The 108,446-nt window shown below is 45.2% G+C and overlaps 12 protein-coding genes across 15 annotated transcripts; 3 read left to right on the top strand and 9 right to left on the bottom strand.

Moving 5' to 3' along the window:
• Positions 1-26,887: 26,887 nt before the first annotated feature.
• On the top strand, positions 26,888-29,438 carry LOC100843007 (aluminum-activated malate transporter 1). Its single transcript, XM_003579669.4, has 5 exons — positions 26,888-27,402; positions 27,517-27,789; positions 28,363-28,475; positions 28,598-28,747; positions 28,828-29,438. Exons 1-5 carry the CDS (start codon positions 26,970-26,972, stop codon positions 29,185-29,187), a joined length of 1,329 nt encoding a protein of 442 aa, XP_003579717.1. The 5' UTR covers positions 26,888-26,969; the 3' UTR covers positions 29,188-29,438.
• Positions 29,439-31,997: 2,559 nt separating this feature from the next.
• Positions 31,998-36,213, bottom strand: LOC100831810 (digalactosyldiacylglycerol synthase 1, chloroplastic). 2 transcript variants are annotated; one of them, XM_003581172.4, is made up of 7 exons: positions 35,375-36,213; positions 34,802-34,834; positions 34,184-34,271; positions 33,614-34,095; positions 33,258-33,524; positions 32,838-33,187; positions 31,998-32,735 (listed from the first exon to the last, which is right to left on the bottom strand). In XM_003581172.4, exons 1-7 carry the CDS (start codon positions 35,996-35,998, stop codon positions 32,204-32,206), a joined length of 2,376 nt encoding a protein of 791 aa, XP_003581220.1. In that variant the 5' UTR covers positions 35,999-36,213; the 3' UTR covers positions 31,998-32,203. The 2 variants fall into 2 exon arrangements, with proteins under 2 accessions (XP_003581220.1, XP_014751436.1); XM_014895950.2 differs by having other exon boundaries at positions 35,425-35,535.
• Positions 36,214-40,112: 3,899 nt separating this feature from the next.
• LOC100842703 (NDR1/HIN1-like protein 12) lies at positions 40,113-41,573 on the top strand. The gene is made up of 2 exons (XM_003579668.4): positions 40,113-40,488; positions 40,811-41,573. The coding sequence occupies exons 1-2, from the start codon at positions 40,282-40,284 to the stop codon at positions 41,267-41,269; spliced, it is 666 nt and encodes a 221-aa protein (XP_003579716.1). The 5' UTR covers positions 40,113-40,281; the 3' UTR covers positions 41,270-41,573.
• Positions 41,574-45,171: 3,598 nt separating this feature from the next.
• Positions 45,172-49,221, bottom strand: LOC100831510 (protein SMAX1-LIKE 3). The gene is made up of 3 exons (XM_010241587.3): positions 47,527-49,221; positions 46,698-46,902; positions 45,172-46,549 (listed from the first exon to the last, which is right to left on the bottom strand). The coding sequence occupies exons 1-3, from the start codon at positions 48,768-48,770 to the stop codon at positions 45,488-45,490; spliced, it is 2,511 nt and encodes an 836-aa protein (XP_010239889.1). The 5' UTR covers positions 48,771-49,221; the 3' UTR covers positions 45,172-45,487.
• Positions 49,222-52,925: 3,704 nt separating this feature from the next.
• LOC100842398 (2-Cys peroxiredoxin BAS1, chloroplastic) lies at positions 52,926-55,987 on the bottom strand. The gene is made up of 7 exons (XM_003579667.4): positions 55,737-55,987; positions 55,573-55,647; positions 55,289-55,370; positions 55,125-55,204; positions 53,756-53,881; positions 53,507-53,620; positions 52,926-53,267 (listed from the first exon to the last, which is right to left on the bottom strand). The coding sequence occupies exons 1-7, from the start codon at positions 55,923-55,925 to the stop codon at positions 53,151-53,153; spliced, it is 783 nt and encodes a 260-aa protein (XP_003579715.1). The 5' UTR covers positions 55,926-55,987; the 3' UTR covers positions 52,926-53,150.
• A 4,784-nt stretch (positions 55,988-60,771) lies between these two features.
• On the top strand, positions 60,772-66,034 carry LOC100830591 (transcription factor E2FA). Of its 2 annotated transcripts, none has more exons than XM_003581169.4 (14): positions 60,772-61,183; positions 62,550-62,739; positions 62,853-62,909; positions 63,059-63,144; positions 63,227-63,315; positions 63,403-63,454; positions 63,581-63,633; positions 63,736-63,786; positions 63,882-63,930; positions 64,224-64,289; positions 64,390-64,466; positions 64,551-64,767; positions 65,122-65,191; positions 65,295-66,034. In XM_003581169.4, exons 1-14 carry the CDS (start codon positions 60,977-60,979, stop codon positions 65,408-65,410), a joined length of 1,380 nt encoding a protein of 459 aa, XP_003581217.1. In that variant the 5' UTR covers positions 60,772-60,976; the 3' UTR covers positions 65,411-66,034. The 2 variants fall into 2 exon arrangements, with proteins under 2 accessions (XP_003581217.1, XP_010239888.1); XM_010241586.3 differs by having other exon boundaries at positions 65,298-65,429.
• LOC100830285 lies at positions 65,966-67,099 on the bottom strand. The gene is made up of 3 exons (XM_003581168.4): positions 66,734-67,099; positions 66,438-66,629; positions 65,966-66,333 (listed from the first exon to the last, which is right to left on the bottom strand). The coding sequence occupies exons 1-3, from the start codon at positions 66,971-66,973 to the stop codon at positions 66,175-66,177; spliced, it is 591 nt and encodes a 196-aa protein (XP_003581216.1). The 5' UTR covers positions 66,974-67,099; the 3' UTR covers positions 65,966-66,174.
• A 1,940-nt stretch (positions 67,100-69,039) lies between these two features.
• LOC100842090 (non-specific lipid transfer protein GPI-anchored 1) lies at positions 69,040-69,855 on the bottom strand. The gene is made up of 2 exons (XM_003579666.4): positions 69,445-69,855; positions 69,040-69,319 (listed from the first exon to the last, which is right to left on the bottom strand). The coding sequence occupies exons 1-2, from the start codon at positions 69,770-69,772 to the stop codon at positions 69,291-69,293; spliced, it is 357 nt and encodes a 118-aa protein (XP_003579714.1). The 5' UTR covers positions 69,773-69,855; the 3' UTR covers positions 69,040-69,290.
• Positions 69,856-72,666: 2,811 nt separating this feature from the next.
• Positions 72,667-73,435, bottom strand: LOC100841792 (non-specific lipid-transfer protein). Its single transcript, XM_003579665.4, has 2 exons — positions 72,990-73,435; positions 72,667-72,898 (listed from the first exon to the last, which is right to left on the bottom strand). The coding sequence occupies exons 1-2, from the start codon at positions 73,333-73,335 to the stop codon at positions 72,882-72,884; spliced, it is 363 nt and encodes a 120-aa protein (XP_003579713.1). The 5' UTR covers positions 73,336-73,435; the 3' UTR covers positions 72,667-72,881.
• A 12,315-nt stretch (positions 73,436-85,750) lies between these two features.
• On the bottom strand, positions 85,751-88,507 carry LOC100829982 (putative F-box/FBD/LRR-repeat protein At3g49030). Its single transcript, XM_010228827.3, has 3 exons — positions 86,975-88,507; positions 86,604-86,782; positions 85,751-85,965 (listed from the first exon to the last, which is right to left on the bottom strand). The coding sequence occupies exon 1, from the start codon at positions 88,234-88,236 to the stop codon at positions 87,130-87,132; it is 1,107 nt and encodes a 368-aa protein (XP_010227129.2). The 5' UTR covers positions 88,237-88,507; the 3' UTR covers positions 85,751-85,965; positions 86,604-86,782; positions 86,975-87,129.
• An 8,087-nt stretch (positions 88,508-96,594) lies between these two features.
• On the bottom strand, positions 96,595-97,560 carry LOC100829673 (copper transporter 6). The gene has a single exon (XM_024456026.1). It carries the CDS (start codon positions 97,239-97,241, stop codon positions 96,738-96,740), a length of 504 nt encoding a protein of 167 aa, XP_024311794.1. The 5' UTR covers positions 97,242-97,560; the 3' UTR covers positions 96,595-96,737.
• A 4,513-nt stretch (positions 97,561-102,073) lies between these two features.
• LOC100841487 (putative HVA22-like protein g) lies at positions 102,074-104,143 on the bottom strand. 2 transcript variants are annotated; one of them, XM_010241583.3, is made up of 6 exons: positions 103,755-104,143; positions 103,522-103,648; positions 103,076-103,132; positions 102,870-102,933; positions 102,565-102,771; positions 102,074-102,472 (listed from the first exon to the last, which is right to left on the bottom strand). In XM_010241583.3, the coding sequence occupies exons 2-6, from the start codon at positions 103,632-103,634 to the stop codon at positions 102,350-102,352; spliced, it is 564 nt and encodes a 187-aa protein (XP_010239885.1). In that variant the 5' UTR covers positions 103,635-103,648; positions 103,755-104,143; the 3' UTR covers positions 102,074-102,349. The 2 variants fall into 2 exon arrangements, with proteins under 2 accessions (XP_010239885.1, XP_003579712.1); XM_003579664.4 differs by having other exon boundaries at positions 103,550-103,648.
• Between the last annotated feature and the right edge of the window lie 4,303 nt (positions 104,144-108,446).

Here is a 108,446-nt window from a genome sequence, read left to right as displayed (position 1 = left end):
CGAGCTCACCTTCGAGAACGGGGCCGGCGGCCGGCGGGGAAAACGACGAAAACAAGGGCTCTACAGTGGTGTTTAGGAGAAACTATGAATAAGAAAACGCGGTAGGAGGTGTATAGGCTCAAAGTGACGCGGTTCGGACCTGTGTTTTCTTGGCTTAGGAGGGAGATCGCGAAACGTATGCCAATGGCCGGCATTCGCGGCTTCAGTTTTAATCTGGTGATTAAGGACAGGAAACGGCGATTTAAACCGGAAGAATCGGTTCGTGTGGTGATGAGGATCAATTCGGAGGTTTCGGTTTGGAGAGGAATGGTTGGAAGCGAGAGAATCGAAGGGGAAGTCAAGGAGGCGGAACTGCAGGCGCGTACCAGCATACGTGCTCGAGCGCAGGGAGGAAGACGAGCCGGACGCTCCTGATTATTTTTTTTGAGAATCAGCCGGGCGCTCGTGCGGGGCTGCTTTTTGTTTCTTTGAGAGTTCGTGCTGGGCTGCTTGGCTGCTTAGGCGGTCGACCAGGAGATGGGCCAGGGAGAGAGTGTGCCCATGAGAAAGGAAAGAGGGAAGGTGGGCTGCGGCCCAGAGAGCCACGAAAGAGGAGAAGAGAGGCAGGCAGGCTAGTGCCGACAGGAGAAGCTGGGCTTCAGCCCAAGCTGAAACCCCATCAAATCCAAAATAAAATGCAAACGAGTTCCTGAAATTCCAACAAAATTTCAGATTGCATGTTTGATATGCTGAATCCAAATAAAATACTAAGAAACCAAAATAACAAGTAAGACTCAAATTTAAATTATAGTTGTGTTAACTCAATTTAAAACCAAACATTTTAAATAAATCCAACAAAAATAATTCGGTCCTCATTTTTTATGAGAAAGTTTTTTTCAAATCTCTAAAAACTAATGTGTTACATATGTGTTAAGTTCTAAATTTTCAAATTATAAAATTATATGCAAATGGACTAAATTATAAATACTTTGAAAATCTGTGTGAATCTCTCAACCATGTTCTATAATTTTGCCTAGTCATATTAATCCACTATTTTGTTAAAAATTTCAGTCATGTGTAGAAAATTCAATCAAGTCCTGAAAATATTTAAATCCTTCAGGAATTTCAAACCAATATCAACGAAAAGCTTTTCAAAACATTAAATTTAATTAAGATACTTATTTCTATTTAACATTTAAAAATGGGAAATTTGGAAAGTTACAAAGAGAGCCTTTGGATTTGGAATCAATAGATTCACTAATTTCCCTCCTATCAAACGGATGGCTTGAGCCTAGTAATAAGGAGTGCTAGTAATCCTCTTGCCGTGGTTTTGGTGATACCGTACATTCTTTTTTTTTTCCGAAAAGGATGGCGCTTCGCTGGCCTCTACATCAATTGATACTAATAGGGTAAAGGTAGCCCGATCTTTCGATGAGGAGATACCTATCGATTTGGGTGGAGGTCGACGTTGGTGAACCGATTACAAACGTGCGAGACGTTACGCCTTAGCGGTCGCTACACCAACTTCCGAGGTTATTGACCACGCCGGAGCTAGATCAACCTGATCCCGAAGGATCAATCCCTGCAAGCAACCGAAGAACAAGCAAGAATAAAAGATGCAATCAAGATATTGCGAATAAAGATGAAGCTTTATATGTGGGATTCTGCAAGTGCGTAGTACAGGAGGTCGATTTGACTCTCGCGCCTGTGGCAAAGATTAGCAATGGCTAAGTCTTAAACTAAACAAAATCCGACTCTAAACGATGACCTCGCAAGGGTTTATATAGAGGGGTATGCGGCCAGCCTTGGGACGTGGGCCGAACCCTCTATAGGTCGGTTTACATGGGCCTGGCCCAACTTGAGGTGACGCAGCACCATATCTTCACGTGGACGTAAATAGGAATTGGAAACTCTATATGTCGCCCACGTCTTCATCTCTCCTTATGGTAACTTCAAAGTTCCGAAATCTCCCGTTGCGGCATCATCCTCAATCCTCTCACGCTTGCTACCATCTTCTCCATGCGTGATCATGCTCCAGTGCTTGTCCCTCTCATCCATGCTAGGTCCATCATTCCTAAGTGTAACAAACATATGATTTAGGCAGCATCATATGCTCATGTATGGAAGAAATCGTTCCAAAAAACGAAAGTAACTGATAGTTAAGTTGGCGTGCACGAGCTCTTGTGAGAGGTAGTTGTATTGTATCTGTAGGTGCAGCGGTTGTATCAACATGGGGGATGTCCTCATCATCCTCCCCTTCTTGAATTGAAGTCGTCTGCGACGCAATGTCTTCTTCCTCACCGAAATATGGCCTCAAATTTGCAATGTTAAATGACGGACTTACCGTACCAAAATCTGCAGGAAGCTCAAGTTTGTAGGCATTGTCATTAATTCTCTTTAACACCTTAAAAGGACTAGCACCCCGTGGCATCAATTTTGATTTGCGCAAATCAGGAAAACGATCTTTGCATAAATGCAACCAAACAAGATCGACAACATCAAACACAACATGCTTTCGGCCCTTATCTCCAACAGTTTTAAATTTAGCATTCATCTGTTCCATATTTTCCTTAGTAGTAGCATGAAATTTCAAGATTAATTCAGCACGTTGTGTAGCATCCAAATTATTTTGAACCGAAGATGGTAAAGGCAATAAATCAATAGGTGCACGAGGAACAAAACCATACACAATCTCAAAAGGGCACCTCTTAGTGGTAGAATGCAGCGAACGATTATAAGCAAATTCAACGTGAGGTAAGCATTCTTCCCATAATTTTAAGTTCTTTTTTAAAAAGGCCCACAACATAGTAGACAAAGTTCTATTGACTACTTCAGTTTGTCCATCAGTTTGGGATGACATATAGTACTAAACAACAATTTAGTCCCCAACTTAGCCCATAAACATCTCCAAAAGTGGTTAAGAAACTTTGTGTCACGAAATGAAACAATAGTATTTGGTACACCATGTAAACGAACAATTTCACGAAAGAACATATCAGCAACATGTGCAGCATCATCACTCTTGTGACAAGGAATAAAATGTGCCATCTTTGAAAATCTATCCACAACAACAAAAATACTATCCCTCCCCTTCTGTGTACGAGCCAATCCTAAAACAAAGTCCATCGAAATATCCTTCCAGGGAACACTAGGAACAAGAAGAGGCATGTATAAACCATGTGGATTAAGGCATGGCTTAGCTTTTTGACATGTCGTGCAGCGAGCAATGAATCTCTCCACATCCCTACGCATCCGCGGCCAAAAGAAGTGGACAACAAGTATATCCTCCGTCTTCTTGACACCAAAGTTTCCCATTAAACCTCCACCATGCGCCTTCTGCAACAACAAAAGACGAACGGAACTATCCGGAATACATAGTTTGTTAGCACGGAACACAAATCCATCATTGAGGACGAATTTGTTCCAGGTTTTCCCTTCTTTACACTGCTGCAAAACCTCTTTAAAGTTAGCATCATGCGCATATTGTTGTTTAATGGTTTCCAATCCAAAAATTCTGAAATCAAGTTGAGTTAGCATGGTATAACGACGTGACAAAGCATCCGCAATAACATTATCTTTACCCTTTTTGTGTTTTATAACATAAGGAAAAGATTCGATAAACTCAACCCACTTGGCATGACGCTTATTCAACTTAGCTTGACTACGAATGTGTTCAAAGATTCATGATCAGAATGGATAACAAATTCTTTTGGCCATAAATAATGCTGCCAAGTTTCTAATGTCCGAACCAGCGCATACAATTCTTTATCATAAGTAGAATAATTCAGACTTGGCCCACTCAATTTTTCACTAAAATATGCAACAGGTTTACCCTCTTGTAACCACACGCCTCCCAATCCAATACCACTAGCATCACATTCAAGTTCAAATGTCTTATTGAAATTAGGAAGTTGTAATAAAGGAGCATGAGTTAACCTGTTTTTTAACAACATGAACGCGGCTTGTTGTGCATCGCCCCAAACAAAAGGAACGTCTTTCTTTGTTCATTCAGCGGTGCAGCAATGGAACCAAAATCTTTGACAAAGCGCGTATACGCGAGCCCAAGAAAACTCCGCACTTGGGTGACCGTCTTTGGTGGCGGCCACGTCGAGATAGCCTCAATCTTGGCGGGATCAACTTCAATACCCTGCGCAGTAACAACAAAACCAAGAAAAGCAACCCGATCGGTGCAAAAGGTGCACTTTTCAAGGTTACCAAACAGACGTGCATCGCGTAACAGATTGAAAACAACATGCAAATGATTCAAATGTTCATCCAAAGATGTGCTATATATGAGAATATCATGGAAATATACCACCACAAAACGTCCAATAAAAGCACGTAAAACTTCGTTTATTAATCTCATGAATGTGCTGGGAGCATTAGTTAAACCAAAATGCATTACTAACCACTCATATAAACCGAACTTAGTTTCAAAAGCTGTTTTCCACTCATCTCCTAGCTTGATACGAATCTGGTGGTAACCACTACGCAAATTGACTTTAGAGAACATGGTAGAGCCACTCAATTCATCAAGCATATCATCTAAGCGTGGTATAGGATGCCGGTAACGAATGGTGATGTTATTGATAGCTCTACAATCAGTACACATGCACGACGAACCATCCTTTTTGGGTGACAAAATAATGGGGACATCACAAGGACTAAGGGACTCACGAATATGACCTTTTGTCTAGTAGTGTTTGAATTTGTCGTTGAATCTCTTTTGTTTCCTTCGGGTTGGTACGATATGGCGCACGGTTGGGCAGCGATGCTCCTGGAATTAAGTCTCGATTCCACGAATAGGTGGCAGTTCCGGAGGTACATCTTGTGGAAAAACATCCACATACTCCTGCAAAATGTTAGCAACAACAGGTGGCAAAGAAGGAGGCATGTCCTCAAAAGAAAACATAACTTCTTTGCAAACAATAGCATAACATGTAATAGTGCTAACATCAAGTTCAGAAATATCAAATTTGCTAGCAAGCAAACAAGTACTCTTCAAACGAATTTCATTAACATGTTTAGGTTCAGATTTGGAAGTACTTGTAGAAGGCATAAGTTCCTTAGCAACAATCTGATTTTCACTTAGCTTTTTCTCATTATGGACTTTACTAGCTCTAGCAAGATCATCTTTTAAAATACTTTCAGGAGACATAGGAAGTAACACAATTAGCTTATCATTATGAACAAGAGAGTACTGATTTGTGGTACCATAGTGTACCGAATTTGTGTCAAATTGCCATGGTCTACCATGTAAAAGAGCACATGCTTGCATAGGAACAACATCACACTCAACATAATCTGCATATGCAGCAATAGCAAAAAGGCACACGAACGGTACGTGTTACCTTAACTTTACCGCTGTTGTTAAACCATTGAATATGATACGGTTGAGGATGGGGTCGTGTCGTGAGAGAAAGCTTCTCTACCATCTCCATGCTTGCTAGATTGTTGCAGCTCCCCCCATCAATAATAATGCGAACACATCGGTCTTTGACCCCACCTTTGGTATGGAGCAGATTATGGCGCTGATTTGGTTCGGCCTTGGTCACTTGTGCACTCAAAACTCACTGGGCAATTAAGCTCAGGTACTTCTCCGCTTCTTTTGCAGCCATAAAGTGGGACTCGTGCTCCTGGGTTGCTGCAGCACATTGCTCCTCATGTGCAATAAGAGCTAAAGTGTCCTCATCAAAATGACTGGCGGAGTCATAACCACCGTCCTCAAGAGCAATCATGACACGAGCGGAGGGGCATTCATGTGCAATGTGACCAAGCCCGCTGCATTTGTGGCATTGAATCTGGCTGGATTTGCCCGTAGAAGTCATGGAGGACGAAGAACTTGGGGCTGGTCCAGCGGGAGTACGCTTCGGTGCAAATGGAGTTGATGTAGGCGCTGCTGAGCGTGTGGGTGTGGCCGTAGAAGTGGACGGTGCAGCAGCCCGTGATGACGAAGGCGATGGTTTCCAAGACGAAGAACACCTTGCAGAAAAATTAGTTCGTGTTGCCTCTCGCCGATCCTGCACTTCACATTCAGCATTGCACGCAAGATGGAACAAACGGGTTATAGTATGGTAGGACTTATATCGGAGAATAGTTTGAATTTCCTTATTTAACCCACCAAAGAAACGTGCGAGCAAAGCTTCATTATCTTCCACTATACCACAACGCATCATTCCAGTTTGTAATTCTTGATAGTACTCCTCTACATAATTTTTACCTTGATCTAAACGTGTTAACTTGTTGAGCAAAATTTGTTGGTAAGATGGTGGCACAAAACGAGTTCGCATGGCCCGTTTCAAAGCATGCCAAGTAGTGATTGGATTAGCAGCATTAAGACGACAATATTCAATCCACCATATGGAAGCAAAACTAGTGAACTCACAAATAGCAGCACTAACACGTTTATCCTCGGGATAATTTAAACATGTAAAACGTTGTTGTACTTCTAATTCCCAAGAAATGTTTGCATCAGGATTATATCGACCATCAAACATGGGTATATTCAATTTCAGTTTTGCAGCATGGTCATCATCACGTACCGGCGGGTGTGCGTTGCGAACGTAGGGGCGTGGACGTCCACGCGGTTGGTGTAGAACCTCCTCCTCGTTCTCGCGTTCGCCCTCGGAGTCGTCCGCCCCGTAATACTCATCATGCTGCTCATCATGGGACGCAACGGCCGTAGTCGAGGATTGGCCTTGGTGAAGGGGAACACGCTGTGCCCGCCTAGCGAATGCTTGCTGATGTGGATCCCGAGTTGCGGTTGGCTGCGGTAAACGCGCCATCAGCTCCCGGAATTTGGCGTCGAGCTGGGTGGTGAAAGATGGCTCGAGGCCCTCGACCCGTTCCATCGTATCATTAAAACGTTTGTCAACGTCCTGCATGTGGTCGCCCATGAGCTTGGTGAATTTAGCTTGCAGTTCGGCGCTAGTGGGTTCCTTGGCATCGTCCACACCTATCATGATTAGTACTCAAAAGCACAACGAGCTATATGGGTGTATATGCTACAGGCAAGTGGTGGCACACGCGTAATCCGTCAAGCAAACTAAAATTCTTACCCGTTCTTACCCTGCAGTAGGTGGTGATTAGCAACCGTTGTGGTTAAATCTCAGGAAGATTGAGTAGAGCGATTGCCAGGCGGTGTCAGCGCACGGTGTAGGAATATGTGGAGCTCTGGGTGGCTGTAATATCTGTAGCAACAATTCAAAACAGCAATGCCACAAGTTGAAAAAAAGCTCAACGACGGTACCGTGCTAGTCCTAGGCTAAACCGGCTAGAGACGCGAGCCTAGAACACCTACGAGTCACATCGCAGCACCAAAAACAATAGGTAGCAGCGCTCGGAAAGTGATAGGTAGAACAAAAACAAGAGGACGGAAGGTGTCTCAAAGTGAATGACAAACGCAACAACCTGGATAGCGTCGAAGAACAAAGTGTCCAGATGTGCAAAACTGCAAAACAACTGCTCTGAAAAGCGCACAAATGCGAGAAAATTTCCGCTACAATGGCGGATAGCTAAACACAGTCCCGGAAGTATAAAAACAGTATAGGTACGAAAAAATTTCGGAGAGGGTTCCAGACTTTTTTTTTTTGCTCTCCCCTCCTCTTTTCTTGCGGCCAAAGCTTTCCGGACGTGAATCAACTTACAGATCGGATCGGAATCTCTGTGTATGGGAAGCAAACTCTAAAAAGGAAAACAAAATAAACCTAATTTGATACGGATAGATGTGTAGTGGCGGAATCGGTGGTGGTGGTGGAAAAAAAAACTGCGAGCGAGGCGAGGCGGTGCAAGGAGGCGTGACGGCTATGAACAGAACTCGAAACTCTAAAGGTCTAGCCGCTAAAACCAGCACTCGACACGACGATGCAGACTAAAATTCAACAATGCACGTACTGAAAAGAAAAGATGCAAAAGCTCGAAATTGTTTGTAGGACAAGATCTAACCCTAATTTTTTTTTGGCTTTTTCATGGATTGTAGGAATAAAAACAGATGCAAACTACTCTAGGAAAACAGTAAAATCTCACCGATAAACCTGAAATCTGATACCACTTGATAGGGTAAAGGTGGCTGGATCTTTCGATGAGGAGATACCTATCGATATGGGTGGAGGTCGACGTTGGCGAACTGACTACAAACGTGCGAGACGTTGCGCCTTAGCGATCGCTACACCAACTTCCGAGGTTATTGACCACGCCGGAGCTAGATCAACTTGATCCCGAAGGATCAATCCCTGCAAGCAACCGAAGAACAAGCAAGAATAAAAGATGCAATCAAGATATTGCGAATAAAGATGAAGCTTTATATGTGGGATTCTGCAAGTGCGTAGTACAGGAGGTCGATTTGACTCTCATGCCTATGGCGAAGATTCGCAATGGCTAAGTCTTAAACTAAACAAAATCCGAGTCTAAACGATGACCTAGAAGGGGTTTATATAGAGGGGTATGCAGCCAGCCTTGGGAAGTGGGCCGAACCCTCTATAGGTCGGTTTACATGGGCCTGGCCCAACTTGAGGTGACGCAGCACCATATCTTCACATGGACGTAAATAGGAATTGGAAACTCTATATGTCGTCCAAGTCTTCATCTCTCCTTATGGTAGCTTCAAAGTTCTGAAATCTCCTGTTGCGGCATCATCCTCAATCCTCTCACGCTTGCTACCATCTTCTCCATGCGTGATCATGCTCCAGTGCTTGTCCCTCTCATCCATTCTAGGTCCATCATTCCTAAGTGTAACAAACACATCTGATTTAGGCAGCATCATATGCTCATGTATGGAAGAAATCGTTCCAAGAAACGAAAGTACCTAATAGTTAAGTTGGCGTGCACGAGCTCTTGTGAGAGGTCCTTGTATTGTAGCTGTAGGTGCAGCGGTTGTATCAACATGAGGGATGTCCTCATCAGTTACACAACCTTAATATTTGAGGTAAATGCACCGTTGGTCTATTAACTTGGCGGGCATGTGTAGATTAGTCATTGTACTTGGGAAATGTTAAATTCAGATGTTACAACTTGGCACGGTTGAGCATCGGTGGTCAAAAATACGATTTGGCGCTGCCGACAATCCGACGTGGACAAAATGGCTTGTGCCACGTCATTTTCGCCCTAGAAACGAGTTGAATTTTACATATGGACCCCTGAATTGATTTGGTAGGGGCTACATTGCAAAGTAAAAATAAAAGTATTCCTCTTTCTTCCTCGATTTGGGAATGGCTCGGTGTGAGGCTGGAGGCGAGCTGTCCGGCAGAGCCTGCATCTGCTTCTTCTACTCTGCTCCTGCTTCTTCACTTGGCTTGGAGCGGGAGGCGAGCTTCTCCACGGCGGTGCAGATGGCAGTGGCGAAGGTGGCAAGGAAGTGGTCGAAGTCGATGCAGGTGTTGTTCCGGTCCTCGTTGATGGCGGGGAGGTAGAAGAAGGGCGGGTCAACACTAATGGAGACGAAGTGCGGCGGCCACCGCCTTTCAGGAACACCGTGCACGTACTACGCAGGTTATGCTAAAGCGGCGAGTTCGAGGCGCAGGTTGCAGCGCTTGGCGGACTTGCCTTCCTCCATCCCACTCAACTCATCATCCATCGGGTAAGATCTTGATTGATTTTTTTTATCAATGCTTGCTTCTTCTTACTCCTTGGTCGCCATTGATTTTTGGTTCGAGCTCCACATAGCCATTTAATTCGTTCGGGTGATTGACTGATTAGTTTGGTCAGGATACACACACCCAGGAGCTGATGGCGGACCAGCCGATCTCGAACGATGTCGCGGAGCCGCAGGATCCTGGCGGCCGGCGGTGGCCTCATACAGCTTTTCGCCTCCAAATGCGTATGTGTGTGGATTTGTGGGATCAGTTAGTTACCTTAGCGCGGCAGGAATTCTTCTATTTTGCTCAAGTTCTATCGGGTTGAGATTAGGGGACTGGGGTCGATGATGAAAGCTGGAAAAAAAACGAGATACATATTTGCTTAATTGAATGGCCGGTACGACCCAATTAGTCCACGTCATCGTCTGAATCTATGAATTCGTATTTGTGACCACCGATGCTCAACTGTGCCAAGTTGTAACCCCTGAATTTAGCATTTTGCAAGTATAATGACTAATCTGCACATGTCTGCCAAGTTAATAGACTAGCGTTGCATTTACCTCTTAATATTTATTAAAGTCGCAAATAGCGTCCCGAGCTTAGTTATTACAATTCAAAAGGACAATAAGCTTTAAAAAAAACTCCTGTTAGCCTATTACTCGGGTGTCACCTAAGAAGTCGGAACTCCTCGAAAAGACAAACAAAAACAGCTTCAACGGACCTCAGATCATCGAACTTTGTAGGTCGTTTGCCTGATTTAACCTCATCCTTATTCTTCACAGCAACAACACTAGTAACAGCAACAGACACCACCTCTACCGTTGTCGCCGCATTGCCAGAAGCTTGCTGCATACTGGGCATTATCCTGTGCGGCACCACTAGCTCATCTGACGAAGTTGGCGCCACTGCCACCACCGCCGTAGCCTCCTCTAGCGAAGCCGAGGGAGCCTATGCTGCCATCGTCTCCCTCTCCTGCTTAGGGCAACTCCAGCAGGTAGACCCATATTGTGTCCGTTTTGGGTTTTTTATTGCCCGTTGTCCGTTTGGATCTGTCGGTGCACCCATCGGCAGCCACACATTTGATCCGCTTTATTGGTTATAGACATGCAGGACAGGAAAGAACAAAAGAGCAAAAGGGAGGACAAACACAATGCAAAGATGCATCCCGGACAGACCCAAACCTGAAGCAAATTTGGGTTGAAAATGGATCGCGACCGATCAAAAGCAGACGGCAAACAAAAAGCGGACTAAAAAGAGCAAATGGGTTAGGCCGCCGCCACCTCCTTCTCCCTCCTTTTCTGCCGCCTGGCGAAGTCTGCACTGCGTCGGCGTCGGCAGGGCCCATTCGGCTTCACGCAAGATGGCGTTGTGGGCTTGTGGCCTGAGTGGATCGCGAGTGGGCTGCCAAGATTCGACGTCTGTGGCTCCAGCGGGCTCCTTTAAATTTGTTACAGCTTGCTCTGCGTTATAGCCGATCTTGCCTGCCGAACCACGCTTTGCAAGATGGTTAAGAGGGTGAAGTGCATGTGTCTGGATTTGAGACAAAATGAGGACACACTGTCTATGTATGGCCGTGCACATCGGATGCATGAGAGGATTGAGTGGAGTACAGTACGGATTATATCCGTATACGATAAGTGACCACATGTTCTTGTTGGAAACTTTCTTCGCGGTGAAGCAGTCGTTGTTGCAGGACTTGACTTCCGTACAAAGTACGGTTCTCGCTGCTAGTGCGTGATCACATTATTATTATTCTGTGCGTGGAAAAGAACAATGGCGATCGAGCTCGACGGCGATGGGCGGGCGGCTCGGTTCTTGGCGAAAAGAGTGGCTAGCTACGCGGATTAATGATCTCGTGTGGCATCTAGTTCCTACAATTCGTAGTACTTTAGTTCCCTAGGGCACTTAATTTTCGTCCGAAGTGCATTGCACGGATGTACATACCACAGCTAGCCCTGACTGACCTAACAAGAGCAGCCGTCAAAACGGATAAGGGCCGTTCTTTTTTCTACAAACAGTGAACATGTACAGCCGCAATTCGAGCTTCATCCTGAGTCCTGACACAAATTAAAACGATCGATCGATGGTGTGTTCAAGACAGGCAGAAAGCTAGGGGAAAATGCAACAGAAGGTGGCGATCGAGCTGCCAGATCGAGCGTCCAACTGTCCAAGTAAGAACGATCGATCGATGCATGGCCCGGAAGAAAGAAATTACGGCCAGGTTCATTCGCAGCACACATGACAGAGAGCGCGTGCAGTCTCACAGTTAAAGGCCATCAGGCCATGGCTGCTGCGTGCATGATCCCAACTAGCCAGTCCTATATGAAGCCAGACAACGGCACGATCAGTGTCGGAAAAAGGGCCCGCTTTCCTGCCTACAAAGGCAAATCCACTAAGGCCCATTTTCCTCGGCTAGCTTCGCGGCGCCTTCCACAATTCCATCGTGCTCACATATATATTGCGCCTACAATCGAGTGTGGTAGTACGTACGAACGTCACTAGCTAGCTAGCCCGATCAATCGCACATGCGACGCAGAAACGCCGCTTTAACAGATGCCGATTAATATTACAGGCATCAGAAACTGTCTTTCGCGTGCTTCCTTTGTTTCGACGGACGAAATGGAAGAGGAAGATAAGAGTGTTGATGAATAGTCAGCAGTAGGTAATGATTCTGCTTTAGACATAGGCCACTGGTGAGATTTCTGGGGGATCCGCAGATGACACAGGTAGACAGACGCACACGCATCTGGAATGGAACCTTGGGAGAAGCAAAGCATATCGGCACATATTCTCCCATGGTGCCATGCTAGAGGTCCTCCTGGCTCCTGGTTACGTACATACAGCTGATGGATGGAACAGTTATTCACATGTTCCGGTCTTCTCCTTTTGTCCGATCCATCTTCTGTTAGCCACTCAATCATCCTGCAGGGCATCTCTCTTCTGCATGGCGCGAGATGGATATTAATTGTGTGCTTGTGATGTGAAGATCAGAAGTTGATTCTGTTAGAGTCATCTCCACCGTGTGGGCCCGCCGGGTCCAGATCTGACGCGCTTTGATCAGGGGTGCCCAACCCAATATGGTTGGCGGGCGCCTATCGCGCTGCGCTATATAAAGAGGTGGGGGGCCGGGGCATGCACTACGATGTTCGCTGCGTTGCCGTCACCCCACCGAACACACCCCTACCGATTTAGGGTTTGCGCAGAGGCGACGGGAAGCTCCGTCCACGTCGTCGCTCCCCGCCGCCGTCTCTCCCTCGCCGTCGAGTTCTTCGTCCAGCCAAGGAGAAGGTAATCCCCTCCTCTCCTTCCTCTCTGTCTCTCTCGGACCCTACCTGAATCCCAATAGAATCACAGAAAGAAACAATTCTCTACCGGTCTAGATCTACACCTAGTTGATTCTAGGAATTCAACATTGGTGTCAGAGCCATCACCTAGAAAGGTAGATCTCGTCGGATGGAATAGAGGAAAAAGAAAAGCAAAAGAAAAAGAACAAACCCTAGAACAGCGAAGAAAGCTTACCCGAAAGATAAAGCAGCCGGCGCCGCCGGGAAAGGGCGCCGCCACTGATCCCTTGACGGCGACGCGCGCACCCTCGGGTGCCCGCGCACGCCAGCAAGAGGCCAGGGACGCCGCCGCCACCATCCTATTCAACCGGTAGCCCTCGTTGCTGGCAAAGGCGGAGAGGAAAAAGAAGAGAAGCAGGAGGTGGGGGAGAAGAAAAGAGGGGCGGCGCTTGCCGTCGCTGACGGGGAGGGCTCGCCGTCGCCGGCAGGAGGTTGCCGACGCGGCCGCCCAAAATTTCCTCCCGCCACCGCCGCAAGAGACCAAGAGAAAGAAGAGAGAATTAGGGTTTGGCTAGGGTTTTCGGCTGTGGGTTTTGACCCGGGCGAAAATCGCTGCCAGCCATCCGATTCAATCGGACGGCGGAGGAGGAGCCTGGCAGCGTTGCGGGCTAGCTGGGCTGCTAGGCTGCGCGAGCGCAAAGGAGGCCGTTGGGCCAGTGCTGGGCCGCGGCGGGCCGAGCGCTTGCAGGCCGCGGGCTGTGGGCGCGCTAGCGCGAGCGCGAGCGGGCGGTGGGCCGTGTGCGTGAGCAGGCTGTGCCCCGAAAGTTTTATTTTTTTTACAGATGCATTTATTTTGCTGTATATGTTCAGTTTTGTTGTAATTGGTCTAATTTTTTATCCTATTCAAACTGAACCAATGAGATGTTTGTTTTAGGAAATAGTAAAGTGCAAAATGTTATTTAAATATGGAAAGTATAAAGTTATAAAGTATAAAGTTATATTTTTTTTGTTCATAGTTTCCGCTGCGAATAGTTTAAAAGTGTTGTTTAAATATGGAAAGAACATGATTAAAAGAGTTTTATGTTAATTGTGATCCTGTTATTTTTTTCTTGACCAAAGTCATTAATAGCATGATCATGATTAATGGTTAAAGTGTGCATTTCATTCTATTTTCTACCCAACGGCGATATAGATTAAATTGCACAAACAGTTGTATGAATTAAGTTTGACCAACGTTGGATTAATGCATGCAATTGTTGTTATCTTCTCACATCATTGTAGTTAGAGGGTACTACTTGATGGGATGCCTCAAGGACGTACCAACCCTCAGGGGTGACAACTACACTGAGTGGAAAAAGAAAGTTGATCTGGCATTTGTTTGTGTCAAGGTGGACTAGGTGGCTGACACTCCACAGCCACCAAAGCCTACAGAGCCAGACAGGGATGTGAAAGATGATGATGTTGCTTGTGAGAAAAAGAAGAGGACGTATGCTCCATTGAAGATGTCGTACACCCTCGAAAACAAAAAGTGGCTCACCGCTAACAAAAAGTGCATGGCGTTCATAAAGAACACAATTGAGCACGCTATTGTGGGCTCAATTGCAGAGTGTGCTTCCGTAGGGGAGTATTTTAAAAAGATAAAGAGCCAGTTCACTGGTTGTTCAAAGATATATGCAACCCAGCTGGTGAAGCAGCTGGTGACAGAAAAGTACACAGGAGGAGGACATGGCATAAAAGAGCATATTGTAAGACCCCGAGACTGAATTTATGTAATTTAGCCCCAAATGCTAACTCGCGCATAAATCAAGTCCCAGTGCCTCCCTACGATGAACACTTCACAACATACACGCAATGTGTTCACCGCAGGTTGGAACAACAAGGATATCATTACATCACTCTAAGACACAAGAATTAAGTCAAGCTCATACATGGAGCAAAATACCAAGTTATTACAACTCACGGACATATGCCCACAATCATCATTACACCAGCGGAAGCAAATTAGGCCCGAGTACGGACAAGTTACAATTATTGCCTAAGAGGCTGAAACTGGAAAAAGGAGAGCCCGCCACAAGTTCTCAGAACCCTGCTTTGGAATCTTCTGGCTAAAAGTCGAAGCTATCGTCGTCGAACTCCACGAAGTAACCACTCACCTGTTCCTCCGGAAACTCTGGAGAAAACAACGTTGCAAAGCAACTGAGTACAAGGTACTCGCAAGACTTACGGGAGATCTAAACTAGATATGCAAAAAAGTCTCAAAGGAAGGATAAAAAGGTGGGTTATGCAGCAGCGATATATCTGGAGAGATACACTAATGACATCGTCTAATTAGAGGATAAAAAGCGTCTACCAAATGAGGTGATTTTCTAACAACTAACACCAAACAAAAACACAACCTCTTATCACCCCCTCAACCCCTCGTGAGGAAATGATCCAAAGGCACTCACACTGAAGCAGTTTTAAGCATATCCATGATTAAAGGCTAATTACTACTCAAGCTTAAGAGATTAAGTTAATTAAATGGTATGTGTTCTCTATGATCAAGTAATGAACAACCAAGTCGTCCATGACCGCGGACACGACTTTCCGAAAGATTTATCCCTACAGGGTGTGCCAATTTACCCGTACACGTTCGTCCAACCCTTGTTGCCACTCGAGTAGGAACACACAAAGACGTGTGTCGGCAAGATTGGGCGACACGACGTTTCCAAGCCCCACAACAAATCCAGGGGACCACCCAACTGAGTCTAATCCGAAACGAGAGCCCGGCCGAAGCATCGCACGGACTCAAGAGTTGCGTGGACAGCTGGTAGTGGTTCAGTGTCCGCAGAATGACCACTCCAGACTAGTGCCGCAATCCTATATATATGCAAGGTACCAACAAATCTCCAAACACAACACCAGTGTATATGCGATATGCCAAATGGAACGCCCGAACTATGTGGCCCCTGGAAGAGCTATGAAACGAGTACTAAGCCGAGGGGGAACCCATATATTCTCCCACGAGCGGTTAGCGCGAAGTTTCTTGGGTCGGCGAAAACGAGAACTCAGTCCTTCGGTCGGCGCCAATGGAACAAAACACCAATGCGTTAGCACGGCCTCCCATCGTTGCCTTGTGCGGGTAATAATAGGTCACAGTTTAACAATTGCAATTAAATACGGAAAAGTAGCATGTGGATGTAGCAATTGTGTAACCCCAAGTACGGACACTGGACTAGCAATCTAAGCAGACTTCTAATGACCAACTGGGGCAATAACAAACATGTGACATGGTAGTAGGATAAGGAACGAGACAACAGGCATTTGAGTAGAGCTGACTAAAGCTATGCAAACCTAGAGGCATCGTGAAAAGAACTGAGAACGTAACTTAATGCAAGAATGAGAGAGAGGCATTGGGTATAATCAACATGTTCAAGGGATGGCTGCTTGCCTGGATTCTCGGTCGCTGGGCACCGAGAGAGGGGATCCGAAGAAGTGTGGGAACCCGGATCGTTGACGGAGTAGGTCGGAGTCGCTATCGTAAAGATCCAAATCACACAATACGCAAATAAGTACCAATTCATAGGTGCAATGCACAATACAACATGAGATGGCATGTGGCAACATGATGCAACAATAGGCAAGTGAAAAGATTCCATTTAACATCAAAGTTAACCATTAGGTGATTAGAACATGGTAGACAGCAGCTTTAAAATACACAAATGGCCTAACCAGGTATGCTACTGTGTTCTAAAAGTCACAGTGACCAACTTTGATGTTTACAACAATCACAGAAGAGTTACCAATTTTAAACTAGAGGTCAAACAAGTTCATACTTTTGAATTTCAAATCTGGGACAGATTTGAAATTTGAAACCTCAAAATGTAATTCTAATTGCACAATTAAATTCCTTGCATTTTTCTGATTCCAAAACATATATGGTTTGCTCAAATTGGATATACCATGCACTTTCTAGGATTTAAATAAGATTAACTCAATTTTATGCAATTAATAGATCTGCTTCTTTTTCGTATTATAAACAGAATTAGCTTCTTTTTTTTAATGGAATGAAATAAATATTCACGCTTTCTGACACAGAATCCCATAGAAGGGTTAGGTCCATAGGATATGGATAGTCTTTTACAATGCGATAAAATAAAGCGACATCGTGTCTATTTTTCTTTGCTAAAGAGGTATTTCCATGGGTTTGCCTTGGTATCGTGTTCATACTGTCGTATTGAATGATCCGGATCGATTGCTTGCGGTGCATATAATGCACACAGCTCTAGTTTCTGGTTGGGCTGGCTCGATGGCTTTATACGAATTAGCGGTTTTTGATCCCTCTGATCCTATTCTGGATCCAATGTGGAGACAAGGTATGTTCGTCATTCCCTTCATGACTCGTTTAGGAATAACAGATTCGTGGGGTGGTTGGAGTATTTCAGGAGGAACTGTAACAAATCCGGGTATTTGGAGTTATGAAGGTGTGGCAGGTACGCATATTGTGTTTTCTGGCTTGTGTTTCTTGGCAGCTATCTGGCATTGGGTATATTGGGACCTAGCAATATTCTCTGATGATCGGACAGGAAAACCCTCTTTAGATTTGCCCAAGATCTTTGGAATTCATTTATTTCTTGCAGGGGTGGCTTGCTTTGGCTTTGGGGCATTTCATGTAACGGGTTTGTATGGTCCTGGGATATGGGTGTCCGATCCTTATGGACTAACTGGAAAAGTACAAGCTGTAAATCCGGCGTGGGGTGCAGAAGGTTTTGATCCTTTTGTTCCGGGGGGAATAGCTTATCATCATATTGCTGCGGGTACATTGGGTATATTAGCGGGCCTATTCCATCTTAGTGTCCGTCCCCCTCAACGTCTATACAAAAGATTACGTATGGGCAATATTGAAACTGTACTTTCCAGTAGTATTGCTGCTGTTTTTTTTGCAGCTTTCGTAGTTGCTGGAACTATGTGGTATGGGTCAGCAACCACCCCAATCGAATTATTTGGGCCTACTCGTTATCAGTGGGATCAGGGATACTTTCAGCAAGAAATATATCGAAGAGTTAGCAATGGTTTATCCGAAAATCTTAGTTTATCAGAAGCTTGGTCTAAAATTCCCGAAAAATTAGCCTTTTATGATTATATTGGTAATAATCCAGCAAAAGGGGGATTATTCAGAGCAGGCTCAATGGACAATGGGGATGGAATAGCTGTTGGATGGTTAGGACATCCCATCTTTAGAGATAAAGAAGGACGCGAGCTTTTTGTACGTCGTATGCCTACTTTTTTTGAAACATTTCCGGTTGTTTTGGTAGATGAAGAGGGAATTGTGAGAGCGGACGTTCCTTTTAGAAGAGCAGAATCCAAATATAGTGTTGAACAAGTAGGCGTAACAGTAGAGTTCTATGGTGGCGAACTTAATGGAGTAAGTTATTCTGATCCTGCTACTGTAAAAAAATATGCGAGGCGTTCTCAATTAGGGGAAATTTTTGAATTAGATCGGGCTACTTTGAAATCGGATGGTGTTTTTCGCAGCAGTCCAAGGGGTTGGTTCACTTTTGGTCATGCTACCTTTGCTTTGCTCTTCTTTTTCGGACACATTTGGCATGGCGCTAGAACCTTGTTCCGAGATGTTTTTGCTGGTATTGATCCAGATTTGGATGCTCAAGTGGAGTTTGGAACATTCCAAAAAGTTGGAGATCCTACTACAAGGAAACAGGCAGTCTGATACACATTGTTATGGTATCTTTCATTTCACCTTTCTTTTTTGATTTGGCATGGGAAACATCTCCCATCCTTTCTTTTACTTTTTTTTCTTTGTTTATATGGTTTTCTTTCTTTATATGGGAAATTTTCCCAAATGACAAATGAATAGATGTGGAAGTTATAATTGTAAATAAACCACGATCGAATCTATGGAAGCATTGGTTTATACGTTCCTTTTAGTTTCGACTTTAAGGATAATTTTTTTCGCTATCTTCTTCCGAGAACCGCCTAAGGTTCCAACTAAAAGAGTAAAATAATTTTATGGAAGTAAGAAGTCTACCCATCTGGTAGACTTCTTACTTCCATTAGTCCCCGTGTTCTTCGAATGGATCTCTTAATTGTTGAGAGGGTTGCCCAAACGCGGTATATAAGGCATACCCAGTAAAGCTTACAAGTAAACCAGATATGGAGATGGCGACTAAAGTTGTTGTTTCCATTTTTATAGAATTTAAAGATTACAATGGATCTACAAAAAGATCGTGTATTTACAACTACAACGGAATAGTATACAAAGTCAACACCAACGATTAAATCGAATTTATGGCTACGCAAACCGTTGAAGATAGTTCTAAACCTAAACCAAGACGAACTGGTGCAGGTAGTTTATTGAAACCCTTGAATTTGGAATATGGGAAAGTAGCTCCAGGTTGGGGGACTACTCCTTTTATGGGGGTCGCAATGGCTTTATTCGCGATATTCCTATCTATCATTTTAGAAATTTATAATTCTTCTGTTTTATTGGACGGAATTTTAACCTATTAGGTTTCTACTAACTAAAAGTACGAAGTCGTAGTTTTTCCATCCAAAAAAAGCCTTTCTAGTTTAAGCTCTACATTTCTAGACATTCTGGTAGTTCGACCGCGGAATTTTTTTGTTTCGGTATCTCTGGAATATGAGTGTGTGACTTGTTAAAATTGATCCTATTGATAATACATAGAAAGGGCCTGTTATCTCTATCAATATGAACAAAACCAAAAAGAAATCCACTCAGAACTGGCGCATGGACTCGGTCCACCGGGCGCATCGGTGCACCAGGCGACTGACAGGTGGGTCCATGGGGCCCACTTGTTAGTGGCCGGTTTAAAGCACAAAAATTGGGGTTTTACCCTTGCGGCCACGGGGATTCGAACGCGGGTCGGTCTGACAGAGCGGACAGACGAGCGAGGTAACCAGGCGGGCGATGAAACGGATCTTACTAGATAAAGGGGGCAAGCCCTTTTGAACCAACCCAAAGCTGGCGGCTTGGGGCACGCGCGGTGACCACGGCGACATGCTCGCCGGCGGTGATCACACGGCACGGCGGAGGGCTACCTAGCGCAGAAAATGGAAGCAGTGCACAGAACTACCCTAAGTGGCATGAAGACCAACTCATCATGCTCAAGGAGACGACGGCGCGGCGACGAGCACGAGCTCACCGGCGGCACTGCGGAGCGCGCGCGCTTGGCTATGGCGAAAAGATGCACCAAAAAGAGCGCGGAAAGGAGAGGGAGGAAGAGGAGCTCACCCTGAGTCTCCAGGAGGAAGCTGACGGGGATTGGCGGACGGGCTCGCTGGAATTTGGTTAGAGAAGCGGCGTCGGCTGGAGATGGGGAAGAAGACCTAGGCATCGATGTAGGAAACCTCCGTCAAATTCCTTGCACGCGGATGAAGAGGAAGAAGAGGCGAAGCTCGTGACGCGCTTGGCTCGGCTCGACGTGGTCGGAGACAACGGCATGGCGTAGCGGCGCCCACGACCCGAACGAAGCGGCGGCGGCGGCGCAAGAGATGGGGGAGAGGAAACCCTTCTAGGGTTTGCCTTGCGCTGGGAGGAGCGCGGCGCTGCTTAAGTAGGCGAGGCGGAGGCGGTTGCTGTCAAGGCGGACGTGCCGCGGGGCTCACCGGTCGGAAGGGAGAAAAAGCAGAGGAAGAAGAAGGCCTGTGAGAGAACACGCACTTTTCGGAATACGCCTTTGTCGCGGGAAAGCACACTGCGGTGGCGCGCGCGTCTGTGCCGAGCTGGGCTGCGGGACGCGCCGGGAGGCTGGGCCGAGGCGACCGGGCTGCGTGCAGAGTTGCTGGGCCGGCTCGGGCCTGAGGTAAGCAGGTAAGGTTTTTCTTTTTTTTTCTTTTTCTTTTCTGTTTTCTGTTTTTGCAAATAGTTTTGGATTCAAATTTCAAATACCATTTTGAAAAGCTGAGAAGTAGGAGAATTCAAATATGGTACTAGTATTTGGAAATATTCAAATGGGGTTAAAGGTTTGAAACAAACCCATTTGAATGTCATTTGAAAATATAGGGAAAAGAATTCAAACTCAAAGAAGGATGATTCATATTTGAATCTTTTAGCAAAACAAACAACAAGAATTCAAACCACAAGTTGAGATGCAAATTCAAAACTCATGTGACACAAATAAATAGACATGCAACATTTAAATAAATTACAAACAGGTCCAACAAGGGCTCAAATGTAAGTTGTTGCTCTAGGGCTGTTACACATATCCTCAGGATGAGCAACATGGCTTCTAAGTTGAAGTCCACGGATGCTGATCTAGAGATTAAGCCTGCAATGCTTGTTCATCTGGTTATGTCTTCATTGCCAAAAGAGTTTGACACTTTTGTTGTCAACTACAATATGCAACCAGAGCGGTGGGATATTGAAAAGACTATAGCCATGTGTGTGCAAGAAGAGGACATAATTAAATCCTCATATGGTGGTTCCCTGAACTATGTGAGGGATAATAAGAAAAAGAACTTCGCTCAAGGCAATCAAACTTCTCCTTCAAAGCCACATGGTAAAGCTCCCATGCAACATCAGCAATAGAAAAAGTCTTTTCCAGTGGACAAAGATACATGCCTCGACTGCAAGAAGACCGGGCATTACAAGAAAAATTGTCCGGAATGGCTAAAGTCAATCATGGCAAAGAATGGTATAAACTCCATTTTCTTTGTAAATGAATCCTTGTATACACAGTTTTCGAAATCTACATGGTGGATTGACTCTGGTGCAACTGTTCATGTTGCAAATTCTTTACAGGGATTCCTTTCGACGCGGACTACGCAAAGAAACAAAAGATGCATTGAAGTTGCAAATGGAGTCCAAGCGGACGTAGAAGCTATTGGCGACATCTCCTTGGAGCTTCCTGATGGATTCACGATCCTGCTTAGAGATGTGTTTTATGTTCCTTCATTACACAGAAACTTGATTAGTGTATCACGTTTGGACAAAGTTGATTATGAATGTTATTTTGGACATGGCAAGTGTGCCATATGGTTTAATAATGATTGTGTGGGTGTTGCCTTCCTTCACACTGAGCTTTATTTATTATCCATACGTGAAAAAGTATATTCCGTGTGTAAAGTGAATGAACATGATGCCGCGTCGGAGAAAGCACAAAAGAAAAGAAAGAGCACTCATGAATCATCGAGATTATGGCACTGTCATTTGGGCCATATTTCGAGGTGGAGAATAGAAAGACTTATTAAAACAGAAATTCTTCCTCCATTAGAGTTCTCAGAAATAGAGCAATGCGTAGATTGCATTAAAGGAAAGTATGTAAAACAAATTAAAAAAAGGGTGCAACACGTAGCACCAGCACACTCGAAATTATTTACACTGACATTTGTGGACCATTTCCGGTGAAAAGTGTGGATGGTTTCGATTCGTTCATAACATTCACAGACGACTACTCCCGTTATGGTTACATTTATCCAATAAAAGAAAGGTCAGAAGCGTTGGATAAATTTAAAATATTCAAGGCTGAATCTGAAAATCAGCATGATAAAAAGATAAAGATAGTAAGATCTGACCGGGGGGTGGGGGGGGGGGGGGTACTACGGTCGGCACACCCCATTTGGCCAAGTCCCTGGACCTTTTGCAAGGTTCCTACGAGAGACTGGAATAGTTGCCTAGTATTCAATGCTGGACGAGCCTCAGCAAAATGGAGTAGCTGAAAGGCGTAACTGTATCCTTATGGATATGATGCGCAGTATGATGAGTTATTCCACATTACCATTGGGATTGTGCATGGAGGCATTAAAAACCGCCATTCACATTCTCAATAGAGTGCCAAGCAAGTCGGTACCCAAAACACCGTACGAGCTGTGGACAGGAAGAGTGCGCTCTCTACAACACCTGCGGGTGTGGAGGAGCCCAGCTGAGGCCAAAGTGTTTAACCCAAATATTGCAAAGTTGGATACCAAGACAGTAAGTTGCCATTTCATTGGCTACCCTGAAAGATCAAAAGGTTTTCATTTCTACTGTCCAGACAAATACACAAAGTTTGTGGAAACGAGACACGCTGTCTTCTTAGAGGACAAAATGATGAGGGGGAGCACGGTAGCTCAGAAAGTTGATCTTGAGGAGAAGAGGGTGCATGCACCTAATCCGATGACTCAGGAGCCATTCTTTTCACTACCTATTGTTGCCGCACCGACAATCCCTGAGATTATGGTGCCGACACCTGTTGCAACTCCACACATGGCAACAATGAGTGAAGGTCCGGAACCTGTCCTTCAGGAGCCGACTCAGCCCATTGTTGCACATGAAAGGGAGCTGCAGCAGCCTAAACATGCGCCACATGTAGAGACATAGAACATGCCAGAAAATGAGGCCCCTAGAAGGTCCCAAAGAGTTTAAAAGTCAGCCATTCCAAAAGATTATAAAGTTTATAATACAGAAAGAGTTCATATGGAAAATGGTCCCACTTCATATGAAGAAGCCATGAGTAGTTCTCACTCATCGAAGTGGCTGGAGACCATGAAAGATGAGATGAGATCGATGAGTTCCAACGAATTTTGGGACTTAGAGGAAATTCCTAAAGGAGCCAAAACGATAGGCTGTAAATGGGTCTACAAAACCAAATATGACTCTAGAGGGAATATAGAAAAGTACAAAGCACGACTCGTGGCAAAAAGATTTACACAAAGAGAAGGAATAGATTACAATGAGACATTTTCACCAGTCTCATGCAAAGATTCCTTCAGAATAATAATGGCACTAGTGGCGCACTTCGATTTAAAAGTGGGAAATATATCTTCCTAATTCTGTATGTGGATGATATCCTGCTTGCTAGCAGTGATGTCAATCTACTACTAGAAACAAAGAAGTTTTTGTCCTCAAATTTTGATATGAAAGATTTTGGTGAGGCATCATATGTCTTGGGCATAGAAATTCGCCGAGATAGAAAAAATGGGGTTCTAGGACTATCGCAAAAGGCATATTTAGAAAAGATTCTAAAGAAATACAATATGCATGCGAGCAATGCCACACCTGCTCCTATAGTCAAGGGCGGCAGTTTCGGGAAATTTCAATGTCCCAAAAGTCAATATGAGATCGATCAAATGAAAGCGGTTCCATATGCTTCGGCCGTTGGAAGCCTACAGTATGCACAAGTGTGCACTCGCCCTGACTTAGCTTTTATCACCGGGGTACTCGATAGATATCAAGAAAATCCAGGCATAGAGAACTGGAAAATGGTAAAGATAGCATTGCGTTATGCGCAAGGCACAAAAGACCTCATGCTAACGTATAGAAGATCTGATTCCCTAGAGATAAGAGGGTATTCAGATGCAGACTTTGCGGGAGACAGAGATGATAGAAAATCCACGTCTGGATATGTATTCACTCTCGCAGGCGGGGCTATTTCGTGGCGAAGCTCCAAACAGTCAATAGTTGCATCATCCACGATGTATGCAGAATTTATAGCATGTTATGAGGCCACGGGGCAGGCGATAATGATTAAAGAAATTTATATCCGAGTTGAAAGGAGTGGATTGTATCGACAAACCACTAAAGATGTACTGCGATAATCAGCCCGCAGTGTTTTATACTCACAACAACAAGTCGAGTAATGCTACCAAACTGATAGAGATAAAGTATTATGTTGTGAAAGATAAAATCCAGGATCACACTATAAGTCTCGAGCATATAAAGACAAAGGATATGCTTGCGGATCCGCTTACGAAAGGCCTACCACCCAGTGTGTTCAAGGAACACTTAGCTGGCTTGGGTTTAAGGGAAAGTCTATGGTTCTGGATAAAGAATGGCCCGAAAAGAACAGAATTTGTTTCAACACATCAAGGTATGTTGTAGTTGTCTGATTCTATCGGCAATCGAGCTGAGACGATGAAACATGCTCTACGTACTAATCGGTGGTGATGAGTAAAGTAAAAGGTATACAGTTAAAAGAAAAGTTGAGATCAAGGGGGAGAATGTTAGAGTTATCTCCACTGTGTGGGCCCACCGGGCCCGGATCTGACGCGCCCTAATCGGGGGCGCCCAACCCAATATGGTTGGCGGGCCCCTGTCACGCTGCGCTATATAAAGAGGTGGGGGCGGGGGCACGCACTACGAGATTCGCTGCGTTGCCGTCACCCCACCGAACACACCCCTACTGATCTAGGGTTTGCGCAGAGGTGACGGAAAGCTCCGTCCACGTCGTCGCTCCCCGCCGCCGTCTCTCCCTCGCCGTCGACATGGCTGCACCGTCGAGTTCTTCGTCCAGCCAAAGAGAAGGTAATCCCCTCCTCTCCTTCCTCTCTGTCTCTCTCGGCCCCTACCGGTCTAGATCTACACCTAGTTGATTCTAGGAATTCAACAGATTCAGCCAGGATAAGGGCTAATACTGTCGGGGAATAGATCGGAGAAAGGCGAAATAAACGGCGCCGGGGCCTTTGCTAGTGCTCTGTTGTTGTACATGCGTGCAAGCTGTTTCACGAAGGTCCTAGTGGCTGAGCAATAGGGTGTGGAAACTGTACTTCGGTTCACTTGCAGAGTTGCAGTGATTCTTGCTAGCATCTAGCTGCATGCACGAAGAATCAGTCATGAATTGAGCGAGAGAACCGCTGTAGTGCACTCAGCCGGATAATACATAGTGCTGCGTCGTCTCTGAAGTCTGAACCATTGCAATCAATCTGTGCATACACGGGTCTTCTTCCACCTGAGACGGTGACTGGTAATTAACTGGTTGAGTACATGAGATGTGCGGGAGATTCCGTGCAGAAACAAACGAAATCAAAGCAGCGGTCAGCTGCAGTTGAACCCTTGAACGGTGGAAGGAAGAAGTTTGACTAGGGATGACAAGACGATATGTAGATCCGTCCACATGCATTGAACAAGCATTCATAACATTTTGGGCTGCGAAAAAATAGAAGTGCGTGGATGCTTGGAGACTTGGGTAGAAGAGGACAAGAGCTTCTCATGCATGCATGCATGGTACGCAATGTGATAAGCTGTAGTTGAGATCCACCTAAAAAAATTCAGAAAAGCGGCCGAATTGATAAGTCAGGCCACATCTTTGATGATAGCTAGCCGGCCAGTAGAGAGTAGAGACAACAGGTGGTGTATATACAGCAAGTCATCAAATTGCTTTTGTGTTTTCAAATGAAGCAACGAGTTCCTTTAGATATCACTAACGTGAGTAGTACGAAGTAGAAGAATTTTCTAGCGATAAAATATGGAGTACAACGCTTTGGCGCGTTGCTCAGCTTTGTCGTCCGTTCATCAAAAGTCAGACGTGGCCACTTCTAACTTTCGCGTAACAGAAAAAGAGAGTGAGATCATTTTACAGAGATATCATGGCTGGGTCAGCACGTACGGTAGAGTAATTAAGGCGTACATTTGTAGGGCGGCAAAGAACAAGTTGCGTTTTACTTCATCCGACAGTAATCTCAGAGAAATAGAATGAATATGTAAGTCAAAAGAAGGCGACTAAACTAATTACCGACACAAGTGATTTGTCGAGCGCGTGGTACGGAAGTACGGAACCTTTATGAACAACACAACAAGGCATGCTGATCAATCTAGCGTCTCTCTAGAACAAACACGCCCAGTGCACACGTTGGTACAAGAACACAAAAATGTGTGTACGCACTTATATATCCAACATGTAAGTTCGTCCGAAAAAATCATTAAAAACTGAATCCAGCAGCACGTGTTAGGTAGAGAGAGTTCTCCTTGTATTCCAAATAGCATGACGCAGAGGCTAAAACGTAGGCAACCGAATACACATCGACCTCCCCATATCAGAATGATCAAGATCACACACTCTTGATTTGAGTTTCCTGTGGAGCAGAGCAAAAACGTACGTACGTACGAGAACACGAGACGAAACAAAACAAGACAAGAGAGCAAGCAATATCTGGTGTCATATTCTCCGAGAAAGTGGACGGCCTTGATGCTTTTGTTCCACTACCGATCGACCCTTGTCTGTCGCATCACCAGTGTCCCGATCCAAAAAAGCGCCGCATGCATGCAGCAGCTGGCGGTTCCCTCCGGCCGCTTATATAAGCCCGGCCCCCGCGCGTCATAGCCTGCATTCCCAAATTCGAGTCCCACACACTACTAGCTAGTACCAGTGCCTAGGTGTTTCACGGAACACAGCACGTACGGCGGCGTATAGATAGATCAAAGATGGAGGTTGATCACCAGATCAGAGTGAGCAACGACGGCGCCGATGGAGACCGTCTCTGGCAGCGGCTCCGCTCGTTGGTCCTCGGGCTCGGGTGCCGTGTCGCCGGGTTCGCGAGGAAAGTGGGGAGGATCGCTCGGGAGGACCCGAGGCGAGTGGCACACTCCTTCAAGGTGGGGCTGGCGCTCACGCTGGTGTCCGTGCTCTACTACGTCACGCCGCTCTTCAAGGGCTTCGGGGTCTCCACGCTCTGGGCCGTGCTCACCGTCGTCGTCGTCATGGAGTACACCGTCGGCGGCACGCTCAGCAAAGGCTTGAACAGGGCCTTCGCCACGCTCGTGGCTGGGTTCATCGCCGTCGGAGCTCATCAGGTGGCTAACCGCTGTGGCACGCAGGGGGAACCCATAATACTCGCCGCCTTCGTCTTCTTGCTAGGTAAGCCAGACGCACATATTAATACGGCATATATTTTGAGACGGAGAGAGTATATAAGATGCGCCTACATTACCAAACTCGAATTGAACTGGTGTACGTTCATCTCTGTGGCAGCGTCCGCGGCGACGTTCTCACGCTTCATCCCGGAGATCAAGGCCAAGTACGACTACGGGGTGACCATATTCATACTCACCTTTAGCCTGGTGGCCGTGTCGAGCTACCGCGTGGAGGAGCTCATCCAGCTCGCACACCAGCGGTTCTCCACCATCGTCGTGGGGGTCTTCACATGCCTCTGCACCACTATCTTCGTCTTCCCCGTCTGGGCAGGCGAGGACCTCCACAAGCTCTCCGCCGGTAACCTCGACAAGCTGGCCCAGTTCCTTGAAGGTACGTACGTAGTACTTGTTTAGGGCCATGTGTTTCTGCATGTACTCCAATATTTGGTTATAAAGATTCCTGCACTTTTTTGTGCCATACTGGTTCAAGTCATGATATTATAACTTTGTTAGACTATACTAATGCAACTTGAAGCGGGGTAAGACTCAAATACAAGTTAGCCTTGTGAAGTTCTGCGGGGGGAATGTGGGGCAACAAATAATAGCAGACTCTTCCTGACCAGAGTCATCAGATATACTCTGTTTTATAGTTCTTCCCAGCCTCTTTGTAGCAGCTTCATATTGATAGGCTTTTCGCTTCATATTGGTACACTGTCACATGAATCTGGGCCAAAAAATTGCAGACAAACATTTGTTGATATCATAGGAGACCAATAGACTGCCTTGGAATGGCACCGACCTACTCTGCAAACAAAATTAGGGATCCCAAAAAATTATTCGGAAAAGAGGGACATTTGAAGTGAAAATAAGTAAACTTTCATGTACTTGTAGAGTTAGTTACTCACGTAGACTTCACACGTTACTCCAGAGTTTGTGAGGTTGAAAACTGTGCACATGCATGCAGGGATGGAATCTGAATGCTTTGGAGAAAACTCTACAATTGAGAATTTGGAGAGTAAAACCTTTCTCCAAGTGTACAAGAGCGTCCTCAATTCCAAGGCCACTGAGGACTCTCTGGTAAGCATCCTTTACAAATGATACACCGTATGCTGAGTGCGAAAACTCCAGTAAACATCTGCAGAGAAGGAAAGCTTGTATACACAGCAGTTCCTTTTTGTAATGGTATTCCAAAACTGCAGTGCAATTTTGCCAAGTGGGAGCCAGGTCATGGTAAATTCGGCTTCCGACACCCATGGAGCCAATACCAGAAGATCGGAGCTCTTTGTCGCCAGTGTGCGTCTTCCATGGAGGCTCTTGCTTCCTATGTCATCACACTCCAAAAATCTCAGGTAATTGGAACTTCTCCCCTTTTCCTGGCCAAAAGACCATGGAGCCAGGTTTTGACCAACATCATTTTCCTGATCAACAGTACCCTGAAGCAAATCCAGAGCTATCCTTGAAGGTTCGAACAGCATGCAGTGAAATGAGCTCGGACTCTGCCAAGGCGCTCAGGGAGCTCTCGACAGCAATTCGAACGATGACTGTACCATCCCCAGCCAACATCACCATGTCTGCAGCCATCACAGTTGCGAAAGGCCTCAGAAGTGAATTATCACAGGATATGGCTCTGCTGCAAGTGATGCATGTAGCTGTTACTGCAACACTTCTCTCGGACTTGGTTACAACAATAAAGAAAATTGCAGAATCTGTTGATAATCTAGCGCGACTTGCCCACTTCAAAACCCCTGAAAAAATCCAAAAAGATGTTGTTATCAACATTGCGAGTTGACAAAAGACGCAAACTTCTGCCAAGCATGGTTAGTCTACAGGGGATAACCGTCGGGAGCATCAAGTGGCAAAAATTAGTATGGTGTACAATACTACGTTATGTATACAGCAAGTGATTAATTCTTCAACGCTATTGAAGTGATTATGATGCTGAGTTTTGATAACAATATTATCGTCTTCAAACAGACGTGAATTATCAACATATATATGTAAAATGAACAGTTTCCTAAATCTTCTTTTGTTCAATTTTAAGCTGGTTGGTTGAGAGGGGCCAAGTACCGTGGTGCCACAATATACTTTTGCAAGATCTTATTAGAAGCTGAGGTAAAATAATGCACTTTCCTGAAATGTCGAAGCATAATAATCACCAAGATCATGACAAAATGGATATATGGCAATACCGATCTACTCAGAGAACTTATTAACACAGCTCACTAGAGTTCTCTAATATTTTGTCCAAATACATTCTTCTAGAAATTATAGAAACTAATGGCTGAATTGGACACTGGATGATCGAGTGGAAGTGACTATAGTTCCATGTGCTTTTCATCATGAACCATCAGATATTGCATAACAGTGATATCTGCAGAAAATTAGTGATAGATGAAGACATTCATTCCTTGAATTATGCAGGTTGCGCTGTTAACCACTCATATCTAGCCTACCCAAACTTGCTTGGGACAAAATGCTTTGTTGTTGATGATGGTGGGCTGTTAACCACTGCTAAGAGCCAGGAGTTGTTATGGAAACGGTGCAGACTTGCCTTCCAATGAAAAAACTTTTGAAATGGAGACAACAGATCATAAATAGCAGTTTCCTTTATAAGTTCCTTATCTGTTATGTCGGCTCCGAATAAAGCAGAGACATCAATGACAAGACATCCCATCTTATCTTAGACTACCAGATATTTATCAGTCATTGAAGCAGAGCCTAATACATCTGGAGATGCTTTTAAATAGTGAAAGAGCATAATAAGTCTCACCATGCTAATTAGGAACATAGCACTTATTTTAGTAGTGCTTGGTGTTGGTGGCTTAATCTTACTCCCATGTTAGTTATGCTTTTAGGTCAGCTGTTTACTGCCCTTGGTTGCTATGCACAAAATGAGGTATATATTTGTATAGGAGGATCATGACTGAGACCTAAATCCTGATGTGCCTTTTTATGACAGACTATTTTCATCCATAACAATATAGCATGGAAACTTTCAGTACTACTGTACTAGCCGTAGCTATGGCAAAAGAGCACAAGGCCTTACATCTGAGTTCTTAATATATAGCCAGAGGAACTTCTCGGGACGAAGAAGCACATAAAATATAACAAAATTATTTGAGTCAGAATGTCGTGGTGGTATCACGGCAGATGCCATAGGATGGCTTAACTTGACGCCGATGGACGATGGAGGAATCGGAGGAGGGAGGACGTGAAGGGAAACACGCACAAACACACAAACACACACGGATTTACCCAGGTTCGGAGCCCTCTTGCCGAGGTAAGACTCCTACTCTTGCTTTGTTGTATTAGCCGAGATACGCAAGCTCTTACAATGACGCTCTTTGAACTGTATTCTTGAGGAAGAAGAAGAGGAAGGGGAAAACCCTAAATGCCTAAGCACCTCGATCCCTTTCCAGAGAGGGGTAGTGCTCTATTTATAAGCCGTCCATGTCACACTGACATGCGGGCCGAGTACCAACGTCACCTTCCTTGGGCCCCTTCGGGCACGCGGCTTGGTTCCCTCCGGGTGGCACCGCAGGGGACAAGACAACTTTACTTTTCCTGGCACCCTGCAACAAGTACCACTATCCTCTGCCGGCTCTCGTCAGAAATTCTCTTTCGGTGCTTCTTTTGTGCAGTCGCCTGGCACCGTTACGTAAGCGGCGACTATTGTTCCCGTGGTAATGATAACGCTGCTTTACTTTGCACCGCGTGATCAGGATAAGACCGTTGAGGGATCTCGGCGCTGGCCTAGATCAAGGGGCTCGTCCTTATCTTGCAAACTCATAAGATAAGATAATCGTGCCAACGTAGATCCGGTATGCCGACTTAGCGTTAGTTTGGCTTTACGATGCCGGCATACTTGATCATGCCGGCTTTGTCCTCGTCATCTCGGCTAGAACGTGTCGTCGTGACCCTACCCGGGGTCATCCCCCCAACACAGAGAATTTTCATTTAGGTTAGTAAAGAAACAAGAGGCACTTTGAGTGCAAATACTTAAGTTCATGGTCAATACCTCTTTAATGAATCTACAATTTTTACATGATTGCTTCAGCTGGTTAAAGTGAGCTAAAATATCATATTTACCTTTCCTTGCATACAGCTACTGCTGTAGATCTTGATCCACAAGGAGAGAATTTAGGTAGGATAACGGTCCATACTCCATAGATGACAATCCAGCGACAGGACTCGACATAGATGACAATCCAGCGACAGGACTCGACCCTGACCGGTGACCGCCTGGTGTGGAGTAGAGGCTCTGAGGCTTGGGAACTTTTTATTTCATTGCTTGATTAAAATGATACTACATGCTAGTCATTTATAAATAGGACGAGTCGACTTGTCCCAGAAGACACAATCTCTATCTCTATTTTCCTAGTTAAACCAATCTTACCTAATATTATAACTCTTTCCCTAAAAAGACAACCTCTATCTCCTAATTCTACTCCTTCCTAATTATTAATAGATGGCTGGGATATCATTACATGTCCTGTGCACGCATAACAGTTACGCACCCATGCTTGTTTGTGTTAACTTTCTGTTCTCCTACCTAGTACATTGCGTTTTGCATATTATGATTTATGCCACTGGAAGATGATTATAATCTAACATGATTTGCCATTTGGATAATAAAGGGAGATAGTCACACGCGAACTGTACAAACAAGACAAACCCTACAAAACCTAATAAGATTCTACAAATGAACATCCTCTACTATCTGGTCACTACAGAAACTGGATAACACTTAGTATGCACATACCTAGGAAGAAAAACGCTTCAACTAAAATTAACTAAGTGCAACATCACAAGCCATATACAGGGTGTTGAACTTCGGGAGGCAAGAGATTCAGATCCATGCACTGCTGCTTATCATAGTCACGTGTACCAGGAATTGCTCCTGTCGCCAATCTGAGGATCTCATTGCCAGTTAGACAGTGATGAGCAAATGCCAGCCCCCCATCCACGATGTCTGAGAATTTAGGAAGTAAAGGTATCTTCCTCAATCTGTTCCTCTCCACACCTTGTCCAGACTGACCATTTCTATTTTTCAGAGCTTTGTCAAGCTCCGAATACTCCATAAATCGCTCAGTTGCTGCCTCCCATGATAAACTGTATCTTTGCTCAGGGGTCAGAGGTTGAGGTTCACTAGCCATGGCCTCTTTCACTCGGGCAACAAATTCCTCTGGAGCTTTATAAGTCAAGCAGTTGGAGAACGACTTGAAAAAATCATTTGATGGATGATCGGGACAGATAACAAATTTGCCCATTGCAAGAGCCTCAGCGGTTGCTGTGCATAGGACATCACTGACACTGGGATTGATGAAAACCTTGTACCTGAAATTTACGAGAGAAAATATCAACTTGCCAGTACTTTCTACAAAATATAGTCATAATTGAAAGATGATTATTTAGCAGCTTGCTTGCTTCTAATCTCACCCATGCAGTGAATCATCTGCATGGTCCTTCCCCTTGAAAAAACTGATGCCCAAATCTAACTTCCTAGCAGCAGACTGGACAGCCTGTGAGTCCTCGCCATTTCCATACACATCTAGCTTGAAGCCCTGCAAGTCATTTTTGTGTTTGGATAACAAGTCTATCATTTCTTTATAACCTTTCGCCCAAACCATCTTCCCAAGAAAATATGCTCCCTTTGAAAAGACCTCCTTTCCAGACTCCCTATCAGCTGCCACTTTTTCACCAACATGGAGGAATCTTGGATTAACGCCATGAACGTTGCAAATAATGGACCTGGGTAGGTTTTGAGTCGCTGCAGAGAGACGTAAAACCTGCAGGCACCATTATTAGCTGCACCCTAGCATCAGGACTTCAAAATAAAAGCTGACCTAAACATTATACCTTGTGGCAGTATGCCCTAGTCACCCAATTGTTGATATGTTTAACAAGGAAAGCTTGAAGAGCACCATTCTTTTCTCTCTTGATATACTCTAGGTAATTGGTATGAACTACACCAATGACATGATTGAACTTGTCTGTCCAACGCTGTCCATGATGATACCAGTTGAGGTGCTCTGGTTCTTCCAAAATAGCTATATCAGCTTCTTTTGAAGAAATGAACTGTGAGGTATCACCCGCAGGAATAATGCTGCGTCGCTCTGTTGAGAACTGTGAAACATAATGAACAATGAAAATCTTAGGGGGACCAGAGTATGAACTGAAAACTTAAACCTTGGGATGATACACTGGATTTTTACCTTGCCAGGATAAAAGGATATCTTAAAATCTGCTTCAAACCCAAGTCTTTCTTGTAGCCAGTTCCTTATATAGGTTGCTTGTTCTTCTGGTGAACTAAAGGTGATGTTATTTGGGTACACTAGTTGCTGGTCTGAATTACACAGCCAAGGAACCACCAGTGTCACTTTTTGCTTTGTACTTCTTGCCAGATAAGCAGCACGGAATAACGGATTGATGGCTGTCCCGGTCATCCATGGAAGGCTTGCTGTGGTGACAATTGCAACATGGCGTCTGTTATCTGAGATCTTGTACTTTGCAGGATCGTTCCAAAAACCTTCTTCTGTGTGATAGCCAGTACTTTCTAGCACCCTAGCTATTCTTAGATCCAGCTCATCACTTATGTTCTCATTTCCAATTAAGGATCTATCTGCTGAAAGAGACGGATACATGAGCCGGCCATTCCGTTTACTGTACAATGTCTCCACTAGCTTTTCACATAGATCTGCAACACAAAATCAAGAATTAACAAATATCACCACAAAAGAACCAAAAGAGTTGGAGGAACGGAGACCAGCAATGAAATTTTATACCCCTACGTACGCCAAGTTGATCCAAAAGGGGTCCAGACTGCCGGACTAGATGTGCCAGAATTTGAGTTAGATCCAGTGGGGGGACTTCCTGATTTACATTAGAGAATCAATTTAGAAACACACCCTAAGCAATGAATAATCAGATCAAATAGCACCAGAGCTTGCGTCATCAGTGACAGTCAAATACTGTTTGAGCAAAAATAAAAAAGATTGTGTTTACAAAAAAATACCAGCTTATGCAAGATAAACGAATTCACTGTCTAAAAATTTGAAGGAACAGCTATTTTAATACAAATTTAGCTACCATGTTATCTAAAGGTAGCCATATTAAGAAATTGTTATGTGGAAAAGCTGATAGTTACACCAGTATAGTTGCAAAAAAAAAACTATGTGTTGCAATTTGCAAAATTCCACAGATCTTTATGAATGGACTTGCTTTCTTCTAATAGGCTACAAGGCAAAAAGAGTCGTGCGGAAGTTTACATGAACAAAAACATATTCGAAGCATTGCGTGTCCCAACAAAATTCCACTGTAAAAAAATATATTGCAATTACATGTCAAAAATATACTCCTATAATGCAATTAATAAATTAAGCTATGGTTTCTAATTACATTACCTTTGGTTCTCGAGACTCTTTGTTCAGTGATTTCTGCAACAAAATGAGTAATACACATGAGTATATTAATTGAAACCAAACATCAGTGCCCACATCGCATTATACACTTAAGTGTCTTTTTATCAAATGAGGAACTGCTGCACAGAATTCATGAGATTGTTGCCTGCTAACAAAGTAGTCGGCTGAATCAAAGACATTTGAATTGCTGTTCTTTAGCAGTTCCTAAATTAGCTTATATCAGAAATGTGGTCACTTTCTTTTTGAAAAAATGGGTTAGTTATGCAAAAACATTATGATATCAAATAAAATGCCAAGAAATGTGGAAAACAAATCTCTAACTGCTGCAACCTTTGGTTTTAGTTGAGCGTCATATCTGCAATTTAATGTACAAAAAATAGAAAATCCCTTATATTTTCTTGCTATGGATGGCAAAGTTTTAGCAAATGCTTGTCAGTCATGATAACTAAATTGAGAAAAGTCCTAAGAAATTCAATTTCTGAAGGATATGTTCGAAATTCTAAACAGCTAGGAGTAATCATCATTTAAATCTTCAGAGGCTACAGTCAAATTTACCAAGCTCAGTTTAAATTTCTCCACAAAGTCGCTGCGGCCATGAAACCCACCAAGCATCTGACTCGACAGGCTCCGGCGCTCAAACTCCTTCAGCCCGCTCCGTATCATCCGAACCACCTCCCACTCCTTCTCCCCCTCGCCGCCGCCGTCATCCTTCCACGGGGCGACCCTCAACCTCTCGCCGCCGTCCTCCTTCCACGGTGCGACCCTCGACCTCTCGCCGCCGTCCCCGTGGGACCCAATGGCGTTGCGGGCTGCCGTAATCCCCGAGAGGTCGACGCGGAGGCTGGCTCCGGCCTTGGGCGGCCACCCCACGAGCACCGAAGACGAGCACTGCTTCCTCAGCTCCGCAATCTTGGGCTGGATCCGCTTACACGCTGATTCCACCTCGGCGATGGGCGCCCACGCGGGCGCCCGGGGCAGAGGAGGCGCGGGCCCCGGCCCAGCGAGCGCCGACGCCGACGTGATGAGGTGGCCCAGCTCGCGGTCGGCACGCGCCCGCATCAGGCGCAGGTCGGCGCCGGCCGAATCCCGCACCTCGCGCCATCCCTTCGAGATGAAAGCGAAGGCTCCGCCGTCCCCGCCGGCGCGACCGCCGCCGATGATTGGGTTCTCCGCGCCCATGTACCCCGGCTTGGGCCTAGGATCTGCGCTTGGTTGGGGTTAGGGCGTTAGGGGGGTTCTGGAAGCGCGTAGGACAGTCGGGAGTCTTGCCTGAGGCGGACGGGAGACGGTGGGTTCGGGCAAGAAGAAGACGGCGGCGTCCCCCGGACGGGAAGGCACGGGAAAGAGAGGGAGAACGCCAGGACGGCAGATTAGGACGAGGGGTCATGGCCTTGTCAGATAGCGCTGAACTGCTGACACTTGGGTCTCGTGGGCCTGTGGAAATCTTGTTGTGTGGACGTGTGGTGGCTGGAGACTTGCAACGGCACTTGAATGTCGTGTGGGCCTGTGGGGAATATGCGTGAAGGTACGGCCTATGTTCGCTGCGGTTCGCCGGTGTCTTGCCTTCTGGGCTTGTGGCTGTGGCTGTGGCTGGTTTTCTTATAAATTTTTTGCTTTCTTTGATGGAAACCGTAGCACGTAGAAGTCTCTGGGTTCGATCGTCATTTTCTATGGCAATATGTTTTCTGGTGGTCGCTGGTTGCTTCATAACCCAATATCAAAGCTCTTCCCAAGGCGACATGGAGCCTAGTTTTGAAAACCGGACTGATGACCGAACTCTCGGTTCAGGTTATTCGGGTCAAATCGCCGGTTCACCAGTTGAACACCGGTCTATTTTTTAATACAAAATAATATATTTTTAACTAAAAAATCAAAATATGACAATATAAATAATAGTGCACACAATAATTGACTTGTCTCATTATTATCATACATAAATACTCTATCACTACAGTGCTGCATGCATTTCCAACCAAATCGATGAGCAGCAGCAACTCTGAACTTGAAGAACAGAGAAGGAAGAAATTGAGAATTTCATACTCTAAAGTTGAAGAGCAGCAACAAACCGGCATCTCTGTTGCTGGAGTCCGGCGTCAGCGGTACTGCGGGAGGCGGTCGTAGCCATGGGCGGAGAGGCGCGGGTGGCGCGGTCAGCCCTGGTGGCAGGGCGACGGCCGGCGGCGGCGGGACAAGGGAGACAGGCGGCGGGACAAGGGAGACGGGGGAGAGACAGAGCAAATCGTGGGTGGAGAGTTGACTGAGTTAGGAGCAAACCCTAGAGATTAACCAAAATACCGTATCTACCCTTGCATTATTCGTACAAAAATAAATCAAACGAGGGGTATTTTTGAAACGGGAACTGAACCGGTACGGTTCGAGCAAAACCGTCCGGTTCACTGGTATCAACCAAAACAGCCGGTTATCCAGTTTTGTCCGGTCCAGCGCGCTAAACATACCGCAAAGGGCTCTGGTTCCGGATTTTTTCCGATCGGATTAATAGATAAAACTAAATATGAAGAAGGTCTAAATAAAAAGAAACAAAATAAAAAGAGAAAAAATAAGTTACGAAATGCAGTAATTCTTCTTTATTCTTCTAATTGCCTGCAATTAAACTCGGCTCAATCTTTTTTTTCTAAAAAAAAAGATTGAGCCGAATAAAAATGGATCACGACACGATCATGAGACTTCGGTCCGGTCCTGTCCGGTTTTCAAAACTAGGATATGGAGTCTTTGTGACACCAACAAATCCCATGTAAGCGAATGCGCGAGTGATGTGAGATTTGGTTAATAATTTACATGTATATGGCTTGGGCAATTTTAGAGTACAACCGACAAATGCTCCAAGGTCCCAACTCCTTCTGCATTGGAAAGCTGTCTTGAAATCGCCCGTGGCATCTCCGAGTGGCAATAGAGACTCAACTTGAAGATTGAATATAGCTAGGAACACAAGTGGGCCTCATTTCTGGTTATTAAGGTATGATGGCAACCTCCATGGGCCAACTTAGTCTTTTTGTCAACTACAAAATTGGCTGATGAGGCTACTGGGCCTTATGAGATTCGTGTCGCTCTTGATTTTCTGCTAGACAAAGAAAAAAACTAAAAAAAATCTAAGCGAACTCCGCACTTCGCATCTTGATATTTTTTCAAATCTCTATTTAAAAAACAGTAAAAAACTAAACATGCATAAGCTGGACTAACTTTGTAGATTTACTCCATGGAGTTTTAAGTCATTACACCCACGTGATTTTGTTTCTGCATCTGCCAATGCTTGTATGCACGTACGTGGTATATAGTGTAGGGATGCTCCAACTCCAGTGCAGAATAATGGAGAAAATTGTGTTAGATCGGTCAATTATTGTCTCTACTTTCCACCACCAGACGGAACAAAGAAGATTGGACGTAGGTGGCATGTACAAAAAACGGCCGGAGGGTGCCCTCCCCCAACGCAGTGGCTGTATGTATAGGAGCAGCGCGCCTAGGGAATCTCCTTTTTCTAGGAGTAGTTGACACTCAATTCATGCATGTTCAACCTGGGAATTGGTTTTATGAATGGCCTGATCACTCTGGAGCGCTCCGGTGAGTCACTAAGCCAAACTTCAGGTTTGATCCGCATATGAATTGCAACTTGGCAATACGAATGTTACTTATCGACTAAGTTAGTGTAAAGAGTAATAAAGAGAGTACCCTCTGCATCTTCCTTTTGGTGCCTTTTTGCCCCACTTGGTGAAAGAGATAAAAAGGGGGAATTTCCAATCTTCTTTCCGGCGCATATTTACCAAGTTAAAAGAGACGCCCTTTCTCATGCCGGTGTGACTCAGAACACCGCAATAGAAAATGGATCTAGCGAGCCATCCCAAAAGCGCTTCCAACTTTTGCCTCAAATGCTTTTCTGTATATCCGAAAGGCAAAGTCCTAAAGAACGAAAATTAACGCACCATATGCAACACGGAACAACGATATCCAACATGCGTACTGCTACATGTTCTCATCTATTCCGTTTAATTAAATGCAGCTTTCGAGCTATACTGGCTAGTATGTTCCTCGATGTTGATCCAACCATTCGTTTCAAAGCGCAAGAGATAAATAAAAGAAGGAGAGATGATGATCAAAGCAAAGTCGTTCTATGGCTATATGATGCGTGTATATATGATCGGTCCTGCATGAATTGCGATAACTCTCATAGTAGGATGATAGGAGGCAAATGTTCCGTCAAAAATAGGAGGCAAATGGTTAGGTGAGGGAAAGTGTTTGCGTGGTTGTTTAGCTCGAGCACATGGTGGCATAGGGGCCAGGGCACAAGGCCGCCGTGCGGCGGGGGGATAAGGAACGAAGGGCACCGCCGCACCGCCCGGCCGAACTCACGTTCCCGGAACGTCGCAGGCCCGCGCCACGCGGGCTTTGGTTGGTTCGGCTGATTTTGGGCTTTATTTTGCCCTGTTGCGTGAGGCGACGCGGGAACCGTCGAGGCTTGCGTGCTACGCACCAACAACCCTCCCCACTTACGTACCTACGTGCGTGCGCGCGCCCCCCGGCCCCGGCACGGGCGGCCTCGTCGCCTCGATCGGAATTATTGTGTGCCGCGCTGTGTTCTAGACCTGCCGTGGGATCGATGGAGAGGAAGGGATAAGCGCTGAGATTTCTCTGGTGCCGTGCCTGATTGCCGAGCCAGATCTGGCTCGTCTCCCCCATGCGTGCGACCGACCATGCCCCCCGATCCATGCCATCAATTGGGTACACGTTATCTCTCGATATTTCGCAGCCACGGATCGGTGCGTGTATCCCGCTCTGATCAGAATTCAGGGCACAAGGTCCTTACAAAACCGTAATTAAGCGAAGAAGTAACATAATTTCATGTCTCTTGTTTTTACACGCAGCATGAAATTTTCAGCCGAGCACAGGTCAATGATTGATTGATAGAACAGCTGCAAAGGTCAACTCATATTCTCAGACGTACGTGCGCATGCGAAACACCAACCGAGATGCTAGAAAAAAGGTTTTCATGAGGGGAGGAATCGGTACCAGTTTGACCACCTGAGAAATAGATTGGAGTGAATCGCGAGCATATTCTCACACTCCTGCGCTGCACAAGGATCCCAAAGCAAGCAGCCGCGAGAGCAGATAGTAGTTAGCTTAGGTGGCAGCTGCGTCCATACACAGCCGGGTCCCAGGAAGAAGCAGAAGAATCTCGGTGAGTTGAGCTGTACCTTTCGTCGCCTCCCCTGCCCACTGCCCCATAACCACAAAAGGATCAACCTTTTAAAACATGCGCCACACCACACCACCCCTCCTAATAACCCACGTTAAGCACTTTTTATAAGGCCGGCCACTCCCACTCCCATCCCGCTTTCCATCGACCCACATGCTCACACACACTACAGTGTACCTTAGCTAACTAGCCAGCTCTGCTCTCACTCAGCCACGCATCAGCCAGCTAGTTCATCATCAGAATTCAGGCCTTCGCCATGGGCAAGGGCAAGTACCACAGCTGGGTCCTCCGGCGGTTCTGCGGCTCCATCGCCGCCTGCATCCTGACGCTCGCCGTCCTCGTCGGGTTCGTCGTGCTCGTCGTCTACCTCGCCCTGCACCCTTCCAAGCCCTCCTTCTACCTCCAGGACGTCCAGCTCCGCTCCATCGACCTCTCCGATCCGGCTCTCTCCCTTGACGTTCAGGTTAACTACATATGCACACATCTCAGAGTTTTTTGTTTCCATTTCAGCACAAACTACAGTCAAAATTGTAATATGTGCACAAGTCCTGTTTTTGTTAACGGTCAAAATTGGAGTAGCTTAGCTTTTTTACAGTGATTAGTGAAATCTGGCTAGTCCGAGGAATGTTTTCCTCAGATCAGTAACATCAGCTGGAGGGAATCTAGGCTATCTATTAGCTCAGTAAACAGAAAGTCTAGTCAGCTAAGCATCTCCAGTACTACAGTTTTGTCAGCAAGGTCTGAAGCGCTATTTGCTCTGCTTTGGTGCTCCAATTGATATGCAGGTGACGATCGCGTCGCGGAACCCGAACGACCGTGTGGGGATCTACTACAAGACGCTGCACGCGTTCACGACGTACCGGGAGGAGCCGATCACGGTCCCGGTGTCGCTGCCGGCCATCTACCAGGGGCACAAGGACGAGTCGGTGTGGTCGCCGGTCATGTCGGGCGAGAACGTGCCCGTGGCGGCCTACGTGGCGGACGCCATGAAGCAGGACATCGCCGCCGGCTACGTGCTGCTCCACGTCAAGCTCGACGGACGCGTCAAGTGGAAGGTCGGCAGCTGGGTCTCCGGCGGCTACCATGTCTTCGTCAACTGCCCGGCGCTGCTCTCCGCCACCGGTGGCAACGCCGGGGGCGCCTTCGCCATGAGCGCTTCTGCCGCGGGCGGCGGTGGCGGTGCCGGGAAAGGGACTGTGTCGCTCAAGTTCACGCAGCCCACGTACTGCACTGTCGACGTCTGACGTGGACGCCGCGCGCCGCACGGTTGTTGGCTCCGGCGTTTGGGGTGGATCGAACGGCTAGTAAGCTTATTTGGAGAAGAAGTAATCTTGTAGGGTAGCCATTTGTCATAAGTGTATAATTATTGGGTCTCTCTTACTTACCCTGTGCAGAATAATGCTACGAATTTATTTACCACATGATATAAGCTATTTTTTTTTACCGAGAATCGTCCTGTTGTTTGACACTCTGTATGTGGAGCGTGCAATAGTGTCGATACCTGTTTGAAGAATGTAAAGGCAGAGTCTAGCATCGCGTTGCCTTCGATTCTACTCGTTTCGTTTCTAAATATTTGTCGCTGTTTTAGCGCAACCAAACGGAGGGAGTTCTTTCTTCCGTGATGAACTGTCGGCACCAGTCCTACATTTTTTTCTCTGTGGACCGAGGAGAAAGGGGGCTCGGCAGGAAGAGGATTGTACCATGAGAGAAGCACGGAGGTCAACCCGCTTCAAATATGGAACATGGATTCTGGCAATGCAACGGAGTTGGGTCCTCATATCGATCCGATCCGAATGAATCAGTCTTTCTACAGAGGTCAATCTTTGCCTATTAGGCAAGAGGATAGCAAGTTCGAAATTCTGTCTCGGTAGGACATGGATTTCTATTACTATCAAATTCATAAATGAAAATGAAGTAGTTAATGGGAGGGCTACCATTATCCTTTTTCTTGTATGTGTTCCTAAGAGAAGTAATTTGTCCTCATGTTTCGAGGTCTCAAAAAAAAGGCGTGGAAACAGATAGAAACTCTTGAATGGAAATTGAAAAGAAATGTAGCCCCAGTTCCTTCGGAAATGGTAAGATCTTTGGCGCAAGAAGAAGGGGCGACCCATATCATCTTGACTTGGTTCTGCTTCCCCTCTTTTTTTAGCTAACCTGCGTCACCGTACAATGCGGATTCGTGTTTCGTCGAGGCCACATGGCCCGTATATGCAAATATGTACGAATAGGATTTTTTCATGAGATGCAGGTGCATGTGCCATTCCATTCCAAAGAGGGTTCAACGAAAGAGAAATGCACAATGATTTGAGCTAGGGATCGATCGAGAACGACAGGCCAACGCACGAACGTACGTGTGAAATGGAATTTGGCAGCGCGTCACATCACCTCCGTGCAACAAAGTAAGCAACAAAAGGCAAAAAAGGCCCATACGGAGCCAATGCCACAACCAATTTAGCAGGTCGACTGAATGAAACTAAGATCGCGCCAAACAGACAGGATCATTCGAGGCAGCTGGGCTCAGCTGAACATAATCAAGCAGCAGCAACTGCAGCAGTTTTTATTAGCCTGAAAATTCAGCTGCCAGCACCGACACACGCATGGCACGCTTCATTTCGCACAGCCGCTGAGCCGCATATAGCGACCCGGCCCTGACCGCGTCTGAAGCCGACGTGCCGCATGCAGCGGCGGGCAAGCAGTCCTTCCTTCCGCTTCACGACGCGGCGTCAGTTCGTGGGTCGGCGGCGAGAGAACGGACCGTCGTCCGTCGGCTTGCGTGATGGGAGCTCGCGTGGCAACTGGCAAGCCACGACGATCCGCGCGTCGGTGGTTGTGCGGGGAACCTTCCGACTGGAAACTGGCGTGCGTCAGCTCTGTAGACGTGGGCCGAATTGCCTTGCTAGCCATGGCTACATTTGTTACGGGCTTTGAAGGCCTGATCTTTATGCGGCCTGAGGGCTCAGGCCCAGAAGTACGTGCATAGTAGGCGTGGAGCTTCTTGGGCTAATGAAAGTTGATCCATCGCCGTTCTTGGGCTACCTTTCCCACCTTCTAAAAAACCTCTAACGAAAATACTGTAACAAATTAACAAACGGAGCAAAGGTGAAAAAGGCGTGGTGTCATCTTGCGAGAAGTAGAAGAGAAGAGAAAGCTAGTACAGGAGGCCATCTTTGGCCATGAACGGAGGAGAAGCAATAAGGAGGCTGATATGCTTGCTAAATCAGCCACCTAATTAGATTTGGGTAGACATGTGTGGTTGTTTGATCCACCGGATCATGTATTTTCCCCAGATTTTTGAATGAATAAAGTCCCCCGTTACTCTAAAAAAGAACGGAGCAAAGGTGAAAAAGCCGTAACAGACGTTCTACCTGGCAGGTGCACTGTATAAATACGATACCATACGTGTCCAGTGACCGTACGTGGTACATTTTATCAAATTTAATGACCATAAGTTGCGATTTCCAAGATGAAATTTAATTTTCGCATCAAGTTTAGTGACTATGAGCGTATTTTACTTTTGGGACTATCACTCACTCGTCTCTTTTCACTTATCCACGCAAAACTTAAATTTTCAGTAGGCGGCGGTACGTATTTCGTGCTATCGTCTCTTATCTTCTGACCATACATTTCACTCTCGTTATTTTCTTGAATCTTGACCAGTCCACACTGAATCCATGCAGAACAACTTTTAGATCAATCGAGTCTTTGCCCTTTCGCGCATTTTTACTCACGAAAGACGCGCCAAAGGAAGGAAGAAAGGAGAAAAGGAGAGGAGCGCGGTAGAGTATGTTAAAGAGAGCACACTGTCATGATATGTATGGGTTTGCTAACTACTAGCTGTCGAGACCTTTTTCTGCCATGGAATATGTAGGCTTATACGTAGTTACGTACCAATATATCATGATTCATCGGGTGAAAAGAGATCTAATATGGGTTAAAGCGACTTAGCTCTGGTATCCTTGGATCCCCAAGCCATCATTGAGCACTCTCCAACTATTACTTGAGCTGCATCTTTTAGTGCATAGCGCGATGCCACAATGGGCCAATGGGGGGGATATACTTATGCTTCAAGCCGTAGGTACGTCGTACGCAGAGAAAGATCCAATTGTACCATTTTTACTTTTGTACATAACTCTCTATTTCGTTTAATAAAGTAAAATTAAAGTGGGATTTGTTTGTCTATTTGGAACTACAGAAATGATATGGTTTTTCAAAACAAAAAAGTTTTCGATTTTCTACAAGTTGCTCTCCGGGCATCTCACTGGCTCCATACATAATCTCTACGGCTTCAGACGGCAGGACAAGGGTTTATGAAATCTCGGTGCAACCGTTTGAAGATGATCGCACAGAGATTCTTCAGCGGGTTTGGATGGCGCGCCGACTTCAGGCTTGGGCGTATATAATGTGTTGAGTTAATGTGTTTTTATTCGACCTTTTATTTTTCAGATGTAAGTTTTGAAACTGTACGTCGAATGTTGCTTCCTAATAATATGATAGTTGTGTGTATCGATTGATGCAGAGGCCGCGGGGTTTCCCTCCTTTTTGAAAAAAAAAGTCATATTTTGTGCTGCTTGCAGACATGGACGATAAGGAAATTAAACAAAGATATATTAGGTAGACCATGTATTCACGGTAAATGTATTCACCAAGCAAAAAGTGCCGAATATATCAAATTTAAATGCCTAACGAGGGGATATATTGGGTAGACCATTCAAAGCGTAGCTATTTGCTGCATGACAATTTTGAATTATTTGAATTTGCCCGGTAACTATCCCAAGTAAAGGCAGCTCGGTAGCCGAGAACTTGGTCGTTATTGTCATATACTCCCTCCGTCTCCTGAAATAAATGACTTGGATTTGTAAGGTGACTTGACAAATCCACGTCATTTATTTTGGGACGAAGGGAGGACACGAAAACTATACACTTCCATGCAATAGATTTCAATTTTTTTTCTAGAATACCAATAGATTTCAATTGATGAATCCTAAGTTTGAGCTAGATGGAAAAAGACTTTCAACTTAGGATTCATCATCTTACAACACAATCAGGTATACACTTCCTAATCAAAATCCCGCATTTCAAATCTCAGCCTATAACTTTGAGGCCCCACGATCTCCACTCATGCATGTGTAAGTGATTGCTTCACTAGTTAGGTAGAGAATACGGCTTACATATATCCATTACCCAAATCGTAGAGTATGTGAAAATACATTCATATCGCCGGCCCACCACAATAAATTTACAGGAGCTTCATTTCGTCACTAGCGAAGCGCATACCATAATACGGGGTACCATTTATCCAATCCTCAAATACCTTGATTTCCCAAAAACCAAACTAGAAAGAAAAAAGAACAATTGAAGAAACAAAAGGAAAGAGCTAATCATACATGTAGTTAATCTAGTTACTATTTTTTTTATCAGAAGCACCCCCCTGATGAACATACATGGATTCTTGATGTGCACGATCACAAGTCCTCCTGTGTTCTGAAGAACAGAGTCCGGTCCACCGCCGTGAGCAGGCACACATCACTGGGGTTGCTCTCGTGATCCGCATGCTCACTCTCTATGTCGCGGTTCAAATCAAATCCAGAAGACGAGGAGGCGCCTACTTCCTTATGTTCATTATCACTCGTGTGCTCCTCCTTGGGCTCCGCCATTATTTGCTTACTCGGCGGCGAGCAAGTTCTAGACTTGGCATCGAAGCTCTCGCAGCAAAGGATGACGATGGCATCGCCCAAGCCGACCTCGTCGCTGGCTTGGCTCCGCACCACCCCGGTATCGATGGCTTCCTTGATGGCCACCTGAGAATACTGATCTGCCTGCTCGATGTCCTCCAGGATAATAACACGGTGAGGGTTCTCGTTGATGGCCTCATAGAGCTGCTCTAGGCATGCCCCGGTCGCTGCCGCTGATGTCCGGGGTCGCTTGCTCCTGTGCTCCTCGGTGGAGCAGGAGGCAGACGGCGAGGAGGCTCCGGCCGGTTTGATGGACATGAAGTTCTTGTGTGACCCGAAGACGAGGTTAGCCAGCTCTCTCGCCACTTTCTCCTTACCATCGACGTCGCCTCCGAGGAAAAACATCCACGTTTCCTCCTTGGCGTCTGTCGACCTCGACTTGTCACGCCTCTTGGAAATCCCTGACCGGCACTGGAGAACGGTGCTTGCGATCTCCGGGGCGATCTCCTTCTGCCACGGCACCTCCTTCTCCAACGCCACGCAGAGGACCTTGAGGTTCTCGGCATTGAGCTCCTTGAACCTGGACCGGCACTCCACCTCCACCGACCCATTGGACGCGCCAGAGTCGTGTGACAAGACCTTCTCGACGTCTGCCTCGCGCTTGGGCTTCCATGGGTGCTTGCAGTCGAGGTCAGCAAGGAGCCACGAATGGCGAGGCTGGTGGCCATGCTCGTAAGAGGAAATGGAGGAGGCCGGCGACACCGGAGCTGAGAAGTGCAGCGTCATCCGCTGAGATGGTTTGCCGCAGATAGAGCCCCAGTTCCTGCCAAGATCCATGAGGTGTGTAGGCTCCTGCAGATGCAAAACACAAAGAGACATCAGTGGTGTATTTAAGAAGAACCCGTGCAAAATAGGACAAACCAATTACTAAGATAGTACTAGGCTACCAGCATAGATCAGGTGTACATATGATTGAACACTCGAGTACGGTAGTACGTACCTGGTCACGGCAATGCTGGAGCCAGGAAGGGATGCTCGACGACGACAAGAAGGATGGCGGCAATGCCGCTTTGGTGTCAGTCCTCGCGGCGGAGCAGTCGCCGCAGCATCTGGAGATCAGCTGGCCGCCGCCCGAAAGCGGCCAGCGAGGCACCCCATCCGTGTCGGAGCTTGCTTTCATGGACTGATTGACTGAGCCTAGTGCACTGCACAAAGACATAACAAACGGAATAAGATTCCACTGTCACCTCACCCATCCATCCATCCATCGACATGTCCTCAAAATCACTCTTTGCTGCTGTACCATATATATAAAGTGCATCTGAATGTGTATAGAACATGCATGCGCACAATCCCGTAAGATTTTCATGTCAATCAAAACCTAATCAGGACGTACGGTTATGGCTAAGCAACAGAAAAGATGGAATTAGTTGGGGGGAAAACCAAAGATTCGAAATAGAGGGAATGTGCAGTGAAGACGATGAGAGCTAGCGACGGCCCTAAAGCTTTTGCCCTGAAAGCACGCAAAAGGTAAGCTTTCGCTCAGTCGCTTACACTCATGGCAGAGCCTAGGCAAAGAGAAAAGGGAGGGCAAGCAAAGCATGAGTGAAAGCCACATTGCAGGCCTGGCCCAGTAGTACAAGACAACTGGGAAACTACTAGCTATAGGCTCTATCAACTTGCTCAGCAACGAATTGTCAGAGAGACGTTTCAATTCGGGCTGATTCGTCCCACCTGAAGTGACGGCGACGTACTGGCGCCTGCGCCTGCGCCCTGGGAAATTATTCTAACAACTTTGGATCGGCAACGAACGGGACAGCCGGATTTACCTGTCGTCGAAGGCGGCGGGGCAGGTAGTGAGGCTGAGCGCGAGGCTGCAGCCGGCGGGGACGGTGAGCGTCTGGAGCCCCCACAGGCTCTCCAGCGACGGCTGCCCCGTTCTGCACTTGGTGTACGTCTGGTAGGTCCCGAACCCGACGAGCCAGGTCAGCGCGTGCTGCTCGCCGCCACCGCCGCACGCCAGGGCGCGCACCTCGGTCACCACGTGCTCGACGGCGCAGTAGTAGCCCGGTCTCCTCCCGGCCCAGAACTCGGCCGCCCACTTGAGGTCCTCCACGACAAGCAGCACATGGCCGCCATGCCCTCGGCTCTTAACCAGGCACCGCAGCTCGGAGAGCCGTCGCTCTGCCTCCTCCCTCGGCATGTCCCGGAACGACGACACACGGAGGCTGACCACCTGGGCGCCTCGCAGCGGCAGCGCGTCAGACTGATCGGCCTTCTTGACCTTGTCCACGACCGCACGCACCGTGGCCTCAGCCGATTCCGTGCTCTCGGCGACGACCACGACCCTCCTCTTGCTCCGGGCGGAGCTGGCCAAGCAGTCCAGGACAACGGCGACGTCCTCGTCACGCGCCTGGCCGGGTAGCGGGAGTTTGGCTTTGGTTGTTTCTTGAGGTTTGCTCGTGGTGGTGGCCGTGCTGCTGCTAGGGTTAGGGTTTTGGCGAGGAGGGGCGCTAGTGGCCGCGGTGCTGCTGCACACGGTCTGCTCGACGTTGGCCTTGATCTGCGTGCTGGAGAACCCGGCCTCCCGCATGACGCGGCTGACGCTGGGATCGTCAAGGATGGACACCACCAGCTGCTCCAGCTCGATCTTCACCGCAAGCACCGGCTGCTGCTGGGTGTCCACGGAGCCGCGCCGCTGGTGCGCCTGCGCACGCTTGAACGCCGCCACGAGCGCGTTCGACAGCGACGGCGGGTAGTAGTGGTGGCCATGGCTGTGGCCGTGACCGCCGAGCAGCAGCGGCGAGGAGGCGACCGCCGAGGCGGAGGCCGGCAGGCGGTTGAGGGCCACGTTGAAGCAGAGCTCGAGCGCCTTGCACTGGAGTGGGTGGGAGTGCGACCGGAGGCACGCCGCGCGGAGGAGACCCGCCGGCGCCGCCAGCATCGCGCTCGCCACGTGCAGCGGCGTCACCTGCGCGTTCCCCCTCCGCCGCGCCAGGCTCACCGCCTGCTTCACCACCGACGCCGCCTCTGCCGTCAGCGCCTGCTGCACCGTGCAACCCCCGGCCCTCATGATCACGCGCCCGCCACCTATAGCTACCTAGCTTAATTAGCTCCTGCCGATCTGATCTGATCGATGCTAGCTGCAGCCTGCAGCGACGGTAGTATACGACGTACCTGCTGATCTAGCTATCTAGTAGTACCAGACATACAGCAGCAGATGTCTGAGGAAGAAAGAGAGGCCGGAATGAGATGTGCAGATATAGAGGGTGTCACTGGAGCTGCAAGTTAACTTGATGTGGTGCGCCGCTTTATATTGGTGAGTGAGTGTTCATCTTTTGATAGTACTCCAGTAGCTAGCTAGGGGAGGTACTGAGGCGAAGCCAGGAGGAATGGATTTCGGTGTGAGGATTTGTGCTTTTCTTGTTGGGGAGGGCTGCATATGTTTATTTCTCTTTCTCTTTGGGGGAGGCATTTTTTTTCGGGCCCAAAGTGGATTTTGTGGTGGGAAAGAAAAAGTGGCTAGCAGCTAGGTAGAATACATGTGCTGACAAAGCAGATACACAAAGGCACCTCAGCTTTTTTCCCCATTCTCTCTATCTCTACCATGCACAGTGTATCTCAGGAAGAGGATAGGAGATCGTATGGATGTAACACAGTATCATTGTGCCTGGAATTTTGTATGTCATAGGCTGCCTCTAAAGAATGACCTGGGAGCTAAATTCTATGCATGACTGCATCAAAGTGAGCAGACTGCCTGCCAGACATAAAATTTATAACCCGATCTAGCTTAAGGATTTGGACAAGTGACAAATGCACAATGGTCACTGGCAAGTGAGAATGCAACCATGAGCTAGTCCATGAAGAAGTTAAAGATCAACTTTGTGAAAGATAGCTCTCTGTGAAAAAAGTACTAGCCACTAGTAAACTAAAGCTCGCAACAGACAATAATACATACAAATTTCAGCATTGCATTCTCACAAAACGAAAAACGGCATTGCATGACACGCTATTTCCTCCCCCATGCAAAAGTATTTATCCTAGCAGCACAAATGCACAATTAACTTACAATAATCAATTTATATATGAGTATACTTTAAGAGAAACTACAAATACATGAATATTAATCCATGTTCGTACTTGTGACTCTAATCATCATGCTCATGAAATCTTCTTTTTAATCTTTGTGCAAATAGCGAGTAAAAATGGCAAACAGGGAGGAATCATACGTACGATAAGGCTGCTACATTTAGCAAGGGACAGCTCTTCCCTACAACTCTACCTGCAAGAATGTATGCCGATGCTATCTCTGCATGCACGAAATACATCCCCATGAGACATTACTGGAGCAAAACCAGAATAATAAAGTTTAGACATGTATAACTAATAACAAACATTAAGGAAGTATTATCAGGTAAGACTTGATTATTATTTTCAAGATAGAAATACACAGATTCTACAACCGTTATGGCGGCCAGACTAACAACAAAAATCTAGTATGATCTAACAGATGACTTGTTTTACCAGTAAACAGTCCATACATCTACTTAAGAAGAGTGCATACATTTGTAACTGCTCACTGGTCGATAGTATAATCATACAGCTGATCACATTAAGAACAGGGGATGTGTCCGATGTTGCAATGATGACGATACAACATGTGATACTTTATGTGATCGATACGATCTGATGTGGCCTGCAGTGACCTCTCATCTTTTGAGAGGGCCCATTTAAATTGGTTTTCTTTTCCTGAGAGAGATCTCTGTGCCCTAAAAGAATCGGGAACTGTGTACGACCTCTTTCTCTCCGGACTCAAAGTATAAGGAATAAAGTGACCCTCTACGCCCATATGCTGTGTTATGTGTGTATGCATGTCATGGCAAACGATTTTAGCATCCGTCACAGAAATTACTAGGAGCAGCAGTAGGCCAGCAGCACATAAAACACGACTCAAAAAAGTATAGCACATAAAACAGCCACATGGTGTTCAGCAAAGCTGGGCTTTTCAGCATTCCTGCTCCCCTGAAAGCAGACTGCATTACTAGGCACGGGATTGACGAGTTCATTCATCAGGTTCAGGCCAGTTCTCAAGTTTCAGTGTCGAGATATACCTACAAGCTAAGCTAGAATGCAGAGAATAAAATATATAGTACTGTTAATGTAACTATCTGTCATGTGCTGATATGTAAACTGTGCTAATGACATTCAAGTTCAAGCAATTAACCGCCATATTAAGTAGGATTCCTCCAAGTTGTGTTCAAAGTGGTTTGCAGAATTGCAGTATACCGTACCACTACGAGCAGATTTAACTGTCAGGGAAAAGCCAAAGCATGTAACAAAGCAAGGTTAACAGCATCATTGACCGGTCATTACTGCGTGTATTTGCATCAAAAGTCGTGCCCAGCGATGGTTCTTTATAGGGATACGAACGGAGAAAAGGGATCGGCTAATAACAGAGGATCAGAAATGGCTTCCCGTTCACGCCACTTTCCCAATAGATTTCCCATATTCACCAATCATCACACCCCTCTAAATTTCACCGACGGGGTTGAAAAATTATAATTGCATTACATCCATCAGACTGGAATTAATGTTTCTTTCCCCTTCCCAAAGTACACATGCAAGAAGCAAGAGAAGTTAATTTATTACTCCCTCCGATCCATGATAAGTATCTTGGATTTAGTACAAAGTTATACTAAATCCAAGACACTTATTATTGATCAGAGGGAGTAACTTTTTGTTGATGGCATTGATGAAGGGCAGTATAGGACCAAAATGACTAAAAGTGCATTGAAATTGTAGAAGGACAGGTATTTTGAAAACAGTAGGAGGAGCTAAAAGGACATATATTTTGAAACGAATGGGGTAATTAATAGTGATAACTTCTCCTAAACCCCCATGCCACTCCTGAAGAGAGCAAGATTTCACCTTCTTTCTAGGATTCTGGCATTGAAGCGTTAGCTAGCACTATGTATGCAGTATGCACAGCATGATCTGTTCAAACTAATCTGAGGTAGTGGTCACAGTCAAAGAAATCTTTGGTCACATATGACCCAAAAGGGAAGCAAAAGGCCAAGCCCTAATCATCACAAAGCCATTTGCCCCAAAAGGAGCGCTTCAAGGAGAAAAGTATATACGCAGTTTGAGAACTCAAGCAGGGATCGAGAAGAGCAAATGCTGCAAAAGAATTCACAAAGACGAAAGCAGAAAAGAAACCCTAATCACTGCATTCCCTTCTTTTGATCCTTTCTTTCCTTTTCTTTTTCTTTCTCTAGCTACTTAATAGAAGCAGCAGTTAGGTTGCTGTTTAGATCTTTCATGGCAAAGGGGAAGTGTGGTGTGCTGAGGAATTAAACAAATACTAAGCACTGTGTTATTGCAGGCAGCTTTTTAAAGTGGAGCTAGAGTGGATGCCGAAAAAGTGCATAAGTGGCATTATCTGCACAAAAGCTTCCGCATTTTAGTATCCCTGACGCTCCTGGTAATGGGAGCAGAAGCTGCAGCAGAGCCACTATACTGCCACTCCAAGGTGATGGAAAAAGTGACGCTTGTGGCTCTGCCAGTGCAATTACGTAAAATTATATAAGGTAGGTAGTATTGCTGTCCCTCTTCTTTTCGCCCCTAAGAGGATATATACAGAACTACTTGATATATTGAGATAAGAACATAATACAAATGTGAAGTTGGTGAAGAGAGTACCTAAAATCAAATTTAGATCGTCTTGGAGCCGCATAGGTTTGCTCATGACAACTGCTTCCAGCCCACCACTTTGTGCTTGGAGTTCCATTTTGTTCATGTACCTTCTTTTCATTCCAGGCAGAACCTGCTTGAAAAGTAAACAAAGACAGCTGCATATGAGCAAGAACCTGCTTGAAAAGTAAAAGCCAACCAGATGGATGTATTCGGCACGCAAAGGAAACGGAATATTCATCGCCATTTAGCTATACAACAGAAGCAGATAGGAGGGCGATGATACTTACAGAAAGGTACAATTGGGCTAAATGTTTGAGCCTTCACTGTGTGCCATACTAGGTTGGGCTCAGGAGATAAACAACAGAGCTCTTCTCGTTGACAGAAAGCTCTTCACAGAAAGCCATGATGCAGGTCCACAGCTAATACTTGCATTAACACTTTTAATGAGTTTTACAATTCTAAATTGCTTCACAGCACCAGGAGTCGATAGAAAACCTTGAAAAGAAGTATGTTGAATTGATCACCTAAAGTGATATTGGATTTCAAATAGTGGCTGATATATATGAAAATAAGATATTGTTTCCAATGGTTATATTTATCTTTACAAATTGGAACAGGGAAAATCAACACCCACACAAACCATTATTGCAGAAATTACAGAATCGTGCACAATAACTACAACTCAAGTCACAAGAACAACGCATAAGCCAGCAATTGCAATGGCTATGACAAAACTTGACAGTAAGTGCAAAGGACATGTCTAGATAGCAGCGAAGTACTCCTTGCTGCCCTTAGGGTCAGGCTTCATCGACTTTTCCCCAGGTTTCCAACCTGCTGGGCAAACCTCATCTGGGTTTTCTTGGACATATTGCAGGGCCTGCCATTGAAGAAAAATGTCGATCAGATTATACAAAGCTCGCATGTCCTTTTCTATTAAAACTTGCAAGTTGCATTCATTAATAGCCAGTAGGGACAATCTTTGTTGTGGTGAACACTAGCTCAATGTTAAATAACTAAAAGTAACGAGTTCTCATGTATCCTGACTGGTACTATCAGAATTGAAGGACCATGAAAATGCACATTTAAGAAAGATGTTTCTTTCTCTTGTTATTCTACCTGAAGGGTTCTCAAGGTCTCATCCACACTGCGGCCAATACCGAGGTTGTTAATAGTAGAGTGCTGAATCACACCCTCCTTGTCAATGATGAATAATCCTCTCAGAGCAATTCCCTAGTAAAATAACATTGAGGACTCTCATGAAATTTCATAACACACAAGGAAAGGCATAATGAAAGCAAAATACCGAGCAGAATGAGCAGGTCATAAGTAACCAGCAGGTGGTCAAGAAACAAAACAGCAGTATACCTGATCAGGAATCAACACACCAAAAGACTTTGAGATTGATTTCGTGACATCAGAAACCAGTGGGTATTTCAGATCACCAAGCCCGCCAGATTTCCTCTCTGTCTGCACCCATGCAAGATGGGAAAACTGCAAGCAGAGAGCATTCGAGGTGTCAAGTTACGAGACACTAATGAATAGTAGGTTGCGGTTACTTATACTTCACAGAATAATAACAGTGAACCATAACTGTAAGGCTACAAAGTGAGATGCTTAATGCAAAAGGGAACTGGGTGTCGACTTGGCGTGCACCCATGTGTGCACCCAGCCAGCCACCTGCTTTCGAGCCCCCTTCTCTGGGGTGTGTTCTGGGTTGTTTCTTCTTTGTTAAAAAAACACAGGGGCTAGTCCCTGTTGGTCGAGTTTTAGGTTTGAGAAAGAAAAAAAAGATGCTTAATGTAAAAGCAGAAGAAACAAGACAGTAGCATACTGCCTGCAAACCAGCCAGTGGTTAAAACTTAAGTAAACAGGTTTTCTGGATATGAGTTAGGGTAATAAGTTGAGTATAACACTGCATTTTCTTGGCAAGGATAGGGGAATATAAATATGTTATCCCTACATCATTCACAAAGGAGAGGTGATCATATTTAACACATGGAAACAAAAATTCTACCTCCATTTTCTCAAGTTTATACAGAGCATCACTTTACTTTTGTATTCGAATGTGGCATAATTGACGTCACATTCTTGCATTAAAAAATATAACAAAGCTCCAACATTATGCCACTGCAATAGTGCAATGTTAGCTCTTATGCTCCAAACTTCCCTGAATTTCATTTTCACATTAAAGAAAAAACTAGGCCTGGGGCGGGGGGGGGGTGGGACCCCTGGATATCGTTTGAAAGAACAAGACCTTCTGACACAAGCCTAGAAAATCACCGAACCTCATGCCCCACCCATACACAATGCCACCGCGGCACCACGTGAGATCAAAGCCGGCCTTAGACCTGTGCTTTGGTATGGGACAGACGAGGGATTTTTTTAACCCTCCGGCCTGAAATTCTCTCCCAAGGGGAATCGAACCCAGGACCAAAGGGGTGCTACTAGAGCCTCTAGCCATTACGCTAGAAGCTCGTTTGCCGTTTTCACATTAAGAAAAAACAGAATATTCATTGACACAAAGAAAAACAACATGTTACAGTTAATATCACCATTATGAGATCAAGTCAGGTCAGAGCTAGGCAAATAGTTTCAAGACAACAGCTACATGCGCAGATGGTATAGGAGGCCTGTTATCCCAATAACAATAAAGAAATGGAACAAGTAATGAGCAATACTTGTTCACAAACACATTTGTGCAATGGGTGGTACATATAATGAGTAATGAGCATACCACACTATCAACTGAAACACCAAGAATTTCGGTATTTATCTTCTCGAACTCCTCGTGTCTGTCGCTGAAAGCAGTAATTTCTGCAAAGTTTGTATGTCTGCATTTTAGAATGCCAAACCGAAAAAAAAAAGAATGGCACGTGAAGCATAAGATGGCTAACGCACCAGTTGGGCAGACGAATGTGAAGTCCAGGGGGTAGAAGAAAAGAATCACATACTTCTTCCCAATGTAATCAGATAGCTTGACCTGTATGTGACAACCACCAATAACAATATCATCACACACATCACGAACCAAATATACAGTTCAGCATTAATGAAGCGCACAGATGGATGAAGCATCCATGTCTACACTATCAATTGAGGGGACCACGGTTTCGCTCGTACAAACAATTTTGTACTAAAGGTGAATCAGCGAGCTTGCACAATGCAGTTGGTTATTGCCATACGTTGATAAACTCCTGGTCGAACACGGCTTCCGCGTCGAAGTCAGGGGCCTTGTTCCCCACCAGCGGCAGGCTATCCTGCCCACACAAAGACGCATTCGCGCATGAAAATCAAACTCACGGCAATCACCATCGCTAACTAAATACCTAATCAAAGCGCAACGAACCTCGCCTCCGGCGCGGGCGACGAAGTTGCGGGCCCTGGCCGTTCTCGAGGCGGCGAGGCGGGAGGGCCTCGCGGCGCCTCCGACGAAGGCGCGGGGAAACGACAGGAACTGCGGCGCCGCGGTTGGTTTCGGCGATGCAACAAGCGCGGCGGCCGGGGACACGGTTGAGGCGGAGAACGCGCACGCCATGGCCGTGGTTGTCAGGCGGGGAACAGCGGTGGAGGGGATTGGGGTGAGCAGATAGATAGGGTTTGCGAATTTGAAGAGGCCGTTTAAACGGGGGACGTGTCACTCCGCCAGTGGCTCGCCTGAGTGCCACGTGAACTGGGCAGGAAATCCCACAAATTTCTTTGGATTTGTTTGGATGTAGATATCATGAGGCATTGATAGGGAGAATGAATGTCAATACTTTTGTTTGTATGTTTTGATATTCGGAACCCAGACATGATATTGAGGTTGAATTCTAAATCCTGTTTGGATGGTCAAAGTGATGCATTGGAACTATACGATGATTACATTGTTCTGTACGTATGGCAAATGTGTATATGTGTAACCTTTCAACAATACAAAATTCTGCACAGCAGCCACGACATTGTAGTAATTCTGACCAGAAGCAAATAATTTTTTTAAACATGGACATGTACTAGAATCTGACATGCAAAATCCACCAAAGTGAACACAATAGCATAATATGAAGTTCCAGACTTAACCATTTTCACACAATACAAACTCTCACACAGATTAGATAGTCTCATACGAAGTAAATAGTCTCATACGAAGCACAAACTTTCAAACCCCATCAGCCAACATCAGCAAAAGCCATTCCTTCCTCTCGTCCATGGAGAGATCCATAAGCGCTCGAAATTTGCGTTCACTCTGGATTAGCCTCGAATAGGATCTCAGCTTGTCAGGACCAGACAACCTAGGTATCATATTAAGTGCAGCAAGTATCTCACTAGTAGGAGGACCCTGAGGAATTGTTAATGGCTCGGTTGTCTTCAAGGCATCATTGAATGATGTCTTCATCTCTCCAACCATGCACAACAGTGCCACGCTGCCTCTTTGGTGCTGGCTCAACAATACCTGAAGACATAGCATTTTCTTGTGGTGTTGGATCAACCTCGGTCTCACTACCAGTCCTAGCACCCTCACCATTGGCCTTGTCTTCTGAGTATACGATACAAATCTCATGCCAGTTGTAGATAACTTTGTTCTTGTATATAGCTGCTTTTTCATTAGCCTACAAACGGAAAAGAAAATAAAGTTCCATTGCTATGTTTGAAAAAAATACAGAATGAGCAAATGGCATGTGACGTACATCCACATATTTGTCTCAGACCTCATCACTATCCATAAGCAGCACCTTATTTTCCCAATCCCAACCAAATCCACTTGAGCAAGAATTTTGCTAAGAATGTCATAATGCTTGTCAAAAGTTTTGCACCTTGATACAATTTTCTCCTTCGTGACATCCACTCCACACTTCTCACGTACATCTTTTATGGCGTTATTGTACACATGTGCCTTCCATCCATTTTGGGCATGATCACCATTGTTGTGATGCTCAACAAGCACGTCCAACAATGCATGGTCCATCTCAGGAGTCCATTGCACATAATTTCTACTGAACTTCTTTCCTCCCGCTTCAGCCATGGAGCTAAAATTAAAGAAAAGCAAGTACAATAGCCACACAAATTATATTAAAACATCACAAGTACAACAGCCACACAAATTATATTACTTTGTTCGTCCTCATGATGCATCTACAAAATATCACCATCAACTAGCTAGAACACAATATCCAAAAGCCTATTCGAGCTAGCTAGTACAAAATATACAATGTTGCTACCTAACTCATGCATCCTACTCCGCCTCTAATTCCGCATGGGCCACTTGGTAATCAGCAAACATGCCATCAGCTAATTGGTTCCTGAAGTTAGTCCATTCGTTCGTGACTTGAACAGTTCTAATGTAACCAGTATCATCTACATGATTGATTGGCTGAGCTGCTATTTCAGCATCCACTTCAAGAAGCAGCAAGTCATCCATCACACGTTGCCTATCCCTTGCAAAGTTGTGCAACACACAACAAGCACTTATAATTCGGATCTGCAACAATATTTCATTCCAAGTAAGCATTTTTATTTTAGTTAGCCTTTAGTCAACACCATATGGACATATATGTTACCTGGTCCTTTATGTCAAAAAAACTCGGAGAACGTAAGATAGCCCATTTTGCCTGGTGGGCTGGATCTCCAATATTGAGCCCGAATGCCACAGATGAATATCTAGGCTAGCCAAACACCTTAAATCTTGGCATTTGGTCCTTTTGCAATGCCAATGTCTACATCCAAACAAGGTGTTTGGTCTATCCTATCAGTTTTCGGCCTGTAAAGTTGCCATATGCGGAGTGGACCCAAGCCTTAAGGCCTTTTTCTCGGCTGGTATTTTTCGAAAAGCTGCCCTCCTCAAATTTTCTGGAGAAACAACGTTTGAAATTTTGCTAGATTTTCAAATTAGTGAGCCAGGAAGCTGGGGGAAAACAGTTCCTAGAGAAGCCCGTCCAGACAAAATGGAGGGGCCTAATACATGTCCATCTCGAGCATGGCTTCTTCGGTTCTCCAGCCGCTAAGAGCCTCGAGATGAGGAGAAATAGCGTGGGGATCATGTAACCGCCACACCTGTCGTTTTGCTTCTCGACTCGGCTGACCGAGATTGCCGCCCCTAGATCTGGTCATTCTCGTAGCTGGCGGGGCTTTACAAAACCCGACGTGGAAATCCCAAGCCCAGGCCTGGCCCAAAGCCCGGAAAAATGTCCTTTGTCATATTAAAATAATCATTTTTTAGAATTAAAATGATTATTTATACCTATTTTTAGAAGAAAGATTGGTTTCTATTCATTTTGGCTTTTTCGGGCTTTTGGATGAGAAAACAAGGCTCGGCCCGGCTCGGGACATCGGGCTTCAGTCCGGGACGTCCGGGCCGGGCCACTCATGTCCAGGTCTAGTTGCACCTCCACTTCTCCAAGTCAGCCGCAGCTGTGGGGAGCTTTTGAAACGTCTAATAAAGTGATGTAAGAAAACTATACAAGAATAAAAATATTATATTTTTGTTTTGTTGGAAGAGAAGAAAATGAAAGAGAAGAGGAACTGGCTGTAAGCTAGTAGCTAGTTGCAGCACGGATATTTCTCCATTCTAAATATAAAATGTTTTAGCTTTGTTCTAAAGTCAAATTTCTTAAAATTTGACTAAAATTATATAAATTTTTACCAACATTTATGACTCCAAATTAGTTCATTAAACTGGTCATGATATATCATCATAATATACTTATTTGATATTATAAATATTAGTATATTTTCTTATAACTTGGTCAAAATTAAAAATGTTGAATTAGAACAACGCTAGGCCATCTTTTCGGAACGTAGTTACTAAATCGCATGAAGAACAATAAGCTAATTCTACTCATGGGGGGGAGATTTATTTGCACTAATTTTCATCCACCCCAATGTGACGTGCGTGTGGAACAAAGGAATTTCACAGCACAAGGATCCTGCGAGGATTTGTTTTTTCTTCCTCTATGGTGTCCTTTGAATTGTGGAGTTAGCTATCAAATTATACTCCTTCAGATTTATAATAAGTGTCTCACATTTATTACGTACTAAATTTGAGACACTTAATATGGATTGGAGTGAGTACTTGGGATTCTTTCTTTCCTTCACTTTTAGGCCCTTTTTGGATCAAAGGAATTCTGGAGGAAATAGAGGGTTCTAACCCTAAGGAATAGTGACCAAAGGAATTTCATAGGACAGAAAGTTTTCCTCCAAATCTTGTACTCATGGGAATTTTTCTTTGAAAACTTCAATGCAGTTTCTCTCTATCTCTCTCCTCTCTATCCTGTTATGAAATTCAAACTACAGGAATGTGTAGTAGAAGTTGTTTGATTCCACCACATGAAAAATGCAGGATTTGCTTAATGAATTATGTGCTAGTTGTCATAGAGACAGAGAAAAATTTCCATTAGGTCGAACCTCATGAAAACTTGAATTGCATGCAAACTAGTCCGTAGAAATTTCTCCTATGGTTTAAATCTGCAAATCAAACAAGGTATAAAGGAAAAGTTACTTAGGAATAGAACCCTGTGAAATTCTTTGAACCAAAGAGACCTTGTGTAGCACCAAAATACTTTTTCATGTAGTTCCTGTGTTTTTTTTATTCCTATAGTATTCAACATGTCATGCCATTTCAATTCTATTTTTTTCCATTCCTATGTTTTTGAACTCTTGTGATCCGAAGAAGCTCTTGCTTTTTGCTAGCGGCACCGGCGGTCAAGATTCCAGTCACTCGCCCTCTTCTTTGACATCCAGCCCCTCAGAAAAATAATATCGTTGCATACCCACTCCTCTGTCGGCTTCCCTCCACATACGACATACCTATCCGAAGTGGTAACTCGCAAACGCTACCAGTTTCGAATTTGTTTTTGCTCAATTGGACCCACTGGCAACGTTTTTGACAAAAATGACTCCCTCCCGAACGAAATGACAGAAGTGGCCAGGGGGAATGCGCGGAAGGCGCCACGTCGCGGCTTCCTCCGATGGCATTGGCGGAAAGGACTTATGTCCAATTGTTATTGGTGGAAAGGACTTAAGTCTAGATTGATTCTCCTTTCCATTCTCATTTTATACTTACCAGTTCTGAAATTTGTAAAATTTATTTGGACATCCAAATGAACTCCAATCGTTATGAAATTTTTAGGATAAATTTAGAATGGTGTTATCCACCTACATTAAAAGTTTCAATTATTTTGGAGCAAGTTTGAAACTCCAAAATTTATTTGAATTCAATACTTGTTTAATTCAAATAGGGTTCTTCTCCTAAAGTTGCATGCGTAGGCTTTCTGCTAATGCAATTGGACCTAAATCATTTCCGCCAATGCAATTGGACGCCAGGCTACTTTTGACAATTATTTTTGGAGTGAGCCAGTTTTATCAAGCCAGTTTTATGAAAAACGTTGGCCAGTCAATTGAGCAAAAAATTCACCAATTTCCCAGTGCCTCGTTTTCTTCTCTCCTCGTGCTTTTTCTCCCTTAAAACCCCTCGCCGCCGACGGCCTCGCCGGAACCCTAGTCTCGTAAACTTAACTGGGTCGATCGTCGGCGAGGCGGTCGGTACCAGGGTCTCTACGCTACGCGCGTCGTGATCGCCGTATCGGTGGTGCCGCAGCCATCCCGCCGGAGACCATGTCGGGAGGTGGCCGGCCACAGGTGGCACGGAAGGTCGTGCAGTCGGTGCAGAGGCGCGTCCCTCTCGCGCCGAGGCTCCCGCCCATCGCCGTCCCCAGCGAATACCACCGGTTCCCCGTGCCGTTGCCTTCCGCCGCCGCGGCAGCAGCATCCCGGGGCAGCGTTCGCGGCGATATCGAGGAGGGGATCGTCACCACGAAGCCTGTGCGTTGCCGCTTCCACCTTACCGAGGAGCTTCATTAATGCGGATTTGCTTGTTTATTTGGGGAGGTTTTGGTTCTGATTTAGTGAGGTCTTTGCAGTTTGAGCTGTCATTTGGCGGAACATTTTATATTCCTCCGTCCAACAAAGAAGAATGTCTCAAATTTGTCTAAATTTGAATGCATCTATACACTAAGTCATGTCTAAATACATCCAAATTTTGACAAAGTTGAGACATTTTTGTTGGACGGGACTGAGGGAGTACAAGTTTTTGTCAGCTTCCTTCCGTTTTTGTCCTGCGGTTTGGTGTCTAGGATTAACGTGTTGGTTACGGTGGAAATTCGGCAGCTTGTTACCTTTGCTGATTAATTTAGGGAAGCTTAAAAAGCACCACTGGTATGAAGCTCTCATCCCATTGGAAAGCATGGCGTCCATTTAGCTGTCTGATACCGTTTGCAACGTAGAGTAATTTGTGTAATGTACATTGCTGGCTCGCGAGGAGATTTGGGACGTGCTTGGGATTGTCGGTAAGGTTTGGGTGGCAAATGCTACAGATTATGTTCCTAATCCTTCTCAGCCAATTGTGAGTTGCTTTGTACCGTTTTGAGAATTGAGACAGTACCAGAGGCAGATGTGGTACTTCGTTAGGTCAATTCGGATGCGCATTCAGTATTCTCCCACTTCGTCGCCTACAGATAGGAGGGCAAAGTCATCATGAACTGTATCTATGTGCAGCCTAGAAGCTGTAGTTCATTTACTCATCTTCAGTGCAGTTCCGTAGAAACATCAGTTCTATTTGGTGCTAATGCTATAGGGGTCACTTTGGAGCACCGTGTTTAGCACATGTAGTAAATTCTCGCAGAAATATATATCTTTTTTTCTAAATGTATGATCATTGCTATGTTGAAGCTCCACAAATATACGTAGTTACAATAGCTTTTAGAGACATTCTATTTCTTTGATGAAGTGGAATTGCAAGTTCAGATTATTGGCAGCTATGCTATCATGCTATGATCACCGTTCATTTAACTGCGGCTATACCTGACACTGGTGCTAACTGCACAAGGTTGTTCTTGGATCTTTGGATTGTATTATGATCTTATGGATTGCTGTTCATTTTCTTCCAACTGATTGTTTGTGTGTTGATTAGAGTAGTTCATAAACAAAACATTTATGTGGTTCTTGCCTTAGGTGTCATTTTAATTTACCATACAATTACTGCAGTGGCTATGTGCATCACATGATGCAGAGGCTAGGAGGATGGTCCTCCCACTGCAAAAACAAACAAACTTACTGCATGCTTGAGATCTGTTGATGTTGCTTATGATGATAGACGGATAACTGAATAACACATTTCCTTTATTTGCAGCTAAAAAGAAAGGCTCCATGTCAAAAAAGTGATGCTGCTGAGTTAACTAGAAGGGTAATGACCAGCCCTGGGTTTACAGAAGGACTTGGCAGTCCACTTACGACTCCAGTCTCTGGAAAAGCTTCTAGGACATACAAGTCAAAGGCTAAATGCAGCAAATCTGGACCTCAGACCCCTATCTCAAATGCTGGCGAGTAGAATTTCTCGTTCTATGATATCAACATAATTAGTTTCTCAATTTTTTTTTATTGTTCCCTCACCAAGTCTCTAATGGTCGACTGCATGCACCTTTGTGTTTTGCAGGTTCACCTGGCAACCCACTCACTCCTGCTGGTTCTTGCCGCTATGACAATTCACTAGGTTCGTCTCATCTCAAAAGTACCGTAATTCTGCTTAACTTGACTATTATAATTTGGCATTATAGTACTGTTTAGAGTTGCTTACATCATCTTGTTTGATACTACAAATTATTTCTTTTACTCACGATTCTTTATGTGATGTTTGTTCAGGACTGTTGACCAAAAAGTTCATTAATTTGCTCAGGCAGGCTGAAGATGGCATCATAGATTTGAATGACGCTGCAGAGACGTTGGATGTATGGATTTTGTTTGCTCATTAAAGTTAGCATTTCTTTAGTTCCTTTTCATACAAGTCAAACATGGTTTCTAACAACTCAGGTTCGAAAAAGGCGCATCTATGACATCACAAATGTCCTTGAAGGAATTGGGCTGATAGAGAAGAAGATTAAGAACACAATCCATTGGAAGTAATCTTTTCTTCTCTTTTTCTATTAAACATGTAGTGATGTATTCATGTACTTATGGTGCAAAATGCTAAGCTCTCAACTCTGCAGAGGTTTAGATGGCTCGGGAAGTAACTCAGATAATGTAGTTTCAGTTCTACAGGTATGTATCGCTCCAGTTTCTATTGTTTTTAGTCATGTTGAAATTATGACATCCATGGGAAATGTATCTGAACGTGGAAATGGAAATACTTAAATCTAAGCAGCCTTTGTTGTAACTTTCTTGCAGACAGAAGTTGAAAACCTTAATCTCCAGGAGGAAGTATTGGATGAACATATAAGGTTGGTAGCTACTGGAGGTTGCAAAATTATTAACCATAATTTTGTCATGTTGCCACCTTGGAATAAAATTGTGGTATGATCTGGAAATAATTATACTTGCAGTGAAATGCGTGAAAAGATAAGGGAATTCATTGAAGAGGAAAGCAATCAGAGGTAGACTATACTTCTTCCATGTTTGGTTTTTCGACTTACTAGCATGTCCATGTATGATCATGTACTTATCCATTTTCTGTAATTCATATTTTTAGGTGGCTGTACCTTACCGAGGATGACATCAAGGGATTACCCTGCTTTCAGGTTTGTTTATTTTACGATGAAATGCAATATCTTCTTTTCCAAAATAAGTTCGCTCTATTTCTGGTATTCTGAGTTTGCTCAACACCTACTGTATTACTCCCTCCATCTCATAATAAGTGACTCAAATTTGTTCAAATATGGATGTAGCTATACCTAAAAAGTGTCTAGATACATGTAATAGAAAGTCACTTAATATGGGACGGAGGGAGTAATCTGTATTGGAAAAATTCATGTTATTTCTTTTTAACCAAGTAACTATGCTGCGAGCTCATATGGTCTTTGCCATTCTGCAGAATGGAACATTAATCGCAATAAAAGCACCTGATGGTACTACACTGGAAGTACCAGATCCTGACGAGGTAATCAAATAAATAATGAGGTTTCCATGTACACTTCATTGGCTGTTTATTTATTATTAATTAATTCATGAGTTATTATGTTCATCTGTTCTGTAAGCAGGCTGGTGATTATATCAAAAGGAGATATCGAATAGTAATAAGGAGTACAAGGGGTTCAATCGATCTTTACTTGGTTAGGTAATGTTTCAGTCTTCTCTTAATGCTTGTGTGGTAAAACTTGCAAGGTTAATTGTCTGATTGATATTCTTATTATATTATTAGCAAATTTGATGAGAAAATAGAGGAGCTGGTTGATGTTGCAACACCTCCAAGGCAAGCAGGTCTGGCAACACCTACTTCCATGAAGGGCTTCAGAGCAATAGAAGCTGGACAAAGCAGCGGAGCAAAGGACATGTCGCCAAATATTCAGTATATCCACAAAACTCCAGATCTAAATGCTCAAGATTTTGGAGGGGCGACGATCACTCCAGAAGTTGATGTAAGTTAGATTGCAATGATACGGGTTTTACTTTTCATACAAATAAATTCTCATGAAATGTGAGGAAGTTCATAATCACACACATCTTCTTTTTTACGGGGACATGATCACATCATTGAACTGAAAAGAACATCCAATTTAAACTTTCTTCACTTTATCAGAAATTATTCACACGTCCATCAACCTTAATGCTGCATGAGGTGCATCATACTCTTGAATAGTTAATATTTGTATTAAACAGTCAACTTTCTGATAGCGATAACATAATTTACCTCCTTTGTATTTTTTTCCCATCTACTGATATGATAGTGACTCAAATTCCCAATGTCTCATAAACCTACTACACCTCTGCAGACTGATGCCGATTACTGGATTCTTACTGATGGTGATGATGTTAGCATTACTGATATGTGGAAAACAGCATGTATCCTTTAAGAAATGCATTTCATCGTCATCATGCTTAAAATCTCGTACTAAAGATAGAGCAGGTGCAACCTGAACTTTGATGTACTTAACATGGTAAATAGCAGAAGTGCAGTGGGATCAGTTCTTAGCTAAAGAGGTGACTACTACCCCATGCGCACTCAAGCAACAGCCAGCACTTGCGGGTAAACCTACAGTTGTACGTCCCACCCATGGATAACCAAGGAGATATCTTGGAACGACCAAATTCTTTTTGGGGAAAGCAAATGTTCTTCTTGGTACTCTTTGGAGGCTGGTGTTTTCTATCAAATTCTGCATCCTTTCTTGGAAAAGGAAGGACGACATGACAGTGGTCAAGATATACAGCCGGAGATTGGCATTTTGTTGAGGTCTGGCCATATGTGTTCAGTAACGTTTTGCTTCGCCGTGCCTTCATAGTTTCAGTACGCCCTTTGAGTTAGGCATATGTATGTTAAGGCGCTGCTGTTTTGCTTCATCGAGCGACATTTTGCCAACTTAAGTTAACCCCTGGGAAGGTCTTGCTGGTATCTGGTTCTCCCTTGAAATGACGCCACGAAAGTGTAAATATTCTGCAACATGTCACATGTGTACAAAAGGTAATGCATTATGAACTTATATATGACCTATGTTGAGTAACTTGTGAAAATCTCAGGCGGAAGATTGTACTACTACTACAAGGCATGTCGCCATGCCTCCTGGTTTCCTCACTTGCTGGCAGCAGATCCTAGCTAAAACTAGATATATTTGCCATGACTGCACTATTAACCTCTGAGACATTGCATTTACTAATTATTCCGTGCCATTTTGAAAGAGCGGCAGCAAACTTACAAGTAGCCAAAACCATAGTTAGCCAGATTTACACTATTATACCATCTACACGTAGAAGATTTACACTAATTAAGTACACAAGCCAAAACCAGAGCAAGAGCACATCGATGGAAGTGCCTGTACTTCACCGGTGCATCAGTCGCCCCCCTTCCTGATCTTCCCTATCCAGTTGGCCACGACCGGCGTCAGCGCCACCGTGGGCGGGAACCTGATCGGAGATGCCGCCTTGTGCGCTGCGTAGGCCAGCGCGAACGTCCCGACCTTCCCCCCGGTCTCGTCCGTGACGATACCAACCTGTAATTACAAGATATACAAGACCGATTGTAATTCCTAAACACTGCAGCATCACGAAATCTGGACTCGAAGCTTGGGAACGGGTCTAGCTCGATGGATCTCACCTTGGTGAGCAGCTGCTGGACGTCGACGCCGGCGTTGATGAGGAGGTAGCAGGCGGTGAAGGAGATGAGGGAGAGCGTGATGGAGGTGGCCAGGTACGCGCCGCCGTACTTGGCCAGGAGTTCCTTGGCTTGGTCGGTCCTCGACTTCGTCTTCCCCCCTTCCCCTTCCTCCTCCTCCTTGGAGCTGAATATCTGAAGCGACCACGCCACGCAATCAATAATTCAGCTCACAATCAAGTGCTTCAGAAAAGTAATTACTCTTGACTTAAGGAGTTAAGGTGTCGCCGCTTGCTTACTTTCCAGAGGCCGACCTCCAGGCCGTACTTCTCGGTGATCTCCTCGGCCGTCTTGGCAGTCTCCTCCTTGGTGTCTTGGACGGCGGAGAGGGGGCGGAGCGGCTGCCGGAGAGGGAGAGGCCGAGAGGCGAGGAGCTGATGCGGCGGCTGCCTCCTGGGCTGCAGCAACCGGTGGCGGTACCTGGCCGTGCCCGTGGGCGCGGAGAGGTTGGCAAGGAGGAGAGCTGATGCCGCGGCCATGGACGGAGCGCAGATGATTGGATGGAGTGGGAAGGGCAGCAAGCAGAGCGTGGACGACCGGGGAAGAGGTGGGGACAAGGAGGCAGGCGGAAAAGATAGGAACCGGGGCCGGCTGGCCGCTGGCGGTAAGTTATTCTCGGCTGATGTTTGTGGTGGACGGATGAGGTCGATCGAGATGGGCCTCGGGCTTTCTGGGCTGATGTGCTGGATGCCCATCGAGGAAAACGTGAGGTGGATGCAGGTGACAAGTAGCCCATCGCTGTGCCATTGAGTACGTACGGACTACGTGTACCGAGTCTCGGAGTCTACTTCTCTCTCGTGTGTGTTTACACGTCGTGACTCGCAAAACAGGTTTAAACGGGGAAGCGGTCAGGTGCAGCACCGACACCGAGCAGGCGATTAGGCTTTATATTTATTTGAGAAAGGCAGTCAAGTTGTCATCAGGAGAATGAAGAGTACAGGCCCATTCATAAAATTCGACTATTAATTGACTTTTATTTTGAAATTTACTACTCCCTCCAATCCATATTAGTTGTCTAAATATTACATGTATCTAAACATTTTTTATACATAGATACATTCATATTTCGACAAGAATACAATTAATATGGATCGGAGGAAGTAACATGGAAGAAAGAGAAATAAAAGAGATAAAGAACAAACTCTTGCTAAAAGTCAACTTTTTTTATCATCGGATATCATCACATTTAATGCTGACAAATCAATTAGTCATTTTAAATACATAACCTGCCACGTGTTAACTTTTACCATGATAAAGAACTAAAAGTGACTCTAGCATTGTGGATGTCCTAAGTTGTATTCAAGTGCAAGATGACCCTAAGAGCATCTTCAATAAGTTCTCTAAAATCATCCATTCCTTAAAATAGCTGCTCTCATTCCCTAAAATAGCCCAAAATTTGTTCTAATAGGTTTCCTGTCTCATTTCCTATCCCTAAAATTTTAGAGAACTTCCTTATTTTCTCTCTCCTCTTCCATAGATGCAGGGAACGAGAAGGCCATTCCCTAAAATCTATGAAGCGCATGCGGGAACAAAACCGTCGCCCTTCATCATGATTCCGGGCCGACACGTCTGCAGCGCCTCCCGCGCCGCCGCCCAGGCTCGCCGCCGGCCATGTCCAGACGCCGGCAAAGCCTCCCCGCGCCTCCGCCGCCCCCTCCCGAGCCCATCCCTCATTGAATCGGGTCTCGGCGAGGACCCTATCGCACCCACATCTGCCGTCGGCTGCGAGCTCGCTCCGGCGTCGATTCGGCCGGAGCGGGACACAATTTGGCCAGCGCGGCTGTCCAGAGCTCCGCCTCGACCTGTTGGATGCCGAACCTGGTCCAAGCTGCCTCCTCGTGTCGTTTTCCGGCCGCATCAGGCGCACGGCCTTGCGGCGATGTCGCGCGGGCAGGCAAGCGGTGGGGCAGCGCGCGGCGGCTGGGCGTCGGCAGAGCTACGAGGTTAGCAGGAGCGGGACCACGTCGAGATTTGGGGGAGGAAGGAGAGAGGAGAAAAATAGTAATGTGACACTGACATGCAGGTCCCACTTGTCATTCAGAGGAAAGAAAAGAAATAGGGAATGGAGTATAGGCAACCTGTTGGAGAAGAAGCAAAAAAAATTCTCAAAATTTCTCAATCTCTTGTCTCTCCTGTTCCTAGAACGAGTTTTAGGGAACCAAATATAGGGAACTTCTTGAAGATGCTCTAACAAGTCTAGAGCCGCCCCCAAAATTGAAGCGTACTCTCTCCGTTTCATAATTTTTGTTGAAATATTACATGTATCTAGACACTTTGTGGGAATAGATACATCCATTTTTTGACAAATTTGAGACAAGAATTATAAAACGGATGGAGTAGATGTTAATAGCTTTTTCTATAAATTTGATGAAACTGTAAAAGGTTTGATTTAAGACAGAAATCATATGCCTACACTTGCTATGAAAACGGTGGATTGGTAGATTAGGGGCTTTGATGACTGAAGAAGTTCCCGTGTGTAGTAACGACGGTGGATCAGAATCTGCTGCGGCGGGCAGAGCGAGGGTGATAAACCTTTTTTTCTTTGTAAGCAATTGATTAATTAACTTCGATATATTACGAACTGTTGATCATATTTGACATTTTCATCTATAGTTTTGATCAACATCTTTGCAATTCCTCTATCGACACCACAAATTACGCAGCTACTGAAGAACATCATTTCTCCATACTATTGTCTCGAGCATGCACGCGAAGTTACTTTGCTAGCTAGTCAAGCCTTATTCCTTGCTTCCTTTCGGTGCCAGATGTACGTGCCAGATCCTGCAGGTAACCCCGTCAGTCCTGCAGGCTGGGCAAGGTGTAATCTGCAGAAAATACACTTGAGATAGTTAACCAATATATCTCTGGCGCCTATATCTCTGGTCAAGAACACGCATAACCATGAACCAAATCAGTTGGGTCATATCGCGCGGGCCGTATAAGTACGTACCGCCGCACTTGTAGCCGATGGGGCGGTTGGCGATGTTGCAGCGCTTGGGGATGGTGATGGCCACCTCTACCTTGACACCGAAGCGCTTCAAGGTGTTGGACAGCAGCACGGCGCAGAGGCACTCGGTGCTGTGCCCCCAGATGTCCACCACCGCCGCGCAGCAGCTTTTCGACGGCGAGGCCTCCGGGTCCTTGGCCGCCGTCAGGCACGGAGCCAGCTTCAGGGCCATCTGGTCCGCTGGAGTCGCGCCGCACTCGCCCGCGCCCTCCACCAGCCGCGCCGCCGCGGCCAAGGCAAGGACCAGCGCCAACACGGAGAGGCACCTCATTGTTAATTGAGAGCTTGTTGTGGCCTGGATTACGAGTTACGATTGAGCTGTGTGTGCGCACTCGGTGGCTAAACAGCTTGTGCTCAGCTGCCGCTTATATAGTGCCGGCCGGCCGGGTACGTGTGCCGGCTGCTGAGCATGCAAGGAGCAAGAACCTTGTGAATGGACAGAGGACAGTAGGACACTTGGTGTGTCCCAGATGCATCATCCATTGAAATTGTTGTGTTAGTGAAAACTAAATCAGCGGCGTCCGCCCCCCCCCCCGGTTGCCACGATAAAAGTGTGACACATTTCTCCTAGCGTGTGGCAACCTATCGTTCATGCACACCCCTTATGTGATGACATAAAAGATACGTAGGTGATTATACCGCTTGTGAACACAAAACTGCCTCATGCGTAATCCCTCTAGATGGAAGTGAGCTGACAGCCCGAAAGTCCAGCTCAGGCAGAGTGCCAGACTGTTGATCTCGTCTCAGTCCAATGGCTGAACTGATTATTTGAGAGGTGAGGAGAAGAAGAAAACCCGGACTCTTGCCTCCTCGGAGGAGGAAGAGAATAGGAAATAGAAAGAGCAAATTTCACAGAACCACACGTTTTGATGCAGACTTCTTGACGAGTTCCCATTTTTGCTAATTTGTCCGCAAAACCACACGTTTTGTGTCCAATTGTCTCACATCACCCAAAACAACGGTTTAACCGCATTTGACGGTATTTCTTACATGTGGGTCCTGCATGTCAGGCGTTACATCTTTTTCATTGAGTCCCTCACCTTTTCTTTTCTTTTTCTCATCCTCTCTTCTTCTTCTACGGTTGATTTGAACCCGCCTTAATGTTCCTCTTCTGACCGCCGCCATAAATTTGGCCATTTTAGAAACAAATTCAACAACAATAATCTAAATTTGCACATAGAACAACCAAGTCCAGCCTAATTAAACTAATTTGGCCCAAATTTGCACAATCATAAACCAAATTCGCACACACGGCAACCAAATCGGAGTCACGTGGCAGTAGGCAGCGGAGTTAGCTTTCTTCTTCTCCAACCCTCGCGTGCTGCAGGTAGCAACCAAAGGTGGAGTGCCAGCACTGGGCTTCGTGCCGGTGCCGCCGAACGGGTCGCTGATGCCCAGGCGGCAGGCGCAGGCCCGGACCACGTACTGCAGCAGCGAGCATGGGTAGCCTCCTCCATTGATCCTTCTCCATCCGAGCTCCCCTTGTGGCAGTCTTCTTCCTCTCCTCCTCCTGCTCCGCCCTGTGCTGCTGCTGATCAAGAGGAGGGCCGCTGGGGCGGCAGCCAGAGTAGGGTCGCGAGGGCACCGGCCAGAGGAGGGTCGCGAGGGCAGCGTAGCCAGCGGCCAGAGGATGGCGCGGGGTCGGCAGCCATGGTCGAGGTTGGGGCGGGCGGCGGTCAGAGGAGGAACATGAAGGCGGGGTCAAATCAATAGTGAACATGAAGGCGGTGTGGGCGGGAGGCGAGGCGCAGGCGAATCAGGGGGCTGCCGGCTTTGTAGAAGAAGAAGAGGGGACGAGGAAAAAAAGAAAAAGGCGAGGGGCACAATGAAAAAGTGGTGACGCCTGACATGCAGGACCCATATGTAAGAAATACCGTTAAATGCGTTTAAATCGTAGTTTTGGATGATGTGAGACAATTGGACACAAAACGTGTGGTTTTGCGAACAAATTAGCAAAAGTGGGGGCTCGTTGAGAAGCCTGCCTCAAAACCTGTGGTTTTGAAATTTACTCAAAGAGAAATTATGTCTAGATTGGTGGCTTCATGTTAATATTCACCAATCTTGTTTGTTGGAGGTTCAAACATGGTTGTATTGGCTCCAAACTTGATGAATTCGTTCTCAGTGCACTTCGATTTGGTTTGAGGGTCATGTGGTTAAAGCACCGGCTTAGAGAGTGGTTTCGTCAGATCTGCTTGCTAAAATTTAAGACGTGTGTAATCTTGAGGTATTGTTAGCTCGCTTGAGGGTTCAAACAATGCGGGATTGGGACACAAGTTTGACAACATGCTCAGTACTCCTAGTACTACGTATTTGCCAAGTTTCAAGCGATTGGCAGTAATCTGAAAACCGAAGTGGACAAAAACGGTTTTTCTCTCTTTGGTTGATTTTAAGTTATATCTTATTGGTAATGTTATGATGGTTGTTGTTGATGGTGATAGCAAGTTTGTAACTTGTAATGATGTTGTTTTGACCTTCTAGAAGTTTTTTAGTAGACTTCATGGTATCAATTTTGCTAACAGTGAAAGTTTTTGTGGACCGGTCAGCCCTGTGGTTTTTTCTCCTCACTTTAAGGAGGATTTTTTACGGACATTTTGAGGAGGTTTTCCACATTTGTCTTTGCATCTTGTGTTTGTTCTATTGGTTACTTGTTGGTTGCAGCTAACTACAAGTTAGGTGAGTTATGTTATGGATGTTTACCATGTCGATAAACTGATTTGTCGCTTTGTTGCTGTCCAGTCACCTACACCCTGATGTTTGAGGATTGGCAAACTGCTTCTGCCCTCCTGGATGCAAAACTGTTGATTCACTGCATGACGCACTTGAGGGGTAAAACACCTTGCTTGGGCGGATCGATCAGCTTTCTGGATTAATTCGTTGCCAACACCCCCTTTATTTCCTGTTAAGACATTTTTAAGTCAATTTAATTTACTAAAATGTTTTATAAAATAGAAGACTCAAAGTAGTAGTACTACTTGAAAAATTTCTTCACATAGGTAAATGCAACCCCGATCCAATACCAATTATTATTGAGTATGTGTCAAATAGTCTTAAAATTATAAAAATGCATATTAGGATCTTAATGTTATGTTAAGTTGGTCACGATAGGTTTTAAGTTGGTTTGGCGTGTTTGACCCTCCTAGGTGACGCACTGACCCGTTACAGTCATTTTGCTGTAAAAAACAAAGGTTTATTATTATCCTGAGAATGCTGCTCTCAAGAGTCGAGATACAAGTAGTGAGTGATACACAGTATCTCTAGCGGCAGCACGCCTCCAGATCACGGAGTCCCCACGTCATGGAACCCATTTTATTGTACATGATGAGCAACGCTCAGCTGCATCCAGAGACCGGCCGGCCGCGCATGAAGTGTCTGGAGGTCGCTCATGGCAGTGTGTAAGCTGCAAAACAAGTTCACACACGCATAATGAGAGCAAGAACACACAATTAAACCAGGACACGATATCAGGCAACCGTTTTTGCTTGATTTACCTCCGCACTTGTAGCCGACGGGGCGGTCAACGAGGTTGCAGCGCTTGGGGATGGTGATGGCGGCCTCCGGCTTGATCCCGGCGCTCCTGGCGGTGTTGGAGAGCATGACGGCGCAAAGGCACTTCGGGCTCTGCTTCCCGATGGTGTGCACCGCCGTGCAGCACCCGCTGGACGGCGCCGACGCGGGGTCCTGCCCCGCCGACGCGCACGGCGCCAGCTTCAGCGCCATCCTGTCCGCCGGCGTCGCCCCGCACTCGCCCGCCGCGTCCGCGCCTCGTGCCGCGAGCCCCGCTGCCGCGGCAACGACAAGCAGAGCGAGAACAAAGAGACCCCTCATCTTCATCATCTTGGACGCTTCGATCACTAAGTACGTTGTAGTAATTTGCTACTCGTGTTTGCGTCGATTCAGCTCGTAAGTTGATGCCTGCTTCATGGCCGGAGCTGCTTCTTATATAGTGCTCCCGGAGCTCACGATGGCAGCGCGGCCGGCATGGGTGGAGCGAGCACTAGCGCTGCGCAAACCGGCGCGTGTTGTGTCAATCGGCACCGCACGCCACGTCCAATTGGGGTCGCGCAAGCTCGACCGCGCATGGAGATGCTAGTGGGGTAGTTGGCGCATACCTGAAGTTTGCATACGTGCCGCGGTGCCGGCTCCCTAGGCTTTTGAATGCCGCGGCAGGGAGCTTTGCGGTAGTTGAAGGAAGGTCACGGTGGCTCGCATGCTCGGGGAGCATGATGATTAACTAAGAACTAGCTAAAACATTGTGAATGCGGCTCTGATGATCTGGGTTCTTCAGTGGATGCGGCACTTCGATTTGATTTATGGTTGAAAGCGGCTGCTTGCTGCAATCATGCAGTGCGCGGACAAAACAAGTGTTCATTGCCGGTGCGGCCGTGTCGGTGGGTTTGTTTTCTACATTTCTATGTTTTCTTTGTCTGTAAAATTTACGAAATTTGCGGGTTTGTTTCAGTAATGCTACACGTACAGGCAACTTACGGAATGTTACGGGCTGAGTAGGAAAAAAGTACTATGTGGCGTTGAAGTAAAAGAAAAACGAAAAAACGAAAAAAAATGGCAGTTCCGCTGGCAACTCTCCTGCCCCAGTAATGCTACACGTACAGGCAACTTACGGAATGTTACGGGCTGAGTAGAAAAAAGTACTACGTGGCGTCGAAGTAAAAGAAAAACGAAAAAACGAAAAAAAAGGCAGTTCCGCTAATTAGGCAACTCTCCTGCCCTTCCGTTCAGAGCCTCCGTTCCGTGGGATGAGAACTGCGCCATCTCTGCTAGCTCGGCCGGCTGCCGTCTTTTTTCTAATAAATTTCAATACCTATTGATCGACCGACAGATCATCTGTCTAGGAGCGGCGACGAGTTGCCTGTACTCGTTCAGATTGACCAGCGACGCGACGTGCACCTCGGTGATCGGCGGCCAGCGGTTTGTTTTACGATTTGTTCCTCCTTTCGTCTTTTCATGTATCGCTTTCAACGCTTGATGATCGATCAACATTGCCGTTGATCGTGTGTGCATGAGCGATTACATTAGCTTGTCCTCGCTCAGATTGACCAACGCCGTGCACCTTAACGAGCAGCGGCGAGTGGTTTGTTCGACGTGCACCGGCTAGACGGCGAGCGACAACCTCAGATTGACAGGGCTGCAAATAGCTACATCTTCAACATCAGCATTAGCAGGTAATTATAGTATTTATGTAATCGTTTTTGCATCTTTCATCTGGTTTTATTGATGACACTTAGCATAATATCTTTGATGTTTTAGCTCTTTATGTTTTGTAGGAATGGATGATCAAACTGGTAGTGTTCATGAATCAAGTGACATGTCCATTTCAAGCGATGATGATGGCATTGAGCAACAAAAGAAAAACAACGTGGGAGTTGAAGAGAACCAAGGTGAACCTCAAGCAGATGTGATACTTGAAGATCCTGAATTAGGGATGACCTTTGATACTGAGAATGATGTGCGAGAGTACTACAAAAATTACGAAAAGGCTAAAGGGTTTGGTGTGACGAGAAGAAGCTCAAACAGAGATGATAATGGACAGCTAAAATATCTAACACTTTGTTGCTCTCGTCATGGTAAAACGAACAGCTTGGTACACAGGAAGGTGGTGCACCATCCAATGGGGAGACAACAAGTAAAATTATACTAAGTCCAATAGCTGTTAGATGTGCTGGACGTCCGCCTTCATTGAGAAAAGAGTCTAAGGTTGATAAGATTATTCGTGAAGCAAGAGAAAAGAAGAAAAAAGCCGAACAAAGGGAGAAGAAGAAAGCCGCACAAAAGGAGAAGAAGAAAGCCGAACAAGAGGTATTTCTACCAATATTTTGTTTCTTTGAAAATCTCTATACTTTTTTAAGTTTACTAATTTAGTGTTTATTTCAGACTCGTGCCATGAAATTGAAAAATAAAAGAAGCAATGCAAAAAGAAAATCATCTAAGAATGACATTCTTCAACAAGAGGAGATGGAACATGAGGTAGCTATTTTTGTTTCGTATCTATTTAACATCATCTATGTCTACCATGTATATTTATAAGTTTATGGTTATGTTCTCTGATACAGATTCAACAAAGTTCTTATTTGGATGGACGAGATTTTTGTAGCACAATTCAAGTATCTTTGTTTCTTATCTCTTTAGTTTTTAGTACATACTTGAGCATCCACGTAATTTTATGACTTTATTTGGAGCAGGAATCTTTTGACTTGGGCATTAGTTCTAGCAACATAAATCGAAGTATAACAACTCCACTACCGTATGAAACATTTGAGGTACATATTCTCCTCATATCTTTGCTTCTAATAAATACTTCGAGATTCAGATCATTTTATGAATTATTAATTGCAGGGATCAATTAACTTGGGCACTAGTGGCGAAATGAACCCAACCATGACAGCCGGAGTACCATATGGGGAAATTGAGGTATCTTTGGTTTTGGTCTCTTTATTATAATAAGTACTTCAACATCCCGTTCACCTTATGAATTTATTTGCTGCAGGAATCATCGGCCGTTATTATGCCCTCAATTATAGGAAAATATACAAGCATGTTGTTTCAAATTCAGCAAAGTTTTTCTGCTATATCCAGATCTCCACAATCAACTTTTGATGGAATTGGAGGGCTCAAAGATACGATGGATCAGAGATAAACATTAGTTGTGTTATTTAATGATTTTGGATGTAGTCCATTTTTTGCATCTGGCAACTGTAATGTATAATAACTATGAGTATCTCCTAGGCTTTATTGTTTAGTTGACATTATCTTCTACACACCAGGGTACCTTCATCTGAGAGGAGACCATCCATCTATTTGTTTCAGATCACGAAGAAGATTAGAAAATTAACATGTTCTTGTGGATTTCAGATCAAGCTCTATTTCACTGATTAGTTATGCTGGTGAACATGTATGTATCAAGCCCGGCCAAAGATTAGCATTATAATGAGAACAGTGCTAATGCAGACATATCGATATGGTGGTGGAAGGAGAGGGAAGCAGCTAAGCTAGAGTGATTGCTGAATTACCTCCGTCGTGTTCATACAGCAGGCACAACAGAGCAACTAAGCTCCTCCTCAATCGGCTGGGAGCTAAGAGGAAGAGGCCGAGCCGGGGGGGAGGTGCCCTCGCTTCTAACCTGGCTGCCAAGCTCCTTCCCCGCCGCTGCCAGTAACCACCGGGCTGCCGTGGCGACGGCGCGGCCTTAGCGGCTCAGCCACTGCTCCTTTCGCTGAATCTCACCACCCCAAAACCAAAATCTTCCCATAGCTCCGCTAGATGCCACCGCCAGTAGCCTCGCTCCCATGCGCTTGATCTGGGGAAAAGTGGCTCGACGGGGAAGGATTGAGGGGGGTCGCCGGGGAACCGAGATGGTCGCCGTGGGGGAGGAAGCTGAGCGGTAAGACCAGACAAGGAGGGGAACTGGGGATCAGGAGAGATGGCAGGATGAGACAGAGGCGGGAGCGAGGCGCCACGTCTGAAGACCCGTCAGCGCGTAAAGTTTCCGTAACCCATGGCGTCCGTAGGTGTAGCATTACTGGGTTTGTTTTCCTTCACTAGCTTCTTCTTCCCCTTGGTCACCAACCTCGTGCCCACCAACTTCGATTGTTGGGGACCTTCAGGAGTAGAGAACACCATGGAGATCCACGCGCCGGTACTACGGAGCTTACTACTCCCAAAGTGGACGATGCGAGTCAGAGTGTGATACACTAGCTTGAACAAACAAAGAGACCTTACAGCTCGTTTGGCACCCATCATTTGAGCATAGAATTGTAGAATTTATTTTGAATTCCAAAAAACAACTTGTTTGGTTGGCACAGAATTAGCCACGGGAATTCAATCTCAAATTACATGGAATCACATTATAACTAGCCTTAATTCCTATCTAAAAGCCATCATTTCTCTGGTTGTCTCTCACTTTTCAATTCCATGTGGTAGACAAACATGATTTTTCAACCCGGAATTCAAATTCAACCAAATAAAATTCTATCAAAAATTGGATTTCATTTCATTTTGATCAAATGAAATGAATTCTTGATTGCCAAACGAGCTGTTACTGTTTCTCTCCAATAGGAGCATCTGTGGAGAGTACAACACTACAGCTGCAGCTCAAATCTGTCTCCAGTGGTGTTGATATGCATTTGAAGAAGCAAGCATTCATAAAAAAGCAGAAATCTGTAGCTAGATCTGTTACGAGCTACTAGTGGCGAGATTCCTAAAGTGACACAAATAGAGAAATCAATTGGGCTCGATGAAACGGGGCATGTCCGGTCGCCGGACATGATTACACAGTTAAACCTGCGCCAATTGGTTTATGAAGATCTGAAGTACGCGGGAGGAAGCAATTGAGGAATACATATAGGCTGATGTATCATTCCGACTTAGCCATAATTTGAGAAAAATGGGGACAAACATTAAATGGGTAATTTGTGTCACAAGTTTGCTTAAATGGGGTAAATTCTGTTAAATGAAATTTACCCCATTTAGGCTGACGCGAGCAACAAGTACCTGGTATGTAAATGTATGGGACAAGTACGTACGTACGTGGCTCCAGCAAGATCGATCGAACGTACTTACGTTTGTCAAGTAAATCCCTAAGAGTGAATTCCACGACAAGTTGAAGGATTTCAGCATCACGAAACGCTTTCCGTAAAACAAAAACTAACGACACGCTCTCTTGGGCCGAAAGCCTAGTGAAAACACAACTGTTTCCATGTCTGAACAGCTCAGGCAGGCCACGTGCGAAGCCCTTTCCTAAGGTACATTGCTCAGTGAATTTCAGCCAACATTGGCTCTTCCGACTTCCGCCCCAATTTTACCTTACCTCTCGATCTCTAGGTCTTTGTTACCTCCATACAGACCGATGACCCAAAATTCTAAGCACAATCAATACAGAAGTCACGTTCCTCAGTGTAACGGGTGTACGATACTTTATTCATGCAACTTCATCCAAAAGATGAGAGTATAAAACGACAATGTGAATATACAACCATCTCTACACCATTGCTTCCAGACCCATCGAACACGATACTACTGGAGTATTGGGTGCCACACCCTTAGCACGGCCGGTGGGAGGGCCTCCACAATGTGTGCCAAATTGAGATGCCAAATTGCCAATTTGGCTTTTGGCACCGCAAGTCTTCATTGTGGAGGCAATGCCAAAATGAAGATTTGTGGAACCGGAGCAAGTAGCTGCTCCGGTGCCAAATTCGTCGAGAGAATAAAATATACGATCAGTTGGCTCTCTATCTTCCACCTCGGGTGCCATGAAACCATAGCGGATATGCCCGAGACCGAGCAGAATAGATGGACGTCAGGAAAGTGCTAGAGCAGCATCACCGCTAGATGCTGAAATGAGAAACATCGCAAAGGATATGGATTTATACTTTCAAGGATGAGATGCATGGAGCAGCAGCTTTGGATGTTGAGCTCGTAGAAGTAGATGGAGACAGGGGAGCAGGGAGCATCAGATCGGGACGAAGAGGTCGCCGCTCGGTGCTGGACGGCCTGGTATGCGCTTGATTTTCCTTGATGCTTCCTTGTGATTTGGAGTCGAATAATTGGGAGTTGATGAGGTATCGAGATGTAGATTAGCAATATGGGGATAAAAGAATGCGGGTGAGGATATAGGAAAACTGCCGGTTGAGATTGAGAAAGATGGGAAAAGTGGAGAGGGGTTGTTGCAAACTTGAGGTTGTTTATTCTCAGGTGGGTCCCACCCTTACACATTTGGCATTACCTACACTGGAGAGGAAAGAAACATTTAGCACCGGTGCTACACTGAACCAACGTGGCAAATTTGGCTTTGGCACATTGTGGAAGCTCTCAGAGCCGGCCAGAATGATGACCTAATATTTCCTCTTTCAAAAGGATAGTACTCACTCCGATTCAAATTTCTTTTTTTAGGGGTCCAATTCAAATTACTTGTAACAAATTTGTCTACACACGCATGTATCTAGACACGTTTCAGTACGTAGGTGAATGAGATATCTAGACGAAATTGCAACGAGTAATTTCGATCGCAGAGAGTACAAAATTTCCGAGACATACGCTCTTGCAGGCCAGGTAAATACTACATATCCACTCCGGTGATTCATCAGCTTGATCATACAAACTGCTGCTGGAGGGTCTTGCGGTGCGGCGCCAGCGGCGGGCAGCCGGGGCATCTTGGACGTGTACTCGGCCCCCGCGGGGCTGACGGGCTGTCGGTGGTTTCCGTGATGGTTTCCGTCCGGATGTACTGCTACTGCATGTATCACACATATGCATGCACATCAATCATATGTAAAAGAGATGTAAATCGAGTACCCACAACTTAACTTGCATCAATATATATTAGGCTAGCTAGACGAGTACTTAATTAATCTTTGTTGTATATATAGGACCTACATATACACGTACCTTGGTGGATGGCCACCGAGAATGGCAAAGGAGCAGCATATGATGGCCAGGATTGCCACGGCTGCTGCTGCGACTTAAGAAGAAGATCGCTCCATTAGCTATGTCTGTAGTGGTGGTACAAACCGGTAATGACTAATGAAGCTTCTACGTGGCAAAAACAACAGTGTAATTGTGTGAAGTCGAGCAATGCTAGCTTGTTCAGGACTTCAGGTGTGTTTGTCTCCGTGATAATCTGCTAGCTTAGCTGTGCGGCGCTTCTATATACGGAGTACGTGACAACACAACAACAACGGCAACAGTGTGGTGAGATACCGAGATGCATGCAAAAAAAAATGATAGCAAGGCTGTAAAGACTAGAGCATACTGGTATTTTTGTGAAGTGAGCAGGCCGACCTGTGTGCAGAGGATTTTTCCTCATACTTTCATGCGTAGAGATTCGGTACCTGCAGTACTGCATTGCACGAAGACCTACCGGTTACTCGTCCTGACGCATGGATCCCGCATGCATAGTGTATATCACTATTCACAGTTTACCAAGTCAAGTCGTCGCTCCAAGTCAAGTCAACTGGGCCGGACTCACTGGTCAAAAAAAAAAAAAAACTGGGCCGAACTTGTCCGTGTAGAATTATGCCAACGTTGCAATTGTTTTTCATTGATGCTCAAGTGTATAATTAACAGGAGGTTTGCCCACGACGCATAATGCATGTACAGTACATGAGAGGTTTTTTCCAATTCTCAAAAAAAATGAGAGGTTGTTTCCATTGACAGCAACTCTAAAAACCTTGATAAACTGTACTCCCGTCCTTGTGACAACATAAGTACATAAGTAGACAGACAAGAACAATCACAGATATGCAGCCAGTACGAACACAAGGAGTCCATTTTCCTTAGAATTCTCCCTCGGAAATACAAGAACAAAAGCTACAGAAGTTCCGAAAACACTCTTTGGCGCTCGTCCGCGTCGGGCGGACGACTTGCGGCAGCTTCTCTCCGATTCCCCCTTTCCCTTTTCTCCGACAGCGCGCCGCGGAGGGAGAGAGTGCCCTTTCCCCTTCTCTAAACGCACCAGCACCGAGCGATCCCCTTTTCCCCTTCTCCTCCAACTCTCCAAGGCACCAGCCAGCGCTGACCGCCGCTTCTACCCGCCGCAGGTTGCCTTCGGGCCGTCGCTCACCGCAGGCCGCTCTAAATTCCAGCGGCTCCCTCGTCCAAATTTCCCTTCTAATATTCCCCAATCCTCTGTATTGTTTGCTGCCAAATCGGACGCCGCCTCCCTGCCCTTGCCCTCAAGGTGACGCCTCAAGTAGGCTGCAGCGGCGCAGCTTCCCTGTCCTCTCTTTCACTCTCTTGGCGTCGTGCCATGTCGTGTTGTCGCGCCGCTGCTCTGCAACCCATCGAAGTGAAGAAACATCAAGAGGAGAAGGCTCTCTCTCTCTTTCTGTCTCTCTCTCTCTGCATCTTCTTAGCCCCATTAATTTCCGAATGAACTAAACTGATGCGAAGTATGTGGTGTTCGATGTTGATTGGAGATCGATCTCACTTTTTTTTTCATTCGTTCACTTCTCAGTGTAGCACTGGGACAGCCGGAGGGGAGGAGGTGGCTGAGGGCTTGTGGTGCCCGCAGGCTGCATGTCAAGGAGTTTTAGCTTGTCTTTAATGAAGAGCTTGCACTTTAGGAAGAAGATTGTGAGCTTTTTGATGGTCTTAGTTCCCTGGATGAGATCTATTTTGTTTTGCCTTCCTGTTGAGACCTTACATGTGACATGTTTGTTCCGCATATTCCTATATGGAGCCACTTGTGTTTTCCATTGCCAATTCACGTAACAAATGCCCGTGTTTAACTTCTAGGTAAACAATCTTACCATCTAGTGAAAGTGATATTATATAGCAGATGATGACACAATTGTTGTTCATGCTTGCAAGATAATAGAATTGGTTCAAATAGAGTTGAGATGAGTGAACAGCCGACAATAGTTGGAATAATGTTCAGAAAACATAACAAATTTATGCCTGCTAGTATTTTTTACCCCACATATGAAATTAATAGGAATGGCAATTTGGTTATGCTTGTTTAATGACCTTCTTCTATTGTTATCTCAGATACAAGGCAAGCGTATTATTGTGTTATGAGGTGAGAAAAATGTATGCTCTGTAGATAGAATGTTTTAGAACGCCAGTGCTTTTGGTGGTTAGTGTAGAGACATGGTTCCCCATGTTTTTCTTCCCATTATGAGTTTATGACTGCATTTCTCTTTCATAGGTCTGATGTAGCCACTATAAGCTCCTTAAAAAAAATTAGGTCACTAGGCAATGTTCCATCCTTCCAAATGCCCATCTCATGGGTTTTGCAGCAACCACCACTTGAATACCTGATAGGTTCTTTGGGGCTTCGGGTTCTCTGAATACCACTAGTATATGAATTGGCATTGGTGACATTTTTGCAAACATGGCCAAAACTTGAGATTGATGAAAGTGGGGAATCTTTATTTTGTACGGATTTAATCGTTTGCAAAGCGCGGATGCTATGCTTACTGAATAATTGGGCGACGTGAATAGGAGGAAGCAATACATAAGAACCGTTCATTCTGCACATGCATGCATCTGCACAGTATAGGTCCAGATGTTTATTTTTCCATTTGTTTAGTTAAAATGTTAAATTACTTGCACCCAAGAAAACAGAATGGTGCCACAATTTGGGTGAATGATCGATGCATACTTTTTACAATGGAATGTACCACTGCTTTCTTTGTTAACAATGGCTGAAAGGACAAGATGAAACAAAATGACAATATGATTGCAGGGCAAAAAGGTTACACAGAAGCTCCACCGAGATCAAATTGGGACCCTCAAGTACCATGGAATGCGAAACATAGTCAGGTTGCCTATTTGCTATTGGCTATTGCACTCACAAAATGACAGTGATTGGTGCCTAGCCCTACCTCCCATTGACAAAATGGTATATCTGCTCTCTTTTTTTGTGCACCATGCCACCACATGATTTCTGCTAAACACATTAGCACTGTCCATTTATTTTTGCAGTTTTTGTATGCAGCCAAAGCGTAAAGTTGCAGAAGTTTTGTCAAGGCATTTTATATCTTATTGTCAATGCGTCAACCTTCTGTTTTTGTGAAGGCATGCATATATCCTTGTGCATTTTTTAGTTTTACTTTTGGGCAGAATGAGTGCTGCAACACAAATTAGAATGGTTTTCAGTTACGATACATGACTCAGGATGTTTGGTGTAGAATGATACAAATTTATTACCTGTTTTTGTTGTGATGCAACAGAAGCATCATAATATTGGTTTTCATCAAAACAGGGCCTTATAATATTGGTTTTCATTGAAACAGGGGTAGTGTTTCAATCAAAACAGCATCGTGTGCATGGAAGATTTACGGGGCGTCTAGCAGTGCCGACCACAAATCAGAAGGGAGTGTTGCAGATGTCATGGATCGCAAGGCTTGCTTTGTGTCACTATTTTCTAGTACTCCTACTTTGTGTCTGCACTTAATTAGTTTAAAGACACACTTTTCATTTTCTACCCGTTTCATATGACATGCCTACTTTTTGTCGGAAATAGAAGCTTTTATAGATCTCGGACTTAGTTGACTAATCATTTTGATCAGTGCTAAATTTTGAAATACGCGCCTGACTTTATAATAATGAGCTTTTTAATGAACACATCATGTGCTTTTAATGTTCTAAAAATGAGCTTTTTTTATGATGCCATGATGAATTTTTTTTGTGAACAAGTCTCCTAAATTTCCTTGTTTTCTGAAAATCCATGAGCTTTTAGCATTCTAGATATCAGCTTTTAAGGATCCCATGACAAGCTTTTAACGAACGCATCATGTGCTTTTAATTTTTAAAAATCCTTGAGACATGCTTTTCAATTATTTTTCTAAGTTCTTGATGAGCTTAGACAATCTCCTCATGATCTTTTAACAATGAGCTTTTATTTTCTCCAAAATCCGTTGTGCATTTGAACTTTCTACTGATAAACTTTTTAACAACCACATGATGAGCTTTTAATGTTCTAATGATGAGCTTTTTATGATCCCACGATGAGTTTTTAATGAACAATTTCAATTTTTTTTAAAATCCTTAAGCTTTTAACGATCTTATGATGAGCTTTCAACATTCTAACGATGAGCTTTTAAGGATCCCATGAAGAGCTTTTAACGAACTCATCATGTGCTTTTAATTTTCAAAAATCCTTAGACATGCTTTCAATTATTTTTGCTAACTTCATGATGAGCTTTTTACAAATAGCATAATGAGCTTTTAATGATCTCATCATGAATTTTAACGATTTTCATCATGATCTTTTAACTTTTCCAAAAACCATTGAGCTTTTTAAACTTTCTAATGATGAGCTTTTAATGTTCTAATGAGGAGCTTTTTCATGATCATACGAGAGTTTTTAACGAACAAGTTTTGTACATTTCATTTTTTTTTTGAAAATCTTTGAGCTTTTAACGATCTTATCATGAGCTTTTAAGGATCTCATGAAGAGCTTTTAACGAACTCATCATGTCCTTTTAATTTTCAAAACTCCTTAGACATGCTCTCAATTATTTTGCTAACTCTATGATGAGCTTTTTACAGATAGCATCATGAGCTTATAACGATCTCATCATGAATTTTAACGATTTTCATCATGACCTTTTAACTTTTCCAAAAACCATTGAGATTTTAAATGTTCTAATGCTGAGCTTTTCAACGACCCCTTGATGAGCTTTTAATGTTCCAGTGATGAGCTTTTTATGATCCCAGGAAGAGTTTTTAATTAACAAGTCTTGTCATTTCTTTTTTTCTTTCAAAAATCCTTGAGCTTTTAACGATCTTAAGATGAGATTTTAGCATTCTAATGATGAGCATTTTTATGGATCCCATGATTAGCTTTCTAACAAACATTGTGCTTTTAATTTTAAAAATCCTTGAGACATGCTTTCAATTATTTTTCTAAGTTCATAATGAGCTTTTGATGATCTCAGCACGAGCTTTAATGATCTTATCTATTATATATCTTTTTTAATGAACAAGTGTTGTACATTTCAAGGAACAAAAATAAAAAATCCTTTAGGTGTGGTTTCGATTATTATTCTAGGTCTGTTTTTCGCGAACTTCTCATATAACTTAATTTTTGGGAGCTCTATGTAAATTGATTATGAAAGCTTGAAATACATCATAACAACCAGATCTACTAAAATTTGTAAGGTTATGTCAAGACTTTAAAAGTTTGAATATTTATCATGAAATGCATCAAATTCTGACATAAAAAACTTCTTATGTGACTTCTAAAATCTCGATATGATTTGAAAGCATCTAGTCTTTTTTATTGAAAGTGATATTCCCCACCCGTTTAATTCCCTGAAAACCACGCTCCCAGAAAGGGAAAAAAAAAAAGCCCAACAGCAGCACTTTTCTGTTGTACAAAAAAAGCCAAAATAGGAAAAGAGAAAAAGGCTGAAGTGGGCTTGTAGTCATTTGGCCTAGCACGAGGCCCAGGACGCTGACAAATTCAGGAGCGAACGTGAGTACAGGACCAGACGGAGCGTGGGAAGGAAACTAAAAAAAGGAAGTGAGGAAGCGGGAACTGTGACGCCGCGGAGCGCGCGGGAACGGCGCCATCACGGATGACGCGGAGTCTGGTCTGAATCATCCGCCAGATCGCGAACTGGCGGAGCTCTGCCGATTAGCATCCCCCCAGAAGTTCGGCCTCACAAAAGTGTCAGAACTGATAACCGCCGTGAGCGACAAACTGTGGTTACCAGTATCATGGAACGAACATGCTAACATTCATACATATGTCTGGCCTAGAGAAGCTTAGTAACAGCGGACGGAGTTCTTCGGCCTTGCTTTCAGTGATTGATTCTGCGAAATATACTGTCATCAGATTTAGCACTGTTGCCCAACTGAATAACTTTTTCACAAGAGCAACTACACATTCAGTTCCACTGAAGTCGTGGATTATTTCCACTTCTTCGAGGCAATTCAGCACAAGTTCATCGGTGCTCCAGTTTAGCGGATGATGACAAACCTTGATGGGCATGGAGTTCGTTCCTGAAGCAGGGGATATATGTTTATATCACCTAGTAAGTTAAATGTTTATGACAAAAATCAAAGTGATATGAATATTGAAATTATTAGACACACTGGTAGCTTTGACATATAATACCATCGACAAAATTTACAACAGAAATATCACCTACAAATTAGTTTGATGCCAACTCATTGCAGAAACTTTGGTGATTTTTTGAGGAAATATACAAGTACAACTATCATCCCTATAACATTCAGACAAATCATCGATTATCCATATTTATTAAGATCTCAGTGAAGGGAGAAAGAAGGGGTCCCATTTCATTGCTACAAAGAGGAATTCATACATTTGTCAAGTTATTCTTGGACAGACTATCAATGTTTGAAAATTAAAGCTACTATCAAGTTCCTAAATGACCCAAGTATTATGCAATTTTGTGAAAGATGAAGAGCAAAGTATTGCCATTGAGAGCTAACATAAGCCATATTTAAGACATACACTTACGGAGCAACGCACAAATACCAAACAGAAATCTAGAATAGGGTGCTTAGCAGTTCAAACTAACACCAACAGAGAAATGGAAATGCATATTAGAATGTTGTCAATACAACTTCCCACATAACTCAAATATCAGAAAAACAACTAAGGACAGCGCTACCTCTAGTGGGCTCCCTGGAAGAAAATCAAGATCCAGCCTTTGTATTCTAGGACACCTCCTGAGAACATCAAATGAGCTGCTGCAAAGGAATGTCCATATGCAGTTATACCCAGCGCCAAGAATATAAAGTTAGGGAGCCGGGGGATGTCTTCCATCGAATATTGGTTGGTACCAATTTCCTGTAGATTTGTAGGAAGTCATAGAAAAGGGTGCACATAACAAGTTCATCAGTTCACAAGGACATGTCAAAGCGAAACAATTAGCTGAGATATTTTGTGGATGTATCAAGTAACAAGTTCATCAGCTCCCTCATTATATGTTAGCTGAGAAAAGGGTGCCATAACAAGTTCATGAGTTCACAATGTACTCACCGGCGGAAAGTAAAGAACAATATTAAGAGAGTCGAGGATGCGCTCGAAGTGCCGCAAATGCTTCATGAGATGGTGATTGTTTGCGGAAGCCTCTACGTCCTCTCCATCTAGAACAGATAGTTCAATGCCCAGCCAATGGAGATGTGTCAACTTGCCTAGTTGAACAGAGCTTGGATTGTAGGCAACCATCCAGTCGAGCAACATGAGCCGAGGGGCCGAGATGTTTGCGACCGGCTCACATGGATTCGGAGCATTGTCGAAGCAATTATACACTTTAATCTCTCGAGTGCCGGTGCCACTACGGTGAGCTGCTGCAAGTCATGGAGACCCCACAGCTCTATATGCTCGAGAGATTCCGAGTGGATTGCGAAGTTGACCTCCAGACTCCGGACAGAACGAACGTAGGGGGTCTGCAAGGATGGGCACCTCGGGGAGGACACGGCATCACCAAGACCATCGCCATGTAGCTGAATGCCGACCAGATAGAGATGTTTGAGGCGGGCGAATACTCCGGAAGCCGGCAGGGCGAGGGCGAGGAATCCGAGGTCGAGCGCAATCGAGGTGGCTTTCTCGAAGCAGGGCAGATCGACGGCAGCTCCGGCTCTGTCTCCGACCTCCTCCCGCCGGACCACCAGGAGGAGCAGGGAGCCGGAGAGGCGGCGCGCGGCGGCGTGGAGCCAGGCCGACACGGATCCAGGAGAGGCGTCTCCGGTGGCGACCTCGAGGCGGCGGAAGTCGAGCGCCTCGTGCGCGGCGAGGGCGGGGCCGATGCGGTGGTGCTCGATGTCTTCGAAGTTGATCTCCGGGAGGAGGGCCCAGAGGCGGCGCCAACGGGGCGCGAGGACGCTTGTGCGCGCGGCGGCCGTGGCGTCTTCGAGCTTGACGAGGATGTCTATGAGCACATCGTCGGGTAACGCGCTTAGGCGGTCCTCGCCGCCGCCGTCGTCATCCATGGAGGCAGAGACGGATTTGCGAGTTGACGAGGAATGGGTTTGGAGTCGCAGATAGTGGTGGGGGAAAGCGCGGCGGCGAGCTCTATTTACCGAGTATGACGCATGCTTTGAAGCACCATGCAGCAAGGACCACTCCCTAAGTTGATCACCTTGATGACTGTAATAAGGCAAGACTTGAACCTGCTGAAGATGGAGATCCTGCGCCAAATAAATAGCCTCCCTGCACCTCCAGGCTCCAGAGTTGCCGTGCCGGCTCCACTTGGTCTTCAAATTCACCGCCGAAGCTCCCTGGAGGCTGAAAGACACCATTGATGTCTTTGCAAATCACCCTCACAGCACCACGCGCAACTGTCTTTGCAAATCACCCTCACAGCACCACAATTAAACATCACTTGGAGGATACACGAAACACGAGCCTTGCCGCACCACTGAATGAAGCGTTTCTTTCATTTGTGCGGATAGTTGTCGGTATTTGTGGTGCCCTGATATAGGCCAATATAGGGTTTCGATCAATATAGCTCATAGTTCTTGGCAAAATAAATAAATAAATATATATAGCTCAGGAGGCGTAATTCGATATGACCTCCCGGCGTAAGTCATCGGGTTTCTAGGGCCCCGCGACTTAAGTCAGGCCCCTGTAGGTATAGCCCGCCGTAAGCCCATATCTAAGCCCTGTATAACCCCGTAGTCGCATACGTATTCGTCTACGGCGTCGAGGTAACCCGCCCGTGAATGTAAATAGGAAAAAAGAAAAGGAAATGAAAACAAAAACAGAAACGACCGGATCAACGCCACGAATCGCGCACGCGATACATTCTCGGCTGGCGATTTCCAAAAAAAAAATCATGTGGCGGCCGCCATCTGCGATTCTGTCCGGCGGAAGAGACCCGACACCACCTTGCCATCCTTTTACACAGATCTCCATGAAAACTCCGGCGGCCGGACACATATCTCGACGGAGTGGTCTCATTCGACCAACCCTGCCGTGGTTCCCGCCTCCTCCGTTCGTACGAAGGTAATGCCGTGCTTTCATGCTATTGGCGTCCACGCCAACCTCATGTAGGTTAGCCTAGCTAGCGCTATAGTTTAGCTCCGCCACCCCAGTAGCCACCTACACATTCTGGCTTTTTCATTATCAATAACATCGCAAGTTCATGTGGTTGTGCAGTGCTGAGGTATGGAGGACGACAACGGATACGCGGGTGGGGATTCTAGTTCGGATAATGAATCCACGTCGTCTAGTCCTAGGAATGGGCCATTTGGTGGCGAAGGAACCGACTACGGAAACGTGAGGCTTGAGCATGAATTAGGTGTTGATCATGAGCAGGCCAATCCTGCTGATTCGGACTACATGAGCGATGTAAGTTGTATACCTCGTTTCCTATTCATACCTGAAGCGACGATAAATACAAGGAACATGACGCCAAGTTATGACGCGTATGTTTTCATTTCTTTTTACAGTCCATGATGGGCTCCGGCGATGAATATGAATACATTGGGGATTCGGACATTGACATGGGGCATGAAGAAGACCCTGAAGAATCAGAGGTTATTACGAGGTCCTATTCGGGAAGCACAAGTGAAGTACGTTGATCAGCTGTTACATGATTTAATGATATCGAGACTTGTATATGTATTTCACAGTGTGTAGTTGCAAGACCAACTTCAGGACGAAGAAGCGGGAGACTGCAGTTTTAACATGAACATTGAACTTGACGAAGATTGGCGTGGTAGATACCGTCAGATAATGGAGATGTTTTTCTATTCGGAAGATGCTGCTTACAGTTTCTACAACAACTATGCTAAATAAAATGGATTCAGCATAAGAATAGACAAGGTGAAACGAACCAAGAATGCTCCCAGACAAGTACGCTTAAGGCGTTTTGTCTGTTCGAGGGAAGGCAAACGTCATAAGAGGTACTTTGCCAACCTGGGAGGCCGCTCGCAAAGGCTAAGGACTGAATCTCGATGCAACTGCAAAGCGCATCTCGTTGTGAAGCTCGACCGTCAGCGTGGGGTTTGGGTTGTTGCAAGGTTCGACGACCTCCACAACCATATATTGGCCAAAGCGGATGAAGTCCCATTTCTTCGGTCGCATAGGAAAATCAAAGATTTTCAGAAAGCAGAAATTTTAGCATTGGGAGCTGCTAGGGTCGGAAAGCACATGATCATGTGTAGCTTCATAAGCAAATATGGGAGATACAGCAAAGTGGGATTCGTGAGACGGGACGTGTATAACATGTGTGCCAGAGAGAAGAGAAAGCTGATTGCGAAGGGTGACCCGTCCACCTCACTCGGCATTATGCTCAGCAGGAGGGACAATGATCCTGATTTTTTTTTCGAGTACCAAGCAGATGAGATGGGACGTCTGCGAAGCATGTTCTGGTGTGATTCGCAGTCATGTCAGGACTATCAGGATTTTGGCGGCGGCGTCGTGTTTGACAGTACCTACAAGATGAACCGGTATGGCATGCCATTCATTCCTTTTGTTGGTCTGAACAATCACCGTAAGACCACAGTTTTTGGGTGCGCCATCGTTTCAGACGAGACTGAAGAAACGTACGTATGGCTGCTCCAAACATTCTTGAGAGCCATGTGTCAGAAGAAACCGAAGGCTGTGATCACTGATGGTGACGCGTCTATGATCAGGGCTATTGGGGCCGTCCTCACAGGCGTATGGCACCGTCTATGTTCTTGGCACATAGAGAAAAATATGAAGAAGCACCTTAGTTTCAAATCAACAAAAGAGTTTCAGTCTCTCTTATACTACACCACTTCAGAAGACACATTCGAAGACAGGTGGAACGCGTTTGTTCAGAAATGACGGACAGATAGAACAGAACCATGGCTGAGGAGGATGTACAGAAAGAAAAGACTGTGGGCCGCGTCCTATCTCTCGGGAGGATTTTTTATAGGTATGAAAAGCAATCAGAGAAGTGAAAGTCTGAACTCATGCCTCCACCTTCACCTTGACTTCGGAATGACTCTCGTCGATTTGATAGTGCACTATGAGAACGCAATTGTTCGTATTCGCGAGGCAAAGGCAAGTGATGACTGCAGCTGTTCTCAGACACTAGCTGTGACAGTTACAAACTGTAAGGCGATCGAGGTGGCCGCTTCACGTGTGTTCACTCCGGCAAACTTTTATATGGTGCAGAAAGATCTCAAGAATATTGGCGGCCTACAAGTGTTTGATGTACACGACGGAGATCCTCGCCGTTTCATCGTTGCATGGAAAAACAACAACAGGTACAGGTTCGCCGTGGACTACACACCTGGAAGTTCTGAAGAAACTATCAAGTGCAACTGTCGTAGGATGGCTCGGAAGGGTCTCCCTTGCAAGCATATCTTCTGCATACTAAAGGTATTGAAATTGGAAGAAATTCCTCAGTGTTGTGTTCTTCCACGCTTCTTGAAAAGGGCCAGGCATGGAGTGCTCGCGGGGCGAAACAACGATCTGTTTGCGTGGGGATGGTCCGGAGCAGGGGAGCGGAAACGATACAGCGAGCTTAGCGTATTAGGCTCGGAGGCTTTCCACGTCGCGTGCAATGATCAGGTCCTGTTCGGTGAGATGAAAGGATTCTTGAAGAACATGATATTAAAGAAACAAGCTGGGGGCAACAGATTCTTCGACGAAGAAGATGGTAAGAAAAAAGAAATCACACACCCATTGATTGGCGATCCCGTCAAAGTTTGTACCAAAGGAGCGCCCAAGCAGAAGACTCGGCCCGGTCAGAACTCGCCCTTAACGAAAAATGGCCGGCCACTAGCATACGACGAGCGAACAAAACCGAAGGTGTGCATCGCCTGCAAGCTTCCAAGCCATAACATACGCAGCAAAGTTTTGCAAACTACATCTGTCGTAAGGGCCTCCAGACATCACTAATCGTCAATACATTTTGTACTGAATTACTTTGTTGCTGAATTTTTGCCGTATCTTTTTGTGCAACAAGGCGGATGGGAACTAAAAGGGCAGGGCCGGCGTTCATTTTTTTTTTAAATTTCAATGATGTATAATTTATGAACTTTATTGTACTCTTATATTTCGAGCGGTAATGTAGACTGTCATGAGCGGATAAGAATGTAGTATAATGTAGCATACTTAGTTAATTGGGGCGCCATTTTATGCCGATCAGGCCGCCCCTATACTGTCGAGGCAGGACTAAACGACGCCATCTACAAATCACCGTTTGTACGACGAAGATAATGATTCCGACATAAATTCAGCCATAATTTACATCACCTACAAATTGGCACCGATCATGCATACTAAACTTAACTTAACATGAAACTTAACATCAACAGTGTATCCGACTAACCCTAACTCGCATAGACTTAGCATACCGGTGACAAACTAGATTGCATCGACAAACCGTAGAATAACATTGCATCGAACTCATGGACTAACTAGTTTGATCTTACCTCTGGTTCCAAGTCGCCGAGGACTTCATCAAACTCCATGTAGTCGGCCGAGTCATCGGAGAAGTCCCAGTCGTGCGGCAGATTAATGGGGTCGACGACGCCGATGACGTCCTCCTCCTGTTGGCGGGTATTGGACCCCGCGGCGATCTCGGACGGCGAAGACGTCACCGAACCTGCCGACGCTTTACCCAACGCGGTCACGCTTTCCTTCTCCTCCGCTGCATCTGCTACAATCACGGCCTCCTCCTCCTCCTCCTCCTCCTCCTCCTCCACTGGATCTGTCACGACGGCAGCTTCCTTGACAACAGCCACGGCGTCGTCTGCTCCGCGCGTTCGCTTCGTCGCCGGAGGTGGTTGTGCGTCCGGGGCGTTTTTTTCTTCTTCGCTAGATTAGAGGGAGTCGTGGGGGCAAGTCGATGCGGACGACGCGGGTTTTATTCCATAAGTGCGTCCGGGACGTTATTTCTTTCCCTGGATTAGAGGGAATAGTGGGGCAAGTCTGTGCCGACGACGCGGGTATTATTCCATGACGGACGTACAACGTCCGAGTACGCCGAGTACGTATACACGTCGACACCAACGAATACAGCCACGTACAAGCCCTTGCGGCCCGTATGGGCTTTCTAGGGCCATACGCTGGGTTCTACGCGGCGATATTTACAAAATTGCCACGGCGGACGAAGGGGTACACGTCAATCCCAGTCGTCCTTGTGTTTTCGCCCGACCGACGGGTCGTATAGAATGAGAAGGGATAGCTCAGAGTTAGAATTCTGGTATCACTTCAAAGAGATAAGAAATCAACAATAACAAAAGCATGGGCTAATGGACAAACGCAGTCATGCAATCATGCAGCACACTTTCCAGCTTAGAAAGCCGATTTCTGAATATGAAAGCAAATGAACATCGGAAAAAAGAAATTACCGGCTCTGTCTATTGGTGAGCAGGAAATGCAAGAATAAGGTCCATGAGAAACATGAAACACAAGCAACTTTTGTTCTACTACATCTTCCCGTGCTAAAATCCACAACATTCAAAGGTGTCGATATTTCAGTAAAAAGGAGAGGTGAGATTGGTGCATCAATAAGGTTCACGAGGTAACTTGTTCTATCTGCTCGGCGCTCCAAGAACAGACTCTACCCTTTACCCTTTGAGCAGTCAAATCAGTACTGGAACCAAGTCTTCCAACACCAAGAACTAGTACGCTACAGCTACACCAAACAAAAAAATTCATGCAATGCGCAAGAAAACCACCGAATAACTGCAAATTGATTCTCACACCACACGATGCGAAGAGGAGCCTGACTGTGTTTCAGTCTAACTACTTTTCTGCAACAATATATGTGTCTATAGTCCCATCCGTCCCAGTGCTCCAGCTAGCTACCGTCGTCGACAAAGGTCTCAGCCTTTCACTCAACTGGTCAAGCAAAGCTGCAGCAGTAAACAATTGACAGAGTAAAACAAATCGTGCAAGCCTGCAAGACACACCGCTGCACAGGCAATGGCTCGATCACGGCCACGGCCCACGAGCCTATCCTCTTCCGTCCTGTCAATTGGTGGTACGTAGCAAGACTCTGCTCCTAGCACTACTAGTTACTACTCATAGCTGCCAGTCAAATATTATTATACTCTTTCCGTTTAATAAAAAATTGACTTAAGTTTTCTAAAATTTAAATGAATATGATTTAATGTATAGATGCATTCAAATTTAATTATACATCACTTAATGAACAAAAAAATAGTATTTTTTATAGAAATTCAGCCATTCGTGGGTGTCCAGTCCTATATGGAGTAGCCGCAAGCAGTGGGGCAGACGACGGGACGAGTCGACAAGAGCATCAAAGCTGCTGCAGACTTGCAGAGGTGTGGTTGTCCGATTCTGTTGGGTTTAGTCCCACACCGGAAATTAATTGTGGGGGACCACAACATATAAGGTGGAGCAAATCTTATCTATTGGATCGGTCTTTCGGGTTGAGTTAGGCTCGAGGCCTTATATGTTGTGGGCTTCTGTGGACCTGGCCCGGTAAGGTATCAGCTCATGTATGAGTAGTTGGGCCAAACCGTTGTACGCTCTATTCAAAATTCAAAGCGTACATTCCCACATTAATGCCGTTGTTGTTACCAATATCGGCCGGGTCTCGCAAGCAAGCACCAACGATTCGTGGAGCAATCACATGAAGACGCACACGATTAGAAATTTATTTGACCAAGGGCGTATATCTTGCCCTCTATTTTCTTTACTAGCCGTTTTGCCCGTGCGCTGCCACGGCACGCTGAGTGCAACGTATTTTCAGCAATTCTCCATCTTTATGCACTGGCATTTCGTCTGTGTTTCTTCTCTTTGCACATTGAACAGTTCATGGTGCCATGTTCTCGGCTGGCCATGGATATCAATGCCTGGTTGGTCGGAGAAGCTGACCGGCAGACTTTCCTATTCCGTCCATTCTGATGATTCCCAGCCGCTCCTTCCTTCGCTTGCACCCTTCTTCTTTTCACCTGATACACGCGTTGGCTTAGCTTATTTTTTCAGCTAAAGAGCTTCACGGCTCCATGCAGATCTTACACAGGACGGTAGAAACATGAACTGGTGTACCAGTCGTCGCGGAGTCACTCTTCTGTTTGTATGCGTCCGTCCATGGTTAGTGTTGGTAGATTTGATTTATTTGCGCCCGTCCATGGTTAGTCGATCCAAATTTACCCCATTTACCGGGGGCAGCAGAGGGTGGGAAACGGGGGCGTCGGCGCCGGAGAGAGGATGGTGGGCGGCAGAGGCAGCGAGCGGCATTGCAAGCAGCGAGCGACTAGAAGACGAAGCAGATGGGAACGGAGCGCGATTCCTCAGCCCGATTCCGCTGGGCACGCTGGCCCACGCCTTCTCCCCCACCGACGGGCGGTTCCACGTGGACACGACCGAGGCTGGGCCGTGTCCGGCGATTGGGATGATATCTCCGGTGGGCCGGGCAGGACAGCATGCAGGGGATCCAGAGCCTCTACAGGAGTAATCCGAACTTCAAGGCGTCGTGCCGACTTCGCCGTCGACCAGCAGCAGGGAGACGGAGAGCAGCGCGGGAGGTCCGGGATCAATTCGGGTGGAGAGAAGAGAGGGGAAAAGAGATCGAGGGAGCTCAGTTGGGAAGAATCGAGGATGGGGGGTTCTTTTGCAAGTTTTCTATTAATCATTTAGTTTCAAAATTTTGGCACTAAGTTGGCATGTTTGTGAAACTGTTAGGACTGCATGTGCATTTTACTCGTTAATTTTTGTCGTCCATTTTTTTTCTTCAAATTATGACAAGTTGAGCCTACACTTTTCCTCAACCAACTTCTTCTTTTGTCGTGCCCACCAACTTCTATTGTGGGGACCTTCAGGAGCACCAGAACATCACGAAGATTCATATGCAGACACTACGGAGCTTATTACTCCAAACTGGATGATGCAAGCGTGTGATACACTAGTTTGGACAAGCAAAGAAACCTGTCTGTTTCTCTCCAATAGGAGCGTATGTGGAGAGTACAACACTTATGTAGCCAGATTTTTGGCCAAGGGATTGTGAATTTTTTGGCGTTCAGCTGAGATTTTACGAGCTACTAGTGGTGAGATTCCTAAAGTGACGCAAATAGAGAAATCAATTGGGCTTGATGAAACGGGGCATGTCCGGTCGACGGACATGATTACACAGTTAAACCTGCGCTGATTGCTTTCTGAAGATCTGAAGTGCGCACAAGGAAGCAGGCGAGGAATACATAGGCTGACGTATGGTTCGGACTTAGCCATAATTTGAGAAAAATGGTGACAAACATAAAATGGGGTAATTTATGTCACAAGTTTGCCTAAATGGGAAATTTATAGAAATTCTGTTAAGTGGGATAAATTGTGTCATAAAAGTGAAAGTAGAGGGTAAAAAATGAAATTTACTTTTTCTAAATTTTCCGACTCCATTTCCTTGTTCTGCAAGTTTCAATTATTTATTTGAATTGTTAAAATTTAACTTTTTTGGTGCATGACTGCCCAAGTTAAGATTACTGAATGTGCAAAGCATCCCAGTCATCCAAAGGCCACAACCTTACGCTAGCTTGAGAAATTAAGAACTTAATATTAGTAAATGATTTTTAAGCTTAATTAGGGTCAAGACTTCTGGATTGTAAGTTTATGGATGGAATCTTAGTTCTGGGAATTGTTTGTGGGGGAAATTTTTTCCTAGAAACAGGACTAACACTATTTTATTTTTTAGAAACAGAAACAAGACACGCTTTAGCAAGATCAAGATTTAGGAATACCAGAACGTACAAGTACACATTGACATTGGATCAGACATATACTCCGTAGTGATGACTGTTAGTAGCAGTAGATGCAGATTACATCAGAATTTTAAACTGAGATGCGAGTAGCTAAGCTACGGCTTGGATCCGTTCGACTGCGGGACGCCACAGAGCTCAGGTGACGCGCCGTTCCCGTTCCCGTTCCCCCGCGCCGCGCCGGTGCGCACCTTACTCCGCGCGAGGAGGAACCCGAGTCCGTGGCCGGCCACGGCCGCGAGGAGCACGCCGACGTTGAACGACATGACCGCCAGCATCACGAGATAGGCCAGCCCCATCCTGCCGCCGTGCACGGCCGCCAGCAGCAGCGCTGCAGACGCAGAGGCCGTGGGTTCCCCGACGCCGCCGCGTCGCGCGAGGCGGCGCGAGAGCAGGGCGAGCGCCTCGGTGAGCGCGGCGAGCGCGAGCACGAAGAGGAGGCAGAGGACGTACGCCCCGGCGCCGCGGTCCCCCGGCCAGCCCGGGAAGAGGACCACCGCGCGGTCTCCCCAGAAGAAGCTCATGTGCATCATCGTCGCCATCTTGTGCTGCGTCGCCGGCGCCCGCGGCGGCGCCATCGCCATCCCCTCCATGCCCCTCATCTCACTGGATGTTGAGCTATCCTGTATGGAAGCAGCGCAACTCTGGTCTCAGGAGCGAGGAGAGGGGAACGGATGTGCGAAGCAGCGCGATATAGTGTGACCGGCGGGCGCGGAGAAACTTAACTAAAATCAGGAGAATCGTGAGTGAGCAGGGCAGGGAAGCCAGCTTTGAGCGTCCGTCTCGTGACTGCACTGAACAACCGAGGTGGGCGGGGACCAGGGATCCTCGCTGCGTCGCGCACTCGCGCGCGGTTGGTTGTCGCTTGCTCTGCCGCGCGGGCTCGATCGAGACTTTTCTTTTCTTTTGTAAGTACGCCATGGTTGATGGCTGCCACTGCTAGCTACAGGTTGGCATTGGCACGGCATCTGAGGAGGAGGATGGATTGTCAGCTCGTACTGGTAGTTTTGCTGGCCAAGTGACGCTTCGTGCAAGCAACAAACACGCTGCGGTAGATTCAGTAAAAAAACATTTTGCTGCACCTAGGTGTTTGGTCCGTTGGGAATATTTTGAAGGATGCCATGCCAACATTACTGTTCCTTGTTGTGCGTGCCCGCCACAGCTCTCCAACTCTCGTCAACAGATACTCTATCTCAGGTGGTTATCTCTTGAACATATTTAAAATATTTAAAGTACATTTGTTTAACCACCAATTTTTCAGATTAGATTTTTACAAGTGGGATATGTTCTTGTTGGCAAATAAAACGTTCCCATAGAACATAAAAATGTTCGCAGCTTCAATGCCAAAAAATCATTTTAAATAACGCGCTAACCATTAGTAGAATTTGCTAGCATATTATAAAATGTGTTCAGCGTTTCATACTTATTTGTTCACTTCTGCAAAAATGTGGAATCTGTGCCCCCATGGTCCAAGTTATGTATCACATTGTAAGAAATGTTCACCGCTTCATAATATTTTGTTCACTGCCTACAAATAAAGGGATATGGAATTCTCTCCCAAGATCCAAAAGAGTTCATGTGCATACTTAAAAATAAGTGTGCATCAATTTGTAATTTGTTCACTGGTGCAAATAAAAAATACACGTGTGAAAATTGTTCCACATAAAAAATTATATGTGAATTAAATGTGGAAACCTTAAATCCAGAAGGAGAGTAAAATGGACAAAAAAATATAATTGTGAATGAGAAATTTGAAAGCATAATGGACGAAACTTCAAATCCAAAAGAGTGCGGTGAATAAAAATAGAGCGGTGAAAAAAAGCGGAGTGCTATGAAAAAAAAATGCGGCCTACGAACAAATAGTGCGATGAACAAAAAATATTTTGGTTACAAAGTATTAAATTGCCGAGAGCGAACCACGATGCTGCCAGTGGACCACCGAACCACATTGTCGTTAGCAAAACATTGTTGACGGAGCAAACATGAAATCACTGGTTGGAGCCAGAAGATGCCGACGGCAGTGATTTGAGAAATATACTGATGTTCTAGAGAAGAAGGCGACAAAGAGAGCTGTATGGCCACCCCGGATCTAGCCAGACAGATCCGGGGAGATCTAGCCACACTAGATCCAACGAAATCGAAACTGTCCGAGCCTCACCGATTGGAGGAGAAGCACCAAGACAAGGAGACCAACTAGAGAACACGAAGACAAAAACAAATCCACTCTCCAGAAGAGCAGTGATCCGACGATGCCCCGCCCTTCTCTACGCCACTGACGAGATCGGCGACGATGAGGTCGATCAGGAGTCGGAAAAATCTTATTATTCTACCACATGACGTCACCATATCCACCAGGGCATCGCTGATGAGGACAAGTCCTAATTCTAAGAGACCTCACTACCACACCGCAACGCAGATCAGGGGTCCACACCCTCTCCCGTAGCCGGAGCAGTAGGCTGAGGAGAAGGAGGGGGGACATGGCCTAGCGCGTTGGATGTGCTTTTTCGATAGAGATTGGAGACTAGTCAAACGAAAGGACATAGACGATGGCTGCTTAGGAACTACTTCCTTTGTTTGAATATAGAACATTCTATTTTGTTCCAAGTTAGACTTCTTAAAATTTGACCAAATTTATAGAAAAATCTACCAACATTTACAACTTTAAATAATTTTTTATTAAATCTGTCGTGATATATATCTCTGCAGTGTACTTATTTGATATTTTCAATCTTAGAATATTTTCCTATAAATTTGAATATTTTTAAGAAACTTGACTTACGAAAAAGTTGGAACATCTTCTATTTAAATCTTCAATACTCTTTTCTTCCTGAAATAAGTGACATGGATTTGCATAAAAATCTATACAAATTCACGTCACTTATTTTGGGACGGAGAGTAACAAAGTTAGTACTGACGGAGCATATGCTAAATAAAGCACCGAAGAACTTAGAAACGTAATGAGCCCGAAGAGAAACAAAATGTTCTTCTATAAATTTGACCAAACATAGAGTTAAAAGAAATTATGTACTATAAATATTTAGGAACATAGTTTTTTTACAGTCAGGAACAGAGTTCGTACTATCGAAGAAAACCCTAAAAGAAGCTAGAGAGGTGTTTCGAAAAGAAGGTTGAAAATTCGGAAACGTAACGAGCCGGAATCCGGGAAATGAAACAAAATGCTCGATCAGAAAAGAAAAGAAAAGATAAGAAAAGAAAAGAACAAACAGCCAGCGAAGAAACGAACCAACCGAAAAACGGGCTGTCTCTTCCTAGGCCCACGTAAGGCCCAATAAGGCGACCACCCCGATGTATATATGGGAAAACCGTCGTGTACCGGATACAGCGGCTTTCCTATTCCTAATCGCCTTCCCAGTCTCCAGCCTACGCCGCCGGCTCCATCAAATTCGATCCCAATCGCGGTCGATCGCGACCCCGTCCCAGTCTCCAGCCTCCTGCCGCCGTCTCTCCATCCAATTCTCGCGACCGGCGGCCGCAGTCTGCTGCCTCCTCCCGTCGACTCCGTCCATGATCTCCCACTCCCACTCGCAGCCCCATCTCGGGCACCACATCGACGAGCACAATGACGGCGATCTCTACGGCGATGGCGCCCAGGGCAGCAGCAGCGACGGCTCTCTCCAGTCCAGCGCGCTGCGGACGCGCTCATGCGTGGACATGACTACCCGCGACGACGTCTTCGAGACGTTCCTGAAGCGGCGCCAGACCGCGCCGGGCTACGTCAGCTTCGAGGATGTGATCGGCTCCAAGGAGTTCCGGGAGGGCATGAGCGGCCGCCGGCCGGAGGCAGGGATCAGAGACCCGCTTGTCAGGACGGCGTCGCGGCTCTACTCGCGACCACGCCACCGCCGACCTTCGCCTGGGCCGCTAGGGACGCGCCGCGGCGGCTCCATGCACCGGTTTATCAAGTTGTTCCTCAGCCCCTCCTTCCACTTCATCGCCAAAGTCTTTCCCTGCGTGCCGGGGATGGCTGCGGCGGCTTGATTTGCGCAATGTGGCATCGATCCTTCCATGACTTGCCAAGTGTGCATTGGTAGGTACTAGGTACTCCGTAGTTTTTATCTGCTTATGTAAATAAGGCTAATATTATTAGTAGTTTAGCCATTGATCCTCTGGTCATCTACTGGTTGGGTACGAACGTGGTTAGTTGGAGTAATAGATTATATATCATTATAGATTACAATGTGGAATCGTTGAGATTCTTTTGTTTCTCAGGATCCAAGATCCTGTTATTTTTTGTTACTACTAGTTAGTTTTCAATTAGGCATGGTTTTAGACATTATCTGAAAGAAAAAGGTTCTTTGGTGGCATAATAATATTCCAGCTATATTTTTCCGTGTAGTTTGACTTTGATTTGGCTGTGCTTAGTGTAGGCACAAGTGTTTTTCCTATTGCAGTTAATCAAACAACCAGATTTTTTATTTTTCCTTCAGATTTACGAATTTCAGTGTTTTTCGATCCTCTGCATTGGACATCAATTAATTTCTATGTTATGTTGTTTGAATCATGTGAATAAAAAACGCTCTAGTCTTGTATGTGCTCTCAAGCTCGTAGAAACCAGTGCACTATAAAGTCCCCAAAGATGTTTTGGAGACCATTTTCCAGCCGAAGCCCTTAGGTGGCTCTAGAGTCTAGATGTGTGTCTGAAAAATACTCCATCCGATCCTAAATTGTTGTCGAATTATTACATGTATTTAGACGCTTTTTGAGAATAGATATATCCATATTTGAGCAAATTTGAGTCAAGAATTTAGGATCAGAGGTAGTAACTTTCAATTTGACTAATTACAAGTTTCAACTAAAAAATAAACTCACTTGCCACTATAATAACTCAACACAGGGAAATAAAACTTCCAACTTGAACATCAAACCACTTCTTACTTGAAACCTAAGAAAATTCAAATAAAAAGGGGAACTAGATTTACTTGCGCCGCCCTATCTCCTTCCATGGAAAGGGAAAACTAGATTCAAGTCCCCTTCCATACCTCCTTCCACCATAACTAGATTTATATCCCCTTGGGTACCTCCTTACACCGTGACAACGAACACAAGGCCCCAACTTCCGCAGAGGCGTGCGAGAGTGAAGACCCCAGGCGAAGGAGTTCACAAGCTGGTGTGACTTATCTATACCATTGGTGGATGCAACTAGTGGTGGGCATAAAAATCGACGAACCGAAACCCATCATCGAAGAAAAAGTAACCGTAGCCGATTGAATCAAAACCGAGGGACTGAATAAAACTTCCGTTATAATATTTAAAGAACCGAATTTTAGTTGGTGTTGACCCAGGTTTTGCTAAGGAGAAATCAATTTTTTTAGTAAGAGACCAGTCAACGTCGTTGGCTATCGGATGTTAATTTAGCGACAGGTTATGGAAGAGCGAAGAATAGGGATATCACACAGATCTTAATACAACGAACTTAAAAATTATAGACGCTTGAGATATACCCACACACCGAAAGGGAATCACAAATTCACAATACTTCCGGCTTCTGCATCGTACAGGGTTCCGAATAAGATTGTGAGAGTGAGACAACGTAGTTACATGCATGGTCCAACACCTAAATATTCACAAATCACAATCAATCCGCTTATCCGCTCTTGTTCATGTCAACATTGTTTTTGGTCTTCACTGTTTTCCTATACGCGTTTAGATTCTTTGCACTTCTATCCTACGACAACTCGCTCCTAGTCCACTAATAATCTCCGGGGCCAGGTCGCCGCTGCCTCGCCGCTCTCCTCCGATCGCCACCAGGGACATAGTCGTCCTCCACGAAGCTCGGCCTCTCCCCGCGGTCCCCTCGGAACGAGAAGAAACGCTGCAGCGCCACGAACAAATTTGTTGAATACAGTGGCGCAGCAAATTGTGCCAGGAGTCAAAGAGATGTGTATATTCAGTGAGGGGGCGTACCCTTGTCCTGGAGCCTCTGGACGCCTGCGAGCGGACGTAGTCGAGCGCCCGGAGGAAGAGCTCGTAACCCCTGTCGGTGAAGTTCTTGAGGTAGAAGACGATGAGGTCGCCGGCGTTGGCACGCAGGTACCGCAGCCTCTCCTCGATGTTGGGCTCGTACTGCATCACCAGCGGCCGGACGAACGTCTCGTACACGATGTCAGTTCCCTGGTCGACCAACAGGCAGTCAATACAGCAAGCAGGTTCAGAGTTCAGACAAGGAGCTTTGTTAAGTAAAGTACTGTCGAAGTGTAGATCTAGCATACCCTTGTCTGGGGGTACCACAGGTACACCAGGAAGGCGAGCTTCAGTTCATAGTACATGGGTATCCTGTGATTGGAATGAAATGATCAGTCAGACAACAGCCTTTCCTTTTCTTCTGAAAAAAGAACAGACGTCTTTCTTTTTTCAAGAACAGAATACGCCCACAAGTTATGACTGGGCGAGTTCCGATCGGTGAAGTGATTAGTACCTTGATATCAGGGCGCCTGCGATTTCATCAAATATGACCAGGATGACTAGTATGATCCTGCAAGGTTTGCCGAAATAGGTTAAACTCTGCAAGACCAAGATCCTCTGCACAATTCATCATCCCATTTCCCTCAAATAAAGATAAAAATTCCACAATTCCTTCATCCCATTTCCCTCAAATAAAGATAAAAAATTGTTTTTCTAAAAAAAAATATAAAAATTCTTTCATCCCACCAAGTCAGAGCACTTCCAACATTTCAGCAATTAAACACGCCCAATTTTGATGTATACAACTAAAATTGATCTTACAACCAATTTTTAAGCATCACGCAAAATTCTGATGTGTACTGATTTCACAACCAATTTTAAGCATCACGCAAAACCGAAACCGATCCAACAACTCTCAGGAATCTGAGGCAGCATCTAAAACGGAAGGACGAGAATTACTCCGAGATAAGGGCTTCTGGATCAGTACCAATACTGGCACCAAAACCGGAGTTGATCCGTCCGGCCGGTCCGCTGCTCGACCGCCTTGAAACACTCCAACGCCGGCATAGCATACCCGAACAGCACCCTGCAATCCCAGAGATCATCTTCCGGAAACAGAGATACCAGGCGGTAGAAAATTCCACTGAAATTGCAGCAGGCATGGCCAAGGTCGGAGGAAATTAGGCACTTACGTTAGAAATTTCGTCAGGATTTCGGTCGACATGGTGGACCGGGGTCGAATTCTTGGGAGATTGAGGAGGGCAAGATCTGCCTGAACTACCTACCTGATTTGTTCAGTTCTTGGAAGCAAGGTAATGGCCGCCCAAGTGATGTGTTTGGTGGCCTATGACTTGCTTACTCACCAAGTTGCTTGCGGGCAGGAGAAGACAGGTGATTTAGCTTACCTCAGCCTCAGCTGCCCCACGGCAGGATCTCTTTTGTGCTTTGCCCTTTCAGCTGCGTTCTGTGATCAATGATGAGTGGGGCATCGGATTGGGGATTTGGGATGCTTGCTGTGGATTAGGATCAGCCGTCAGGGAAGTATTCGTGAATATAGTAGGTAGTTCAGGCAGATCTTGAGGGGGGGGGGGGGGGGGGTGGGGGGGGGGGGTGGAGGGAGTTCAATAATGTAGGCTTAATTTGGTGTTATTAGATAGGTGTGATGTGACATAAAACCCACCTAAACTGAAAGTGAGGCCGGAATTATTGAGTCAGTACTCAGGATCGGTGATTTGGTGCCGACTGTCGTCCGGACGGAATTTTTTATTCGGATGTCCAAAAAGGATAGAAGACTAACACCTTGTTTGAATTTTTGGTTTGGATGTCAAAAAGATAGAAGACTAACGTAATTTGGCATTCAACCTCAATAGCAAGTTCGGGTTCCGAATATCTAAATATCCAAACATAAATATTGGCATTCAATGTCAGTACCGATATCCTATGATATTAGCATTGGAGCTGGTTCAATGCCAAACATCTTAATGTCTGCATCCAAACAAAGCCTAAGCAAAATGTTCTATATGTCATTTGTTCACAGCCAAATTGTGAATGCACCGGATGCTTTATGATAGACTTAGCTCCCTGGTGAATTTTTGCATCAACTCTTTGTGATCTTTGAAGTGTAATACTTTGAGTCCGAACTTCAAAGTTATACTAAATCAACGACAGTTATTATGAATCGGAGGAAGTACCTCTTTTCGAAAGGAAAAAACTTAAATTCATGAGCATTAATCTACATTTGAACTAACAACTACTCCTACTACACTAAATAGGTTTTCTTACTAAATATTTGTGGTTTTAATTATTTAGTCAATTCTAAGGACCATTCTATAGCCAAAAAGATCAACAACCAAAATCTGGAATCGATAAACCAATTTTCCCAGGACTCCTGGAGAGTGAAACGAATGTTAGGCAGCCTGTGCCATAACGAGGAAATTGGAGCTTAATAAATTAGCACCTTAGGGCTTGTTTGGCATTAGTGTTTATTTGAGGTGTCTAGTGTTTTATCCCGGCCCAACCCGAAAACACCAGAAAACTCTACTGGGCTGTTTGGCAGGCCGATTTCGGTCGGGTGTAAACCCTAGAAAACTCCCCGAAACACGTCGGCCGGCGAAAAACGCGAGATTGGAGTTCGACTCGTGTTTTGGCCGCGTGTGACGTGCAGTTACATCAATCTATGACCCTGAGAATGTCGTCGGTTCACTCGAGTCAGTGATGACTGACGAAAGCAGCAGGAAATGCTAATGACGCATGAACATATACTGAATTACTGATAGCGCCGCATACACGACATCTACGTCTAGAAAATGCCAAGACAATGCAATGTAGAACTCCTGGCGTCTCTATTCTGAGATTCACGCAGCCCATATCTTGAAAGTATGTCAATTGGTGCTCCTAAAGAACTCATGGAAAACTTGCTCCCACAAATTCTGTCGGAACATGTGGACTAGAGTTGCATATAATTTATTTTTTTGGAAAACAGGAAGAAGAAAAAACATAGAAAAAAAAAAGGATTGTAAGTGAAAAGTAGAGCATCGAGAAACACGGGAATGGAAAACGGAGTTGCATTTGGAATACAGGAAACATAGAATTCTCACGGGCTGGTGGGCTTCTGGCTCTGGTTTGGTAACATCGGAACTGTCAGAGATTGTATGGTGATCTTTGCTCTAACTCGTTATGACTTTGTTGTGCCTCGAACCTGTAATTAGGTTGTCTTATCTGCTCATGTCATGTCATCTTGTAACTTGTGCAGTTTCCATGCCATGAAGTTACTAATTTATATATCTTGCAGCTCGCGCTGTGCATTTTTTTTCTAGTATACTCGCGCTGTGTATTGAGTTTGCAATCCTGGCTGTCTCTGTCAAGGGAGCAGGTAAATTGATTATCTGTCAAGTGTCAATTAGCCCTGACAACTCGGGATGCTAGACCATGCCTTCGACGACACTGAAACTTTCATCAGGTTCGTGAAGCTAGGCTCGATCACCGGCAAACGAAGACAAAGTTTCAGTGTTGCGATGTTAGAATTTAGGAGTTGGGATAGTCAAAACTCTCAACTAAAAGGAGAAATCAATGGTCCACGGACTCCGTGAGATTCTTCAGAAACGTCCGTCAGAAGTCCACTACTACATGTTTTAGCTTTAGAATCAGTATACATCCTGTAATATAATTACAGTTTACAGTGAACAAAATGCAGTACTACTACTGGGCCGCCCTACATATATCATTTTAGGATAAAGAAAACGATTTATTGGTTTCCGACACTGCATTGAGAAGATCTCGAAATATAGAAAGAATCTCACCTGTTCTTGCAATAACAAAAGGGCTGTTGGTGGCAACGTGGTGGCACCGATTAATCTTTGGAATTGGAATCTGACGAGGCTCTGTTTTATCCTACTGTACTGTACTTATGAACTCTCGGCTACAGGAAGGCAAAAAAAAAAAACCAATCACCCACTGATACAGCGCCATCATGTTACGCATCAGATAATAGTGATAGCGTCAGCTGCGCCGCGAAGCGAGTAGCAAATACACAGTGCTTCTGCAGTTTTGCTTCCCAAAGATGAAGACGCAGAGGTAATCAATACGCGCTCCTCCTTAAATTAATTTGCTTGCGTCGTTCGCTTTATACGTCTGTGTCGTTACACAGTGGTGTTCAGGTACAGTTTCATGGGTATCTTGCGTGGCCCAGGGTTGGGTTCAGAGAAGCAAAGATTACTCGCTGCCTGCAAGACTACGTGGCCAGAATTGTGCAAACATCTTTGCAGGGGTCTAGAAGCTAGGATTTTCAGGCCCAGATAAAATAAGTTCCTTCTCAAGGAGTACTCGGTGGATTACTGTCGGGCATTATTTGCATGTTTGGGGTAGCTCAGCAGTCTGCAGGACATGAAGTAGCTTGATTAACCAAGCTGCCTTGCATGCTTAAATCGATTAGATAGTCTTAACCCTCTTCGCCCCAAGGATCTCTTGATAACTGATTGGTCAGCAAACATGAGACTCGATTGAGCTAGCAGTCGACTCGATTGGGTGGAGATGGATTTTGATGGGTCCTAGCTGCTATTACTCGTGTGTCCTGTCGTCTGATATAGTTATAGTTATAGGTCATGATAAGCAGATATAGATCGATGAATCCCCCACCAGATTGCTCCATGCATTCAAGGCAACGGAGAGTGTGACAGCTCAGCGGAGGCTACTTTAATAATATCATGGTTGTTTGCATCGATCGATGAACAAGCCGGAGGAACATCTTTTAAAAAGAAAAAACATTCCCGTGATCTTCCCACTTGAGAATTCCGTAGATGGAAATATCCATATTATGCATGTTGCACAGTATACTTGTGTATTTATAAGAAATCCAAAGATAACCTCACTACTCCCGCCGGTTCACATATAGGTACAAGCTACTAATTACAATTACATGTGTCAAGGATTGAACTTTTTCATTGTGAAAACATATTATTATTTTTCAAAACCAAAGCAAAGGCTTTATCTTATCCCGTAATAATTTACAAAAGGATTGGGGACCCAGAGAGAAATTTAAGACCTTTTTGGAAAGAAAATAGACAACATAGGAACCGGAAAAATGTAGGTTAGAATGCCATGTAAGGTGAATTCATGCATGATTTAAAAACACACGAATTTTTGTATTGATGTCTTTGGATGGCACATTAGAAATGAACAGGTATGTTACACGAATTAAAAAAGAGAGTAAAAAGATGTAGAGACTAGATGGATTAGATTTCTCAAAGGATAAAAAAAAATGAGCTTTGAGCTCATCTTGGAATTACTATGGAATCTAGGTCAAAGAATGTGTTCCATGATATTTTGCCAACTCCAATCCTATGATTCAAAAGACTAGAAAAAAAATCCTGCAAAACTCATTTGATCTAGGTCAAAGGAATGCGTTCCATGGGATTTTGCCTACTCTAATCCTATGATTCAGAGGACTAGAATTTTTTTTCCTAAGTACTGGAATCCCGCAAAATTCATTGAAAACCGTACAATCAAAGAGGCCTTTAGCGTTTCACTGCCGTAACATCATATATGTTGGGATATAAGTAAATCCCTACATGGCCCGGACCTTTCATTCTACGTGGCAAGAGACCAAGTGAACCAAACTTTTACTCGGTCATCATGCCAACAAGGATTGGTCAAGTCACTTAAGTTAGTCAACAAAGTCAAGGTAGTTACACAAATCAGGGAAGAAACTAAATATCAAGAGCGGGCCTAAGTGTGAAGAAAGGGCCCAAGTGCTAGAAAAGATGAAAGGGCTGCAAGTAATTAATTAAATTCTGTTGAATAAAAACTCAAGGGAGATACCTAGTAGAGTTCTAAGGTTAGCCTTAGCAGGGAGCTCAGGTGGTGAGGGCTAGGAAGGTCCAAGCTAC

This window comes from Brachypodium distachyon, chromosome 5 (assembly GCF_000005505.3).
Source record: "Brachypodium distachyon strain Bd21 chromosome 5, Brachypodium_distachyon_v3.0, whole genome shotgun sequence".
In the NCBI taxonomy this organism is placed as follows: Eukaryota; Viridiplantae; Streptophyta; class Magnoliopsida; order Poales; family Poaceae; genus Brachypodium; species Brachypodium distachyon.
The sequence above is the reverse complement of the archived record's forward strand: the minus strand, read 5'-3'. Positions and strand labels throughout refer to the sequence as shown.

Coding starts and splice junctions, on each gene's coding strand:
- LOC100843007 (XM_003579669.4), top strand. CDS start 26,970: ATGGAGGTTGATCACCAGATCAGAGTGAGCAACGACGGCGCCGATGGA. Junction 27,403..27,516: donor CGCCTTCGTCTTCTTGCTAG/GTAAGCCAGACG, acceptor TCTCTGTGGCAG/CGTCCGCGGCGACGTTCTCA. Junction 28,476..28,597: donor AGGCCACTGAGGACTCTCTG/GTAAGCATCCTT, acceptor CCAAAACTGCAG/TGCAATTTTGCCAAGTGGGA.
- LOC100831810 (XM_003581172.4), bottom strand. CDS start 35,998: ATGGGCGCGGAGAACCCAATCATCGGCGGCGGTCGCGCCGGCGGGGAC. Junction 34,096..34,183: donor TCAACTTGGCGTACGTAGGG/GTATAAAATTTC, acceptor TTTGTGTTGCAG/ATCTATGTGAAAAGCTAGTG. Junction 32,736..32,837: donor GCAGATGATTCACTGCATGG/GTGAGATTAGAA, acceptor CGTAAATTTCAG/GTACAAGGTTTTCATCAATC.
- LOC100842703 (XM_003579668.4), top strand. CDS start 40,282: ATGGGCAAGGGCAAGTACCACAGCTGGGTCCTCCGGCGGTTCTGCGGC. Junction 40,489..40,810: donor CTCTCTCCCTTGACGTTCAG/GTTAACTACATA, acceptor ATTGATATGCAG/GTGACGATCGCGTCGCGGAA.
- LOC100831510 (XM_010241587.3), bottom strand. CDS start 48,770: ATGAGGGCCGGGGGTTGCACGGTGCAGCAGGCGCTGACGGCAGAGGCG. Junction 46,903..47,526: donor CCCGCCGCCTTCGACGACAG/GTAAATCCGGCT, acceptor GTCTTTGTGCAG/TGCACTAGGCTCAGTCAATC. Junction 46,550..46,697: donor TCCAGCATTGCCGTGACCAG/GTACGTACTACC, acceptor TTGCATCTGCAG/GAGCCTACACACCTCATGGA.
- LOC100842398 (XM_003579667.4), bottom strand. CDS start 55,925: ATGGCGTGCGCGTTCTCCGCCTCAACCGTGTCCCCGGCCGCCGCGCTT. Junction 55,648..55,736: donor TCGCCCGCGCCGGAGGCGAG/GTTCGTTGCGCT, acceptor TTGTGTGGGCAG/GATAGCCTGCCGCTGGTGGG. Junction 53,268..53,506: donor AGACCTTGAGAACCCTTCAG/GTAGAATAACAA, acceptor CTTCAATGGCAG/GCCCTGCAATATGTCCAAGA.
- LOC100830591 (XM_003581169.4), top strand. CDS start 60,977: ATGTCGGGAGGTGGCCGGCCACAGGTGGCACGGAAGGTCGTGCAGTCG. Junction 62,740..62,852: donor GACCCCTATCTCAAATGCTG/GCGAGTAGAATT, acceptor TGTGTTTTGCAG/GTTCACCTGGCAACCCACTC. Junction 63,634..63,735: donor GTATTGGATGAACATATAAG/GTTGGTAGCTAC, acceptor TTATACTTGCAG/TGAAATGCGTGAAAAGATAA.
- LOC100830285 (XM_003581168.4), bottom strand. CDS start 66,973: ATGGCCGCGGCATCAGCTCTCCTCCTTGCCAACCTCTCCGCGCCCACG. Junction 66,630..66,733: donor TGGAGGTCGGCCTCTGGAAA/GTAAGCAAGCGG, acceptor TGGTCGCTTCAG/ATATTCAGCTCCAAGGAGGA. Junction 66,334..66,437: donor TCCAGCAGCTGCTCACCAAG/GTGAGATCCATC, acceptor TTGTAATTACAG/GTTGGTATCGTCACGGACGA.
- LOC100842090 (XM_003579666.4), bottom strand. CDS start 69,772: ATGAGGTGCCTCTCCGTGTTGGCGCTGGTCCTTGCCTTGGCCGCGGCG. Junction 69,320..69,444: donor CATCGGCTACAAGTGCGGCG/GTACGTACTTAT, acceptor TATTTTCTGCAG/ATTACACCTTGCCCAGCCTG.
- LOC100841792 (XM_003579665.4), bottom strand. CDS start 73,335: ATGATGAAGATGAGGGGTCTCTTTGTTCTCGCTCTGCTTGTCGTTGCC.
- LOC100829982 (XM_010228827.3), bottom strand. CDS start 88,236: ATGGTGTCTTTCAGCCTCCAGGGAGCTTCGGCGGTGAATTTGAAGACC.
- LOC100829673 (XM_024456026.1), bottom strand. CDS start 97,241: ATGAGGGGCATGGAGGGGATGGCGATGGCGCCGCCGCGGGCGCCGGCG.
- LOC100841487 (XM_003579664.4), bottom strand. CDS start 103,786: ATGTCGACCGAAATCCTGACGAAATTTCTAAC. Junction 102,934..103,075: donor GCAGGCGCCCTGATATCAAG/GTACTAATCACT, acceptor TTCCAATCACAG/GATACCCATGTACTATGAAC. Junction 102,473..102,564: donor CCAGAGGCTCCAGGACAAGG/GTACGCCCCCTC, acceptor GTGGCGCTGCAG/CGTTTCTTCTCGTTCCGAGG.